This window comes from Macaca fascicularis, chromosome 10 (assembly GCF_037993035.2).
Source record: "Macaca fascicularis isolate 582-1 chromosome 10, T2T-MFA8v1.1".
NCBI lineage: Eukaryota > Metazoa > Chordata > Mammalia > Primates > Cercopithecidae > Macaca > Macaca fascicularis.
In genome coordinates, this window is record NC_088384.1 from 82,448,121 (window position 1) to 82,591,316 (window position 143,196).

General features: G+C 46.4%; 2 protein-coding genes, 2 long non-coding RNA genes and 1 pseudogene across 10 annotated transcripts; 3 read left to right on the forward strand and 2 right to left on the reverse strand.

The window, feature by feature from the left end:
• The first annotated feature begins 3,705 nt into the window (after positions 1 to 3,705).
• RASSF2 (Ras association domain family member 2) lies at positions 3,706 to 61,233 on the forward strand. Of its 6 annotated transcripts, XM_045362549.3 has the most exons (12): positions 15,412 to 15,463; positions 16,617 to 16,691; positions 38,847 to 38,937; positions 42,568 to 42,643; positions 44,656 to 44,807; positions 48,184 to 48,272; positions 50,195 to 50,355; positions 51,108 to 51,209; positions 52,520 to 52,571; positions 53,045 to 53,166; positions 54,970 to 55,067; positions 56,900 to 61,233. In XM_045362549.3, the coding sequence occupies exons 3-12, from the start codon at positions 38,879 to 38,881 to the stop codon at positions 56,967 to 56,969; spliced, it is 981 nt and encodes a 326-aa protein (XP_045218484.1). In that variant the 5' UTR covers positions 15,412 to 15,463; positions 16,617 to 16,691; positions 38,847 to 38,878; the 3' UTR covers positions 56,970 to 61,233. The 6 variants fall into 6 exon arrangements, with proteins under 6 accessions (XP_065378873.1, XP_045218485.1, XP_045218484.1 ...); XM_065522801.2 differs by lacking the exons at positions 15,412 to 15,463; positions 16,617 to 16,691 and adding an exon at positions 3,706 to 3,788; XM_045362550.3 differs by lacking the exons at positions 15,412 to 15,463; positions 16,617 to 16,691 and adding an exon at positions 14,926 to 15,181.
• LOC135965608 (uncharacterized) lies at positions 8,489 to 16,672 on the reverse strand. Its single transcript, XR_010578576.2, has 3 exons — positions 16,036 to 16,672; positions 12,980 to 13,031; positions 8,489 to 10,364 (listed from the first exon to the last, which is right to left on the reverse strand). It is a non-coding gene; the product is annotated as an uncharacterized lncRNA (long non-coding RNA).
• A 39,305-nt stretch (positions 61,234 to 100,538) lies between the features above and the next one.
• On the forward strand, positions 100,539 to 114,166 carry LOC135965369 (uncharacterized). 2 transcript variants are annotated; one of them, XR_010578244.1, is made up of 2 exons: positions 100,539 to 100,830; positions 112,355 to 114,166. It is a non-coding gene; the product is annotated as an uncharacterized lncRNA (long non-coding RNA). The 2 variants fall into 2 exon arrangements; XR_012419169.1 differs by having other exon boundaries at positions 100,539 to 100,607.
• LOC102140750 (isopentenyl-diphosphate Delta-isomerase 1-like) lies at positions 108,769 to 109,660 on the forward strand (annotated as a pseudogene).
• Positions 114,167 to 117,030: 2,864 nt separating the features above from the next.
• Positions 117,031 to 123,585, reverse strand: PRND (prion like protein doppel). The gene is made up of 2 exons (XM_005568412.5): positions 123,526 to 123,585; positions 117,031 to 121,064 (listed from the first exon to the last, which is right to left on the reverse strand). Exon 2 carries the CDS (start codon positions 121,051 to 121,053, stop codon positions 120,523 to 120,525), a length of 531 nt encoding a protein of 176 aa, XP_005568469.2. The 5' UTR covers positions 121,054 to 121,064; positions 123,526 to 123,585; the 3' UTR covers positions 117,031 to 120,522.
• Positions 123,586 to 143,196: the final 19,611 nt, after the last annotated feature.

A 143,196-nucleotide genomic window follows, 5' to 3' on the forward strand; every position in this document is an offset into this window, starting at 1 on the left:
GGGGCACTTCCCCCAGAACTGAAGTCACATTCCACCCCCCTGTCAATCCCACCCTAGGTGAACAATCCATGTGCATCCCTGGAATGCTCTCTTAAGGTACCTCTCCATCAGGCCATCCCAGGGAGAACCCATGGCTCCCAGAAACTCTGGAAGTGATCACTATTGTCCCTCCTCCCAACACCTGTGGCTCTGGCCACGTTGCAGGGTGGAGGGTACCTTTTCATGCTCTCTGTGTGATGGACAGGATGACCTCTTTCCCCACTATGGGAGATGCTCTTAGCACTCACCTGACTGAAACTGCTCATGGGAACATTTTGAACAACATAGGAAGTGCCAGGGGATAATGCCCACAGGGCAGTCTTCAACTCATAATTGAAGGGATCAGTGTCAGCTCTTTATTCCCTCAAGTGGGGTATCAGAACCATGCTCTACACTTTCCCAGAGTTCTCGTGGGACTGTGCCCTCCCAGTGTCCCACGATGGTAACCTGCTCCACACACCCCATGTGGGGGGTCCTTCACTTCCCCACCATGCACCTTCCAGCTCTACAACTTGTACTCGAGTCTGTGTTTCAGTGTCTGCATTTGAAGGAACTATGACACATACCACAATTACACTGAATTTCACAGATGTCTCCTACTAAGAGTGGAGATAAGAAGAAGTTGCACATTACTCTGGAACTTCTAAAAATAATTTTCTCAAAATGAAATAGCAAAAACCCTCTCTCCACCCAAATGCAGTTTATCTCCTTTCAGCCTCTCTGATCCTGAGTGAGAATCGTCTTCTCACCCAGCAGCACGATGCCCCTTGAACTTAATCACATGGAGTCTGGTGTCTTCAGAGGTCTGTGTCAGGGTGTGGGGCTGGGGAAAGGAGGGCAGATCGCCTGTGGTGTCACAAGTTATTGCCACAAGCAAATACTTCACAAAGCACTTTGTAGGCTTTGAGAAGCCAATGACTATTCTAAACCTTTACCTGGACCTTGTTTCCAAGTTCCAGAATGTAGGGACCTCTGCTCACCTGAAGCCACCATGGGATGCCTTTCAAACTGGAAGATTGCCTTCCCTCCCCACCAAAGATACTTCTCCTCCAGCCCCATCAGCCTCTCTCCAAGCCTGGCTGTCAGAGTGATTCCTTCTTCTCTGTCATTTTCCATACTCAATCTATCACCACATGTCATGGGTTTTTCTTGCAACCACCTCCAGAGTCTATCCTTGTCTCTGCACATCCACTGTCACTCCAGTAGTAGATCGCATCACTTTTCTCAGTTCTTCACTCACCCTGAGTCCATATCCTTTGCCATGTGACTTTGCAGCCCCTCCCACTAGAGGTGGTATGTTCTTCCATATGCCTTGACCTTGGGCTTGGCCATGTTGACTTACTTCAGCCAATGAGATGTCACAAAGACTTGAAATGTGCTTGTGTGGCAGGGCTTGCTGACTTGCACCTCAGACATCATCAAGAGAACACGTGCTGGCTAGCCCCTGGGCCCTGGAGAATGACAGACGTACAGGGCAGAGCTGCAGCAGGAAATAGAACTATCCCAACTGCTCCTTACCAATTACCATTGTTTTAAGGGGCTTGTTTGTTACACAGCTATATTGTGGCAATAGCTGACTAATATACCCCTGTAGTCCAAATGACCACAGTTTTGTTTTTCAACTTCCATAGTAATCTCTTAACCAGTTTGCATGTTTTAATTTTGCCCCTTGCCACTCCATTGTATAAACGGCAGCCACTGTGATATTTTTATTGTAAATTCAATTGCATCTTTTCCTAGTTTAAATGATTTCAATGGCATCCCATTGTAATTTTTTTAAAGATCAATTTTTTAAGATCAAGCACTTCTAACAGTCTAGTCATTAAAGGGTTTGTGTAGATCTCAAGAAGAAAAACAGAAGGCAAATACACTTATCAAGTAAAGGAAGAAATGTAAAAAAATATATATTGGGAACAAAGAAATCCTATGCCATCTCTTCTACAAATAAAATTTCTCAAAACCACACTCAGAAACAATGCTAAGTTTATACAAGTGTGTTTGTAACACTAAACAAAACTAGAATTACAGAAAGCTCTCAATTTATTCTATACTCCATCTCTGTTTTGGACTCTGCAGTAGCTCGCACTGTGTCAACCAAGCTAAGCTGGAGTCATATCTCCCAGAATTCCCTCCCCTTGGTGCGTCCAGGTCAGGGCTGGCCACAGGAGTAACTTGTGCAAGATTTGGAAAGAGACAGACAGCAGCAGCAGCAGCTGTTACATTTGGAAGATGGGTGTAGGCTTTAGATGCCACTACAGCTGCCTCTGTCCCCATCCCCATGGCCTCATCTGCCTGAGGTCAGTCAGACCGACAGCTCCTGTTCCTCACACTGGATCTCCTACATGTGCAGCTCTGAGGGTTTTTAAAATTTTTTAATTTTTTGGATGCAGGGTCTCACTCTGTTGTCCAGGCTGGAGTGCAGTGGCACAATCACAGCTCACTGCAGCCTCGACCTCTTGGGCTCAAACAATCTTCTCACTTCTCAGCCTCCTGAGTAGCTGGGACTACAGGCATGCACCACCATGCCTGGCTAATTTTTGTATTTTTTGGAAAGATTGGGTTTCTCCATGTTGACTAGGCTGGTCTTGAACATTTGGGCTCAAGCAATCCTTCTGCCTCGCTCTCCCAAAGTGTTGGGATTACAGGCGTCAGCCACCTGCGCCCAACCCACAGATATCTTCCGTAGGTCATCCTGGATGTATGAAAGACAGCCAGGTTCCAATTTGTCCTCATGGGTTTTGCTGTGGCTTCCTGGGTCTCCATTCATGTTTGCTTTTTCCCACTTCGTGTCAAGCTTTTCTTTGTAGCCTGCCCTGGCTGACCCAGGTTTACCACTACACACAAAGAACAGCCTTCTATCGATTTTTTTCCATCATTTCCCCTGTGACATCTTTCTGATCTTCAAGTAATCCTTACAGGTTTTACCTCACCAGCTTTTCCCACAAGGACATAAGGTCTAACTCCTATAATAAATCTGTGATTCAAGGGCATCCTATTGCAATAGGAACAAACCCCCAGCTCCTCATCATGGCCTGCAATACAAGGCATGACGTGGCCTCTCCCATCTCATCTTAGGTCTGTCTCGTCCCTGCTTGCCTGGGTACGGTGTCATCATTCCTTCAGAACAAGAGCCAATTGACTAGATATCGTAATCACATTCTCTGTTGAGTTACTTAGCTGCTTCAAGGCTCTCCTCCCCACGTTCCCTGGTTGCCTGAGTCTGGGGAGGAAGAGGTTAAGCTTGTTGGAAGGCCTGGATAGCTTGGGCCTGTTCTCAATCAGAGCACAGCAGGAAGGCGTGGGGCTGCTTGCTGGGTCGGGGAAGTCTCCATAGCAAAGCGATTAGGTCAAGTGTGGGAGAGAACATGCTGAACGTTCATCTCTGTGCATGGAAGAGGGTGGGCTGGGCCAGGGGCAGGAAGGATGGGCGGTCAAGGTCTCAAAGTGGTAAAGCCCTGGGAGTTGGCTTTGCCTCTGCAGAGATTTGGCCAGCTCTGGGCGGAGGGTCAGCGTCTCAGGCATCTCATGACAGGCTGGAACGGGTCAATGGACCAGTCTTGCTGGCTGTGCTGTCTCCAGCCCTCCCCTCCCTGGCTTCTTCCTGAGATTTCTTGGCCCAGGAAGCATGTCTGTCCTCCAAGAAACTTCTCCCAGCTGGCTCCTCTCAGCCGGCTCTGCATCACCGTGAGAGGTGGCGTTGGCTCCCCGTCTGGCCCTACAGTTTGGACCAAGTACACACATAGGGGAAGGTGAGTTGTGTCCCTGAAACACCACAGGAATCAGGGAACTTGACTTGTCTTGAATTTTGTTTCTTGGCTGCATAAGTGGAACATGAAACGCCTTTCACCTCCCACCTTCTGTTCCAGTCACACTGGACCACACGCTGTTCTCTGGTTGAGCCAGGCTCCCTCACGGCTTTGAACGTGCTGCTGCCTCTGCTGAAAATGTCCATTCCCATCTCACCCTTAAGACCTGACCCAGTTGTTACTTCCTTTGTGAGGCCTCCCCTTCTACAATGAGTCCTGTCTTCCTAGGGGCTTCTGTGTGGTGACTGTGTTACATCCCCGGTCTCCGCCTTTAACCTCCACACAGAGCACCTGAAACTTTTAAAAAATATATAATTTAGGTGGGGCGCAGTGGCTCACGCCTGTAATCCCAGCATGTTGGGAGGCCGAGGGGGGGCGAATCACAAGGTCAGGAGATCGAGACCATCCTGGCCAACACGGTGAAACCCCATCTTTACTAAAAGTACAAAAATTAGGTGAGCACGGTGGTGGGCGCCTGTAGTCCCAGCTACTCAGGAGGCTGAGGCAGGAGAATAGCTTAAACCCAGAAGGTGGAGGTTGCATGAGCCGAGATCACGCCACTGCACTCCAGTCTGGGTGACAGAGCAAGACTCCGTCTCAAAAAAAAAAAAAAAAGAAAAAAGAAAAAAAATTTAATCTCTACTTTGAACCTCGATTTGGCTGGCAGCAAAAATCATGCTGGTCAATTTCTGAGAAATGTGGTCATTTTAGGTTAAAATTCACTTAATTCTGAAATGTTCCTTTCTGCAGTCCCATTCCTACCTTCTCACCAGAGTCTCGTCTCTGTTTCGGTGGTGGTGGGCTGATGGAACATGGGTGTTATCATGGTTCTGGGCACAGCATTCTTCCTCCCTGGCTACTCCCAAGATGTTTGAGCTTCCATGTGGTCCCTGGCAAGACTCATGGTCCCCTTGTTCCAACCATGAGGTGCCCTCAGGTCCCCAACTTTCTCCCATCTGACTTCCATGCACTTCTCAGGGTTATGGGAAATGTTAGCCACTCTCCTATAACATCCTGCAATCCCTAGAAGCTCTCTGGGTCTACTTAGGTCCCTCTGCTGCCAAAGATGCCTGGACAGCCCTATGCTATGGGTACCATGTTACACCAGATGACTGACGGGAAGTGGGGCAGGTCTCTACCTTCAGATCCCAAACTCGTATGAAATCTGAGGGTCTTATTGTCCACTCCCATCCTTCTAGATATAACCCTAGAGAGAGGGTAACATGCAGGACACTTTCTCAGGATCCATCCCCTCCAGCATCAAAATGACTTGCTTCCTCAGCTCACCTCTCCCTACCTGCCTTCCCCCTGACCCTCTTCCCTGCCCCTAGGATCTTTACCTTTTAATCCTTTTTTTCAAGCCGGGATCTCACTCTCACCCAGGCTGGAGTGCAGTGGTGCAATTTCAGCTCACTGAAGTGTACACCTTTCAGGCTCAAGTGAGCCTCCTACCTCAGCCTCTTGAGTAGCTGGGATGACAGGTGCAAGCCACCATGTTTGGCTAATTTTTTATTTTTTAATTTTTTGTAGAGATGGGGTCTCTCTATGTTGCCCAGGCTGATCTCAAAGTCCTGGCCTTAAGCAATCCTCTTGCCTTGGCTTAACTTTTTTTTTTTTTTTGACTAGTTAATATATGCACATGGAACAAAAGGAAGTCAAATAGTACAAAAGAACACTCATATTTGTATATAATTTATTTAATCCTACATTTCTTAGGATGCAATCAACTGACTTCACCAAGAGTAATGACAAAACCCCTTTCTCCCAAATCGTCTCTTTTCTCTCCTCCATTCAGTTTGGACCGGTTATTGCTATTATTAGTTCTACTGCTTTACTGCTCCATAGGGACACTGAGTGTTTGTATGAGAAAAATCGCCTTTGTTCAAGACAGTCAAGCATTTTGCAGTTTGCTCATTATCTTTGGTCCCCACACACTAAATGACATCAACACTGCCCAAGCTCCAAGACCACCAAAGAAGCAGACGCTACCTCTGGCCAACAGCCTCTCTCTAGAGGATTCTTGTATAACTTCACACTTATTTGTATCTCTAATAGCTAGGCTACAGACTTTAAACGTATCTTTTTGTGGCCTTCAATTACAAAAAAATGAGAAAATCAAGATACTTAACACATTCTTACCTTCATTGGTTTTTACAGTTTCTGCTTTATAATGGTTTATAACATTCATTTTGTTTCACAACCATAGTTCCAATAGTTGTTTTAATTGTAATCCCGAAACATAAATGTATTCAGTGCTCACTACTGGTGTTTTTGCTTCTGTTTCTCATTTGTTTACTAAACTTGGTCTTTTTGTATTTTCTTCAAGGTAGCTGAATTTTTGTAGTTTTGAAAATATGTGCATGTTCTATATTTGGACTACAGTTTGGGTTGATATGAAGTTCCTGAATCATGTTTTCTTTCTCTGAGGACACCATAGGAGCATATGCGGCACAAGATTGTTTCATTGTATTCTAGCTTTGAATCTTACTGTGCTGATGTTTATAGTCAATCTGATTTTTTTAGCTTTAAGTTCGGGGGTGCACGTGTAGGTTTGTTAGATGGGTAGATTGAGTGTCACAGGGGTTTGGTATACGGATTATTTCATTATCCAGATAATAAGCATTGTACCTGATAGGAACTATTTACAATCCTCATCTCCCTCCCACACTCCACCCTCAAGTAGGCACCAGTACTCAATGTTTAGCTCCCACTTAAGTGAGAACATGCAGTATATGATTTTCTGTTACTATGTTAGTTCACTTAGGATAATTGCCTACAGCTCCATCCGTGCTGCTGCAAAGGACAAGATCTTGTTTTTTTATGGCTGTGTAGTATTCCATGGTGTATATGTTCATCACAGCACTGTTTTCTCAAACTTTTTAATTGTTTTGCAGATTCAGGGTCTCACTATGTTGCTCAGGCTGGTCACGAACTCCTGGGTTCAAGTGATCCTCCAGTCTTGGCCTCCCAGAGTGCTGATACTACAAGTGTGAGCTACCACACTTGGCCCTGATGGGACTATTCACAATAGCAAAGACATGGTGTTATTTTTTGTTGGATGATCTGATCTTTCTACTGAGTAACCAAAAACTCTTTATCTTTGAATTAGGGCAATATTAATAGGATATATTGGTATTAGTTAATCTGTTCCTTTAGCAATTCATTTAGTGAATGTTCACTGGGGGCTCCTAGATGCCAGGCATTATTTTAAGCATTGGGAAAACAGCAATAAACAAGAAAGGACAAAAATCCCCATTCTCATATCTCAAAGAACATACATTTGGGTGTAAACATACATTGGGTATAGTTTAGAAAAAACTATATCCATTTTCCCAGAATATAGTATTGTCTTTCAATCTATAAATTCACATTTTCAGTTTAGGGAAGTTTTTTTAATGTATATATTTGAATGCCAATTCAAATGTTCATATGTTGACTTTCTTCTGTATTTGTTCCATAGCTATTATTTCTTCTCATCTTAAAATTCACGGTTATTCTCCATGTTACTGCATTCATTTTTCCGAAATGTACTTTCCAGGCTTCTAGCTTAATTTTCATAGCGTTTTGCTCCTTCATTGGGTCTTTCATTTCTGTGATAGTTTTATTCTTCTCTTTCACTTTTTTCCTGAGTCCTGGTAGCTTATATTTCTCTTCTTTCCCTTGTCTTGTAATTCTTTTCTGGTATACTTGTAATTTCTCTTTTTTTTTTTCATTTCTTTGTCTTCTTTCAGTCTTTCGTGCTTGCTTACTTTCTTGCTTTCTTTTTTTTTTTTTGGACAGGCTCTCGCTTTGTTGCCCAGACTGGAGTGCAGGTGCAGTGGCATCATCTGGCTCACTGCAGCCTTGACCACTTGGACTCAAGTGATCCTCCCACCTCAGCCTCCCAAGTAGTACAGGCAAGCGCCACCATGCCCAGCTAATTTAAAATTTTTTTTTTGTAGAGACAGGTTTTTGCCATGTTGCCCAGGCTGGTCTCAAATTTCTGGTCTCAAATGATCTATGTGCTTTGGCCTCCCAAGGTGCTGGGATGACAGGTGTGAGTCACTGCGCCTGGCCTGTAACTTTTCTTGGAGTAATTGTTTACAGATAATTTGTTTTCATTAAGTTACTGAATTCATGAGAAAATTCTTGGTCCCAATGATCATCCAAGACAAAGTCTTTCTCAAATGTTAGCAAGAAGTCTCTTTCTGGCTTATTGGAAAGCTCTGAACAATAGAGTTGTGTGTGTGCGTGGTGGGTGTGGTGGTAGTTTGGCCTTTCCTATGCCAAACACAGACTGTATAGTTCACCATGGTTTTATATATATATATAAATATCTATAATTTTGAATGTGTATGCAATTTGTATTGATGGGGTAACATTTTTCCCACCAAGTAATTGGTATTTCCTTCCAAAAATGGAAGGGGAGCTTTGGTGGAATGTAACCCTGGGGTTAAAAAAACTTGAATGGATTCCTAGGAAAATTATATGACATATCCCACCTAATTTGAAACATGGTTCAGTTACCAAATTGTTTATAAGCACTTTGTTTAGCAGGAAGGTGGCCAAGAGAGAGTTTAGCCTTGAGGCTGTCTATCAAACACTTTTTGTGAAAAGAGACAAAAGGTGGAAATGAATAAGTTTAGATTATGTACTTTAGGTCCTTTTCTTTTTGTTTTTTCTCTTACCAGCACCTGTTCATGTTTTAACTGAAGAGGGAAAGCCTAGTAAGATAGGTCTCCTGTCTGGGGCCCGAGACATGGGCACATGAGCCTTCTTAGATATCAGCTGAGCGAGAGCTTCAATCCACTCTCCCATCTGCAAGGATGGATCCAGGCACTGTGTCATATAAATATTTTAAATGCTATAGAAATTTCTTAATGGTGGATAAAATGAACTCTTTTAATTAAGATAGTCCTGCCCCATGAAAGATAAACTTGTAGAGTTCAGTGACAAAATCTTTGTTACTCAAATTTCCCTTGGTCTCTCAAGTTTATGAGAACAAATGGAGTCACATTAAAAGCCATAAATCTAAATGTCACCAACTCACTCAGACTTAAACCATTTGAAAATACCTCTTATAGGCTGGGCACGGTGGCTCACGCCTGTAATCCCAGCACTTTGGGAGGTCGAGGAGGGCAGATCATGAGGTCAGGAGATCAAGACCATCCTGGGTAACATGGTGAAACCCCCTCTCTACTAAAAATATAAAAAAAAAATTAGCTGGCCGTGGTGGCAGGCACCTGTAGTCCCAGCTACTCGGGAGGCTAAAGCAGGAGAATGGTGTGAATCCGGGAGGTGGAGCTTGCAGTGAGCCAAGATCGCGCCACTGCACTCCAGCCTGGGTGACAAAGTGAGACTCCCTCTCAAAAAAAAAAGAAAAAAAAAAAAGAAAATACCTCTTATGCTGCTTTGGTGGTGGGGGGCAAGGGCAGGGGCACAGGGCTGGCAGTGGGGATGAATTCCTAGAGGTAACTCGCGCAAGCTCATTAGCAAATCCAGGGGACTTCAGAGTTGTATCTGCTCAATACCCTGGTCATGTCAGCCTTGACTGCAGGATCCTGTTAAGTTCTTTAACAGTTCACTATTGCTATAAAACAAACTACGCCAAACCTTAGTGGCTTCAAGTGACAACCATCTGTTTTGTTTATGCTTTTTATCAGCTGGCTATTTGGGCTAGACTCAGCTGGGTTCCCTCATGCGTTGGTGGTCAGCTCTGGATTTGGGTATGGGACTTGACAGATCTTGGTTGGGCTCTTTCACATGCCCGGGGCTTTGGCTGGGACAACCGGGCCCACTTGGCTCTGGGCCGTGTGGTCTCTCATCCTCCAGCCAGCTAGCTCAGGCTTGTTCAATGGTACAGGTAATGTTCCAATAGAGAGAGTGGGAGAATGCAAGGCTTCTTGAGGCCCAGGCTCTGAAAAGGCACAACATGACTTCTGCCTCATTCTATTGGCCAAAGCAAGCCACACTGTCTGCCCAAATTCAAGGTGGAGATATAGACTCCACTTCCTTATCGGAGGAACTGCAGAGTCATATTGCAAACAGCATGTGTGCTGGGAGCCAGTAGTTGTGACCATTTTGGCAATCAAGCTGTCTCTTTCTAGGTCGTGTTGTCAACATACCAAGCTCTTGAAATAGAGAAGCTGAACAGTGGAGGGTTGGCCCCTTAAGTTTCTTGGGTCTCAGAGTACCTGGAAGTTTACAAAACATCCCCTTCAGTTGTAACCTAAAACCCCTTCTTCTTTCCAGGAGCCCCCTACTGTGTGTCCAAGGGACCAGATTGGGAGCAGAGTTGAGTGACAATCTCATTAACCTTCTGTCAACTCAAGCCTTGTTACCACTTGTTTTCTTCCTTCCTTAGAATGCAAATTCTCTCCCAAGAGGGTCTTTTTTCGCCTGTCAAGCAGATATCCAACCGGCATGCCATGCTGGTGCACCAGATATGTGAAGAGGTGGCGGCAGCCCAGGGGTAGACCTCACTTAGGCTTCCTTATTTCTCTATATCTCATTGGATCTTCCTCTGTAAATTCTTACCTCCTGGATAGCAGAGGGAAAAAATATCTGAATATTAGTCTGGTAAATGAAGCCTTATACAATAATCTAAACAGTCCCTCTGGTCTTCTTATGTAAACACTCTCTCAGAGTTCTTCCTTCCTGCCCAGCTCTTTTTAAGATGTATCTTTGGGAGAAGTTGTACCTTAATCTCATGGTGGCAAGTGAGGCTGGTACTCAGGATCACAGGGAGGCCTCTGGGTCCTCCCTGGGCCCCACTGCAGATGGCCTGCTCCGGACCCTCCCTTGACAGCAGAATGCTGAACATGCTGCTCCCATTCCTGAGTACTGGGCTGGCATCTACTGCTGACGTCTGCAGCGTGTGCAGTTTAGGGTCTGGGTGCTCCAGGCTCTTTCAGATCTCTGCTCCCTGATCTTCACTCTGCCTTCGCTGATGCACCCTCTGGGTCTCCATTATGTCCTCCTGCCAGCCCCTGACTTAGACAGCCCCTGATTTAGTCTCCCTGCCCCTCTTCATCCTAGGGCTTAGAGCAGAGGATTTGTGTGTTCTGTGTCGCATCCCCTCTGCCTATGTCTCATCCCAGCAGAGCAGTGGCGGATGGCTCCACGAACAGGAACTCGTTCCACCTTAAGGGACAATGGCTACTGTTTCTCTTTTTTCTTTCTTTTCTCTTGTGATGGATTTTTGTTCTGTTGCTCAGACTGGAGTACAGTGGTGTGATCTCGGCTTACTGCTACTGCAACTCCCCGCCTCCCAGGTTCAAGCAATTCTCCTGCCGCAGCCTGCCGAGTAGCTTACAGGCATGCGCCACCATGCCTGGCTAATTTTTGTATTTTTAGTAGAGATGGGGTTTCACTATGTTGGCCAGGCTGGTCTTGAACGCCTGACCTCTGGTGATCTGCCCGCCTCGGCCTTCCAAAGTGCTGGGATTACAGGCGTGAGCCACCGCGCCCGGCTGACTCCTGTTTTTCTGCCTCAGTTGTTTCTTTTAGGCCAAATAAGTCCTCACAAACCAGGAGGTAAGAGGAGGTGAGCTCAACTAGTGGAGAATGAGAGGAGTCAGCAGATGAATGCCCCAACCCCCGGCCTTTAATGAGATAATTCTAAGGTGCGTTCTACACAGTTCCTTAGACGGTTCTCAGAGAAGTCAAGTCCCAGTTGCCCACAGCAGTAACCTGTCCAATAATGCACCTTCCCCACTCTCCACTTCCTCCCTCCCTCCCTCCTGCTTTCTGGGTCCTCCTCAGTAAATGATCTGCACCCAAGTCCTTGTCTCAGGCTCTGCTCTTGAGGGAGTTCAAACTAAGATAGGCCCTGTTAAAACACCTGTGGCTCACACAACTCAGCTTCCTTCTGAAGCCCCTGGTCCTTGGGAGCAGGTAGGAACTTTGGCATCACATCTACGCCACACAGGGATTGTGGGTGACCCCAGGAAGCTGAACCCAGGCCCTACCTCTGTGTACTCGTGGTGCTCCACTGAGCTGACCGGTATGAAGCTGTCTAGGTTGGAGGAGAAGCGAGTGGGCAGCCGGGGTGTTCATTTTTTTTTTTTTAGGCAGAATTTTGCTCCTGTAGCCCAGGCTGGAGTGCAATGGTGCCATCTCCGCTCACTGCAACCTCTGCCTGCCAGGTTCAAGCAATTCTCCCACCTCAGCCTCCTGAGTAGCTGGGATTACAGATGCCCACCACCACGCCCAGCTAATTTTTGTAATTTTATTAGAAATGGGGTTTCACCATGTTGGCCAGGCTGGTCTCGAACTCCTGACCTCAGGTGATTCTCTTGCCTCGGCCTCCCAAAGTGTTGGGATTACAGACGTGAGCCACTGCATCTGGCCTGTAATCCTTGATTCTGTCCCCAGAACTCCACTTAACCCACCAACATACCTCTGCTTTAAGGTCAAAGGTCATAAATCAGGGAGATGCAGCATCCAGGACTTTCTGTCTTTGTCCCTTTTCCCAGAATCCACTGGAAGCTGAGGAGTGGGCTTTGGGCCTCTCAGTTCTCTGCATAGCCAGCCTCCTTTTCCCAAGCCACACAGGAGAACTCTGATCTAGTAGCAAGATCTGCCTCTCCAGTTGTTATAGGGGGAGACAAAGAAATGTAGAAGCTCCTTTTTCTTTCTCTGGCCATGCTTGTCATTCCCACTAGTGTTTTGCTGAGGGAAAAAGGCACTTAGCTTTGAGACTCCAAACTCATCAGTGGCCTCCTTGTTCTGTAAACCTGTGCTGTCCCAAGCTGGTAGCCTGTGGTTATTGAACACTTGCAACATGGCGAATACCCCCGAGGAACTGATTTTTTTTGTTTTGAGACGGAGTCTCGCTCTGTCGCCCAGGTTGGAGCGCAGTAGCGCTATCTCAGCTCACTGCAAGCTCCGCCTCCCAGGTTCATGCCATTCTCCTGCCTCAGCCTCCCGAGTAGCTGGGACTACAGGCGCCCGCCACCATGCCCGGCTAATTTTTTGTATTTTTAGTAGAGACGGGGTTTCACCGTGTTAGCCAGGATGGTCTCCATCTCCTGACCTTGTGATCTGCCCGTCTCCGCCTCCCAAAGTGCTGGGATTACAGGCGTGAGCCACCGCGGCAAGCCACAAGTTGTGTTTCTATTGGAGAATTTTAGACAATTGTAGACAATGCTCACCTGTTGCTTCCTGGGCCATGAGCCTCTTCGACTGTCCTCTGGTGGTAGAAACCTATAAGAAAACATGGTCTGGTTGGGTGCGGTGGCTCATGCCTGTAATCCCAACACTTTAGGAGGCCGAGGTGGGTGGATCACAAGGTCAGGAGTTCCGGGCCAGCCTGGCTAACATGGTGAAACTCTGTCTCTAAAAATAATACAAAAAATTAGCTGGGCACGGTGGTACATGCCTGTAATCCCAGCTACTCAGGAGGCTGAGGCAGGAGAATCTTGAACCTGGGAGGAGGAGGAGGTTGTGGTGCGCAAAGATCACGCCATTGCACTCCAGCCTGGGCAACAAAAGCAAAACTGCATCCAAAAAAAAAAAAAAAAAAAAAAAGAAAACAAGGAAAAAAAAAAAAGAAAATACAGTTTAAGGGTAGACTTTAATTATTAGTTTAATATATGCAAAATATTATCCCTGTTCAAATGTGTTGCTCAATTCTGCCTTGAAGGATGAAGGATGAAGGGCTATTCCTTTCTCTCCTGTGGCTTTGGTAGGCAGAAATTGATGAATGGGAACACGTTTTCTGTTGTCATGCACGAATGAATCCATCAATCAATCAATTTATTCACTAAGATGGAGAATCTAAGTAGAGACAAATGTGTTCATGGCTTGGCAAGATGGCTTATGCTTGTAATCCCAGCACTTTGGAAGGCTGAGGGGGAGGATTGCTTGAGGCCAGGAGTTTAAGACTAGCCTGGGCAACATAGTGAGACCCCATCTCTACAAAAGATAGAAAAATTAGCTGGGCATGGTGGCACATGCCTGTAGTTCCAGCTACTCGGGAGGCTGAGGCAGGAGGGTCTCTTGAGCCCAGGAGATTGAGGCTGCAGTGAGCTATGATCATGCCACTGCACTCCAGCCTGGGTGACAGAGTGAGACCCCATCTCAAAGTTACAAAACAAAACAAAAACAAAAGTAATGGGTTTAGTTTTAAATAGGGCCTAGGTTCAGGATTTCTGGCAGCCCAGTTTGGACAACCTGAGCTCATCCCTAGCCCCACCGTCACAGGAGGGTGAGCTGCTCTTTTGGGAGATTAGAGAATAAGGGATTCTAGCAGCATCTGTCTGATTTCCTGTACAGCAGAGCTCCAAGCCCCAGTGATAGAAGTCATGGCCACCCTTCACCAAGTGTCTGGGGTGCAGGGAGGGCCAGTCTGTGATGAAGGAGAAGAAAGAACCCCTCAGGGAAGACTTTCTGTTTACTGGAAGCCCTTTAGGCTCTGGATTTGCCTCTTATACTGAGCTTTCCATGCAGTTCTGACAGTGAGATTAGATGAGATTATCTAGAAACCACTGCATCTGCAAATGCATTCCCCTAAGGTTATTTCTATTACCTGCAAAGGAAAGAAGCTTAACTAATAGAGTAGTGGGTCCAGATGGGGAAACTTAATGGGAGAGCTTTAACTTATTTAATTTATAGTGTTTATAGCTCAAGAAGAAAGAACCAGAAGATATATACATATTTTTTCTACAAATAAAGCTGATCAGTGGCTTTCTTTTTCAGGGTAGCTGACACAGTTCTCAGCACCACCCTACAGCTGCATTTTGGGTTCAACAGACTTTTGTGGCTGGCCTGGGAAGCAGATCACCATTTATAACATTGTTTCTAAGGGAGACACATTCCAAGATCCAAACAATGAATTTAGCAAAGAATGCTTGGCTTCCAGGCTGGATGAGCTCGGCTGGTTGTACCTTGGGGGTTGGCCTGAGGCTCCCTTTCCCTTTGGTCAGTAGACACTGCAGGGTTGGGGGTAGGCACGTGAGGGGGAGAGCTCTGAACAGATAGGGAACCTGCAGCCGGGCTGCTCAAGGGCCTCCTGTGTGCTGGGGGCGCCAGGAGGTCCAGGGATGGAAAAGGGGGAGGTGAGAAATGGACAAAGAAACTTGGCCTCCTTGGCATTGCTGTCACGTCTGGCCGGCCCGCCAAGTCGAAGGGGCCTGTTTAGCCCCTGTCCGGCTCAAACTCTTTTGGGAATAAGCTGGGGTGTTAGAAAAAAAAAAAAAAAAATCCCACAGCCTCTGCCTGGCGAACCCGGGCCGCTGGAGGTGGGCTTGGTGGGGCAGCGTGTTTGTTCCCTGGGAGTGGCTGTCACAGCGCCGGGTGAACCAAGCAGCTTGGGCCAAGTCTCCATCCCTCTTGGAGAGGGCAGCAGCAATGAGGTGAGGGGAGCCAGCTCATCCTCCCCAACCCTGCACTCCCACCCCCTCCCCACCCCCAGCCCGGAAGAATCGCTGGCGGCGGGAGCCTGGACGAGCTGGCTGGGAAGGGGACGCAGCTACAGCATTGTCTGGGAGGGAGGGGAGAAGCTCCGCCCCTAGAGGGGAGGGGAGAAGAGGAGGGGGCGGGAGACAAGGGGAGGAAGAAAGGCGAAGGCAAGGCGAAGGGGTGTGGAGTGATATGAAGATCGAGAGAAAAGAGGGGACAGCGGACTAGCAGACCCGGTAGGGGCTGAAAAAGGCCAAGGGGCGGGAGGGAGGGAGAGGAAAGAGGAGGGGAGCGAGGAGGGCGGGGCGCCCGGTCCCCAATCGCGCGGCCACCGCGTGCCCAGCCTGGCTGGATTTGAGCCCTGCCCGCCGATCGCTGGCCGAGGCGCCCCCACTTTTCAACTCCAAGGTTCCCGCGGCGCGGGCGCGATGCAGCTGGCCCGGGGTGCAGGCAAGGCGCGGGGCGCGGGGCACTGGGAGCTAGGCACTGGCGCGGGATGCCGGGCGCAAGGTGCAGGGCGCGGGCCACTCTCTTTCCGCGTCCCCCCACCTCGCCAAAGTTTTTCCACGATGGTCCCTATCCCGGCTGGGTCAGCCCCTTAATCCTCGCCTGCTTCTTGTCTCCTCTTTCCTCCCCCAGCCGTGGAGCTCCCGGGGCGCGCCGACTCCCCCTCTTCGCCCCCCCACCCCCGGGGCCATGTAGGCGCAGAGCCCCAGCCGGCCTGCCTTGCATCCGAAGAAAGTTGTGGCTTGGAGCTTGGAAAGCCTCCGAGAAAGGAGGCTTCTCGGACCCCTGGGGGTGTCCTTACTTCTTTTCGAGCCCACGATGGGAAGGTGCTCCCACCCCATCCCCGGGGTCTCTGAGACTTCCTGGCGAGGTGGGGCGGCGTGGCAGGTGCAGGATTCCAGAGGCCCTGACAGACCCGGAGAGTGCCCGACCCCAATCCGCCGCCGTCTTCTAGGCAGATTTCCCCGAGGCGGGTCCTAGTCCCCGGCTCGGGGAGGCGGAGAGCTTCAGAAGGGCACAGGGTGAGCGGGGGCCCTTGGCCTCCGGGCACTTCCCCTTTGCGGTCTCCCCGCCCTCCTTCGGAGCTGGTGCCTGAGGTCGCTGGGGACCTCAGCCTGGCGTCTTCTCTCGCCCCAAGCGAGGCAGGTGCCGTGGGCGGCCCCGGCTACTTCTGCATTTCCAGCGCTTACTTTGCATTCAGCTCTAAGTCGGAGAGTTCTGGGGACAGCCGAGAGTGCCAGTGGCCTCACTGGGAGACTGAGGGTTCTGTTTCACCTCTGGGGCGCTGCATGGGTCCGGGCTGTCCACAGCCCCCACCGCGCCTCAGTGACAGGAGAAGCCGAGCACGAGGCCTCTCATCACTGCGTGTACTCTATTTCCCAGGTATCTGGAATCCTGGCGCCTAGAACGTGTTTTTCGGGAGAGCAGAGGCTGTGTCTAGGGCAGGCTGGGGTTATAGTAAGTACCTTGTAAATGGTGAATGAATGTATGAACCAATCAGCTGACAAGCAACAATTTGTCCTGGAGGGGGACCCAGTTCCTGCCACAGTTGATCTTAGTACAATGGGAGGAAAGAATTAGAAACAATGATTCTTTTAAACAGCCGGGAAGACACAGCCAGGGGCCTTCTTTCAGGAACATCTGGATGAGGAATCTGCAGCTAGGCTTATTTGACTAATACATCCACATTTACTTACTAGGCACTTTTTCTGCAGGTGGTCTGAAGAATTAAAGAAATCTCGCATGGCAAAGATATATCGGGTTGTTTGAGGAGAGTCAATTTGCAAAAAAACCAAACTCGTGTTCAAATGTAGTGTCCCAGGGACACAGTGTGGCATCTACCTGGGTGGTGGCCATTTGGGATCAGAGACCCTTGCGTGGGGGCATTGGGTGTGGGCAGCAGCTGCGTTTTCTCCTCTGGACAGGTCAGCCTGATGCCTAGGGGCTGTGGCAGTCCAGCAGGCCTCACAGGGGTAGAAGAGGGCCTCAAATGATGGCTGAGCTTGGAGAGGGGATAGTTTGGGAAAGAGTGGGAGCTCTTCCCCTGGGAGAAGGTGGAGGCATAGTGTACAGCCTGCCTGGGCACCTGCAGTGTGGACTGGTACAGCTTGGGAGTCCCTCTGCTGGGGAGGCTGGAAGGCGAGTTCCGCTCCTCCTTCAGCAGATGGAAGAGCAGAGGTGGAATATCGGGGAGACACATGGTAAGCCTTGGGGTGCAGCCTAGACATATCCCAAGTGCTCCACTCCGCTCATTTTTATGCTGTTGAAATTGGGTTGGAATCATGATGGCCCCTTTGAGAAGCCTGGCTGAGAGGAGACCAGGGATCTGAGGTCCCTTTTCATGCCTTCCTCCAGGGGAAGGGGACTGTGTGCCCTCCACATCTGGCCAACTGGGGCTGTGCCCGCATCTGCTGCATCTCCAGCCAGCATCATCCCCACTTTCCCGAGCGTGGCCTCACTCTGTCCCTGGTGCTCCACAGCCTACCTCTCTGCGTCTCTACATGGCTTCTGTTTGGAGGTTCAGGTCTTCTCGCCAGTTTGTGTCATCTTAGGAGTCAGTTGGTGTGGTGGACAACCCTATGCCTTGTTTTCAATCCTTTGGATGCTCTGACCCACCTGAGACATCCCAGTTGCTATTGGTTTTGCTTTTACTTCTTGGTCTATTTCCTGGTGCCCCGGAGTCAGGCTTCATGTCTGCGTTCCATGCGTGAGCTGCTTAGGAATGGCTGAGCGACTCGGCTGGAGAGGTGCCCAGGGTGTGCATCTGCTGTCTCAGAGGGCTGGACGATGTTGCTTGCCAGAGAAGGGACCTGTCATCAAAGCACAAAAGAACCTGGGCCTGATTATTGCTTTCAGACCTCTTCAGGATATTTTGGCAGGAAGTGTCCTTACTGAGTGGGAGGTGGGGACAGAGAGGCAGGGTCAGGTTGCCAGAGAGTCTCACAGAGAGGCTGGGAGATGGACTGAGTGACCCCATGAGTAGTTCCAGGACTCATCTCCCCCAGAGCGAGAAACAGGGCAGGTCTCAGCAGTGTGCTTGGAATGGAACAAGATGTTCAGCGTCTATCTTCAATCTGTAGTAGCTGAGAGCTGCCACAGCTGGGTTTATAAAGCGAGGGTAGCAATTCCCTCCTGCTACCTCCCTAATACTCTTCACAATGTGGTCCAGTTGTTTACTCCAATGACACACTGTCCTATTTCAATACCTCCCTGTCTACAAGAAGAATTTTTATTTTTTATTTGTATTTATTATTTATTTATTTATTTATTTATTTATTTATTTTTTGAGACGGAGTCTCACGCTGTTGCCCAGGCTGGAGTGCAGTGGCGCGATCTCGGCTCACTGCAAGCTCCGCCTCCTGGGTTCACGCCATTCTCCTGCCTCAGCCTCCTGAGTAGCTAGGACTACAGGCGCCCGCCACCACGCCCGGCTAATTTTTTGTATTTTTAGTAGAGACGGGGTTTCACTGTGGTCTCGATCTCCTGACCTCGTGATCCGCCCGCCTCGGCCTCCCAAAGTGCTGGGATTACAGGCTTGAGCCACCGCGCCCGGCCTTATTATTTATTTTTTTGACATGGGGTCTCTGTTGCCCAGGCTGGAGTGCAGTGGTGCAATAATGGCTTACTGCAGCCTCCATCTCCCGGGCCCAAACAATCCTCCCACCTCAGCCTCTTGAGTAGCTGAGACCCCAGGCATAGGCCACCATACCCAGTTACGTTTTTATTTTATTTTTTTAATAGAGATGAAGTCTTGCTATGTTACCCAGGCTGGTCTCAAACACCTGGGCTCAAGCCATCCTCCTGCCTCAGCCTCCACAGCCTACACCTGCAGGATTACAGGTGTGAGCCACTGTGCCTGGCCCAGAAGAATGTATAAATGTCCTCAAGGTGGAGTGAGCCCCCACAGGTCTCCCTGCTGGTTTCATTTATTTGGCCTCTTGTGGGTTCCCATGGACCACGTGGCCGTGTGAGGTGGGGGTTGGGAATGGGGCAGGAAGCACCAGGGAAGGAGGGTGGCACATCCTCTGACTTGGGCTGGGCAGCCAGTGGGTCATTTTTTATCATTTCTGGGATGGCAGACTCTAAAGCCTGTCATTACAGGTTGATGCAGCTGTTTGGGGTGACGGCTTGGGGCTGGGGAACTGCTGCTCAAGGCAGCTGTGCTGGTACCAGAGAGACCCTCTCATCCATTCCTGTGGAACAGGCAAAGTGACTTCCAAGGGCTTTTCCTATTCCTTCAATTGGTGAAAACTGGCAGAGAAATACCTGTGCTTTCTTTGAACATGTCGACCCAAAGTGATTTGGCAAAGTCGATTTACTTCATCGGCATTGTGCTTTAACCGTCGTTGGCATCCAGTGAAGTGCTCATTTTTATAAATGTCATGAAAAGAATATTGGATTTGGAGTTTGAATTGCATCTTACCATTTCCTAGCTGTGGGATACTGGATAATGTAATAGATGCTGTCAGCCTCCTGCCCATGTTCCACTGGTCTCAACCAATGACTGATGGGAGAAGGTGTGCAAATACTCCAGCTTCCTCGCCTCTCTGTTGGGATAAGTTTGGGGCATGTTCTGTGCTGTCTCTAAGAGTTCCCTTGCAGGACTGAATCCCGACTGCTCATAGTGTTAGCTCACTCACTTCCTCATCTCACTTTCCCACTCCCTTTGTACTTGAACTTGAGTTCTTGTTTCACGATCTACTTTTGGGTGAAACCAACCTAAGACAGGTTTTAATCTATAGTTAAAAGTCATTAAAAGTTTCAGTTTCAGGCCGGGCACGGTGGCTCACACCTGTAATCCCAGTACTTTGGGAGGCCGAGGCGGGTGGATCACTTGAGGTCGGGAGTTCAAGACCAGCCTGACCAACATGGTGAAACCTCGTCTCTACTGAAAATACAAAAATTAGCCAGGCATGGTGGCGGGCGCCTGTCATCCCAGCTGCTCAGGAGGCTGAGGCAGGAGAATCGCTTGAACCTGGGAAGCAGGGGTTGCAGTGAGCTGAGATCTTGCCATTGTGCTCCAGCCTTGGCAACAAGAACAAAACTTCCTCTCAAAAAAAAAAAAAAAAAAAAAAAAGAAAAGAAAAGAAAGAAAAGACTCAGTTTCCCCAACTGTAAGGTGGAAATTATAATAACTATCTCACAGCAATATTGTGAGGGTCAAATGAGCTATCATATGTGCTCAGCCTGGCACATAGCAAGCGAGTAGAAAACCATTTGCCGGCTAGAAGCAGGCTATGATGGATTTGGGAGTGTGTATTTTGGTGGAACATAGAGAGTTACAATGCTTGGAAAGAGAGGCTGCTCTTAGGTTAGTTGAGGAAGCTGAGGTCACCTGCACATGGTTTGCATTCCTAGGTTGTGACCAGTGATGTGCTGGTAAATATTTAACACCTGGCTCTTGGTAAGGGTTTTGGGGGAAGCCCTGCTTTGTGGTGTTTTCCAATTTGTGTGATATAAATAAATATTCCCACTAGGGCTGATTTCACTCTACCAACCTGGTGTCAGTGAACACTCAGTTGGGAAGAGTTGTGCGCCACTGGCACCTGAGAGCCAGTAGGAGCTGGCCCCAGCACACATCTGGCCATGACTAAGTCAGCATGTGACCCCAGTGATTTCAATTTCCAATTCTGTACATGGGAAGGGGAGGATAAGATTTGTACTATGCATCCAAGACATGGGATATGTTCAAACGCTGCCCTGAACCAGTTGAACCTCACCTGCATGTGAGATACTTCTGGGGTACATTTAATGATTATAATTATTATTGTTTTTTTGAGATGGAGTCTCACTCTGTTGCCCAGGCTGGAATGCAGTGGCATGATCTTGGCTCACTGCAACCTCTACATCCTGAGTTCAAGCGATTCTCCTGCCTCAGCCTCCCAAGTAGCTGGGACTACAGGTGCATGCCACCACGCCCAGCTAATTTTTGTATTTTTAGTAGATACGGGGTTTCACCATGTTGGCCGGGCTGGTCTTGAACTCCTGACCTCAAGTGACCCACCTGTCTCAGCCTCCCAAAATGCTGTGATTACAGGCATGAGCCACTGCGTCTGGCTAATGATTATTGAAATATTTATGCTGTGAGACTTTCTGACTCTCAGTTTCCCCATCTCCAAGGCAAGGGATTAAATGATTCCACGTGTCCCTTCTAACCCTTGACCTCTTTCAGAAGAGTCATCGCCTTGTCCTTCTGTCTATACAAGAACAAAACCTTTAAAAACCTTTAATGACAAAAAACCTTTTGTGTGGACTACATATGTGGCACCCACCATGAGACCCCCGGCACTGGCCCTTCCTAGAGTCCTTCCTGCTGGGAATTCAGTGGACATTAACCCAGTATAATCCTGCTTGTCTTGTATATCAGTTTCACCTCAGGGCTCCAGCATGGTGTGTCTCCAGAGGAGGACTGGAGAGGTCGGGGGGGAGGGACTGGTTTCTTACGGAATGGACGGTCCCTTCCTTTCTGAATCACTATGCAACATTATAGACACCCGAGTGGAGTCTGCTCACGGTTTACATTCCTAGGTTATGACCAGTGATGTGCTGGTAAATGTTTAATACCTGGCTCTTTTTGGAAGGAGGTCTGGAGAAAAGTCTGTGTGGAGAAAGAGAACTTTCTGTGACAGAATTCAACATCTTGGTGTAATTTTACTCTTAATGCTCTGTTGACAACCCTCCCAAACAAGTCCCTGACTCAGCAGTTCCACCCCTAGGAATTCTTCCCCTAGGGATGTAATTGGATAAATCAGAAAAGTATGTATATGGGGATGTCCCTCGCAGCATTATTTATAATAATGACAACACTCTATAGTGACAAATGGAGACCAAATGCCCAACAGTCATACATTAGTTAACCATGGCATATCTATACTTTGGAATACCATGTGGCTACAAAAACATAGGCTGCCGGTGTGTAGCTATTAACATGGAAGAATATGATATATATATTTTTTGAGACGAAGTTTCACTCTTGTTGCCCAGGCTGGAGTGCAATGGTGTGATCTCAGCTCACTGCAATCTCCGCCTCCCAGGTTCAAGCAATTCTCCTGCCTCAGCCTCCCGAGTAGCTGGGATTACAGGTGCACCACCACGTCCGGCTAATTTTTTGTATTTTTAGTAGAGATGGGATTTCACCATGTTGGCCAGGCTGGTTTTGAACTCCTGATCTCAGGTGATCCACCTGCCTTGGTCTCCCAAAGTGCTGGCATTACAGGTGTGAGCCACCGGAATAGGATATATTTTTAAGAAGCAGGTTACCAAACTGTGTGCTATTTTTACAAACTGTATCACCCATTTATATTAGCATCTGGAAGGATGTATGGTAAAATGTTAATAGTGATTATCTCTGGGTGGTGGAGTTTTGGGAGATTTCAATCTTCATCTTTTTTCATATGTAATAGTTTATTTTTATTTTTTATTGTGGTAAAATATGCATACCATAAAATTTACCCTTTTAACCATTTCTAAGTGTACAAATTAGTGGCATTAACTATATTCACAATGTTGTACAACCCATCACCATTATCCACGTCCAGAACTTTTTTGTCATTCCAAACAGAAACTCCGTACCCATTAAACAATAACCCCCTCATTCCTATCTCCTTCCAGCTCCTGGTAGCTTCTAGTCTACTTACTGTCTTTATGAATTTGCCTCTTCTAGCTACCTCATATAAATGGGATCAAACAATATTTGTCCTTTTGTGGATATTAATCTTTTCATTTATCTATATATATTTTTCTTTTTTGTTTTTGAGACAGGGTCTTACTCTGTTGCCCTTGCTAGAGTACACTGGTACAGTCATGGCTGTCTGCAGCCTCCACCTCCCGGGCTCAAGTCATCCTCCCACCTCACCTCAGCCTCCCAAGTAGCTGGGACTACAGGTGCATGCCACCAAACCCAGCTAATTTTTTATTTTTTGTAGAGACAAGATTTTGCCTTGTTGCCTGAGCTGGTCTTGAACTCCTGCATGCAAGCGATGCTCCTGTCTTGGCCTCCCAAATTGCTGGGATCACAGGTGTGAGCCATGGAACCTGACCTATATTTTAAAAATAAAACAAAAAAATGTTTATTTTACTTATGTAATAGAAAGGAAAGGGAAGCCCTGGCAGGCAGTTGTGGTATTTGGCCCCTGGTGATTCCGTCTCAAGCTGGGTCATGTGGTCCTGACTATCCTTCCCGGCCCGGGCAGTGTCAGGGTGCTGCCTCCATCTCAGCCTCACAGGACGAAAGTGGCCAGGGTGCAGGTGTGCAGCACCACTGGCTTGGGAGCTGACCACAGCGTGGCTTGCTGGCTGCTGGCTGCTGGCCCATGGGGCCCAGACCCCCTGCTGCTGAATCTCAGGGTTTTCTGTGTGGTGATGGGTTTGGAAGGGTGGGCTCATGATTCGCCGTGACTTTGATGGAGCAGCTGCCATGCAGAGAGAGAGAGATTCAAACCAGGTAGAGGTGGAGTTGTGTGGAGACTAGCTTCCTTGAAGCTCGAGAAGGAGGGTCTCTGCCTTTCTATTTCAAGCATCCTTTGTGTGTGCCAAACCCCTGCCCTGTTAAACACCCATCCCAGCGGCTGTAGGGCTGGCTGTTGAATGTTTTGTCCATAGCATGGCATGGGACGCAGGGCGCTTTGGTGGGGTCCACGAGGCCTCAGGTACTCTGGGGAGATGGGTGGTAGCCTCAGATAATCAGTGCCCCTTCCTAAAGTGCCATGTAGGGCCTTACAGCTGATCACACAGACATTTGGGGCAAGGATGGCTCTTTTGTGTACAGTCGGGGCCATGGTGCCATGGAGTGGGGGGCTGGTGAGGCAGAGTGTGCCCGCAGGTCAGCTCAGGAAACTGCGGGACCCAGAACTGGGAAACCAGGTCACATGACTGTATTCAGGGGTCACGGGAGTGGGTCAGGTGGCTTTTCTCTGGGACATTTGCTCTGAGGCAAATGCTGTGAGTTCCTTGTTAGGTGAGTTCCCTGAAGTGCCCGCGGCTCCTCCAGTGAGTTGGTAAGAGCGTGAGCCTGGGAGAGCACTCACGGTCTCTTCACCTGGCCGTGCCTAGTGGGCAGCTGCCCTTTGAATCTTAGGCAGTCGTGGGGGTGTACAGAGGTTTGATAGAGCCGCCTCTGCCGGCCGTGTGGAGGAGCAGTTCTGCTTTACATGGGGCTGACTTTCCTTTAGGGCTGGTCAGCTGTGCCCAGGGTAGACAGAGGAAGGTGTGAATGTGCTACTGTGGCAAACTTCCCCTGGAAATGGTCTGGAAACCCCCCGATGTGCCATTTCTCCTGGCACTAGGAGGGGTTTGAGATTTGCTGTGAGCGGGGAATTTCCCCACACATGTTGCTGGGTGTGTTAACTCGAGGTTAAAGGAGGGGGGATGTCAGATGCGCCGCAGTGACTGCTGCCCCCACCACACCGGAGGGCTCTGGACACACCCAGCACTTCCTTTGCTCTTCCCACTCACTGCTTTTCAAGTCCAAGGAACCTGCTGGGGTCTGGGGGTGGAGGCCAGCGATCTTAGCTTTTAGGTTTTCAGTCCTGTCCCCAGGTGTCGAGTAGAGGAAACCCCAAGATCACTGCACACAGAGCTCAGAGTCTCAGCCTATAGCACCAAAAAAGGAAGAATGCTGGGGTTCCCTTGAGGAAGGGGATGTGAAGTCAGAGATGAGTCTGAGTGGCCTGTGACTTGGAAATCACGCAGTAAACAGGAAGTGTGGCTACCAAAGAAATCTGAACTTGTAGGAAACAGGGGACCCGGAGCCAGCCCCTCCTTACCTGCTTGGATCAGTCTGTCTCTCTCTCTGCGAAGCTGGGAGAAGAACCCTCAGATAGGCCAGCAGGAGCACTTGGGGACACAGGCCTCGGGCTCTCTCTGCAGGGTGGCCTCCCTTAAATCCCGTAGTTACTGGATGGGAGGAAAGCTTACCTTGCTCTTCCCCAGGTAGACATTAAAACTACCCTATAAACTGGCTTGGCTTTGAGAAATGCAGGCCAGGGAGTATCTCGTCTTATTTGCTTTATTGGGGCCAGTGTTGTCTCCGCCAACTTCCCACTCTCCCCTTGGGTTCCACAGCCACAGGGAATTTGTCACTTGGTTGAATTGGAACCCACAAGAGGCTGTCTTGGCTGGTTAGCATTCTAGGTCTTTAGTTTCTCTGAGCCAGAGTCTAGTTCTACACATACCAAGCACACACACCATGCATGTGGACACACACATACACACATACACAGCGATACACCACTCCCCAACCATACGCTCCATCCACACACTGGACTCTCACTCACACACCGGGAGCTATGCTCACACCCACGCACACACAGCTGCTTCTTTCTGGAGTCTGTGCTTCCTCTATGCTTCCTTTTTTGTCCTGCTTCAGCGCCCTGGCTCTCTGATTAGAGGCTAAGAGCTCTGAGTTTCCTTCTACAACATCCATCCTAAAGGTCAGGCACTTGTGGACGCCGGTGGGGCTTCCCTGTAAACATGTGGCTGCTTCTCTGGCCTGCGAGGCCATTGTCTGGGTGGGCCCAGGACTGCTTCCTCCCATCTCCCGCAGTCGCGTCTGGGAACCCAGGCTTGGGCAGGGAGGGCTGGGCTGGGCCGCAGTTGGTGGTGGAAGAGCCGGGTCTTCGTAGGCTGACCTGCGTGAAGAAACCCCAGCATGGCTCTTGGTGCGTCTCAGTTCCTCCTGTGTCGGTGGGCCAGGCAGGGGCAGGTCCGGGGATGGGAGTGGGGTAGCTTGCCAGGAAGGGCCTGTACCTGTCATTTACCAAGCATCGAGGCTTTTCTGGGAATGGGGTGGGGATGGTCTGTGGGGTCTGTGAGTGGGAGGGGTAGTTCATTGTCCCCTCAGTGTCCCACCCAGTGTGTGATACGGGACTGAGATTCGATGGCTCTGTGACTGCAAGTACCCACGTCCTCGACCTGTGGCTCTGGGCCTCTCTCCTTGGCCCCTGCAGGGTCTGCTTTTTCCACAGCTTGTCCTCTAGGCTGGTCACTCACTCACCTCCCATCCCCAGGACCCCCCAGCCTGCTGTGGGCTGGTAACTGGAGCCAACCTGCTCCTGCTGCTCCATAGTGAGCCTCTCAGATCTAGTGCTCAGCCAGAGAGCCATAGGAGAGCACTGGGCTTCGTGTCGGCTCTGCCACCTGGGACAAGCCACCTAACCTCTGGGACCTTCTGTTTCTCATCTGTAAAATGGCTAAAGTGAAGCCTTCCCCATGAGGTTCTTGGAGGGACTAAGATAAAGCACCTAGAGCCAGCTACCAGCAGCAGCAGCAGCAGCCCCGGGTGCTTATTAGGACTGTACCTTCTCAGACCCCACCCCAGAATTACTGAATCAGAAACTGGGACAAAGGGACCTGCAATCTGTATTTTAACAAGCCCTCAGAGGGATTCCAATACACACTCAAGTGGGAGAACCACTCCTCCAGAATACAGTTGGGTTGACTGATTTTTGGCTGAAAGCACTTTCTTCCTTACCACCTCAAGAGAAGTTGTAGTCTATTGTTGGGTTCCGCTTGGCAGCTGCACCGCCCTGGATTTGAGCCTCAGCTCCGCCCCTTCCTAGCTGTGTGTCTTGGGGCAAGTGGCATAGCTTCTTTGTGCCTCAACTGTTCAGCTGCAAAATGAGGATAATAAAGTTTCTTTCTTAATGAGGTTGGTGTAGGGGTTAAAAGAGTCCAAGCAGTGATGGGGCTTCTGTTCCATAATGCAGGAAGGCAGAAGGCAGAGTGTGCCATTTCCTTCTGAGGCAGCCTGCATTTCGCCCATGCCCAGGACAGGCTTGGGTTTGGGAAGCATGATCTGGCATCTCTTACCATCTCTAGGTCTTGGCAGGGCCCCAGCCTGCAGCTCAAGTCTCCTTCCTCATGTGGTGCAATGGGGCTGGGGTTTCCTGTTTGCCATCCACACCACTTCCTGCCCCACTACGAGGGGTCCGAAGTGCAGAGGGATCAGCACTATCTCCTCTGCCATTGCTTGGTTACAAAGCAGATTCCCTCAGGAGACCTGGCCAGTTGGTCTTTAACACTGTAGTGGAAAGCACTGTGACCAGCAACTTTCTTCTCCAACCCAGGAGATCCAGGGTGTCCTCAGAGGGAGGTGCAGGGCTCAGAGAAGAGGCGTGCACAGGCCCCAAAAGGGGAAGCTATAGGCCCCCAGTGAGCGTTTCCTTTGCATCAGACCTGGGGCCTGGGGCTGGGGTCCGGCTTCTGTGACATGGTGCCCTGGCTTGCAAGAAGGAGCCCTTTGCATCAGCTCAGTGCCTGCACACATGGACCCTGCAGGACGCTCTACACTGTCCCCTTTCTTCTTGGAAATATTAGTAGCAGGGAGACGGTGCTAAATACCCAACTCAGTTTGTTTTTAGAAAATTCCACCCCTTCCTTTCTTGAAGGGCTGCTTTGAAATACTTATGGTGATGTCCTCAGTCTACACAGTTCTTTCCTACAGGTTCCACAGTGGTGCTCAGCCCTGGATGTACACTGGCATGACCTGGGGAGGCTTTGAAAATGCTTCTGCCTGGGCCCCTCCCCTAGAGTCTGATGTAATTGATCTGGGCTGCAATCTGGATGTCAGGATTTTAATTTATTTTATTTTTTAAAGACAGGGGTTCACTCCATCACCCAGACTGGAGTGCAGTGGTACCATCATAGCCCACTGCAACCTCGAACTCCTGTGCTCAAGCGATCCTCCCACTTCAGCCTCCTGAGTAGCTAGGACTACAGGGGTGCACCTCCTGAGTTGCTAGGACCACAGGCATTAACCGTGCCTGGCTAATTTTTTATTTTTTAATTTTTTTGTAGAGATGGGGTCTCACTATGTTGCCCAGGTTGATCTTGAACTCCTGGACCCAAGCCATCCTTGTGCCATGGTCTCCCGAAGTGCTGCAGTTACAGGCAGGAGCCACCATGCCCTCGCTGACATCAGGATTTTTTTTTTTTTTTTTTGAGACGGAGTCTTGCTTTGTAGCCCAGGCTGGAGTGCAGTGGCCGGATCTCAGCTCACTGCAAGCTCCGCCTCCCGGGTTTACGCCATTCTCCTGCCTCAGCCTCCGGAGTAGCTGGGACTACAGGCGCCCGCCACCTCGCCCGGCTAGTTTTTTTTTTGTATTTTTAGTAGAGACGGGGTTTCAGGGTGTTAGCCAGGATGGTCTCGATCTCCTGACCTCGTGATCCGCCCGTCTCGGCCTCCCAAAGTGCTGGGATTACAGGCTTGAGCCACCGCGCCCGGCCTGACATCAGGATTTTTAAAGCAATCCCTTTCTCTACTCCCTCCCTGCCCCCGCTCTGGGAGTTTAATGAGCACCCAGAGTCAGAATCCCTGCGATGTCGGGTGTCTGTAAGCCACCTCTTCCCACTGCCTCCCATCCTTGGTTTCAGTCAAGGCTTTGGCAAGTGCCCAGCCCTCCCACTGGTCAGGTGGTGGCTCTGTGGGGTTTGCCACCCCGGGAATTCTCCATGGAAAGCCCTCTCCTCCCCAAGCCTGTCTCAGAGACTGGGGCTGCCTGGATCCTATAGAACAACTGTTGCTCTCCCTCCCTTACCCCCACTGGGAGCTGAGAGGGGGGTGGTTGGGGCCTGGCCCCTGCTCTACAACCAGGAAGACAATTCAGAAAACAAGAAGCAAAAGTGACCACCAAAGGGGGCTCTTCCCCTCTCTCACCCTGGACTTTCCTGCCAGGGCTGCCCCTCCCTTGGAGGACTTTCCAATTCATAAATGAGAGGTGCTGGGTCTCCAGGCTGGAAGTGAAACCATGTAGGTTGAGCCAGGGTCCTGGGGATGCTCTGAGACCAAGGAAAGGTGGCACATTCTCCGGGATCCTGACCGTGGAGCGTTTGGAGGAAGCAAGACCTAACAGCAGAGGGGATTCTACTGTCTTTGTTGGGAGCTCCAGATGCCTCTCCCACCTCCGAGAGCGTCTTGAGGACTTGGTGTGTGCTCTCCTCTCAGGAAGCTGAGCCTGTGAATTTCAAAGGCTTGGCCAGCCCTGCATTTATTCTTGAGGAGGCCTCGTGTGGGAGGCTGGAAACACCTGCGGGTGGGGTCTGCGGGAAGGCAGGGAAAGGATGATTTGTGCAATTGCTGCAGCTTCAGCTGGTCCAGAGCTTGGGCGATGCTGACCCTGTTCCTGCAGCCTAGGCTCCAGCACCAGGCTGGTCCTGAGTGGGCAGCTGTTTCCTCCCAACCGGAGAGTGAGTGGGGGACAGTGAGAGACCCAGTAGTTGCTTCAATCTTGATATGGAGCAGGTGTAATGGATGCTGCTGTACCACCCAGGCCCCCTTAATCTGTGGCATGCTGTGCGTGTTGACGGTGCTGGGTCTTAGCTGCACACGTTTCCTGAGAATTGCTCTTGCAGGGAAATGCCTAGGGGCTGGCTCTCTGCCAGTAACGGACACGCAGTGGTCTAGAAGCGCCACCTGCCCGCCTCCAAGTAGGACAACTCTGGGGGCCCTTCACACCACAGAGCTCCCCAAGGGATCAGCTGTGGCTGGGCTCCAGCTGAACCCACCTCATTCCTAGCTCCTCCCGCTGCCCCCGTCCTGCCTCCCCAACTCCCTTACCGGTTTCTCCTGAAAACACCTGCACAATAAATCACATGCCAAAGCTTTCTCTCAGGCTAGGCTTCTTGGAATCCCCTGGCCTAAGGTAGCAGGTTAGTGTCCCTGGACAGACTGCTGATCCCCTTCCTGGAAACAGTAATCACGATAACCCAGGTGCAGGAGAGAGGCCCAGGCTGGGAGCTGGGGGCTGGGGACCAGAAAGGAAGCTCCAGGCCCACGGGGGGACAGAAACACCAGCAGGTGACTTCTGTGTGGGGTACGTGCTGTGCTGAAGGGCAGGCCGAAGTGGGAGTGCCTGTCCCTACGTTGTCCAGGGGCCTCAGGGTTCGTTTATAGGGGGAGGTAAGTTTTGATGAGGGTCGAGGCTAGAACATGTGAATCTGGGTCTGAGGGGGTGCATGGGCACACTCACAGAGCATAAAAAGTAGGCTCAGAAAGTTCTCTGTGACTGGGATGTCATCATATTAAACGGCCAGAGGACCTTCCCTTTGTCCTGCTAAGACCTTCCCTTTGTAAAGACGTGCTCTTGGGTCTTAGGGAAGGTCTTACCCACAAGTTGTCTTTCAGGCAGTCAGGAAGTCATGAATGGGTCTCCACGTAACCAGCTGAATTCCACTGACAAGCAGAATGCATTGCCCGGGCATTTAATGGAGCTGAGGAGAATCTGGAACATTCTGCCGAAGCATGAAGCCAGTGCCAGAGGGAAAACTGACTGGTTGGTAGCCCCAACAGGGTTCCAGCATGACTGGAACCTGGGAGGCTCATGTCTCAATGAGGCAAGCTCACATCTCTAGCTATTTTAGTAGACATGCTTTGTGGTCAGTAGACATTCAATATATGCTTTATTTTCTAAAGTGTTGTTTCTAAAAAGAAGTACTGATTTATAATTCTAGATGGGGTAAGTGACTATGTTCATAGAGGAAGTTCAGTAGATTTAAATATGTTTTTGACTTCCAAAGACCGGCTCCATATTAAAAATGATTTTTGAGCCAGGAGAGGTGGCTCGTACCTTTAATCACAGCACTGTGGGAAGCCAAAACAGGAGGATCACTTGAGGCCAGGAGTTTGAAACCAGCCTGAGCAACATAGCGAGTCTCCATCTCCACAAAAAATAAAAAATTAGCTAGGTATGGTGCACGTGGTATGGACCACGTGCACCTGTGGTCCCAGCTACTCAGGAGACTGAGGTGACAGAATCACTTGAGCCCAAGAGATCAAGGCTGCAGTGAGCTGTGATTGTGCCACTGCATTCCAGCCTGGGTGACAGAATGAGACCCTGTCTCAAAAAAAAAAAGGATTTGTGTAAATTCTGCCTCTTCTTTCTTGTCCCCTTTCTGCCCCTCTTCTCCTTTCTCTGTGTGGTAGACTATGAGGTATTTTGGTTCTGTGCCTAGATGCTGGCTGATGTGGGAAGTCCCTCATTCCTCCTTGCCTCAGTTTCCCTCCTATAAGACATAACAACCATTAGTCTGTATTCCCAAGGCACTGAGGGAAGTGATGATCGTAAATGGTTCTTACAAGGCGTTTTGGAGCCCAGGAGAGCACCATAAATTCTGGATAATAACAGGGGAGGCAGAAGCGTTGCAACCAGCCAGCTGAACGAATCCCTGTCTCCAAGGCCACAGATACTGGCAGACACCCTCAGAGGAAGTGTCCAGTTGAATCCAATTGAGTCCACATTCCTGTTCCACCAAGCTTCTTCCTCTGACCTTCCTTGTGTGAGAACAATGCTCTGTTTAAGGCATATCAGAATTAACTGTGAATTTCCGGTCCTCTGTTAGTGCTGCTGCTGCTGCTGCTGCTGCTGCTGCTGCTGCTGCTGCTGCTGTTTGCCCTAAGGTGGATGTGAATGTAACTTAGTTTCTTTAGCTGGCTGCAGGGAGCCAGTGCTTTGTGAGGGTGGTTGGAAAGTTTGTGAAGAAAGCTGCAGATGCCCTAAGGTGGGCAAAAGAGGAACTGGGTCCTAGAGTCACCTACCTATAATTTCAGTTCAACTATGGGGTAGCCTATGTAAATATTTTCTTAACACTCTTTTCCCAAGAAATGTAAAAGTAAGAAAAAAGGTGGGGAGAAGTCAGGCCATAGACAAAGATGGGGCAACATGAGCCCATAGGTCGGGGTTATAGCTGTGGCTTTCGTGAGATCACCCAACAGGTAGAGAGTGGCTGAGCCCTAGAAAATTCCCACAGTTGGGGCCATCAGACTGATTTGTACCAATCTGGTAAGTAAAAAGGAGGGACATGAGGGAAGTTGAACACCGTTTCACAGATTTATTAATTACTTGTATTGAGTTTTCCATGAACTATTGTGCATGTCCTTTTCCCATTTTATACATGAGCATAGGACCTTTTTCTTACTGATTTATTAAAGCCCTTTATGTATTAAGGACATTAGCCCTTTATCGTATGTTTTGTAAATATTTTCCCTCAGTTTTTAATTTGCCTTTTTGACTTTGTATAGCATACTCTTTTTTCTAAACAGAAGTTGAAAATTTTCACAGATTGGTATCAATGTCTTCAGCATTTTAGTTTTTAGTGCTTGATTTTTTTATTCAATTATTTCTTTTGGTGGAAGGAGTAAGGTAGTGATTTCGTTTCCCTGTCTTCCCCCTTCCAAAGGCCAGCCAGTTCTCTAGTGATATTTTTAAAAATTAAGCTACCTTTCCCCTGCTATTTAGAACTGCTACTTACAATCCATGTTCCCAGATATATTTGGGTCTATTTCTCTATGTTTATTGTTTTGTTGCTCTATTTTTTTCTGCACAACCAAATAGGTTTAGGAATCAAATTCTCTAACTGGTATTCTCAGTGGATTTAAGAAGACATGGTATCAAAAATAATTGTCTTAAGAGCAGGATAGATGCAGAACTAAATTACCAAACGATAGGTTATGTTGGAGGCAAAGAAAGAAAGAGTCCTGGAGAAAATTCAGTTGGTGAATTAGATTAGCTGGAGAATTCTGAGAAAAATAAGGAGATAGAGGGTAGCTGCTGGGATGGATGGATGCATAGTGCTAGAGAAGAGATCGCAGAAGAACCAAGAATGGACTGGGTGTAGTGGTTCACTATAATCCCAGCACTTTGGGAGGCTGAGGTGGGAGAATCACTTGTGGCCAGGAGTTCAAGACCAGCTTGGTTAACATAACAAGACCCTGTCTCTATAAAAGAAAAATTAAGAAAAAATTATCTGGGTGTGGTGGCTCATGCCTGCAGTCCCTTTGGGAGGCTGAGGTGGGAGGATCGCTTGAGGCCAGGAGTTTGAGGCTGCAGTGAGCTATGATGGCTCCACTGTACCCCAACCTGGCTGACAGAACCAGACACTGTCTCAAAAAAAAAAAACCAAGAGTGGGAGGAAGAGGGAAAATAATCAAAGAAAGAGAGAATAACATTTCCTCTGGCTGAAGAAAGACTCCAGTGTTGAGAGTGAGAAGGGCTGCTGACAGCAGGCGCTGCTCACCTGATTTCCACTCCAACCAGGCTGTGCCATCAGCCTGGCTGAGATCCCCCATGACCTTTATGTGGTTTAACAGAGGCTACTCAGGATTCCCCTTCCCTGGACTCCGACCACCAGCTCCTGGCTCTGCTGACCTTGGCCTCCTTCTCAAGGCCCCTAGGCTTCCTTGGTTTCCTGGGCTTCCTTGGTACCATGTCTCCTGTTTTCCCTCTTTCTCCAGGGACTCCTTCCTCTGGCCATGCTGACCCACTGGGTTAATCAGAACCCTGCCCTCAGCCCTGCCCGCTTCGCCCCTTCTGTTCTTTCTTGATGACTTCATCCTCTTCCCTGACCTCACGTGCCAGGAATCGCTCTCTGGGGTCCCAGGCCTGCTGTACTTCTGGTTATCTGCACTGGAAGTTTCCATGGGCCTGCCTGAAACTCAGTCTCGGTCCTCACATCAGCGACTGTGAAGGTGGCACCTCTGCCTACATTGCGGTCCTCGCCAGCAGCCCGTGTATCACCAGGACTCTGCCTGTCACCCCACGTTTCATCCTGCAGCACACCTGGCACACCGGCAGCACAAGAGGGTGTGCTTTCCACAACATGACTTTCCTCTTCCTCTTCGAACTCTCTAGAGTCTGTCTCTCCAACTCGGGCTCCAGCCTGGCAACTGGTCCCCTGGCCGCTCTTCTCCCGGATTATTTCTCCACAAAGCAAGGCGTTGGGTGGGTGACCTTTCTAAAATGCGCATCAGATCGCATCCCTGCCCTCGGAATTCCCCTGGTTTTCCTCTTGCTGCCGAGAAAAATGACTATGGTCTTGGTGGTTTGAAACAACAGAAATGTAATACTCATATTCTGGAGTCCAGAAGTTTGAAGTCAGTTTCTCTGGGCCAAAACTGAGCCGGTGGTAGGGCTCTGCTCGCACCAGGGGCTCTGGGGCAAATCTGTGTCCTTGCCTTTCCTGGCTTGTGAGCTGCCTTCAAGGTTCATGGCCCCTTTCTCCGTCTTTGTCCACAGTGCAGTGTCTTCAGATTTCTCCCTCTGCCGCAGTTGTCATGTCGCCTTCTCTCTGCTGGGGCAGAGCCTCCCTCTTATAAGGACACTGGTGGTTACATTTAAGGCCCCCCTGATAATCCAGGATAGTCTCTTCATTTCAAGATCCTTCATTTAATCACATCTTCAGAGTCCCTGTTACCATATAAGGTAATATTCACAGGCTCCAGGTTGGGACCCAGGTGTCTCTGGGGGCCATTCTTCATCCTCCACATACACACGGCCCAGCATTGCCCACCAGATGAAGTCCAGACTCCTCTCCAGGTTGGGGTTCTGCTCGTGCCACCCCATCTCGCACAGTTCCGAGTTGCCTGCTTTTTCTGCCTGGACCCACTTGCCTCTCGTCTTTGCTGACACTGAGGTCTCAGTTTAGAGGTCCCTTCCCCCAGGATACCACCCTTATCCGTAGGTGTCCTTCCTGTTTGCTACCATAGCACTCACCCTCCCTTGACAGAGCCCTCTGCCCCCACACATCCCCCTCCTCCTGCACCATGTACCAGTGCTGGGATTACAGGTTTCCTTGGCTGCTGAGCCACCATCGCGAGCACGACGCTTGGCACGTTGTAGACACACAATAAATGCTTGTTGAATGTATAAATTTACACATGTATAGAAGCGGCACCTTTTTACAAAAAGGGGCACTGACTAGTTATGGGTAATTGTCACTTAAAAAAGAAAAGCTTTGGCTGGTGTGGTGGCTCATGCCTGTAATCCCAGCACTTTGGGAGGCTGAGGCGGGCAGATCACTTGAGGTTAGGAGTTCGAGACCAGCCTTGCCAACATGGTAAAACCCCATCTCCACCAAAAATACAAAAAATTAGCTGAGCTTGGTGCCACTTACCTGTAATCCCAGCCACTCAGGAGGCTGAGGCAGGAGAATCGCTAGAACCTGGGAGGCAGAGTTTGCAGTGAGCTGAGATCGTGCCACTGCACTCCAGCCTGGGTGACAGAGCTAGACTCTGTCTAAAAAAAAAAAAGAAAAAAAAGTCTTTCTCACTAGCTTGACTTTCCTTTTTCTGCATTACATGTGCACTCTGGTTTTCATGATCAGATTCTTCTTCTTTTTTGGAAAAGTAAAAAAAAAAACCATAAAATTTAAAATTTAGAGAGACCAATTGTGTTCTCAGGGTACCACTTTTGGGTACACTGGTAGGGTCCGAGTTTTCTTTTTTTTTGAGATGGAGTCTTGCTCTGTCGCCCAGGCTGGAGTGCAGTGGCATGATCTCGGCTCACTGCAAGCTCTGCCTCCCGGGTTTACGCCATGCTTCTGCCTCAACCTCCTGGGTAGCTGGGACTACAGGCGCCTGCCACCACACCCGGCTAATTTTTTGTATTTTTAGTAGAGTCAGGGTTTCACCGTGTTAGTCAGGATGGTCTCGATCTCCTGACCTCATGATCTGCCCTCCTCGGCCTCCCAAGGTGCTGGGATTACAGGTGTGAGCCACTGCGCCCAGCCGGGTCTAAGTTTTCTGAATGGAATCAGCCCATGGTAACTTGCAGTAACAATTTACCAAAACTTAGTGGCTTAAAATAACACTAATTCATTTTTATTTTATTTTATTATTTAATTAATTAATTTTGAGATGGGCTTACTCTGTTGACCAGGCTAGAGTGCAGTGGCGTGATTGTGGCTCACTGCAGCCTTGACCTCCTGGGCTCAGTTTATCCTCCTGCCTCAGCCTCCCTAGTAACTGGGACCAGAGGTGCACGCTACCACATCTGGCTAACTTTTTATTTTTTGTAGAGATGGGATCTCCCCATGTTGCCCAGGCTGGTCTTGAACTCCTGGACTCAAGCGATCCTTCCTCCTTGGCTTCCCGAAGTGCTGAGATTAGAGGTGTAAGCCACTGCGCCTGGCCTTATTTTATTGTTTTTTTTTTTTTTTTTTTTTTTTTTTTAAGAGACAAGGTCTTACTCTGTTGCCCAGGCTGGAGTACAGTGGTGCGATCATAGCTCACTGCAGCCCTGAGCTCCTGGGCTGAAGCAATCCTCCTACCTTAGACTCCCAAGTAGCTATAGGACTACAGGTGTGTGCCACCACATCCAGCTAATTTTAAAATTTCTTTGTAGAGACGGGGTCTCCTGCCGTTGCCCAGGTTGGTCTCGAACTCCTCCTGCCTTGGCTTCATGAAGTATTGCAGTCATAGGCAGGAGCCACCACGCTTGGCCAACACTAACTGATTATCTCACAGTTCTGTAGTTCAAAGGTCTGACATGAATCTCACTGGGCTAACATCAAGGTATCAACAGGGATGTGTTCTTTTCTGGAGACTCTAGGACAAGTCCATTTTCTTGCTCTTCCGGCTTCTAGAGGCTGTCTGTGTCCCTTGGGTCATGGATCCTTCTTCCAGAAGGTTGAATCCTTCTCACATGGTGTCACTGTAATACTGGTTCCCATTCCTCCCTCTTCCACTTAAAACATATATTGTGGAGTGGGTGCAGTGGCTCACACCTGTAATCCTAGCACTTTGGGAGGCCGAGGTGAGCAGGTTGTTTGAGTCCAGGAGTTCAAGACCAGCCTGGGCAACATGGCAATACCCCGTCTCTACTAAAATTCAAGAAACTAGCTGGGCATCCGTGGCACATGACTTTAGTCCCAGCTACTTGGGAGGCTGAGGTGGGAGGATCACTGGAGCCTGGGGAGGTCGAGGATGCAGTGAGCTGAGATTATGCCACTGCACTCCAGCCTGGGTGACAGAGTGAGTCTCTGTCTCAAAAAAAAAAAAAAAAAAAAAAAAAAAAAAATATATATATATATATATATATGTACACACACACACACATATATATGTATATAGTGGTAAAATACACATAAAGTTTACCATCTTAACCATTTTAAAGTGTCCAGTTCAGTGGCATTAAGTACCTTCACATGTTGTAGAACCATCACCACCATCTATCTCCAGAGCTCTCTTCCTCTTGCACACTCTGTTCCCATTAAGAAACTCTCCATTTCCCCTTCCTCTCAGCCCCTGGCAACCACTGTTCTGTGTTTTGAAGCATCACCATTCTATAAAATCAGTCTCTGATTTTGTCTACTCTAGGTACCTCATAAAAGTGGAATCATACGGTATTTTTCTTTTTGGGTGTGGCCTGTTATAATGTCTTCAAGGTTCACCCATGTTCTAGCATGTGCCAGCATTTCCTTCCTTTTTAAGGCTGAATAATGATCCACTGGATGCATATACTCCGTTTTGCTTATCTGCTCACCCATCAGTGGACACTTGGGTGGCTTCCACCTTTGGGCTGTTGTGAGTAATGTGATTTTGCCCCTGAGGGCACTTAGTAGTGTCTGGCAATAGTTTTGGTCGTCATCACTGGGGTAGTGCTGCTGGCATCTAGTGAGTAGAAGCCAGAGATGCTGCTAAACATCTGCGATGCACAAGACAGTCCCATGCCAAAGAACAGTCCCAGGCCAGGGGCGGTGGGGCACAACTGTAGTCCCAGCTACTTGGGAGGCTGAGACAGGGGGATCGATGGAGCCCAGGGATTTGAGGCTGCAGTGAGCTATGATCATGCCACTGCACTCCCAGCCCAGGTGACAAAGTGACATCCCATCTCTACAAATAGAAATAAAAAAAGAATGGGCCAGGTCCAAATGGTAATAGTGCTGCTGGGCGTGGTGGCTCATGCCTGTAATCCCAGGACTTTGGGAGGCCATGGCAGGTGGATCACTTGAGGTCAGGAGTTTGAGACCAGCCTGGCCAACATGGTGAAACCCCCCTCTACTAAAAATACAAAAAATTAGCCAAGCGTGATGGTGGGCACCTGTAGTCCCAGCTACTTGGGAGGCTGAGGCAGTAGAACCTGGGAGATGGAGGTTGCACTGAGCGGAGATCACACTACTGCACTCCAGCCTGGGCGAAGAGAGAGAGACTCCTTGTCAAAAAACAAAACAAAACAAAACAAATGGTAATAGTGCCAAGGTGGAGAAATCCTGACATATATATATACCTATCTGAATAAATATTTATACATGTAAATGTGTGTATGTATATGCATATTTTATACTTACATAGATTTTAAACAAAATTGGACCCATAGTTTTGTTACCTGTGTTTTTGTAATGTATAGTTATAATTAAATTGTCTTTCACATTGTCATATTTTAGTGGTGTCTGTAGACACATACTGTGATTTCTCACACTCAGCTATATTTGGGCATTTGTAGGTGGTTTACCCATCCTCAGTAGACCTCAGTAGAATCGGGCTGTCCCTGAGATAACTCTCTATTCTGTGTTGTGGTGGTCTCTTCCGAGAGGAGGACTCATCAGTCGTCCTTGGAGCCAACGTGGGTGTCAGTGTGCTCTGTGGCTGGGGCATTCGTGCTTGGATTGTCCAAGGGTTGTCGTCTTTCCTTTGGATGTTTATTCTCAGAGGCTGTGGTAAGCCAAGGCAGCAGCCAGCAGTGTTGCCTCTCACAGCCTTGGGTCAGTGTTAGCTGTGGATCTGGGTGGGGAGGAATGGAGAGCCATGGCATCCAATTTTGTGTCCGCTCCCCACCCCAGGTTCTGCTGAGCTCCCAAGGACACAACCTGACTTTAACCTCTGTCTTCTCCTTCCAAATATAGGCCTCTCCTTCCGATGAAAAGAGAAAGGAAGAATGGACTACAGTCACCAAACGTCCCTAGTCCCGTGTGGACAAGATAAATACATTTCCAAGTAAGACGTTTTGCTAGAGAGTTTTGTCCCCAGTGACCAGTCCCACGCTGGGATGTTGTGGGTGGACCGCAGCCGCTGGCACAGGGGCCTCCCCTGTGTATCAGACTGGCGGGGCTCCTGTGTGTGGGAAGGAGTCAAGCGGCTGAACTTGGACTTGTGAGAGCATCAGGGCAGCTGCTATAGATAAAAACATGCCCCCAGAGCCTGGCCTGGAGGTGAAGTAAAGGGGATGTCAAGACGCAGTACCTTTGGGGGCTCAAAAGATGTGGTGTCTTGGAAGGCTTCCAGGAGGAGCAGTTGGCTGGTGGCAGTTTGCTATCTTCTGAATGTTTGTGTCTCCCCCAAACTCCTATGTGGAAACTTCACCCCAAGGTGCCGGTATAAGAGGTGGAGCCTAGGCCGGGCGCGGTGGCTCAAGCCTGTAATCCCAGCACTTTGGGAGGCCGAGACAGGCAGATCACGAGGTCAGGAGATCGAGACCATCCTGGCTAACACGGTGAAACCCCGTCTCTACTAAAAAATACAAAAAACTAGCCGGGTGAGGTGGCGGGCGCCTGTAGTCCCAGTTACTCTGGAGGCTGAGGCAGGAGAATGGCGTGAACCCAGGAGGCAGGGCTTGCAGTGAGCTGAGATCCGGCCACTGCACTCCAGCCTGGGCGACAGAGCGAGACTCCGTCTCAAAAAAAAAAAAAAAAAAAAGAGGTGGAGCCTCTGGGATGTGATTAGATCTAAGTACCCTTATAAAAGGCCAAGGGAGCTTGTTTTTCCTCCACAGTGTGAGGACGCAGTGAGAAGGCACTGTCTGTGAGGATAGGGCTGTCACCAGACACTGACTCTACCTTAACCTTGGACTTCCTGGCCACCAGAGCTGTGAGAAATGAATTTCTGTTGTTTAGAAGCCACCCAGTCTATGGTCCGGCAGCCAGAACGGACAGAGACACTGCTCCCCGTCCTGTCTGTGGTGTTCCTGGGGAGTCCTGGCTGGGGTAATGTGTCCCTGGGCTTCTCTGGTTCTCGCTGAATTTGGCACAGGTGCCCTCTGAATAGAAGGGGACAATTTAATTGCTTTCTATGCACTGAAGTCTCTTGAGCTCAGGCTTTTTGCTAATGTGACTGGGCTTGAGCCAAAATAGACCCTTGAATTGGAAGTTCGAAGACGTATTTTCATGTCCAGCATAGGGATTTCTTTATCTTTTTTTTTTTTTTTTTTTTTTTTAGAAGGGATCTCCCTCCTCACCTAGGCTGGAGTGCAGTGGTGTCATCTCAGTTCATGGCAACCTCTGCCTCCTGAGTTCAAGTGATTCTCCTGCCTCAGCCTCCTGAGTAGCTGGGATTACAGGCATGCGCCGCCATACCCAGCTAATTTTTTAATTTTTAGTAGAGATGGGGTTTCACCATGTTGGCCGGGCTGGTCTTGAACTCCTGACCTCAAGTGATCCACCTGCCTCAGCCTCCCAAAGTGCTGGGATTACAGGCGTGAGCCACCATGCCCAGCTAGAATTTCTCTCTCTTAATGAAATATTTAATTTATCTGAGATCAAATTGTTTGAAGTCCTTAGACACACTTAACACATGTTTTGTAACATCTGACCATTCTTACCTCTTTATGGACAGATTTCCCCAGGGACTTCTACCAACCAGTGATTTTCTATCCTGGTTCAGATCTGTGTGTTCAAAAGTACCAAACAGCCTTTTGTCTTAGGTTATATGGAATCACATTTTCCACGAATTCATTTCAGCTTGCCTAGAACCACGTTGATTTATCTAGGTTTAACTTGTCAGGAGTTTCTTGGCATTTCCAGTGGGTTTTGACTCCTGGCATGGTCCAAAATCTCTCCACTGAATGGTTAGGTTCAGAGAGACTGAACTCTGTTACCCCTTACTTGAGACTAGACAAAAGCGCCCAGCGGCCCCCTCCACCTCTCTCCACTCTCATCCCACCTGGAGTGCAAAACACGCACTTTCAGATGAAACTTGACTCATGCATTCTCAGGGTTGATGAGGGATTTCCCTGATCACAAAGTGGGTGAAATCTCCTCTCTGGCCACGTGCAGTAGAACTGTGTACTCTCAGGGCAGCCACTTGGAAAACTTGATGGCTAACGAGGTCCAGTACTGGGCTTCAGAGTGGGAGTTTCTAAGGATTTTTATTTTTTATTTTTTAAATTTTTATGAACTGAAAAAGTATTGCCAGGGCCCAGAAGCCACCTCATGCCCACTTCTTGTCACTACTCCCCAAGGTGAACCACTATCCTGAATTCTAACACTCCATTTTGAACTTTATATCAATTGAATATGATCTGTGCTTTTTTGTGAAAGAAACTAGACACAAGAAAAGCACAGATCCTGTAATTCCCATGAGTTACACACATGCGTGTAGTTCATTCACATTCTCTTCGCTGAGAGTTTTCCATTGTGTAGCTATTACTTCCTTTATTCACCCATTCTGACGCTGATGGGGGTTTGCAATTTTTTTTTGTGGAGACGGAGTCTCGCTCTGTTGCCCAGGCTAGAGTGCAGTGGCACGATCTCGGTTCACTGCAACCTCCACCTCCATTGTTCGAGCAATTCCCCTGCCTCAGCCTCCCGAATAGCTGGTATTACAGGTGCATGCCACCATGCCTGGCTAATTTTTTTTTTATTTTTTATTTTTAGTAGAAATAGGGTTTCACCACGTTGGCCAGACTGGTCTTGAATTCCTGACCTCAGGCAGTCTGCCCATCTCAGCCTCCCAAAGTGCTGGGATTACAGGCGTGAGCCACTGCTCCTGGCCACAAGTTTTTAAACACATGATAAGGTCATGTCTATGAAGCATAGGTTAGTGTGGCTCAAACCTGTCCCATTTCGCTTCTGAACAGCCTGGAAACTTCTGAGTCTTTTATATTTTTTCTGAGACAGAGTTTCACTCTGTCGCCCAAGCTGGAGTGCAGTGGCATGATCTCAGCTCACAGCAACCTCTGCCTCCGAGGTTCAGGTGATTCTCCTGCCTCAGCCTCCTGAGTAGCTGGGAATACAGGCGTGCACCACCATGCCTGGCTGATTTTTTTGTATTTTTATTAGAGATGGGTTTGCACCATGTTGGCCAGGCTGGTCTTGAACTCCTGACCTCAAGTGATCTGCTGGTCTTGGCTTCTCAAAGTGCTGGGATTACAGGCGTGAGCCCACCGCGCCTGGCTAGCTTCCGAGTCTTACGAAGGCCTGTCATTATTGTCCTTTCCTCACACACAGCATGCTTGAGGGAGAAGAGGCCACTGCCAGGCAGGATAATGGCTGTCTGTGGGCTCTGAAGTGCTTGCCTCAGTGAATCCATGGCTTATTAACACCTGCTCATTCGGCTTGAGTTTGGGAGTATTGTCAGCAGACGAGGCCTGCCTTGGTGTCCTGGAATTGCTCTTTACATTCAGCATTGTTCTGGGGTGGTGCTCACTCTTGACTTTGATCCTGGGGGAACATGGTTATGGGGTGGTGGTGGCAGAACTCTGTGCGCATGTGCATGTGTGTGTACGTACATGTGGACAAACACCAAAGTGCGGTGACTGAAGGCCAGGTGAGAGGTGAGAGAAAGAGGGAACAACTGCATTATAAGTGGCTTCAGCTGATCATGTTTTACCTCTTATATTTTCCCCCTAAGAAATGAACTTCTCTTGCATCTGAAGACCTACAACTTGTACTATGAAGGCCAGAATTTACAGCTCCGGCACCGGGAGGTAAGGAGTCTCCAGGGAAGGCCCTGATTGGCTAGTCCAGACCTTGTCCCCGTGTGTCCTGGATCTGAAGGTCCCTGAAGTTCCGAGAGATCCCTGCCTCTCCTGCTTCTCGTTTAGGATGCTAGTGGGGGTCCTTGGGGTTCTTTGGAAGAAGACTCCAGGCCCAGTTTTGTTGTAAAAAGGGTGAATGTTTCAGAGATGTGTTCCAGAGACATTCCTGTAGAAGTGTGGCTGGGCTAGCACAGTCTCATGGGGGAGATTCTCCAGAGGGAGCTTTCATGAAATGACCTTTCCAGGTGGCTCCCAAGCAGGCGTCCTCTCGTTGGGCAATTCGGGAGCCCCACCCAGTCCTCTGTGTTTAAACATTTGGGCCCAAGTCCTGTCGCCGCAGTGACCTGGGCAAAGCACATAAGCTCTTGATGGTAGCACTTGGCCCATCCCCACACCTGGTCATCCTAGTTTGCTTTTGTTATTCATCTGGTTCCCATCCCGAAACCGAGCTTCCTCATCCTGTATCCATTTCTCTAAAGCCTGTTATCAGATAGATGGTGAGTTATAAAGGAGTCTGGTAGGGTACTTTATACCCAAGCACTCGTGACTGATAAAAAGGTCCATATGTGTAATGCCCTTTGAAACACATTTTCAGGTTATCAGGCTGTGGAGATTTAATCCATAGAAACAGATAACAGATGGTGGAATTTCAGCTGCTAGGGCAGGTTGCTTGGGGACAGTATGTGGGATGTAGTGGCCTATTCTGTCCCTCAAACCACCCCACTTAGATAAAATCCTGTTTTGGGTTAAATTTTGACCTACAGTTGTGTAAAGTGATGATGCCCACCTTGACGAGGGGAAGGCCATGTAAATTGCCAATGTTTACATAAAGCCTTCCTCCCTGGGACTCCTAAGTGCCCTAAAATTGTTTCATTTCTCTCCTTCCCTCTTTTATTCCTTCCTCCCTCTTTGAGGATGATGTTGGGCCTCATTGGGCTGATGTCATTTTCACCTATGGGGCTTGTCCTGAAGATGTGGCTCATGACCCAGATCTACCACTTGATCAGCCCATAAAACATGGCTTCAAAAAGGTTCTTCTGAGACTGAAGGGAGGAGAACGGATTCTTTTCGGGATTGCCCTTCAAGCTTTTACTCATCAGCAACTGGGCCATGCCAGATTTTAAATAGTTTGTAAATAGCTTTCCTGGGTTATGTCCTATCAAATAAATGATTAAAAGTGCTCCATGATTAAAGGATTTCATAGTCATAAGCGAGTCCCAAGTCTTTGGGATAGAACATATAAATGCCTTTAGAATGGTTTTACATTTAACGTCTAATTAGTCAGCAACCTTTGAGAATAAACTGGGGACTCCTGCAAGATGTATTCACCTGTTGCAGAGTTGTCATTTAGCCCGTTAGTTGATTACAGAACCTGGGACGTTCTGCTGTTTGGAAATCTGATTAGCACAGCCTCTCCCAGCTCATGATCACTTGACACCCTTTTAAAGACAACAGTTCATCTGCTAGAGGAGGTGGTGTTCTGTAGAATAAACTTCAGCAAATGTTGCTTTAAATTTCCTTCAACCACCAGGTTGGGTTGCTAAACATATGTTATAGCTACAGAGACACCATTTTCCATAGTAGGGGATGGGACGTAGCTAACTCCAGTTCTTGCTTCTGTTAGCAAGGCTAATCTCACGTATTTTAAGAGATGTATTCTGCTCTCTTTAAAAGTCGTTAGGATAAAAAGAAAAACAATGCTTTTATAATTTGCACCTATATATTTGAATTTCACAGCAACTTTTGTGCTGACCTGTGAGGTCCGCTTCAGGATCTAGGGTAGTTTACCTTAGAAAGTGTCTCAGAGCTGGGGTGTGAACTGGGCAGCTACCCCCATCCTGTGAATAGAATCTGGGGCACCCAACTAGGACATATGAAGAATGTGTCATTTGTACCTCAGCATGGTCTTGGCGTCTGTGGGGGCTTTTCCAGGCTCACCACTCTGATTGCTTTGTGGGCAGGAAGAAGACGAGTTCATCGTGGAGGGACTCCTGAACATCTCCTGGGGCCTGCGCCGCCCCATTCGCCTGCAGATGCAGGATGACAACGAGCGCATTCGGCCCCCTCCGTCCTCCTCCTCCTGGCACTCTGGCTGTAACCTGGGGGCTCAGGGGTGAGTCAGAAGAGATGGTGCCGGGAGATGACCGGGATGCCTGGGGGTTCTGTGTGTTCTCAAGCAGATAAATGCTGCCTTCTTCCAGCCAGCCCTGACCCTGGCTCCTCCTCCTGCCACCTCTACTGCCCACCTGCCTTGGCCTTGGAATGAGGAACAAGGAGCAGACATGGTTGTGATTGGACCCCCTTCCTGTCACCACAATCACTGATGAGGTCACAGAAGGGAGCTGCCGAGTCATAGGAGGGGAGATGCTGAGTCACAGAGTCCTCCCTTAGGGAGAACTCAGGAGTCTCTGGGTGGAGTTGCTAGTGGCTAGTGAGGCCCAGTCTGCAGATTTCTAACAGAGCGCCCCATGCCCCAGCATCCTCCCGACTAGGACCACTCCTCATAGAATGGCCCCGCTCCAAGGCATTTACGACTTGAACCTTCTGACCAAAGCTCTCTGAATCTTGGGGGAACCTGGAAGAGGAAAAGGAATGTCAGGCTCTGTCAGAGTCAGCTAAGCGAGATCAGCCAGGGGTCTGCTCTCTGCAGACCACATGGGGAGCTAGGGTGTGGTGTGATGGTGGGTAGTCCAAGTCCCCACCGGAAGGGCTGGGAAGACCTAGTCCATCCCTCCTTATCCTCCATGGCTGAATAAGCCGCGGAATGCACCGCCAGATGCCTCTAGCAAGGCGTGCCTTCTTCATTGTCTTTCTGGGACTTGAGTTTTAGGATCAAGTGACTAGCCTGGCTCCATCCTGAAACCTGCTGATGCTGACTGCCTTCGGCCCCAGCCTGGGTGGAGTGTGCTCGCCTCTCAGCCAAAACCACAGTGACCTTTTTTTTTCTGGTTTAAATGAGAACCAAGCCCTCTCTGTTGGTCACATTGAACATTTTGCTAAACTCCATAGCCAAATCTATGTTTCTCTACTATTGAGAGAAACCTAGTATGTGGCCAAACCCTGGGGCCGGTCTGGTTTCTTTCCAAGGGGATTTAAGAGGAAAATTGTTGCCTACCCCATGGGTGCTAGGATGTCTGGTTAACGTTCTTTGGTTTCATCTAACTTTGCTGGTTTCATGCTCTGCTTTTCAGCATTATCACCGCATTTTTGTTTTGTTTTGTTTGAGACAAGGTCTCGCTGTGTTTCCCAGGCTGGAGTACAGTGGCTTAATCACAGCTCACTGCAGCCTCAACCTCCTAGGCTCAAGTGATCCTCCCACCTCAGGCTCCCCAGCAGCTGGGACTACAGGTGCACCCCCCCCATCACCTTTTTTTTTTTTCTGTTGCCCAGGCTGGAGTGCCGTGGTGCAATGTCAGCTCACTACAACCTCTGCCTCTCGGGTTCAAGCGATTTGTGCCTCAGCCCCCTGAGTAGCTGGGATTACAGGTGCCCACCACCAAACCCAGTCATTTTTTGTATTTTTTGGTAGAGAGGGGGTTTCATCATGTTGGCCAGGCTGGTCTTGAACTCATGATCTCAAGTTATCCACCCTCCTTGACCTCCCAAAGTTCCGGGACCACAGGCGTGAGCCACCGTTCCTGGCCCTACCTGGATAATTTTCGTATTTTTTGTAGAAATGGGGTCTCACTATGTTGCCCAGGTTGGTCTCAAACTTCTGGCCTCAGGCAGTCCTCCCACCTTGACCTCCCAAAGTGCTGGGATTATAGGTGTGAGCCACCATGCCCAGCTGTATTTGTTACACTGTACTGTATTTGTTATACTATACTATATTATCTCTGTATTTGATTTCCAATGGCCAAGCCCATTTCACAGCCTGACCCTGACCCCCACACTATTCTATTCCCTAAGTGAGATGATTTTTAAGATTTCGTTTGACCCTGTGGCCTTTGGTTTGGGCTGCTAAGGGGTCCTTCACTCTGCCTGCTTCTTCTCCCTTCTCTGTGGCCTCAAGCTGGTCTTGGTTGACTCTTGAAACCTGCAAAATACTTTGGTAGAATTTTCAGGAATAGTAAATGATGTCTTTTAGATGTCAGCTATAATACAGTGAATGCCTAGACTACTGTCTTAAGAATAAGGATCCTGAGGCTGGGCACAGTGGCTCACGCCTATAATCCCAGCACTTTGGGAGGCTGAGGCGGGCGGATCATGAGCTCAGGAATTCAAGACCAGCCTGGACAACATGGTGAAACCCTATCTCTACCAAAAAAAAAAAAAAAAAAAAAAAAAAAAGCCAGGCACAGTGGCAACCGGCTATAATCTCAGCTACTTAGGAGGCTGAGGCAGGACAATCACTTGAACCTGGGAGGCAGAGATTGCTGTGAGCCAAGATCGCACCACTGCACTCCGGCCTGGGTGACAGAGCAAGACTCCATCCCCCTGCCCCACCAAAAAAAAAAAAAAAAAAAAAGGAAAAAGAAAAAAAGGATGCTGAGACCAGTTCCTGTTTCAGCAAGAATGAGGGCTTTAAATCAGGGAGTGGGACTGGCTGCTCTGGGTCCCAAGTGTTCACCATTCCCCAGAAGCTCTGACCAGGCCCATTCTGTGGCTCAGAAGTATATGAGTTAAATTACAATAGGAAGTTCTTTCAGATTTTCCATCTTAATTGTCCTTCCTCAAAACGATCCTCCCCAGAACATGAGGTTTATCTCTACTGGGTCCCAGGGAGCCCATGCTCTTCTCACCATGGGTTGGTCCTAATTGGTCAAATATGATTCTCCTTTACAGCCAAATCCTCTGTTGATTTTAGATGTTTTTATGAGCTGCTCCCTTTGTCCTTTTTGGTTTTGAGAAGTTATTTGCCAGTTATGATGGCAAACCAGGGTCTCAGCTTGGACTGCCTACTTGTAACCCTTTCTTTAGCTTGGATGAGGACTCTGTCCTTGCAACCCTGAGAACACTGTCAGTGCCCCTTCCAAAGCTGCCCCTGCCCTTGTGGTGGCCAACCTCTTACTTTCCATTCCTTTTAAATGCCAGAATCAATTATGAGTTATTTCTTCAACAGCAATGAGTCTGAACTGGAATCTTACCCTGCAAAACAAATGGCCATTATTAGAGTTTTCCAAATAAGCTATAGAACCCATACATGCTTAGAAGCAGTGCGGGCAGCACATAGGTTTCTCTCCTTGGTATTCTCCATCCTGGGCTTGATGAATTGGATGCTTGTGTTGCTGCAGATGCTGGAAAAGAACATCTTCTCCCCTCCAGAACGCCCCCTGCACCACCCACTGCTTGACCTGGGAGCTGGGCCAGCCTTTCATGGGATGCTCAGCACAGCCCATCTGTACCCTTCATCTTCTGATGTGTGCCAGTACCCAGCCTGGCACTAGCAAAGTGCTCCCCCTGCAGGAGTGGGGTCTGGCAGGTGCAGGGCATCTTTCCACAGGGGTTAAACTAGTCTCTTCCCTCCCCTTTGTCTTCTCCATCCACAGAACCACCCTGAAGCCCCTGACTGTGCCCAATGTTCAGATCTCAGAGGTGGATGCACCGCCGGAGGGTGACCAGATGCCAGGCCCCACAGGTACATACAAGTAGAAGGTGCTTCCAGCTAGGGACCAACTGTGTCAAGACCGCTGTGATAGATGTTGTCAACTGTTACTTATTTTTGAGAATGTAAAATGTATATGGTTCAAGATACAAAGGGAGAGAATTAAATCACCTACCTCATCCACCCACCTAGAAGCATCCCAAGAACATCCTTCATGAGATGGCCCATGCAAATATAAGCAAAACACACTCACATACCTTTATGGGTGGATGTAGTTTCTTTCTTCCTCTCCCCTCCCCTTCCCTCCCTTCCCCTGCCCTCCCCTCTCCTTCCCTTCCCTTCCCTTCCCTTTGTCTCCCTCTGTCACCCAGGAGGATGCAGTGCAGTAGTGCAATCTTGGCTCTGCTTCCTGGGTTCAAGTGATCCTCCCACCTCAGCCTCCTGAGTAGCTGGGATTAAAGACATGCACCACCATGCCCAGCTAATTTTTGCATTTTTAGTGGTGACGGGTTTTTGCCATGTTGACCAGGCTGGTCTTGAACTCCTGGCCTCAAGTGATCTGCCCGCCTCAGCCTCCCAAAGTGCTGGGATTATAGGCATGAGCCACCACGCCTGGTCGGATGCATTTTCTTTTCTTCCCCTAGTTATACAAGTGGTAGCATTGTGCAGATCCCAGTTTTTATTTATCAGGTTATCTGGGGAATTTTTCCATATAAATTTGTAAAGAACTTCCTTATTCTTTACAGCTCTGCATTATTTCATTGTATGGAAAAAGGATAATTTATGTAATCACTCCCTATTGGTAGACATTTAAGTCATTTTCAGCCTCTGCTATGACAAATAAGTTTGCAGTCGGTGGCCTTATACATGTGTCATGTCACACATTTGTCAGCGTGTAGAATTCTTTCAAGTGGAATTTCTTAAGGTCATATGCATTTTTAATTTTCATAGATATTGTCAGTTTGCAAAATCTTTTTTATATTACATGGATTAAATATATTTTAATAAGAGCAGATTAACCTACTTGTGATTAATGTCAATATTTTATATTTATACACATACAAGGATAGAAATATGCCATGGGAACCCCATATATTTTTAGATATATGTTCTATTAAGCATTCTTTTTTCTAATTTTTTTATTGTGGTAAGATATACATAGCATAAGATTTACCATCATAACCATTTTAAGTGGTACGGTTCAGTGGTATTAAATACACTCATAATGTTGCGCAACCATCACCACCATCCATCTCGAAAACTCTTTGCATCTTGTGAAACTGAAACTCTGTACCCACTGAACTCCCAATAACTCCCCATATCCTTCTCTCTCTAGTCCCTGGCAACCACCATTCTACTCTCTGTCTCTGTAATTTCGAATGTACCTAGAACATACTTAGAGTGTACCTCAATTATATGAGATACACTTACATGAGGTACACTCTAAGTACCTCATATATGTGGAATCATTCCATATTTGCTGTTTTGTAATTGGCTTGTTGCACTTAGCGTAATGTCATCAAGATTCATCCGTGTGTAGCATGTGTCAGAGTTCGTTTGCAGTATCTTGTTAGCCCTTATGTCACGTTTATTCTGTGCCAGGCACTATTCTAAGTGCTTTATGCATATTAACTCATTTAAACCCTCTGAGGTGGGTGTTACTATTATCCCTATTTTATATATAAAAACACCGAGGCACAGAGAGGTTAGTGATATATGGCAATCGTGGAGCTGAGATTTGAACCCAGGGAGTCTGGCTTGGAAGTCTGTGCTCTGAACTTATCACCATATAGCTTCTCTGTAAATTCTGCATTATGTTTTTCCCCAGCAGAAAATACTATTTGTATAAAATATATATTTTTGGAGACAGTGGGTGCTGTAGCACTGGGCACAAAGTGGGGACCATGTGCCATGTTGCAGATCCAGACAGAGTTCATTTCCCTCTCCTCTCTCAGACACCAGGGGCCTGAAGCCCCTGCAGGAGGACACCCCACAGCTGATGCGCACACGCAGTGATGTTGGGGTGCGTCGCCGTGGCAATGTGAGGACGCCTAGTGACCAGCGGCGAATCAGACGCCACCGCTTCTCCATCAATGGCCATTTCTACAACCATAAGGTAAGGTGGACGGGGGATAGGGGAGGGGGGAAGACCTCTTCCTGGGTAGACGCCACCTCAGGGCTACAGCCATATGGTGGGTGGTGTGATGCCTGGGAAGCCAAGTGTTTGCTGCTGTTTAGTCTTTGGGTTGTGGGTGGGCTGCAAGCCCTGCTGGCTTCCTGAGGGCTCAGGGACCCCAGGTCAGAAGGCTCAAAGTCCTTCTGTGGGTCCCCCTTAAGGTGGTGGGTGAATTCAGTGGGGCTGTACAAAGCAGTCCCTGCTGTAGCCTTGAAGACCCCATAAACACAGCTCATCAGTCTCTCCCAAGAAAATCCACGTGTTACCCTCTCGCGCACACTGTGCCCCCAACTGGTGTATGGTCTGGCTTTTCCCAGAGCTGAAGCAGAGCTGCAGGTCTCAGACCTGGGGTGTCAGTGCACCGCCCACCCCACCCGAGCTTGCTGATCCCTCCTTTTCTCCCGCTTTGTTCAAATCCTACCCCAGGAAGCGAGCGCACGGTGGGAGAGCGGTCAGAGACAGCCTTGTGCTGGAGTCCCAGCGGAAGGGTCTTTTTGAGAGTGGAGCATGAACTGAATTATGCAAACCCCAAGGGTTGCTTTGTCTACAAAGCCTGCTGCTCGCCAGGCTGCCGGGGTCTCTCAGGAAGTACATTTTGAGTATCATTGTCACTGTGCCCTGTACCGCACCTGGATTTTAGCACTGGGTCCTTGTTCCCACTCCCACCCTGAGCTGGATCCTTCTATTGACAGACGTCTGTGTTCACGCCAGCCTATGGCTCTGTCACCAACGTCCGCATCAACAGCACCATGACCACCCCACAGGTCCTGAAGCTGCTGCTCAACAAATTTAAGGCAAGTTCCCATTGCTGGCTGACCACAGATGGGGTCACAGGTGTGCCTCGGGCCCCTAGAGTGGTTGTGCGAGGAGTTATGGAAGTTGCGTGGTTTGCAGGATGCTGAGCAGAGGGCTTGGGTTCTTTAGATCCTCGTGATCCAAGACAAAGTCCACAGCATCAGCATCACCTGGGTGCTTGTTAGAAATTCAGATTCTCAGGCCCCACCCCAGACCCACTAAATCAGAAATTTTGAGGGGTAGGCCAGGGACACCGTCTAACAAGCCTGCCGGGGATTTGGATGCCTACCGAAGTTTGAGAAGCATCAACCCTCAAATCCTTTATGGTCTACTTTAGAAGGACCCTGGGGCCTGCTGACTGGTTTTGGGCTCAGTGCGAAGATTGACTTCTGGGACACAGTTGGGAGACCTACTTTGAAATATGACACTTTGTGCAAATTATAGTGCAGGAGTGCTTTTAAAGTTCTGTTGCTCTGTGTTTTCCACAATCTCTTGGAGACCAGAGATCTTTTGCAGACCAGGTATTCTTACTTTTAATGGAAGCCAGTGTAGCCTAACAACCTAAGAACACAGGCTCTGGGTTCAAATCTCCATTGAGCACACGCTAGTTGGATGAATTGGGCAAGTTACTTAACCTGCCCCTGCCTCTGCTTCGTCATCATAAAATGAAGATAACGGGACTTTGCTACAGTATTGTCGTGAACATTAGATGGGATGAAACCGTTAACATTTGTAGAACTATGCCTGGCACATTGTGATAGATGATAGCTATTATCCATTCTAGTTGTGTGCTACAGAACGACCAATTTGGTCAATGACACACCACATATATGACAGTGGTCCCATGAGATTATAATCCTTTTTTTATGGTACCTTTTCTGTGTTTAGATATGTTTAAATCCACAAATGCTTACCATTGTGTTACAAGTGCCTACAGCATTGAGTACAGGAACATGCTGTATAGGTTTGTAGTCCAGGAGCAATAGCTATACCACATGGCCTAGGTGTGTAGTAGGCTATGCCATCTAGGTTTCTGTAAGTACACTCTATGATGTTTGCAAAACAATGAAATTGCCTAGTGATCCATTTCTCAGAATGCATCCTTGTGGTTAAGCACGTGACTATATTATTGATAAAGTCATCTACCTTCTCGATCTTCTCATCAATTCTGAGAGCTGTAGATAAATAGCTCTCCCCTCAAAACAGCCTAAAATCGACTTAGCTTTGCATTGTTAAAGAAGAGGAAAAGCCTCGAAGTTGGGATGTTTAAATAGATACTTTCAACAAGTATCTTTTGCTCCTGCTTCAGATTGAGAATTCAGCGGAGGAGTTTGCCTTGTACGTGGTGCATACGAGTGGTGGTAAGTCTGAAGACCACAGTGTACTTTCAAACTTCTAATTAACTCAAAATAGCAAGTTAAAAAAATACCTCTGCCTCCTTTGCTTGTTGTTTGGGTTTCGGAAACTTCCAAATGTTGTTTGCCTTCAAGGCCGATGGGCTTGCTGTGGGAGTCCACTAGGGATTGCCTTATATGGCCAGTAAACAAATTCTAAACCTGTCTATTAAAACAGGAACTAGATTTTCTCAAGAGACAGATAAACCCAGTTCCTCCAAGGGGTTGGAGGCATGGTGGTACTGTTGAGGGGTAGGGAGTGGGAGGAGGTTGCTTTTCACAATACCAATGGAATAGTTCATTTATAAATCAGTCTCCTGACTTATATGGTGCATCTCCTAAGGTGCCTAGTCCATTTGGACCCCTGCATTGACCACTACTTAATGTGAGAAAGGCCTCTGGCCAAACTCAGGGCTGCTCCTGGTTGTGTGTGGTTGCAGAGAAACAGAAGCTGAAGGCCACCGATTACCCGCTGATTGCCCGAATCCTCCAGGGCCCATGTGAGCAGGTCTCCAAAGTGTTCCTAATGGAGAAGGACCAGGTGGAGGAAGTCACCTATGATGTGAGTTCCCTTTGGGTCAGGTGGTCTGTCCTCAGGAGGGTGGGGATTTGCTTGGATCACCTGTAACTGGGGTATAGAATGACTTTTTTGACCAATGACCATGCCCCCTTTTACTTCTTCAGTGCCAGGTTCTCTTGAAGCCAGGTTGAAGGTATGCCCTGAGGGAGTTGCTGGAGGAATGCCCAGGCACAAAGTGATTTCCATAGAAGGACTAAATTGCTTGAGCCTTCCTAGGGTACTGTCAGAGGGATGGGAAGTGTCTGCAAACACTCTTTTAGCAATGCTAGGAAGTTAGCAGTTGGCTGGTTGCGGTGGCTCACTCCTGTAATCCTAACACTTTGGGAGGTCACTGCAGGAGGATTGCTTGAGGCCAGTGATTTGAGACCAGTCCAGGCAACAAAGCGAGACTCTGTCTCTACCAAAAAAAAAAGTTTTAAGTAACTGGGCATGGTGGTGTGTGCATGTGGTCCCAACTACTTGGGAGGCTGAGGTGGGAGAATCACTTGAGCACAAGAGGTTTAGGCTGCAGTGACCTGTGATGGCACCACTGCACTTCAGCCTGGGTGATAGATACAGCAAGACCCTGTCACAAAAAAATAATACAAGAAGTAAGCCATGTAATAGTCAGCTTTTGCTACAGTAACAAACATCTCCAAATCTTAGTAGCTTACAACAGCAAACATTTACTTTTTCCCCGTGATTCTATGGTCTAGTAGCAATGGCTCTACTCTAAGTGTGGGCTGAGTTCAAGTCTGCATTATGTGACTCACCCAGAGGCCCAGGCTGTTGGGGCAGTACTTACTGCTCATGGCTGTGCTCCTCATGGCAGATGGTGGAGCACGAGAAACCAGGCCAAATCATGTAAGCATATTTGAAGCCTGCACTCAGATTTGGTGTGTCATGTCCACACACATTCCACTGGCCAAAGCCAGTCACATGGACAAGCTCAACATTAAAATTGTGGAGAAATACACTTCTCCCAGGGAGAAGAGTTGATAGAGCAGGGTGGGGATTCTGGTGGGGAAAGGGAAGCCATTTTTTAACTTTTTTTTTTTGTGGGGGGGACAGAGTCTTGCTCTGTTGCCCAGGCTTGAATGCAGTGGCACCTCCCTGGTTCAAGCAATTTTCCTGCCTCAGACTCCTGAGTAGCTGGGACCACAGGTGTGCATCACCATGCCTGGCTAATTTTTGTATTTTTAGTAGAGATGGGGTTTCACCATGTCGGCCAGCTGGTCTTGAACTCTTGACCTCAAGTGATCCGCCTGCCTCAGCCTCCCAAAGTGTTGGGATTACAGGCATGGACCACGATGCCTGGCGCCGTTTTTAAACTTTAACTCACCCCAGAGCCACCCACAGCCTCTCCAAAGCAAGTTCTTATTTGGATGCTTGTTTGAACCTTGAGACCCAAATCATCATTCTGAACCCTGATTCCTTCCATTCTCTTAGGGGAGAACAAAGGGGTTTATTAGACATAACGGGTTCAGTTCTTTCTCTGCATCGCTGTATCAAGAGAAAGTGCTTTTCTGTGTTTGGCGTCACCTCATCATGAATTGAATGCATGACATGAAAAATGAAAAGTTTTGAGATGGTGTCATGTAAGTGAAGTGATTGTCGCAGACTCCTTCCCAGCCTGGTGAGGAATGAGGCTTGGCTCCTGCCTTTAAGGAAATCCTGGGTTTCTGAAAAAAATAGACTTTCCAAGACTTTGTGCCAAGACTTTGTGCCTTGTATGAGGACAACCCTGAAAGGAATTGGAGTAATGCTGGGAAGGGCATTCACCCAGACTTGCTTCTTTCTCCCCAGGTGGCCCAGTATATAAAGTTTGAGATGCCGGTACTTAAAAGCTTCATTCAGAAGCTCCAGGAGGAAGAAGATCGGGAAGTAAAGAAGCTGATGCGCAAGTAAGCGTGGCCTCTGGGTTGCTGGGTGCACTTCTCCCGGGGCCTCAACAGAGGGGCCCCTGCTGGGTCCTCGCAAGGACTGTGCTGAGCTGCTGCATGGGCCTGGGTCTCTGGGCTTTCTTTGGGGGCTGCCCATTGACAAACCTGGATTTCAAGTGGGGACGTGATAGTTAAGTGTGTTCGTCTACTTCTTGTGTCAGCTTCTCATTTTGATGTGGGACATCAAAGTGCCTCTTGTCCTCCCTCTTATGGAAAGACTCTGAAAAGAAGGTGTTGGTTTAAAATTTCTTTGGCGTCTAGATTCAGAAATAGGGGAGGTGACTGTACTCTGGTTTCTTAAGTATATGATCAGGCTCCCAGCAGGAGACTCTGATGAGGGTCTTTGAGGGGTGTTTGAAGAAGGGACTATTTACAAAGACTTGGGCAGAGTCTGGAGTAACCTCAAGGGATAGTGCAGTCCCTGGGGCTAGTGTTACCACCCCTTGCCTGAAGAGGTGAGGGCAAGGAGTGCTAACCAAGACCCAGAGGTTCCAGGGATTTCAGGAAGGCTGTCTTAGCAGTGGATGTAGCCTGAGCTACTGGCCTCTAAAATCCTTTCTTCTCCCGTTTCCTCCCTTTGTAACATTTATCTTCTGGAAATTGCATTTGGATTGAAAAATAAAGCTGCTTTCTGGGAAGGATTTTGTGATTTTTTTTGCTATGTTTAGTCATAGAAGAGACTGCCTTTCATCGCTATGGTGGAATAAATGATTCATTTTTGCCAATGGAGAATAAAGCCACGGCTGGATCTGCTGTATCGATGATCATAACTAATCTGATAACACACTGAACACTTACTATGTCCTAAAGTTTTGGGTTTTTTTTTTTTTTTTTTTTTTTTTGTCATGGCGTCTTGCTCTGTTGCTCAGGCTGCAGTGCAGTGACGCGATCTCGGCTCACTGCAACTTCCACCTCCCAGACTCAAGTGATTCTCCCACCTCAGCCTCCGCAGTAGCTGGGATTACAGGCACGCACCACCACATCTAGCTACTTTTTTTTTGCATTTTTAGTAGAGACGGGGTTTTGCCAAGTTGGCCAGGCTGGTTTTGAACTCCTGACCTCAAGTGATCCACCTGCCTCGGCCTCTCAAAGTGTTGGGATTACAGGCATGAGCCACCATGCTCAGTCAACTATGTCCTAAACTTTAAAAACAGATTTTTCTGTGTACCACAAAGTCCCGAACATAAGGAATATGTCCATTTATCCCCGCACAACAGTGCCCACTCCTATAGCTGCAGTGCTACAGCTCAGGGAAGTCGTGGGAAAACCGAACTTCCCCCAAGCCACGGACCTCCATGCCTAGTAGCTGCTATGGCCTCTTCTGCAAAACGCAGGTTCTAAGGTTGCCATTTTTGTAGGATCCCCAAGAGGGTCAACTGTTAGCAATTTTATATTATCTAGCCTCGGTGAGGGTTCATGAGCTACTGTGCATATGAAGTACTATGCATAGTGTCTTGGACACAGTAAGCAAACACACAGAATTTGTAGTATGCTTATTATTGCTGTTTTTTTTTTTTTTTTTTTTACCTTTTTGATTTTTTTTGGCCAGATGTTCTACCCATAGTAAAATAATCTAATTTGGATTTGGCCTCTTTATTGCCTCTCATCGTGTTGTAGGAATGAACATAAGCAACAAAGTAGCTAAAGAGGGGTCAGTAATGGAAGCGAAGGAGCAGGGCGCTTGACCGCACTGTTACCTGGTGTGACCGTGGTGTTACCCAGGTGGCCGGGAAGGTCCTGGGGAGGGGTGTGTTGCTGGCTGCTCTCCACCTGAGCTTGTTTCTTGTCTCCAGGTACACCGTGCTCCGGTTAATGATTCGGCAGAGGCTGGAGGAGATAGCCGAGACCCCAGCAACCATCTGAGCCATGAGAACGAGGGGATCCGGGTACCCCAGGAGCCGCCATTGCCATAAAACCCCCAGGAAGCTGGGCACTTTCTTTCCATGGAAACATCTAGACACAAACCTCCCCAGCTCCGGCCAAGCCATCATTTGTTACCTGGAGCTGGATGTAGAAGTCAGCAGACAGCTCCCCATCCCTGGACCCCTGCCCTCCTTTCTTCCACTCACAAGGACTTTTGATTTTAGTTATAAGGAGGACCCAAAATGTGTGTGTGTACATGTGTGCGCACGCATGGTACGTGTCCATGTGCCTACCTGATACTTTCACATGAAATTAAATTCCAGGCAACCAGCACAAGAGCCTGAGCCTGGCAAATGTGCAGCTCGTGGGCAGGGAAATCAGAGGAGCCACTGATCTGAGTGGTATTTAGGTTGAAGGAAAGATTTCTCCTCTCAAGTGCCAGGGAGCAGCCATGTGTCTGCCTGTGTTTAGAAAGGGAAGAGGGTTCTCCAGGTTCACCATTTGGGTTGTTTATATGTTGGTAGAAACTCTCCCTGTATGCCTAGAAGGATCAGTGAATGTGACAGCCTTGGAAATTAACAAAATAACAGCCACATAACTTGCGGCAAGTCTGATGGAAAGAAAAAGATAAACCATCCATAGGGTAGATGCAATAAGCCCACATATTTTTACACTGGAAACCTTGATTGTTTTAAATGACAAAGACATATGTGATGTTCTCTGTGGAAACCTGTGAAGAGTGGATTTTGCCTCCATCCCTGCCTCCATGGCTACCTTTAGGAGACAGAGAGGATCCTGTGTGTTTCTCTGTACCCAGCTGACAACCCATCTCTCCGGCACTTCCTTGAGTGGAAGGAAAGGTCTCAAGAAACAAAGATCTCGCTGGTGTGCACACAGTGCTGACCAGCTAGTGTGTCCAGGGCCTGGTGGCCTGGTGGCCAGGAAGTTCCAGGTTGAAGGGAAGTGTCAAGGCTACCTGCAGAAATGACAGGTGCCTTGAACCCAGCCCATCTTCACGTCATCAAGGGTCTTCCTGCACTTGAAGCTGGGGCCATGTTTGCAGTCAAGACTTCATTCTTTCTAACCTCTGGGTTCTTGCAACTTGCCCTCACCTTGTGTGTGGAGATGCATTCCAAGAATGAAGCCTCATCTTGCTGCTGAGTGTGGGGTTCAGGAAAGCTCTTTAGGCCACCTGGTGAAGGTGCATGGGGAGGATGGAACTTCTCCTCAGCTTCTCTGAGCAGCCACCTAGGTGGTCTTTAGAGCCAACCCCAATGAGGGGGAAAGGGCAAGAACGGTCTGTGCCCTGGGACTCCCATCAGGAAGCTTGCCAGACAGCTGGGCATCAGTGCAGCTGATACAGTCTGAGGAGGGAGACAGATGCTTGGACCTGGGTGCCTGGCTGTGGAGATTGACCAAGCAACACCAGCAGCTCCTAAGAGTGGGCGTTTCTGAGTCTAGCTGAGGTAGAGACACTGCCCGTCTCTTCTCCACCTTCTCTCCACGGAAGGTTTGCAGAGCTGGGCAGTTGAGGAAAGGACAGTCCCTGGTTGGTGCCCAAAGTTGGGCCTTTTTGGTGGAGATGTTTCTGGCCCGGGCACCCTCCTGCCCCCCATTCATACCTATGGCTTCCTTAGGAGGCTCACAGCTGTGGTCTCAATGTAGACTGCAAAAAGATGGCACGCTGCCCCTGGCATTTTGCCGGGGGTTTTATAGCAAGTCTCCTTCCTCCATAGGGACAGCAGCACCAGTCCTGTGGGGCATGGAGTGGAAACCCAGAAGGGCTTCTGCAAACTGCACAGAATTGGGGTAAGAAGACAAGGAGTGGGCACCGGGAGAGGCTTCCTTTGTTACAGCTGGGAAAGAACAGTTCTGTGAATGCAAACACCTGAATCTTGCATTTGAGAAAATGATATGGGGAACTTCTCTTCTGGTAATTCTTATTTTGAATGTTCAAAGCCTCAGTTGGCCCCAGTAATTCTCCCTGGAGGACTTGGGAGAATTTCCACAAGGCAAACTACTAACCACTGGCTCTTGTTGGACAGCGATTTCTGGCTTTTAAGAGTTCTCTTTGATTTGCACTAGCACTACAATAGTGTTAAATGTGGAAATACTGCAACATGTCCAGTTGGCCAGATAACTTTCCAAGGGAGCAATACTAAGGCAGACTCACCTTTTTAAAGATGGGAGGTCAGGAGGTGGAAGTGAGAGGAGATCCCATTTTACACAACACACTTCCACATAATGCAGAGCACACTTTTCCATTTTGTCCTGCCCTGTTTAGAGGTCATTTCTCACATCCTAAGAACCTGATCAGAAATTTTGGACAGGTTCTTTGAAATAGCAGCAGTTGAAAAAGAGACGCTTTGCCACAGTGTGGAGCAGATTTTCTCACTGGTATCACATGCTCTTGCAGTTTGAACTTTTCAACCGATTTGTGGGAGTTTACGTAATTGTGTGCAATGAACCTGAAATTGCGTAAAGAACAAAAGACCAATTTATTGGGTTGGGTTTTTTTTTTTTCCCCCAACTTGTGAAAAGCAGTTTAGCTGCATCTGGCTCACCGCCCCCCGCACCACGCCCCCCAACCGCCCGGCAGGGGCTTATGTTACAAGGTGATCAAGTGAAGGAAAAACCTGAGCCCATCTGGCTGGGATGGTGGAATTAAGCACAAGGTCATATTCTCTGTGATCACATGAGAGGGAAGGTGATGACTTAAATGGCAAGGGGGTTATCTTGGGGAGAGGCTGAAAAGCACAAAAGATAGTCTTGCCTGTACGTGTTGGTGAAGAATGTGCACATTGGTCTCCAGGCTGGATGGACTTCAACTTGGAGTTGAGTTGAAGCAAGAGGATTTCAGGATATTAGCCACCCATCTGCAAGAAAAATGCTGAGGCCTCGGGTCAGGATTTTGATCTGAGACATGCTGATGCTTCAAGGAAAAATATTTTCACCATCCTCTCTTCCCTCACCAAAAGAAAACAGTACTCTCTCCCAGAAACCTCTAGGTAAAGACATTTTATCCTAATATCGGTGGCATATAATGCCCCCCCCCCCGCAAAGAAATCTGTTCTCCATGCAAAAAAGTCTCAATGAGAATTCTGTGGAGTTGAGTGGTTATTTCAAAGTGTCAGGAGGGTGGAGAGAGAAATTGGCCACAGAAGAGCAAGAAGCTCTCTTAAGAAAAGGGAATTCTCTTTAAAGAAACCACCACCACCAACAAAACAACCAAAAACCACGTTTTATGTCAAAGCTCTGTAGCACAGAGAATGTGGTGTCGTAGATACATCGCCGAGAGATATTTCTCTTTTGTTTTTTTGAGACGGAGTCTCGCTCTGTTGCTCAGGCTGGAGTGCAGTAACGCGATCTCAGCTCACTGCAACATCCGCCTCCAGGGTTCAAGCGATTCTCCTGTCTCAGCCTCCTAAGTAGCTGGGATTACAGGGACCCGCCACCATGCTCAGCTAATTTTTTTGTGTGGTTTTAGTACAGATGGGGTTTCACCATCTTGGCCAGGCTGATCTTGAACTCCTGACCTCGTGATCCACCCGCCTAGGTCTCCGAAAGTGCTGGGATTACAGGCGTGAGCCACAAAGCCCAGCCAAGAGAGAGATTTCTACATGAACAAGGCAATTTCAGTGTCTTACAGTGGCCAAACCATGACGTGGAGAACGAGATAGGAGACAGGAGATCACCATGAGCATCCCTGATATAGCAGCACACATTTTCACGTTTCCACTGCAATCGTTTTGCACAAAGTCTTGCTTCACTCAGACGAAATGAGATATGATTTCCTAGAGATGTAAAAATAAGAATGAATGTGGCACCCCTTCTTCCAGATGTAATAGAAAGCTTTGCCGTATCCCAAGGAGGGTGTTTAAGTGCCCCTTGTGTTTTAACTGTATTCAACTGAGCACAAGATGCACAGGCTATGATGGGAAACCCTCAGTTTACTTTTGGAGTCTTCCCTGCAGATCGCAGACCTGTTTCCAGGCTGATGTTTCTGGTGTGTAATTGCTAGTGTTTCTGAAGGGTTTTCCGAACTGTTTCAGCCTTGTGAAGTATTCTTTTCTTAATTATAACTTGCCTTTCAGCGATGGTACATGACTTGGTTCAACGTTTGGTTCTGAACTTATACACTGATGCATTTACTCATCTAACATAATCTGACAAGGCCTCAGTAGGGAGCCATACATTTTTGTAACGTTTTGATATGTTTTAATGCACCTGACTTAGATCTTACTGAAATAAAGCACTTTTCAAAGAGATGCGCCCCGTGGATGGGTCTGTGTGTGACTACTGGGTGCATGAGCTCTGTGTTGTGAGAAGGTGGGTGACAGGAACAGAAAGGAGCACCCACCAGATAAGTCAATTTTCTTCCCTGAGTTTATGGTTTGAACATGCTTGGGCCTGGCTGTTATGTCCCAAATAAGAAGTGAAATGAGAAGGTCGTCTTAGGAGCTCCCAGACGAGGACTCCGGAGAGCCAGGAGCTGCAGAAGAAAGAGCTTGGAATTTCTACTCAGTGAGGCTGGATTTCCGCTCTGACTCCACCCCCAGCTCTTGGACCCTGGGACCAACTCAATGATCCTTTCTCTAGGACTTGGTTTTCTCACCTGTAAAATAGCTAAGCCACCCTGCAGGGGTTGGGCACCTGGGCTTGCTTCTGTAGGAAGCATCCCCCCCCATGGGTCCCCAAGTGTAAGATTTTCAGACTAGGACCCAAGTTTCACCCTATGGTACGGGGAAGGTATGATATCTAATTTTATATGTCAACTTGGCTAGGCCATGGAGCCCGGATATTTTGTCAAACACTCGTCTAGGTGTTACTGTGGATTTGTTTTTTGAAAGTTGAGATTAATATTCAAATCAGTAGACTTTGAGCAGTCTGCCCTCCATAACGTGGGTGGGCCTCACCCAATCAGTTGAAGGCCTTAAGAAAAAAGACTGAGATCCCAGAGAAGAAGGAATTCTGCCTCAAGACTGCCTTTGGACTTGAGTTACAAGATGAATTATGTGAACCAATTCCTTAAGCTTTGTCTCCCCACACCCGCACCTCTCTCTCTCTACACACACACACACACACACACACACACACACACACACACACATATCTTTGGAGAACCCTGACTAATACAGAGAAATAATTTCATTGGTTCATAAAGTTTAATATGAGATTTGACAGTTGTCTTCCTAAGAAACCTGGCCATGGAGCATAAATAGTGACCATCATAATTTGGCCTCTAGAAGAAGGTAACAACCAAGACCAGATTTTTAATGATGCTTCTGTAAACAATGCATATGTAAGTATGAGAGAGAGACAGAAAGAAAGTGTGGATAAGTCACAGTTCCCTTCGAGTGTTGTTTCGATTTCCCATATTTAGAGTTTTTAATTCAAAGAGAGCTTTTCAGTTGCTGGATTTAAGTTGGGGGAAACAGATGAGCAGGCAGTTAACCCTTCCACAGTAGTGAGACTTTTGTACAGTGCATCATGTAGATGTAGGTGATATAGACTGAAGATAAATGGCTCATTTGGGGTCCAACCATGACCCCCCCAAAGGCGGTAAGCCTTGTAGGAGTTACAGTGCCTAAAATAACCAAAAAAAATTCTAATAGCCTTCTGCCAAAGGTGCTGGCAGTTCCTGGCTTGTTTTATGGAAACAGATTTTATGAAGTAATTTGGTATGATCTATTTTAGGTAATGAAGTTATTACTGAATGAAGTTTGCTGTGAGTACAAGACTTCACTGTCAAGTTTTGAAGACATTTGAATAGGTTGCTGAAATGTTTAAATGCAAGAAAACACTGCTGAAAATTGAACTTGAGTAAAATTAACATTACTATTTTCAGTTTAAAACCATGCAAAATTTTCTGTGGATCATATGGGGGCAGAAAGAAGAAAAGAAGAAATAATGCAAAATAGAAATTGTGACTTACAGTTTAAGTATATGTTATATAAGTAAGTTAACTTTATCTAAGTGATAAATTGTAAGTATATGCTTTATAAGTATATAAGTTAACTTTAGAAGTTTTCAAATGGTAGGTAGCCCCACTGGTAGAGACCGTAAGTCCTGGTTTGCTTGGGACACTTCCACTTTATTCTGTGGTTGTATGTAATTATTAACAGCATCCCCCTTTACTCTCAAAATGATCCAGGATGGATGATAAATACGATCACCCTATGAGGTGGCCAAAGAGCAGCTTATTATAATTTTGATGAGAAGTCTGTAAGCAGCAGCCATAAGTTGGAATTTAAGTGTTAAGTTTAAACTTTAGGAAAAACTGAAATCTAAACATGTGTTTTGGCATAATGCAGAATATAATATGGATTTTTACATATCAGTGTTTTATTAACCCTGATTTAATTGTTCTTGCATTACAGCAAGACACATTTTTCTTATTGGAGTTTTAAGCCTGGACTTACTAATTCATAAGCCATAAACATGAATATTATTTTTTCATTTAAAAAGTACTTATTTTTCAGTTTTATTGTGGTATAATTGACAAAAACGACATATATTCAAGGTGTACAACCTGATGATTGTTGTACATATACATTGTGAAACGATTACCACATCACATTAACACATCCATCATCACACAGTTGCCATTGTGTGTGTGTGTGTGTGTGTGCGCGCGTGCAATGTCAGGACACTTCAGATCTACTGTTTTTTTCTTCATCCAGCCCAAAATGTCAAAGATCTACTTTCTTAGTGAATTACAAGTAAACAATACAGTACTGTTAACTATAGTCACAGCACTATATATTAAATCCCTAGAACTTACCTTGAAACTGAGCATTTGTTCCCTGATTTTTAGGACATGACACCAAAAGCACAGGCAACAAAAGCAAAACTAGGCCAAGTATGGTGGCTCATGCCTGTAATCCTAGCATTTTGGAAGGTTAAGGTGGGTGGATTGCTTGAGCACAGGAGTTGAGATCAGCCTGGGCAACACGGCAAAACCCCATCTCTACAAAAAATACCCCCCAAAATTAGCTGGACATGGTGGCATGCACCTGTAGTCCCAGTTACTTGGGAGGCTGAGGTAGGAGGATCGCTTGAGCCCAGAAGGCTGAGGTTGCAGTGGGCCGAAATCACATGCACTCCAGTCTGGGTGACAGAGCGATACACTATCTCAAAGAAAATAAAAAAGGCAAAAATTAACAAGTGGGACTATGTCAAACTAAAAAGCTTCTACACAGCGAAGGAAACAATGAAATGAAAAGACAACCTGGAAAATGGAAGAAAATATTTGCAAACCATGTGTCTGATAAGGGGTTAACATTCAAAATACGTAAGGAATTTCCACAACTCAATAATTCATGACTTTGAATGTCCCCTGATAGTCACTAAGCCCCTCTAAGCTGCCCTTGATGCCACCTACCCTTACCTGCAGAGTCATCTGTGGTGTCAACAGCACCAAGATTGGGGTATCTTACAACATCCTTCCCTGGGACAACCCAGGGTTTCTAAGAGGGTAGTTGGTGCCAAATACTGGGACAGAGGAAACATGACAGCATGGGTATATCTTGCTGATGGAAAGTAATTATGCCTCAGTGATGTCTAGGGTATAATTTTGGGAACAAACTACTTAGAACTCCCACACATTGTGAATATTGAATGTCTGGGACTACAAAGAGCCTTGATTCCAAAATGATCTCAAGGAAAGATCTTAACTGATACGGACGTGCTGGGAAGGGAAGAGGGAAGGGAAGAGCGTGGTCCCTTTAAATGACACAGAAGTGGGGAAGTGAAGTGCTGGGTAGAGGAGCACGTGGTCCCTAACTAGGGCTCTACCCCCACAGACCTAGGTGAGGACAGGCATTTTTGCTTTCCTGTCCAAATGTTGCATTTCCCAGGACCACCCTGGCCTGCCATGCCCCCATCCTATGCCTATAAAAACCCGGGACCCTAGCAAGGCAGGGACAGAAGCTGCTGAAGGTCGAGAGGAGCACATCAGAGGAGGAACACATGGGGGGCTGGACATGGAGAGGAGAGCATCAGCGGGCACTGGCATGCCGGCAGGCCACCAACTGGCAGAAGGGCATGGAGATTGGCTGGGGCAGTTGGAGGAGAGCCCAGGGGACCGAGTGGCCTGACTCTAGGTGAAAATCATTTCCCTTCTGGCGCCCCCCATCTGCTGAAAGCTACTTTCACACAATAAAACTTTGCACTCATTCTCCAAGCTCACGTGTGATCCGATTCATCCGGTACACCAAGGCAAGAACCCTGGGATAGAGAAAGCCCTCTGTCCCTGCGACAAGGTAGAGGGTCTAACTGAGCTGGTTAACACAAGCCGCTTATGGGCGGTTGAACTAAAAGAGCACCCTGTAACACAGGCCCACTGGGGCTTCAGGAGCTGCATTCACCCCCTAGACACTGGGGTAGGGTCGGAGCCCCACAGCTGCCCGTCTGTATGCTTCCCTAGAGGTTTGAGCAGCAGGGCACTGAAGAAGCGAGCCACAGTCTCTGTCTCAGGCCCTGCGAGGGGAATAAGGGAAACTTTCCCATTTCTTAATGTAGTGTTAAACTTCAATCGTTAAAATTCCTTAGCCAAATGTTGACTATAACACAAGTTGTCACAAAAATCACTAAGCAAAAAAGCAAATTATAACATCTATGACCCATTAAAAGAAACCAACAAAAGTTGAATTCGAGTTGGTTATAATAATCTAGAGATAAATTATTAGAAATATGAAATGAATTTTGCAAGGTTGCTAAAACAAGGAAAATATATAAACATTTATTTCTATGTATTTCTAGGTATATAATCTAATAAAAGATTAAAAATAAAATTTAAAAATGGAAAGATATATCTCATTTATGGATTGAAAATTTAGCAGATCTCCCCCAAATTATCTATACATTCAAGTAATCCTAATGAAAAGCCAAGTATATTTTTTTCCTTTCTTTCCTCCTTCTTTGTGATAATGGTATAGGTAAAATAAAAAACATAAGCATGAATATTATTCTGCTACTGGAAGTATAATTATCAAGTTTATGTAGAAGGCTAGGTATGGTGGCTCACACCTGTAATCCTAGCACTTTGGGTTAGGAGTTTGAGACTAGCCTGGCCAACTTGGTGAAACCCCGTCTCTACCAAAAATACAAAAATTAGCCAGGTGTGGTAGTGGGTGCCTGCAATCCCAGCTACTCAGGAGGCTGAAGCGGGAGAATCACTTGAACTGGGAGGCGGAGGCTGCCGTGAGCCAAGATTGTGCCACTGCACTCCAGCCTGGGCGACAGAGTGAGACTCGGAATGAAATTACATAATAGTTTATGTAGAAACCTGGAAAATATTGTTATGTAAAGTAAATAAAATAGTACGTTTAATATGATTGCAGGCCTACATGTAAAGGCCTATGAAAAAAGTTATATGGGGGTGGTGCCATTAGATTTTCTTAGTGCTTCTATTACATTGGCTTTAAAATTAAAATTTCCTGCTTAGTAACTCCAAAAATATTGAGAATCCAAAAACGTATAAACACATACAAAACAAAACAACCACAACAACAAAACAATGGCCAGAAGATTAAAGCCAGTCAGGCCTTTGTGTCCCTGGTAGGGTCAGTTTTTCCAAGCACTAGACTTCAGAATTCCTAGAAGAATAAGAGGCCCATGATGCAATGGAAATGCAATCCCATATATGAAATATCATATATATACACACACATATATACATGTGTATATATATGTAATGTAAACACACACATATGTAATACACACACAAAATGGAAGGATTGCACCAATAGTTCTAGGGCCTTTGAGAAAACCAGCCACCAATCATGCCATCTTGAGTACGCAGGAGCCTGAGGACGGAGACCCCATGTGAGGAATTGGGAAATTCCTTGTGTTTAGGATCAGTCACCCTGGATACCCAATGCACTTTCAAATTGTACTCTCAATTCTCCTTTCAGAAATTGGACACACACAAGTTTTCAAAAGGAGAGAAAAATACACACCATAAATCCTGGAAACCTGAAGTTAGCCGGAATGTGCTGTCAGACAGTTCCACTTTCAGTTTTTTACATTCTGAAGTTCTCTTGATTAGGAATTGGGTACCAGATGCGGTGCCTGATTCACAAATCAAGCCCTTTGCTTGGTGTCTTCTGGATAAATGTGTGCCTTGCCCTGCCTGGGCACGTGGGACAACCCCCACTCCCCTAGCCCACTCTGCCCACCCCATGCACCTGAGGCCTGAGCTAGGAGCTCAGGAGCTGCTCTGATCTTCGTTCCCATAGAGGCCAGGACACTGGCAGTAAGTGTGATTTCTGGGCTGACTCAGATGATTATCAAATAAACTGAATTTAAAAATTGTTCACTCAGGTGCCTACTGGTACCTTCTCAGGATACACACACTAAGTAGACAATAAACAACCCTAAAATAACCCAAATGACTCTAAGGTTCTTAAAATGCCCTTAGAACTCCCCCACCCTAAAAAACCTGAAGGATCCTGAAGAGCCCTGTAAACTTCATGCTAGTGGGGTTGACCTCTAGGAAGCATCAGAATCAATCAGGGTTCCTGTTAAAATGCAGACTGCCAGGCCCCAACACCAGAGTTCCTGATTCAGCAGATAGAGTAGGGCAGATAATCTGCGTGTCTAATAAAAGTTTTCAGGTGATGCTGATGTTTCTGGTGCACTCACTGTTCTAAACGAGCCTAAGGGGAACACTGCAACCACACAGGGAGTTTTTTAGAACACTGATGTCTGTATTCCACACCAAGAGATTGTGGTTCAATTCTGGGCTGTGGCATTGGCAGCAGAATTTTTAACACTGCCTTTTTCTTACTAACTGATATGGTTTGGCTGTGTCCCCACCCAAATCTCATCTTGAATCCTAACTTGTTATGAGGGTGACCTGGTGGGGTGGAAGGTGGGTAATTGAATCATGGGGGCAAGTCTTTCCCATGCTGTTCACTTGATATTGAATGTCTCATGAAATCTGATGGTTTTAAAAAGAGGAGCTCCCCTGTGCAAGCTCTCTTTGCCTGCTGCCATCCATGTAAGACTTGGCTTGCTCCACCTTGCCTTCCACCATGATTGTGAGGCTTCCCCAGACACATAAAACTGTAAGTCCAATTAAACCTCTTTCTTTTGTAAATTGTCCAGTCTCAATTATGTCTTCATCAGCAGCATGAAAATAGGCTAATACACTAACCTCCTCCCTGATTCCTGTATGCACTGAATTTGAGGACCACTTCACGAACCTTAAAAGATCCTAAATGAGTCCAAATAATCCTTAACAATGAAACATGATCCCCTGTAAAACATTTAAAGGTGGTAGACAATTAAAATGACAAGCAATAAAATGACAGTAAGATTCCTAATGCTATTAATAAACCCTAGATGATCCCAGAGGACCCTAAAAGATGCAAAATAACTTTTAGTGACCATAAACTCTAGAAAAAAATTTAAATGCTGTAATAATTGAAAAAGATCCTAAATAACCTTAATGAAGTCAAGATACAATAAAAACTTCTAAATGACAGCAAATGCTACATGACCAGCCAGGGTCCTACCAACTGTAAACCTAAAAACTTTAAAACCAAATCCTTGACAACAATAACCCTAAATCATCCCAAATGAACTTCAAAAATCATAAATAATAGTAAAAGATCCTAAATAGCCACAAAATATTCTAAATGGCCTTTGGTGGCTCCTGACATCCCTAGAGGTTCCTAAACCTTGAATGAGCCAACTTTAAAAACAAAGAACCCAAATGATATTCAGTGACCTAAATGACTGTAAACCTTTTTAAAAAAACATTGCAAGTCCTTATGTAGCCTACCTGGACCTGCTACTGAACCAGAGGTTCAGTCTATGTTCTACTGCTTGCCTCCCAGAAAGCCAATCACTGAGACAATGAGCCTTGCCAAGGAGGAAGTCTTTAATCAGGTGCTGCAGTTGAGAAGATGGAAGATCAGTCTCAAATCCATCTCCCTGAGGGACTAAAATTAGAAGTTTATATAGCAGGAAAGAAATGTAACCATGTGTGGGAAAACAGGAATTAGCAAGGGATAAGCAAGAGGAGTTGGTCAACCAGAAGCAGGTGGTCACTTAGGCAACCATGAAGGGTAAGGGGGGTCTCGCCTCTCATTGTCCAGATGCAATGATCTGGTGAGTGTCAGATCCTTGATGCTATCTAGAAGGCCTGATAGTTGGTTTCCTGAGAAAGGAACTCAGATAAGACAAGTGTCATTTTCTCAGGTTTTAAGACTGGGAGGATCAATTTCTCTGTTTATTCAAAGAAACCATAAACATCAGCTCTATGGGACAACTGGGTCAGTTTCAGACCTACATGGTCTACCTCAGGCCTCTTCTTGGGACCAGCTACACTGGCCTTGCTGCCCTTCAAGCATGTCCAGACCTGTCCTGCTTCTGGGACTTGCACTTGCCACTTGGGCTTTTTCGGTTACTCTTCTCCCCAGCCCATCACATACTTGCCTCCTTTTTGATTCAGATCTCAGATCAACTCTTCCTTCCCAGCAAGGCCTTCCCCGAACACCCAAATCAGCTGCCCTCCTGCCAGCTATCCTCTGCTTCCACTCTCTTCAAAGTGCTTTTTGCAGTCGGAATGTATTTGTTGATTTATGTATCTCCTCCACTAGAACCTAAGCTCTGTGAAGACATCCCAATCACCTAGAGCAGCACCTGATCCTTGGTAGACACTGTGAAAGGAAAATAAACCTCAGGACCCCCAACTCACTAAGCCAAAGGGAAAAGTCAAGTTAGGAAATGGGTCATGCAAACCTGCTTCCCATTTTGTTCAGAAAAAGATAGCTACAAAGATAAAAAGAGCTACATACTTCTCTCACGATGTGCCCACAAGGAAATTCCTTGTGGGTCCCAAGATCTTTACCTTAAAACAGTTCTGTTGAATTTCACCCTGATCTTCACATGTACAGGACAAAGGACAGAATGAAAAGTCATCTCTCTGTTCACCTGAGACAAATGCGTAACTGCTTCCTCTGCCCTATGTTTGTTTTATCTTATGTAAAAATGCCAATTCACTGAGCACCAGATGAATGCATAACTGACTATCCCTCTACCCCTTTCTCATATGTATAATGTGTATTCAGTGAATGCTGACAGAAGAAGACTCAAAAGAAGGCAACTGCTTGCCTTTCTCATTGCCCACCCTTTTTTAAAGTCCCTTCCTTTTTCCCACAATAGTTGCTTTTTTTCCCTTTAAATACTGAGGTCTCCAGATGCTCTTTGGAAAAAGCAAGGACCACAGATTTTTCCTGAGCTTCTGTATTCTTTTCCAGGTTGTGTCCTTAACCTTGACAAATAAACCTCTTAAAATGATTGAGACCCATCTCGGTCATTTTCTTTGATTTACCACACCTTGATAATATTTGTGTAATGAACGAATAAATATCCAAACGTACCATAAACACCAAGACCTCAAACACCAAGTGTGCCAATGCTAACAGCCTCTAAGTCCTGAACCAAACTCACTAACAAGTGTAATCCTTCTTAAAATGACCTTATATGATCCCAAGCTGTTGAAATCACCTCAAATTGTCCTAAGTCCTTTGTGATCCTAAACTACCCCAAGTGGTATAAGACTTCAGACACTCTTAGAGATTCTGAAGAGGTATAAATTACTCAAAACAACTTTAACTGCTAAATAATCTTCATGACTATAAATGGTTCTAAGAAACATAAACCACCTGTAAAAAGCTCTAAGCAATCAAAATAGAACCTAAACCTTAAAAATCTCTATAAGACTTTCAAGACGTCTGAACCCTAAATAATCCTAACTCTAAATGCATAAAATATCCTGAATGAATAATTTCAGGATATTTTTAGAGTCTAAGCACTCTAAAGAGCTCAGTCATTTAAATGACCCTATGGTAATGTGTCTAACAACCTTACAAACCTAATATCTGGAAGTGGCCTCCGATGCCTGTAAACTACCACAGAACTTGAATATGCAAGTTTTGTGATTCTGGAGAGGATCTTGTTAGAACGTTGACTCAGATTTAGCAGACCTGGGGCGTGGTTTGAGACACTGCCTTTCTACCAACTCCCAGGGGATGTGGATGCTGCTGATCCACAGGCCACACTTGGAATAGCAAAGCTAGAAGCTATATAAACCCAAAGGATCTTAAGTCAATTAAAACTACCGTAAAGTCTAAAACACCCTCAGAGATCCCAGACAATCCTAAATCCTAAACAACTCTAAACATGCTAAAGTTTCTTAAATGATGCTTAAAACCTTAAGCCCCAGATTATCTCACATGACCCTAAACTAACCATAACAACTCTAAATGACCCTAAGTATCTCAATAGACTCTAAGAGATCTTAAGCCTTATACATCCCTGAGGGCCCTTAAAAATTTAAATGTGCTTGAAATGACTCTACACCCCAACAGTCCAAAAGACTCTAAAAGATCCAAGAAATCATAATTGCACCTAAAATACCCCAAGTATTCTAAACCGTTCTAATTGATCCAAAATTATCCTAAACCCAAAGTGACCTTAAATAGTTTCAAAGGAACCCAAGTCTAATGAGCCCAACCTTCTCAGCCTCAACAACATCAATGCTAACTCCAACGCCCTTGACATTAATGACTCAACAATCCTAAACCCTAACAGGCAATGGAGCAGACACCTCATCAGTTACCTGTCCTGACCCTCATTATCCCATACCGCAATAACTCATCTGTTACCCAAAGAGCAGAGCTCTGCTTGTGTACTTGGACTTTAACCCTGCCTTAGGGATCCTGTTGATGTTGCACCAGAAGACCCCAAATTCCAAATGATGATAAATTAATGGATGGTTGACCCTGACCCCCTTGACAATGACAACCCTAAAAGCCTAATTACTATAAACCAATGATCCTGAGCTCTAAACTCTGTGAAGAAGTTGGAGCAGAACCACATACACCCTGACCAGAACCTGAACCCTACATCTCTCTTCTTAATGATCAGATACCTTCACCCTAATAATCCAAATGATATAAGAAGAGTGACTACCCTGAGGCTTTCTTGTTCTCAAATGTAACTTTGATCCCAAGGGCTCTAAAATCTAATAACTCCAATCTTAAACCCTAAACCCTAAATAATGCTAAAGCATTATTAAGATACTCAACTATGGCCGGGCGTGGTGGCTCACGCCTATAATCCCAGCACTTTGGGAGGCCGAGGCGGGCAGATCATGAGGTCAGGAGATCAAGACCATCCTGGCTAATACGGCGAAACCCCATCTCTACTAAAAATACAAAAAATTAGCCGGGTGTGGTGATGGGTGCCTGTAGTCCCAGCTACTCAGGAGGCTGAGTCAGGAGAATGGCGTGAACCCGGGAGGCGGAACTTGTAGTGAGCCGAGATCGCACCACTGTACTCCAGCCTGGGTGACCGAGCGAGACTCCGTCTAAAAAAAGAAAAAGATACTCAACTGTGAGGCTAACTCTGATACTCCTGATGAACATCATCAGACTCTTCACCACAGCACTCCCTACCCTCAGCCCATGTGCATGCCCATCACCTGAGGATGCTATTATAAATTAATATGAACTCACATTTCTAAAATAAATTTATTCCACTTTTGAACTGGGATCCAAAAATCCATTTGAGGACCACGAGCCATGTTTTTCTCATTTTAATCACCAAAATTCACCCTGAATTGAGGTAAAAAATAATGCATATTTGGGGCTTTATGAGATGAAATATAAATTACCCCGGCAGCAGTAAAGTTGCTCTTCAGGCCAGTGTGACATTCAACATGTTGAAAAAGAGGGGGAAAGAGTCCCAAGGGTAGCTACTTAAAGAATAATAATTCATGTGGGATATTATACATGAATTATGCTGAGGGATAATTACTTAAACTGCTTTATACCCTCAAGGAGGATGCTCCAAAAATGCATCTCCCAGAAAATTCAAGATCCATAATACTATCTTTCTTGGGGGGACATATTGAAAGATAACATTTTAGTTTTAATGGACTACATAAATGAGATTCAAGTCCTGGTAATAAAGATGGGTCTGTGTAATAATTTCTTTATTCAGAATTTGTAGAGGACGGATATTAAAGCCTACAGACCTATCACCACACCAATTCCACTAGCTAAAAGCGGATGACAAGATATAATGTTAAGTGAAAATAGATAGTTGGTGAAAGATACATATAGGATGATACTATTTATGTATCATATACACACAAAAGTTAATCTTTTTATATATATATATTCCTTACATATATTAATACATAGGCAGATAGATCTCAATAGACTCTAAGAGATCTTAAGCCCCTCACCCCCCCTTTTTTTTAGATGGAGTTTCACTCTTGTTGCCCAGGCTGGAGTACAATGGTGTGATCGCGGCTCACTGAGATGTCCACCTCCCAGGTTCAAATGATTCTCCTGCCTCAGCCTCCCGAGTAGCTGGGATTACTGTTGTCTGCCACCATGCCCGGCTAATTTTTTGTATTTTTAGTAGAGACGGGGTTTCACCATGTTGGCCAGGCTGGTCTTGAACTCCTGACCTCAGGTGATCCACCCGCCTCAGCCTCCCAAAGTGTTGCGATTACAGGCATAAGCCACTGCACCCGGCCAGATTTCAAGCCTTATATCTCCCTAAGGACCCTTAAAAATTCAAATTTGCTTTAAATGACTCTAAACCCCAATGGTCTTTATATATATATAAAGATTGGAAGGATATAATTGTTAAGGGTTATCGTGAGGCAAGGATGGGGGTTGGAGGTGGTGGCTTTATCTGTGATCAATTAACTTTTTTCAAAAGTTTGTCTTTTCTTCAATGATAGACATGAACATGGTTAAGAAAGTCAAATAAAACCAGCTGTCTCTTGCTCCTTCCACACTCTACCTCCCCTTCCTTCCCATGGCCTTCAGTTCTTCTAGCTGATTCTTTGGTACTTGCCACCTTATCTGTAAGTAGCATGTTGGTGTTTCTCTTCCTGATTTGCTCATCTGGGGCCTTATCCTTCTCTACCTCCCTCCCTGATTCTTGGGTCTCCATCCTGCCAATCATAATTTTTGGTTAGTGCGCATCCAGCCTTTACATTGTATAACTGTATAAACATGCTCTGGAAAGCCGAATGTGTACTGAATTGGGCTTATTTTTCCATTTTTAGCACAACTTTTTGTTTTCCTTGAAGTTAAAAATTGTCCATTTGTTTGCTTATGCTTTCAATGTATTTTTCATGAATTCAGCCTCATACTTGTTCCAAGTTCTCTAAACCTCTCATACGTTCAGTCTCCCCCAGCATTCTATCCATTGTGTCTCCTTCAGCACCTGTCTCCTGGGGGTGACTCTCAGCCTGGTGCTGGTTGTCAGCAGGGGTCTGTCTTCGTCATCTCCTGGGGTTCGTGCAGCACACACACACTCTCTCTCCCTATCTTTATTTCCTCTTTCCTGCAAACCACACCTTCCTCTTTTGGACTGACTTTCTGCTACTAGCAGGATTGCAAATTCTGACTTCTCAGGCAATGCTGCCCTGTAGAAGTGAAAGCCCCACAGGATTCAGGAATTCCTGATTTTTCAAGAAAATCCAGAAACCCAGATTATTATCAGAATCTCTGGGTTTTAAAAACACTATGCTAGACAGGAAAAGAGTGTCACTTGGATTGGCTTGTAGGCCACCACTTGTTATCCCTACTCTAGTTAACTCAATCTGACTAAAGTTAAACTGGTCTCCCAGGCCATGCCTGTATCCTTGTGCTCTATAGTTCAAGGTTATTAAGACTTTATGCCGGGCGCGGTGGCTCATGCCTGTAATCCCAGCACTTTGGGAGGCTGAGGCAGGCTGATTCCTTGAGGTCAGGAGTTTGAGACCAGCCTGGCCAACATGGCAAAACCCCATCTCTACTAAAAATACAAACATTATCCAGGTGCAGTGGCACATGCCTGTAGTCCCAGCTACTCAGGAGACTGTGGCAGGGGAATCGCTTGAAAGGCAGAGGTTACAGAGAGCCAAGATCGTGCCCCTGCACTCCTGCCTGGGCAACAGAGTGAGACTCTGTCTCAAAAAAAAAAAAAAAAAAATTAGACTTTAGAAGTCTATATGTTTAGAAGATTATAGAAGAAAACACATGTGTTTCCCCATCCAAAAACAAATGAACGGAAGCTGCTGGCCTTACAAGATTTGTTGAAGGTTTCTTTAATCACAAGGGTTTGGCTTGGGGCTTGACATTTGGGGCAGGTACTGGTTGTGGAACCTGGGTTTGCCCCCTCCCCGAGATAAAGTTCATTCCTCCTGCATGTCCATCATTCCAGCCACTGCAGGTGAGGTGCATGCCCTTGTCTAATAGGGCACAACCCTTCCACCTCAGCAGAACACCCTGGATGTCCCTGGGGCCTGGAATGTGGGGAGGCAGCACTTCTCTCCTGAAGTGCCAGCAGGGGAGCATGCCTGCCTCAAGGTCTTACAGGCATTTGGCTGCACAATTGTCCCACAGGCCCGCATGGTCATTTTCACACACAGCTATGCAGTCTATCACCTTCAAGCCACTGAAACTACACCCTGACTTGGGTCAGCTTTCCCAACTCTGCCCCAGTTGCCTCCTTATATGAGAGGGCCAGGAGGGCCATTTGACTCAGGTCCAAATTCATGAAGGGCCTTTAATGCATGCTTTTGACATTCTCACTAAATTAGATGCAATAGGGTCTTAGTTTGGGCTCCTTCGGAAGCAGACATTAAAACCAGGAATGGGGCCGGACGTGGTGACTCATGCCTGTAATCCTAGAACTTTGGGAGGCCAAGATGGGCAGATCACAAGGTCAGGAGTTCGACACCAGCCTGGCCAATATGATGAAACCCCATCTTTACTAAAAATACAAAAAATTAGCCAGGAGTGGTGGTGCGCGCCTGTAGTCCCAGCTACTCAAGAGGCTGAGGCAGGAGAATCGCTTGAACCTGGGAGGCAGAGGTTGCAGTGAGCTGAGATGGTGCCATTGCACTCCAGCTGGGGTGAGAGAGTGAGACTCCATCTCAAAAAACAAAACAAAACAAAAAAACGAAAAAAACCCCAGGATTTGAGGGCTAGTAGTTTGTTTGGGACTTGATTCTAGAAAACAATGGAAGTGGAGTGGGGAAGTCCAATAGGGAGGGGAAGGAAGCTTATGAGGGTATGTCATTAAATAAGTTCTGATGGTGGGCAACTGGAGTTCAGTCCCAGCGGAGACCTCTTGGAGCCAATGTAGAAGGTACCTCAGAGTTTTTCCACCTAGGGGTGAGGGAGCTGGGGTATTTATATACCAACTTCCATTAGGCATTGGTTGAGGGCTGCTCTTGGGGGCTGGAGAGGCATTAATTGCCTGAGACATCTGCAGTGTACACAAGCAGAGCAGGCTCGAGTGGCCAAAAAACCCTGAAGACCAAGCGACAAGGTTGATTGCTATTAGAGGCATATGTGCACAGGCATGGCAAGTGGATATTACAATAGTTTAAATCAGCATTTAAACTATTCTACACTTTTGTGAACTTGTTTTGGCATTTCATCATGTTTTAATTTCCTGGACATTCTAAAAAGAAATACCTTTTTCTTCCACTCCAGATGACATTCTTGGAATTTATTTAAGGTCCACCTAAATATTAATAATCAAAAATAACCTTCCTCTCTCAAGATTCTTGACTTAACCCTATTTGCAAAGACCCTTTTCCCATATAAGACAATAATCTTAGGTTCCAGGGATTAGGACCTGATATTTTTGGGGGATATTTTTCAGCCTATCACACTCTGGAAGATCTGAACTAGTTTGGAAAAAGTGAGGTTGGAAAAAAAAAGAAATGCCCTCAATCAGTCAGATAACCCTGTTTAATAGACAAGAAGATACAAACATGGGAAGTCTACTGCATTGCCCAGTCACGAGAGACAAAGGGAAGTGAATGTGGCTGAAGCAGGGCTAACTCCAGACCAGCTCTCAGCACCTCCACTTCCCCTCTTCTCTTCTTCTAAGCCAACTCCAAACCTCAATGCTGTCAAAATTCTGGGTAAATCCCAGAGCAGTTAGTGAACTGGGGAAGCTTTGGTTCTTTCCTCAGTCCTTTATTTGACACTGGAAATAATTAAGATCCCAGGCAGAGAGAGACAAGAAAGAGTGTTTTCATTTCAGGAGAGGAGCCCTTTGGGAATCTGGAAGGCCAAACCCTCCTCTGTAGAAGCCTGAGAGACTTGCTGAAATTGCCCCTCTATTTCCTTGCTTTCCACCCAAGTGATTTGCTCCAGTTTGTCCCACTGTGGATGAGGTCATCTCCATTCTCTGATGGCCCCATCTGAGACATTCAACTTGACTTTTCCTGCTCTGGGGAACTCAGACCATTGGGTGTTTGGGGTTGACTTTGGGTTGGTTTGCTTCCTTCTCCTCTGAGCACGTGGCTGTCAACTCCAAGGCACCTGCCAGATAGAAAGAATGAGGGAAGGCATTTTGCAGACACTCTTAGGAGTTTTCAGCCACCTACTGACATTACAGAAACCCCTAGTTTTCCCTGTGTGGACCAACCAGGTGTCTGTTCCCTGGAACGCCAGACCTCCTTAGGCCCATCCTGTGGACCCCGAGGAGGGGATATTCACAGAATTCAGGCCAGTGGCTGGGCAATGCCCTTCCTGCTGATAGCACTCGGCTTTGTCCCTTTCCTTCTGGCTCTTTTTTTTTTTTTCCCACATCTGCAACAGATTTATTTTTTAAAGGAAGGGGTTTTGAGAGGAAAAACATCGGGAAGAGAAGTATGGAATAGAAAATAAATACAAACGTAAGCCATTTAGTGGCTTTGTAACCACAACAAACTAGTACAGAGAACGACCTGTTACACAACCCAGTAAGTTGAGAGCAGTGGTGCCTGCCTGTAGTACCAGCTACTCAAGAGGCTGGGGTGGGAGTATTGCTTGAGCCTGGGAACTCCCAGGTTGAGGAGTTCCAGCCTGTTGCCAGGCTGAGGCCAGCCTGGGCAACATAGTGAGACCCTGTCTCTACAAACAAAGAAAAATGCAATGAAGTTTCAAACATTGAGATGTTCCCTTAGCAAAGCCGATAATTTTGGTCTCTGGTATTTGGTATTTGGAATTTAGGCTATAGTTTATTTATTTATTTTTTCTCCTTTTTGAGACAGGGTCTTGCTCTGTTGTATAGGCTGGAGTGAAGTGGCAGAACGTCAGTTCACTGCAGCCTCAACCTCCTGGGCTCAGGCTATCCTCCTGCCTCAGCCACCTGAGTAGTTGGGACTACAGGCGTACCTACACCCAGCTAATTTTTGTATTTTTTTGTAGAGATGGGGCTTCACCATGTTGCCCAGGCTGGTCTCGAACTCCTGAGCTCAAGCAATCTGCCTGCCTAAGCCTCCCAAAATGCTGGGATTATAGTTGTGAGCCACCGTGCCTGGCTATCCTTCTTTAGACTCTGCCTGGAGGTGGTCCCAAGGCTGATCGGGTTGGGGACCTGTATCTTTCCTCTATGTGGTCCCCCAGTGACTTCCAATTGCACTTAGAATGAACTTAGACCTCCTACACAGACTTCAAGTCCCTCATCTGCAGCCCCTGGCTACGGTCTCAACCTCCTCTCTCGGACCTGCCCTCCTGCTCCCTTTGCTCACAATGGCCTCTCCATGCTCTCATTGCATTCTCACCATGGGCCCTTCCAATGCAGCGTTTCCTCTGCCTGCAGCATCTTGGCAGGAAGAGACAAGATCCTGGCACGGCTAACTCCTAGTTCATTCTCACTTTTCAGGTCTCAGTTCAAATGTCCCCTTTGCAAAGAGACCATCCTGATCACCCAAGTTAATGTCTTCCTTTCCCAGCTATTCTTCTTATTATATAGAAAATATTTTTGTTGAAAAATGTGCGTACAATGAAACACACCTATCTTAAGTGTCCAGTTTGGAGAGCTTGGCCAAATGTATTCATCCTTGTAGCAATACCCCAATCAAGGATACAATAGTCTCCCCTTATCCATGGAGGATACATTCCAACACCTCCAGTGCATACCTGGGACCATGGATAATACTGATCCTTATTGCCATCAATCAGAACACATTTCTCTTCACATTTTTATCCACAAAATTAACGCCTTTTCCATCTTAACTAAGCTCTTATCATGCACCATGGCCACTACTTTGCAGTCCGAGATGTGACAGCAAAACTAGCACATATTTCTTTTTTCCATCTTCAGAATTTCATGAATCGAAGCTTCCTTGTTATCTTAGATCTTAGCAACCTCAGCTAAGGTTGCTGATTAATCCACAACTTTCACTTTTCCCCTTAAAGAAAGCACCTTGCAGCTTCTCTTTGGCATATACAAATTGCCAGCATCACTATGCTTGCGCTTTGGAGCTATTGTTAAGTAAAATAAGGGTGACTTTGAACACAAACACTGCCACACCTCGACGTCATCTGAAAAACTGAGATGGCTACTAAGTAGCTAACGGGCCTGGAGCACGTGCAATGTGGACAGGCTGAACACAGGGACAGGACTGCGAGAGATGGCGCAAGATTTCATCACGCCGCTCAAAATGGCATGCAATTTAAACTTAGGATTGTTTGTTTCTGCAAATTTCCATTTAATATTTTTGAACCTCGGTTGAACATGGGCAACTCAAACTGCAGAAAGCAAAATCACAGCTAAGCCTTTTCCAGCCTCTTCTTATTATCTTACCTTGTTTCATTGATGTCACTTAGCTGGTCAGGACAGTGTCGGGCTTATTCATCTGTTTGTTGTTTGTCTCCCCGGAAAGCAGGGACCTCTCTGTCTTGCTCGAGGCTGTATTCCTCAGGTTCAAGACACCCTTCTTACTGGCACTGAAGGAAGGAACTGTCTTTTGCATTTACGTGAGCATTGCAGTCTCTGACTTCCAATGCTGCCCCTGACCCAACTTCCGTGGGCTTAGGCATTGCCCTCTCCGTGGAGGGACGGAATTCAAGACGCAGGTGACTCGGGGTGGAGGGCACCCCTAGTCCCTCTGGCCCTGAGGATGAGGATGCCAGAGGCTTTCCTCTCCGGGTCAGGAGGCGCGGTGGAAAAAGCCAAACGTCGTTTTTGGCGCCTTTGGAATGTTGGGAGCACGTCTGGGTGTGAGAGCTAGAGTTTGCACGCGTGAGGGGCGCCCTGCAACTTTCTGTCTAGCAGAACCCCCGACAGGTGTCCCCATAGTCATCAAGACAGACAGGCATTCAGAGACCATCTCCGCGAGGACGGGAGCGACGCCCTCGGGGCACTTTCTGTCTCTGTGACTATAGGAGGGTTCCACCTCCTATATCAGCCGAATATCGCAGCAGGTTTGCCTGTCTCGAGGATGTCCCTGGGAAGGATTTGGGGCTAGGAAAGACTTGGGTGGACTGGAGGGCTCCCGAGGGCCAGCTCTGCAGAAGGCGTCCCTGCGGTTCTTCCAGCTGCCAGGCGGCTGGGAAGGTAGCCTTGCCCCACGGGGTGGGTGGTGTCCGCGCGCCCCCTCGTGGTCCAGACGCGGTGCAACGCCCGCTCCCCTGCTCTCCTAGCAGTGGCGCCAAAATGAGGAGGAAAAAGACTATAACTTCTATCTTGATATAATTCACATTTTTAAATCTTAAAAATAGTGACATTTGGTCTTGGTGTCTATACTTGGTTCGTGTGTCAGCCCCGCATCACAAGGCACCTTTCCTGGGCTCAGTAGTTTGGTACCTAAAGCTTTTGACACATTCCTGGTGTGTTTTGATGCCTTCTGAACCAGACTTCTCAGGTTCAAATCCTGTCTCTCCTGCGGTGAGACCCTGGATACTCTCTGCCCGCCTCCATTTCTTCATCTGCTTAATGGACATAATATTAGTATTCATCTCATGGGACTGCTGCAGGGATTAAACATCTTTAAAACATTTACGTGCAGATTAGAAGGGATCATGGCGGAACTGGAAGCAGGACTAGATTGCACCTCCGGACAGAGCAGCATGTGGGGGCTTACACTGAATTTTAGCTCCAGATCCACTGCAAGAACAAACCAGCACTCCCAAGAAGACCCACAGACCCTCTGAAGGAAGCAGGGCGCTCCTGCAGGGCCTGGGAGACACCCCAAATACTGTGAGCGTCCCAACTGAGGAAGTGGGAAAGGGAGACTTCTTCTCCTGAACACACACCCCCAGTGGAGAAGTTGAAGTTCTGTTTGGCGGGGGAAGTTTCTGACTTTACCTGGAGATGAGTCAAGTTAGAGAGCCGAGCAAAGACGGGGTACAGGAAGTAGCAGAAAGGCCCTGGGAGCTCGCTGGGTCCCCAAGCAGCCCATTCCTGCCTAGCACAACAGGGATCCATCGGGAGGGTGGCTAGAGGAGCAGAGGATAAAACTCCACTGGGAGAAGGAATTCCCCAGCTGAACTTTGTAACAATTTGAACGGGGCAAGAAACCTGGTCAGAATGCAGCCTGCAGACTTCACAGGCAGGGGAAGAACTAAAGCCCTTTTGTCTCCCAGCTGGGAGGTGTAAAGCCTCGGGCAAGTTTTCAAGCCTGTCACCTGCAGCCTGAAAACAGATTCCGAGCTGTTGGTGGGGGCACGGTGGGAGTGAGACAGGCCCTTTAGTTTGCATGGGAGCCAGGCGAGGCCTGTGACTGCTGGCTTTCCCCCACTTCCCTGACAACCTGCAAGATTCAGCAGAGGCAGCCATAATCCTCCTAGGTACACAACTCCAGTGACCTGCGAATCTCACCTCCATCCCCGACAGCAGCCACAGCAAGACCCACCCTAGGAGAGTCTGAGCTCAGACACGCCTAACCCCACCCCTACCAGATGGTCCTTCCCTATCTACCCTGGGTGGAAGACAAAGGGCATATAATCTTGGGAGTACTAGAGACCCACCCAACACTGGTTCCTCTCCACGCTACTACAGCTGATGCTTTCTGGAAAGCTCCACCTCCTGGCAGGAGGCCAACCAACACAAACATAGAGCATTAAGCCACCAAAGCTAAGGACCCTCAGGAAGTCCATTGCACCCTCTGCCACTTCCACCTCCACCGGAACAGGTGCTGGTATCCAAGGCTAGAGACCCACAGACAGTTCACATCGCAGGACTCTGTATACAACCCCCAGTACCAGCCCACAGCTGGGTAGACTCACTGGGTGGCAGACCCAGAAGAGAGACAACAATCACTGCAGTTCGGCTCACAGGAAGCCACATCCATAGGAAAAGGGAGAGAGAACTACATTAAGGGAACAGCCCATGGGATAAAATAATCTGAACAACAGCCTTCAGCCCTAGACCTTCCCTCTGACAGCGCCTACCCAAATGAGACGGAACCAGAAAACCAACTCTGGTAATATGACAAAACAAGTCTCTTCAACAACCCGCGAAAATCACACTAGTTTACCGGCAATAGATCCAAACCAAGAAAAAACTCCTGATTTACTTGAAAAAGAATTCAGGAGGTTAGTTATTAAGCTAATCAGGGAGGGACCAGAGAAAGGTGAGACCCAAAGCAAGGAAATCCAAAAAATGATACAAGAAGTGGAGGGAGAAATATTCATGGAAATAGGTAGCTTGAAGAAAAAACAATAAAAAATTTAGCAAACTTTGGACACACTGTTAGAAATGCAAAATGCTCTGTAAAGTCTCAGCAACAGAATTGAACAAATAGAAGAAAGAAATTCAGAGCTTAAGGACAAGGTCTTTGAATTAATCCAATCTAACAAAGACAAAGAGAAAGAATAAGAAAAAAGCCTCCAAGAAGTCTGGGATTATGTTAAACGACTAAACCTAAGAATAATCGGTGTACTGAGGAAGAAGAGAACTCTAAAAGCCTGGAAAATATATTTGGGAGAATAATCGAGGAAAAATTCCCCAGCCTTGTGAGGGACCTAGATATCCCAATACAAGAAGCGCAAAGAACACCCGGGAAATTCATTGCAAAAAGATCTTTACCTAGCCACATTGTCATCAGGTTATCCAAAGTCAAGAGGAAGGAAAGAATCTCAAGAGCTGTGAGACAGAAGCACCAGGTAACTTATAAAGGAAAACCTATCAGATTAACAGCAGATTTCTTAGCAGAAACCCTATAGACTAGAAGGGATTGGGGCCCTATCTTTAGCCTCCTCAAACAAAACGATTACCAGCCAAGAATTTTGTATCCAGTGAAACTAAGCATCATATATGAAGGAAAGATACAATCGTTTTCAGACAAACAAATGCTGAGAAAATTTGCCATTACCAAACCACCATGACAACAACTGCTAAAAGGAGCTCTAAATCTTGAAACAAATGCTGGAAACACATCAAAACAGAACTTGTTTAAAGCGTAAATCACATAGGACCTATAAAACAGAAATATAAGTTAAAAAGCAAAACCAAAAACCAAAGTACACAGGCAACAAAGGGCACGATGAAAGCAACAGTCCCTCTCAGTTCAATACTAACAATTGAATGCTCCGCTTAAAAGATACAGAAATGCAGAATGGATAAAAACTCACCAACTGGCCCAGTGCAGTGGCCCATGCCTGTAATCCCAGCACTTTGGGAGGCTGAGGTGGGTGGATCACCTGAGGTCAGGATTTCAAGACCAGCCTGACCAATATGGTGAAACCTTATCTCTACTAAAAAAAAAAAAATTAGCCAGGCATGGTTGCATGCACCTGTAGACCTGCAGTCCCAGCTACTTGGGAGGCTGAGACACGAGAATTGCTTGAACCCCAGAGGTAGAGGTTGCAGTGAGCCAAGACTGCACCACTGTACTCCAGCCTGGGTGACAGAGTGAGACTGTATCAAGAAACAAACAAACAAACAAACAAAACACCTCACCAACCGTCTGCTGCCTTCAGGAGACTCACCTAACACATAAGGACTCACATAAACTTGGCCGGGCGCGGTGGCTCAAGCCTGTAATCCCAGCACTCTGGGAGGCCGAGGTGGGCGGATCATGAGGTCAGGAGATCGAGACCATCCTGGCTAACACGGTGAAACCCCGTCTCTACTAAAAAAAATACAAAAAATTAGCCGGGTGTGGTGGTGGGCGCCTGTAGTTCCAGCTACTTGGGAGGCTGAGGCAGGAGAATGGCATGAACCCGGGAGGCGGAGCTTGCAGTGAGCCGAGATTGTGCCACTGCATGCCAGCCTGGGCAACAGAGCGAAACTCTGTCTATAAATAAATAAATAAAAGTGACAAAGAGGGACATTACATAATGGTAAAAGATCTTGTCCAACAGGAAAATATCACAATCCTAAACACATATGCACCTAACACTGGAGCTCCCAAATTTATAAAACAATTACTAATAGACCTAAGAAATGAGATAGACAGCAACATAACAGTGGGGGACTTCAATATTCTACTGACAGCACTAGACTGGTCATCAAGACAGAAAGTCAAAAAACAAACAATGGATTTAAACTATACCTTGGAACAAATGGACTTAAAAGATATATACAGAACATTTCATGCAACAACTCCAGAATACACATTCTATTCAACAGTGCATGGAACTTTCTCAAGATAGACCATATCATAGGCCATAAAATGAGCCTCAATATATTTAAGAAAATTGAAATTATATCAAGCATTTTCTCAGACCACAAGTGGAATAAAACTGGACGTCAACTCCAAAAGGAACCTTCAAAACCATGCAAATACATGGAAATTAAATAACCTGCTCCTGAATGAGCATTGGATCAAAAGCTAAATCAAGATGGAAATTTCAAAATTCGTCAAACTGAATGACAATAACCACACAACCTATCAAAATCCCTGGGAGACAGCGAAGGCAGTGCTAAGAGGAAAGTTCATAGCCCTAAGTGCCTACATAAAAAAGACTGACAGAGCACAGACAATCTAAGGTCACAACTCAAGGAGCTAGAGAAACAAGAACAAACCAAACCCAAACCCAGCAGAAGAAAGAAAATAACCAAGATCAGAGCAGAACTAAATGAAATTGAAACAAACAAACAAAAAATACAAAAGATGAATGAAACAAAAAGTGGTTCTTTGAAAAGATAAATAAAACTGATAGACTGTTAACAAGATTAAGCAAGAAAATGAGAGAGAAAATCCAAATAACCTCACTAAGACACAAAACAGGACATATTACAACTGACACCACTGAAATACAAAAGATCATTCAAGGCTACTATGAACACCTTTATGCACATAAACTAGAAAACCTAGAAAAGATGGATAAATTCCTGGAAAAATACAACCCTCCTCGCTTAAATCAGGAAGAGTTAGATACTCTGAACAGACCAGTAACACGCAGCAAGATTGAAATGGTAACTAAAAAATTACCAACAACAAAAAGTCCAGGACCAGATGGATTCATGGCAGAATTCTACCAGACATTCAAAGGATTCCACAAGATAGAGAAAGAAGGAACCCTCCCTAATTCATTCTATAAAGCCAGCATCACCCTAATACCAAAACCAGGAAAGGACATAACCAAAAAAGAAAACTATAGACCAATATCCTTGATGAACATAGATGCTAAAATCCTTAACAAAATATGAGCTAGTTGAATCCAACAACATATCAAAAAGATAATCCACCCTAATCGAGTGAGTTTCATACCAGGGATGCAGGAATGGTTTAACATATGCAAGTCAATACATATGATAACCACATAAACAGAATTAAAAACAAAAATCACATGATCATCTCTATAGATGCAGACAAAGCATTCTACAAAATCCAGCATCACTTTATGATTAAAACTCTCAGGAAAATTGGCATACAAGGGACATACCTTAATGTAATAAAGCCATCTACGACAAACCCACAACCAACATAATACTGAATGGGGAAAAGTTGAAAGCATTCCCTCTGAGAACTGGAACAAGACAAGGATGCCCACTATCACCACTTCTCTTCAACAGTACTGGAAATCCTAGCTAGAGCAGTCAGACAAGGGAAAGAAATAAAGGGCATCCAGGCCGGGCGTGGTGGCTCACGCCTGTAATCCCAGCCTTTTAGGAGGCTGAGGTGGGCAATTTACCTGAGGTCAGGAGTTTGAGACCAGCCTGGCCAACATAGTGAAACCCCGTCTCTACTAAAAATACAAAAATTAGCTGGGCGTGGTGGCAGGCCCCTGTAATCACAGTTACTTGGGAGGCTGAGGCAGGAGAATCACTTGAACCCAGGAGGCGGAGGTTGCAGTGAGCTAAGATTGTGCCACTGCACTCCAGCCTGGGCAACAAGAGTGAAAACTCCGTCTCAGAGGAAAAAAAAAAAAAAAAAAAAAAAGAAGAGAAATAAAGGGCATCCAAACTGGTAAAGAGGAACTCAAACTGTCACTATTTGCTGATGATATATATGATTGTTTACCTTGAAAACCCTAAGGACTCCTCCAGAAAGCTCCTAGAACTGATAAAATAATTCAGCAAGGCTTCCAGATACAAGATTAATGTATAGAAATCAGTAGCCCTTCTATACATCAACAGCGAACAAGCAGATAATCAAATCAAGAACCCGACCCCTTTTACAATAGCTACAAAACAAACAAACAAACAAAAAAACAAACCTTAGGAATATACTTAACAAAGGACTCGAAAGACCTCTACAAGGAAAACTACAAAACTCTGCTGAGAGAAATCATAGATGACACAAACAAATGGAAACACATTCCATGCTCATAGATGGATAGAATCAATATTGTAAAAATGACCATACTGCCAAAAGCAATCTACAAATTTAACTCAATCCCCATCAAATACCACCATCATTCTTCACAGAATTAGAAAAAACAATTCTAAAATTCATATGGAACCAAAAAAGAGCACGCATAGCCAAAGTAAACTAAGCAAAAAGAATAAATCTGGAAGCATCACACTACCTGATTTCAAACTATACTATAAGGCCATAGTCACCAAAACAGCGTGGTACTGGTATAAAAATAGGCACATAGACCAATAGAATAGAATAAAGAACCCAGAAGTAAACCCAAATACTTACACCAACTGATCGTCCACAAAGCAAACAAAAACATGCATGGGGAAAAGACACCCTTTTCAACAAATGGTGCTGGGATACTTGGCAAACCACTTGTAGGAGAATGAAACTGGATCCTCATCTCTCACTTTATACAAAAATCAACTCAAGATGGATTAAGGACTTAAACCTAAGACCTGAAACTATAAAAATTCTAGAAGATAACATTGGAAAACTCCTTCTAGACACTGGCTCAGGCAAGTATTTCATGAACAAGAACCCAAAAGCAAATGCAATAAAAACAAAGATAAATAGCTGGGACCTAACTCAACTAAAGAGCTTTTGCATGGCAAAAACAACAGTCAGCAGAGTAAACAGACAACCCACAGAGTGGGAAAAACCTTCACAATCTATACATCTGACAAAGGGCTAATATCCAGAATCTGCAATGAAATTAAACAAATCAGTAAGAAACAAACAAACAAAAAAACAAAAAAACAATCCCACCAAAGAGTGGGCCAAGGACTTGAATAGACAGTTCTCAAAAGAAGATATACAAATGGACAACAAACATATGAGAAAATGCTCAACATCACTAATGATCAGGGAAATGCAAATCAAAACCACAGAGCAAGACCACCTTACTCCTGCAAGAATGGCCATAATCAAAAAATCAAAAACCAGATGTTGGTGTGGATGCAGCAATCAGGGAACACTTCTGCACTGCTGGTGGGAGTGTAAACTAGTACAGCCACTATGGAAAACAATGTGGAGATTCCTTAAAGAGCTAAAAGTAGAACTACCATTTGATCCAGCAATCCCACTACTGGGTATCTACCCAGAGGAAAAGAAATTTGTATTATTAGAAAAAGATACTTGTACACATATATTTATATTTAAAGCAGCACAATTCACAATTGCAAAATCATGGAACCAACCCAAATGCCTATTAATCAATGAGTGGATAAAGAAACTGTGATATATGTATATATATACAATGGACTACTACGTAGCCATAAGAAGGAATGAACTAACAGTATTTGCAGTGACCTGGATGAGATTGGAGACTATTGGAGTGATGTGACTCAGGAATGGAAAACCAAACATCGTATGTTCTCACTGATGTATGGGAGCTAAGCTGTGAGGACGAAAAGGCAAAAGAATAATATGATGGACTTTGGGGACTTGGGTGGAAGAGTGGGAGGTGGGCAAGGGATAAAAGACTACAAATATGGTGCAGTGTATGCTGCTCAGGTGATGGGTGTGCCAAAATCTCACTAATCACCACTAAAAGCCTTACTCATGTAACCAAACACCACTTGTACCCCAATACCCAAATAACTTATGGAAAAATAAAAATAAAAAATAAAAAAAATTTAAAAGCATATATTTTTATTTTTATTTTGAGAGACAGGGTCTCTCTCTGTCACTCAGGATGGAGCGCAGTGGAGTGATCACAGTTTACTCCAGCCTTGAACTCCTGGGCTCAGCCTTGAACTCCTGGGCTCAGGTGATCCTCCTGCCTCAGTGTCCCAAAGTGTTGGGATTGCAGGTGTGAGCTATTGCCCCTGATCTAAATGCATTTAAAATAATTTAGAGAAGTGCCTTAGTGGGGACCATACAAGTGGCAGAAATGATTACTTTTTCGGTATTTTTTTTCAGTTTTACTTAGACTAAAACTGTCACAAAAATCCTAAGAGGCTTAAGCATGACTGCAAAAAATATAGATCAAGATAATCCTGTAACACAAGTGCAAGAGGGTGAGAAGATGAACCATTAAAATGAATGATATTTAAAAATACATGTATGTAATGTTATAAATAAGCATCAGCACATATTGAGAATGCTCACTGAGTGGGTGTCCAATCTGAAAAGTTTGGAGAACACTGCTTCTGTACCTGGATGAGGACCAGTGAGCCTCAGCACAGGTGTGGGCTTCCTTTTGCTCCTCTCCTTTGATTACTCTACTGCTCTTTGGGTTGGTAAGGACTTCAGAGGTCAACAGCCATGTCCAAAGTTACACGGGTGCTCATTGGCCAAACCAGGCTTCTTCACTCCAAAGCCAGCTCCCAGCTGCTTTCCTGTCTGCCCCATTCTTCTTGGCGGTATAAAGAGGGACCCCCAACAACCTTTGCACCTTGGCCACTGGCTACCTTCTGCAGCCCCCACCCCCTTGAAGAATAAGCAGGTTTGGGATGAGGGGAATTTGGAGCTGGATCCTGCTCTGAATTTTATCAGTTCTATTGTGTCCAGGGTAGAAAATATTGTGTCCATGGTCCTTGACCCAGTCAGGGCCATGTCCGCGGGCTTTTTCTTCTGCTCTGGATCAGGAGGTGGCTGTCGTAGTCCTTAGGACCATGTCCAAACAATTGCCAACAAGTAGGTATGAAGTTGCCTGTTGATTAATAAAAGACTCCATTGTTAAGCAAAAGTTTGTATCTGAGTCCATATTCAACAAAAGCCGTATCTGAGGCCGGGTACACTGGTTCATGCCTGTAATCCCAGTACTTTGGGAGGCCAAGGTGGGTGGATAACCTGAGGTCAGAAATTTGAGACCAGCCTGGCCAACATGGTGAAACCCTATCTCTACTAAAAATACAAAAATTAGCTGTGTGTGGTGGTGCGTACCTGTAATCCCAGATACTTGGGAGACTGAGGCAGGGGAATCACTTGAGCTTGGGAGGCAGAGGTTGCAGTGAGCCGAGATCAAACCACTGCACTCCAGCTTGGGCAACAGAGCTAAAATAATAATAATAATAACAATAATAATAATAAAAAAATTAAAAAGCCATATCTGAAAAGCCAATTGTTGTCATGATGGCTTTATAGTACAATTGTCATCTAGAAGTAACACATGGGCTTCCCGTCTAGGAGTTCATTCAATGTATAATAAAGGGCCCCGACCATGTTGACTCATGCCTGTAATCCCAGCAGTTTGAGAGAAGGAGGTAAGAGGACTGCTTGAGCCCAGGAGTTGAAGGATGCAGTAAGCCGTGTTTGCGGCACTGCACTCCAGCCTGAGTAAAAGAGTGAGACCCTGTCTCAAACAAACAAACAAAAACAAAACAAAACAAAACAAAAGTATAATAAGGGACTTGTTGAGCATCTGTCACATGTCAGGTACTGCTCTAGGTGCAGTGGATACCAGGGAAAGTACACAAGATAGACAAGCTTCCTGCTTGCTCATTCTAGTGGAGGGTGGAGAAACAAAAATATTCATCATGAATCACAAATCATGGCAGTTGAATGACTGCCCTCATGTTTTATCCCTCCTCTCTGTGGACACAGGCCTGCCTGGCCTCACTATGGATGGAGGGCATTTCCCCACTCTTTGAGTTTGGGCTTGATCACAAGGATCTGCTTTGGCCCATAAAATGTGGTAGAAAGGATGTTGTGTCTGTTTTGGGCCTAGGCCTTGAGAGAGCTCACATCTTTCTGCCTGCTCTATTGTTCCTCTGCTATTACCATGAGAAAAATGTGCCCAGTCTCATTCCAGCAGGAGGATGAGAGATATATGGAACGGAAATGCCCTCCATGACCCACAGCCCTTCCATGAGGACCACAGGTGCCCAGCTGAACCCCAGCCAGCCTGCAGTTGCGAGTGATAATAAATGCCTGTTGTTTTTAACCATGGAGCTTTGAGGTGGCTTGTTACACAGCAATAACTGACTGATACAGGAAGAGAAGGGCAAAGTGGAAACAGATAATGATGCAGCAGCAGAAGGAACCTACTTTAGAGAAAATGGCCTGGGGAGGCCTGGTGAAGAGCTGACATTTAGGCTGAGATCTGACGTTTGAGAAGGAGCTTGTCACATAACGAAGGGAAGGGAGTGGAAACAGACAAAGGTCCTGAGGCTGGAAGGAACTTGTCGTGTTTCAGGAACTGATAGAGAAACTGCATGGCTGAAACAGAGTTTGTCAGGGAAATAGGGGTCTAGTGACCTTGTAGAAAGGCACAGGGCTTTTGAAGCCAGTACAAGAGTTTGGATTCTATTTAGGTACAATGGGAAGTTTTTAAAAAAGTTTTAAGGAGAGAGGGTGAGTCAGATTTTAGATTTTTAATAGATCATTTCTGTTCCTGTGAATGGAAGCAGGAATATCAGTTAAGAGGCTGTCGCAGACATCCAGATGAAAGATGATGGTAGTGAGTGGAGGTTGCTGGGAACTGGATTAATAATGCATTTTTGAGTGGATATCATAGGATCTCAAGATTTCTGGTTTGGAGCGTGATGGAAAACTACCATCAGTTACCGATTCCTTTCCCCCAAAAAGCCATCCCTGGAAATCTAGAGGAGAGAAAGGAAGGTAGATGGTGGGTGGGCATGTGGCATTCGACTGTGAGCACACATGCTGCATCAGTGCAGTAACTCATATTGTGGAGCACTTACTATGTTCTAAGCACCGCACTAAGCACTTGGCATTGTCACAACTCCATGAAGCAGGTCACGATCTCCACCTTATGGATCAGGAAACAGAGACACCACGAGGATAAGTGACTTTCTCAAAGTCACACGCAGCTGGTAAGAGGAGCAAAGTGTTCTGAGGCCTGCCACAGTCTCTGTCACGGCCATGTCCCAGAGGAGTGCCTCAGGTATCTGAATGGTGTTGCGGTTTGCCGTTGAAAGGCTTTCAGTTCTGAGCAATGGCCCCCAATACTGTGGCACCAGAGCTTGGATACCTGGATGCTGAAGGCCCCTGAGTCCCTCTCGTGTGTAGGTTCATGGCATAAACCTTTTCAAGTCCTTGTCTACGTATTCCCGGCCCCAACTTGCAAGCTTAGTTTTGCTCCCAGTTCTGGATGGTGGCTGATGCACTTAAGAAACCTCTTTCTTGGTTAACACATGAGTCCCCAGACTTAACATTTGCTTTTCAACAAGAGTTTTAAAGCAAATGGAAAAAAAAATCTTGTCTTTTGGACTCAAAGTTTTAAGTCTCCTTTGAGATCTGGGAAGTCAAATTTGAGATCTGAGAAGTCAAATTCTCAGGCTAGCGCCTGGTTTGATGGTGATGGGCATGGGAGTCTCTTGCAGTTTTTAGGTATATTCCCGGGAATGGCTTGTTTCCCCCACTCTGACACAATGAGCTCTGAGGCCAGCTGTAACTGGCCTCTGATTTTCCTTTGTCTTTGTTCAGTCGGTTTCCTTTCCTGCCAGCTCCCATTCTTCCCACCAGCAGGAAGAGAGGACAAAACCCGGAGCCAAAGCTTCCTTCAGCTGCCTGCTCCATGCCCTGGACAGCTCTGAGACATGCAGAGAACAATGGAGCCCTGGAGAGCCTGGGGCCAGCTTCCTCTGGACAATCTTCATCCTCACCTGATGTTTCTGCTGAAGTCACTTTGCTTTGCTCTCATGGAAAGGTGTTGGCAGTTGTGCTGCCTTGCGGGTGAGGTTTCCCTGTGTCCATATGGAGAAGGACGCTGTGTGCTAAGAAAGGGGAGGAAAGTCCAAGCACTTGAATTTCTCAGTGTACTGCATCCCTGGTTCTTCGGTCCCCCAAACAAGAGGGCAGAGCTCAAGGCCAGCCCTCTTTCTTGCCTGGAAAGGCAAGAAAGGTCTTGCTTTCTTGCAAGGGTTGTTGTGAGGGTTAAGCAAGATACATGTTGCCCCTTAGAACAGGGCCTGGCACATACTAAGCACTCAATAAATGCTAGCTGCTGTTTTTAAAACTTTGAAAGTCATAATTAGCATCTGCAGTTGTTAAATATTTTAATTTGTGTCTTCATTTTTCTTTTTAAATTTTAATTAATTAATTAATTTTCTATTTTTCTGTTTTTTTTTTTGTTTGCTTGTTTTTGTTTTTTTTGAGACAGAGTCTCACTCTGTTGCCCAGGCTGGAGTACAGTGGCACGATCTCAGTTCACTGCAACCTCCACTTCCTGGGTTCAAGTGATTCTCCTGCCTCAGCCTCCTGAGTAGCTGGGATTATAGGCATGCGCTACAATGCCCGGCTAATTTTTATATTTTTGGTAGAGATGGGGTTTCGCCATGTTGGCCAGGCTGGTCTTGAACTCCTGACCTCTAGTGATCTAGCCACCTCAGCCTCCCTAAGTGCTGGGATTACAGGCATGAGCCACCATGCCCAGCCTGTTTTTCTTTTTAAACTCGGTATTAAAATCATTGCAAAGTCAGTATGAGAGTCAAGTGCATAAAAGGATGGGCAGGGACAGGTGAGATCGTGTAATTTAATGAAGACCTGGAGCAGGAAAGGGGGCTTCCGTGTGTCTGCTCCTGGAGCTCCTGGGTGGACAAGGCAGTGACCACACCCCAAGACCCTGAGCTTGCCCTCATGAAGCAGACCTGTCCGGGGTTCTTCCGGACCTGCTTTCTGAGGGCCGCCCCATCTTCCAGGGCCCCCCTGCCTCACCCTCATCAGCATCAACAGGGACATCCAACAACAAGACACTAACCTCAGAGGGACCGTGTCGGCCCTGCTCAGGCCCTCTCTCCCTTTGTGTAGCCTCCTCAAGGTCTGGCTGCTCCTTTTAAACTCATTAGACGGAATCAGTCAATGTCTCCATCTTGTCTGCTTGTAGAATCTAGAGTTAGAGGGACTTGGGTTCCTCTGGGGGCCTGAACCCTGCTGCAGGAATTTCCTCTATAGCCCCCTGACAGAGGCAGGGGTGCTCCTTAGTGGGAGCTACATGTGTTGGGGTAACTCTTCACCAAAGGGGATGCTGTGACCCCCCACTCTATCTGAGCCTCTGCTCTGCTCCCATGCAGCCTCCTGCCCTGTCCTGAGCAGATCCCAGCTGTGCACTCTGGAGTGGCTCAGGGACCTCTCTCGCTCCCAGGACCAGGACCAAGAACGGCTCCCCTGGCTTCCCAGTCTTCATTCCTTAGCAGCTTGGAGCAAAGAGGTGACCTCGACCTGGCGCAGTGGCTCATGCCTGTATTCCCAGCATATTGGAAGGCTGAGGCAGGCAGATCACGAGGTCAAGAGATCGAGACCATCCTGGCCAACATGGTGAAACCTCGTCTTTACTAAAAATACAAAAATTAACTGAGAGTGTGCCCATAATCCCAGCTACTAGGGAGACTGAGGCAGGAGAATCGCTTGAACCCAGGAGGCAGAGGTTGCAGTGAGCCCAAATCGCGCCACTGCTCCCCAGCCTGGTGACAGAGTGAGACTCCATCTCAAAACAAAAACAAAAACAAAACAAAATAAAAAAAGAGGTGGCCTTAGAGCCACTGCACAGTGGCCCAGGTTCTCAGGCCCAGGTGGAGCAAGGAAATTATGTCTCAGGCTTTTCCTGTGTGTCTCCCCTCCCCTGCCCCACCTCCCAGGACAGAATCAGGAAGGGTCTTCGTGGTGTCCTGAGCACTGGTACCAACTCAGCCCCTTCGGGTTGATGCCTTCCTGGCAGACAGGACCAGCCACTTAATTCATGGGGGCCCAGTGCAAAATGAAGTGTGCACTTGTGTTAAAAAATCATTAAGAATTTCAAGGCGGTGATGACAGAGCTTAAACAAGTGCAGGCAAGGCCCTGTGACTGCTACACCAGGCGCATGCTGGGAAGATCCCCCAGTGATGACGGGAGCACACCCTGCTCATTGCATCTTCCTGGATTTCTGAAGCTCTTTGCCTGTGTGTGTTTGTTTTTGCTTTTTGCATATATAATTCACATACAAGCTGGGCAAAGTGGCTCATGCCTGTAATCCCAGTACTTTGGGAGGCTGAGTGGGGAGGATTACTTGAGCCCAGGAGTTTGAGACCAGCCTGGGCAACATTGTGAGAACCCCCCCAATCTCTACAAAAAAATAAAACAATTAGCCAGGCATGGTGGTGCATGCTTGTAGCCCAGCTACTTGGGAAGCTGAGGTGGGAGGATTGCTTGAACCCAGGGGGTTGAGGCTGCAGTGAGCTGTGATCACGCTGCTGCAGTCGAGCCTGGGTGACACAGTGGGACCCTGTCTCAGTAAAATAAAATAAAATGAAATGAAATAAAATAAAATAAAATAAAATGCACATGCTGTAAAATTCACCCTTTTAAAGTGTGCAATTCAGTGGTTTTTGGTATATTCACAGAGTTGCACAATCATCACTCTCTGATTCCAGACCATTTTCGTCACCCTGGAAAGAAATCCCATATCTGTTAACAGTCACTCTCCAATTCCTCTCTTCCCCGTGGGAAGTAGATCGGAAACCACTAAGCTACTTTCTGTCTCTATGGATTTGCTTATTCTGGACATTTCATCCAGTATATGGTTCTTTGTGTCTGTTTTTTTTACTTATCTTAATGCTGTCAAGATTTTCCCGTGTTTCATTTCCCTTTATGCATGAATAACATTCCATTGTACAGATAGACCACATTTTGTTTATCATCCTCCTGTTTTAATGTTCCCCTTTGAAATCTGATCTCCACACATGCCGCAGGTACAGTCAATGACCCTCATTTTATAGCAATTATTCCATCTTCGAAGACTCACCTATTTCCTTTTTTCAACTTATGTGTTAACTGATGTAGAGCAGATATAAAGTGCACACATCTCAAGTGTGAAGGTTGCTAAGTTTTGACACACGTCTTTACCTGAATGACCACCAGCCAGATGCAGACATAGAACATTTCATCCTCCCACTGGGCTCTCTCAAGCCTCCTCCCAGGCCATACATGTGCCCGTACCTCCTTTCCAAGGAAACCACTATTCTAATTTCTATCACCTTAGATTAGCTCTGCCTACCCTTAAACCTCATAGACATGGAGCTGTACAATATATTATTTTTTGCATGACATTTTTGCTTAGAATCAACCTGTGAGATTCACTCAGGCTGTGTGTGGCAGTAGTCTCTTCTTTTTGGTTGCTGTGTAGCATTCCATTGTATGGCTATGCCACCATTTGGCTACTCTTCTATCTATGGACATTTGAGTTACTTGTAGCTATTGTGAATAAGGTGGATATGAACATTTTTGCTTGTATCATTTGGGAGCCATAAACTCTCACTTCTGTTGAGTATTTACTGAGAAGTAAGACTGGTGGGCCGTAAAATGAGCACGTTTAGTAGATACTGCCCAGTTGTTTTCCAAAGCGAGCTGTGCCAATCCCACGAATAGTGCTTGGGAGCTCTAATTCTGCTACATCCTCATCAATGTTGGTGTCAGTCATTCTGGGACATAGTAGCATCTGGGTATAGTTTTAATTTGCATTTAACTGATGGTGAATGAGATTAGGGACCTTCTTATGTGTTTATTGGCATTTAGATAGTACCTGTTACTTTTGAGTCATAGTTTCCTTTACAATGGGGCAAAGGGATCATGCCTTTCTTTTTCTCTTGGTTTCCTTAAAAGTTCACCCTCGTCAATTTATACTTAATTACACAAGTATTGTATGGATACATTTTCACTGTTACCTGGCACCCTTGCTAACACTGACCTTTAAACTGAGAAAAGAAATCAGTCTTACTGACATTTTAATGGAATGTACATTTCTCTGATTATTAGTGAGATTAAGCATTTTTCTTATGTTTTTTGGACACTTGTGTTTCTTCCATGTATTGTCTTTTTACATCCTTTGCCAATTTTTAAAATCAGGTTGTTTCTCTTCCTCACTGATTCTGGAAGTTTTTAATACAGTCTGTATAGGAATCTGTTATCTGTTACATATTGCAAATACTTTCTTTTCTTCTGTTGATTGTATTTTTATGTATTTATTATTTTTTCTCACATAAGGTCTCGCTTTTTGGTCCAGGCTGGAGTGCAGTGTGTTAAACATTAACCTCTAATTCTTTCCTCCTCCCAGCCCCTCGTAACTTCTATTCTACTTACTGTCTTTATGAATTTGCCTATTCCAGCTGACTCATATAACTGGAATCATACAATATTTGTCCTTTTGTAGATATTAATCTTTTCATTTATTTATATATTCTTTGTTTTTGTTTTTGAGACAGGGTCTTGCTCTGTTACCCAGGCTGGAGTGCAGTGGTACGATCATGGCTCACTGCAGCCTTGGCCTCCTGGACCCCAGCAATCCTCCCACCTCAGCCTCCTGAGTAGTTGGGACCACAGGTGTACACCGGAATACCTGGTTAATTTTTTAAATTTTTTGTAGAGACAGGGTCTCCCCACATTGCCCAGGCTGGCCTCGAACTCCTTGGGCTCAAGGGGTCCTCCCACAGTGTTGGGATTACAGGCCTGAGTCGCTGCACCTGGCCTTGATTGTATTTTTAAAATACTTTTTTTGTTTAGAATTGTTTCAAACTTACAGAAAAATCGAGAAGATAGTACAGAGTGTTCCCATATGCTCATGGCCAACGTTCCCTTTGTTAACATCTTGCATGAGTATGGCACATTTGTTAGAAGGAATGAACCAACACTGATACATGATCTAGTCATCGCGTCTCCTTGGGCTCCTCTAGCTGTGACGGTTTCTTAGACTGTCTTTGTTTTTGATGACCTTGATAGTTTTGAGAAGTACTGCTCAGATATTTTCCTGAATGCCGATTTATTAGATTTGTCTGATGTTTTTCTCCTGACTTGACTGGGGTTATGAGTTTTTGAGAGGAAGACCACAGAAGTAAAGTGCTATTTTCCTCACATCACATCAGAAGTATGTACGATCAACATGATTGATCACCACTGATGTTGACCTTCGTCACCTGGCTGAGGTCGTGTGTGTCAGGGTCCTCCACTCTAAGGTCACTCTTCTTCCCCATTCCATACTGTTCTCTGAGGAAGGAAGTCACTAGGCTTACTCCACATTTAATGAGTCAGAAGTTATGCCTCACCCCCTTGAGGCAGAGCATCTGCATAAATTATTTGAAATTTCTCTGTCCAAGGGACTTGTCCCTCCTCCCCCATTTATTAATTTATTCAATCATTTACTTGCAATAGTGAGGACTCAGGGGTATTTATTTGATACTCTGGATGATAATCCAGCACTGCTTTATTTTGTTGCTCAAATAGTTCCACCTTTGGCCGTTGGGAGCGCTCTCACTTGGCTCCTGTGTTTCTTTGATGTAGCTTCATTAATATGCATTTGTTTTTGTTTGTTTTTGAATGCCTTCTTATTTTCTGGCACTACAAAATACTCCAGGCTCCTCTTGCATGTTTCTGTCAGAGGCATAGAATTGGCCATTTCTCCAAGGAGCCTTTCATTGAAGAGTGTTGTTAGAAACCAAGGTCTGGGTGCTAGGTATGCTTTTCGCTACTGGGTGCTGTTTATTTTAGTCCTTCTCGGATAACAGAGCAAGGAAATATTCGTGTGTATACTAACTTGTGAATATCACATATGTATACATGTTTCTATGTGGAATCTTCTGCCCCTGTGTTTAGTTAGACATGAGTTCATACTGACATCTCAAATTCTGCTCCATTACCAAGTGGATCATTCTAGCCTCCTTCCCTGGCTTCTCTGTAAATTTGCATTCCAACAGTGAGTGACCTGGCTCCTACTGCCCACCATTTGTTTAATTAATTTTCAATTTCAGTGTGCACATATCAGAACTGTTAATGCATATCCTCACGAGAAACAACTTTATCAAATAGAGTAAGGTCCAAAACTCATATGAGAGAAGAAGCCTTGGTGACTGATCACAGATGGGGTTATCTTAGCCTGTTTGTGTTGTTATAAAAGAATACTTGAGGCTTGGTAATGTATAAAGAAAATAGGTTTATTTGGTTCATCACTCTGCAGACTGTACAAAAAGCATGGCACCAATACCTGCTTCTGATGAGGGCCTCTGGCTGCTTCTACTCATGGCGGAATGGGAAGGTGAACCACTGTGTGCAGATCACATGGGGAGAGAGGAGGCAAGAGGAGGCAGGAGGAGGTTCTATGCTCTTTTCAACAACTAGCTCTTGAGGGAACTAAGAGTGAAACTTACACCTGTGAGGATGGCAGCAGGCCATTCACAAGAGATCTGCTCCCATGACCCAAACCTCCCACTGGGCCCCACCTCTGACACTGGGGATGAAATTTCAACACGAGATTTTTTTTACGGGGAGGTCAAATATCCAAACCATAGCAATGGGTCTTAATTGCAGCTGGCTTGTATGGATTCAGTGCTTAACTCCAGTGGTATGTGGGAATCCGGTAAAGACCCTCAGCCAAGATATGAATTGATTTTTCTTGCTGGTGATTTATAAGATGCTGCTTAAAACCAGAACTCTCTGGGAGGTATGCCGCAGCAGCATGTCTACATTATTTCTTAAACATATGTAGATTGATGATTTGCATTTGGTTTACATGTTTACTCAGCCTGATTTAAGCTACGTAATTAGTGGAGTATACAAAACCCCTTAGTAAGCTGTGCCTTAGCTTCCCAAGACCAAGGGATTACATACATATCAAGAAGAAAGTGCTCTTTTTCAAATGAAGCATGATATAGAAATGTTTCTTCATGGTACTGATAATGCAGTAAAGTGTATGTGCTTCTGAGTGATTTGCTTACGTGTATGTCAGCAACACATTCAGTGTCCAGAATGGCTTGAAGTTATGCCTTCAGGGCCAAAATAACATGATGTTAAATTCTGCGGATTCAATAAAAGAATTCATTAAGAAATCTGCCCTGTGAGGTAAATGATTAAAGATTGACTCTTTCTCAACATTAGATAATTCTTTTTATTCATCAGAGAAATGTGATTTATGACACATTTAAAAAGCATGTTTAAGGCCAGGCATGGTGGTGTATACCTGTAGTCTCAATTATGTGGGAGGCTGGGGTGGGAGGATCGCTTGAGCCTAGTAGTTCTAGGCTGCAGTGCGCCATGATCATACCTGTGAAGAGCCACTGCACTCCAGCCTGGGCAACATAGCGAGATCCCATCTCTAAAATGAAATTTTGTCTTAAAGCATGTTTAAAACATACATACACCAGCCTGGCCAACATAGTGAAACCTTGACTTTACTACAAATACAAAAATTAGCTGGGCATGGTGGCACGTGCCTATAATCTTAGCTACTCGGGAGGCTGAGGCAGGAGAATTCCTTGAACCTGGGAGACAGAGGTTTCAGTGAGCTGAAATTGTGCTACTGTGCTCCAGCCTGAGCAACAGAGGGAGATTCTGTCTCAAAAAACAAACAAACAACAAAAAAAATCATACATAGAAATGTTCCAGTAGAATACAAAGAACCACTTTCTAGAACTGAATGCACCAGAGAGGATTAGAAACCCACTTATTCTCTCCCAGCTTCAAGTATTTAATGTTCCTACTTTTGCATGTGGCAGGCTTGCTGACTCAGATCTGAGCGCGTTGAAAGACAGATTCATAATTTCTGGTCCACATTTGATGCAAATATTTAGAACTATCTAGCAGAGCTTGCTGCCTTTCCAACAATCCAGTTAGTGAATTGAGAATGTTCTCATTTAATAGAAATGAAGCATAAAAGAAGGATCCACCTGGCCATGGACTGGAGGAATAGCCCAAGCCATGCTCCGTGGAGGCACAGATAGACACCCTCAGGGAAGCTGACCCTTTGAAAAAAGGGCCTAGTGTGTGTATTTCCACACTGCCCCCTGCTGGCTGACACTGGAATATTGATTCTTCCTGTGGCTCTAAGAAGACTTAACAGGATGAGGCCAGTGGCCCCCGCAAGGAAACTTGAGCAAGAGGCAGCTGGATTTGGCTGAGACGCTCTCCTCAGGGAAGGCTAGGTCTGGGAGTGGGTTTGAACAGTGGTGGAGAAATAACTTCCACAGGGCATGTCAGAGTAAGTTCTGGTGTTTCCAAGAGAATGGGACAGGATCTTAGTGGAATTTAGAAGTCAGGCAGGTGGAAAAGCATCCAGGACCCCATTCCAAGGGCTCGAGTCCCTGGAGACAGCCTGGCAAGATTGGGTGCCAGCTGTAAAGAGCAGAGCAAGGCGACCAAACACAGGGTAAGGTCTGGAGGTGCTCATGGTTCACTATGGGACATGTACATGAAAGTAAATAATTATGTCCCAAGGTGCTAAGGGGGTTAGTTCCCTCACATAGGATCTTAGAAAAGGTCTCCTGGAGACCATGTCTGAGCTAGTCCTGAGGTGTGAGTAGGGATTCTCCACAGGGCGGGGAAGGGCTTGAAAGAGTCTGGCAATGTGGAGCACATCAGGATTATGGCAGGTGAGTTTGGAGAATGAGGCAGAGTCCAGCCTATAAAAGATCTCTTGCAATTTGTTGAGGAGTCATGAACTTCTCCCATGCATGGTGAAATGTCCTTAAAGGATTTTGAACAGATTTAAAAGACACTCAGAAACAAAAAATGGTAGATTCAAAATAGACGGTAGGGATCCCTTTCTTCCGTTTTCTTTGAAGAATCAGAAGTGTTTACCACCTGGATTGTTTCTGCTACATCTGAAGGATATTCTCATAAACCCGCCATATCTCTTTTCAACAATTTTGTACTTTGCCTTTTTATGGTGCAGGCAAGCTCTGGAGTACTTGGGCTTTCAGGTGAGTGGGAAAACAAAGAAATTCATGCCTGATCACGTTAAACCACTTATGTGATGTTGCTTTGACACTAATGGAGATGTAACTTCTTTTAAGACATAATGGAATCTCCTAAGTGGGTGTGGGAGTCGTAAGAAGGAGGAATCTGGGCTTCTACAAGTGAGACAGCATGTATTCATTTATTCAGTCAGTCAGTCAGTGGGTCGATGCGCTTAGCTTTCTGCTCTGTGCTGGGTGCTGTGTGGGATATAAAAGAAGCTGAGGCCGGGCGCGGTGACTCACGCCTGTAATCCCAGCACTTTGGGAGGGCGAGGCAGGTGGATCATGAGGTCAGGAGATCGAGACCATCCTGGCTAACATGGTGAAACCCTGTCTCTACTAAAAATACAAAAATTAGCTGGGAGTGATGGTGTGTGCCTGTAATCCCAGCTACTTGGGAAGCTGAGGCAGGAGAATGGCGTGAACCAGGGAGTCGGAGGTTGCAGTGAGCAGAGGTAGCGCCACCGCACTCCAGCCTGGCAACAGAGCGAGACTCCATCTCAAAGAAAAAAAAAAAGAAGCTGAAATTCCAGCTCTTATCCCCCAAAGAATCTGTACTCTGCTTGGGAATCCACAGAAGAAGGAAACAATGTCAGCAAAGTAAGATCGTGCTGCATGACCTCAAGATAGATGTTAAGGACGTTTTGATGGGATAAAGGAAATTTTTGTTGGTTCAGAGATGAGCTTTACTGGCTTTGAGCTAGGTGATAGACGTAAGTGGGTGGAGTGCGACTGGGGAGAATTTCAGGCCTGGATAAGGGCCAAGTGTGAATGGATGGTCTCATGTAGGAAGCCATCAAGATAGGCATAGCAAATCCAGGGGTCCTGTAACCATGGACAGAGGATCTTTGCTGATGTAGGAATTGCATGGCAGGTCAGTACACCTCAGTGAGCCTGGAGACCCTGTTGCTTCCTATTCCCTACCTCGAGGCACTCAGTCTTATAACTTTGGGCTGCATCTCTGAGACAGTGGACTCTGGAGTTAATAGCCGTATCTTCTTCTTTAACATTCACTCAAGATGAGCTGATAAAGTACCTCTTTCATGAAATATCTCTATAATTTCTATAATTAGAAGTTGAAACTACTCTCATCACATCTTTTGATGTTTATATGCACACTCTTCTGTTAAAAAAAGATTGCCCTAGTTTTTAGGGCTAATATTAGGCTAATATTAGATGTTTCTGGCATATTCTTTACAAGGTCTTCAAATTAAGTTATGGCATAATATTTGCAATTAGAAAAACAAATACCCAAAGCATGCTTAGAGGTGTTTATATGTTTTCTGGTGTCAGTTGGAGGTGGAGAGGCCACCAGTGCTCTGAATCCAGAGGCTAAGATGAGCTACTTGTTAGGCTTGGCTGTTTGGAATTGTCTGTCTTTGTAAAAGCAGACGAAATGAAGATATTGAAGTTAGTGGCATGAGTGGGCCACCCAGAAAAGTCAAAGTTCAGGTTGGACTCATTTTCTCACGTATTTAAGTGTCTTTGCCATTTGTTTGCCTTCTCCTGTGCCTCCACCTCTCATCATTAGGAGATGGGACCAGCATGTTCAGAAGCCCACTCAGCCTATGCACTCAGCAGGTTGGAACTATTAGGAAAGTACAGTCTTTGGGAGCTGTCCTTAACCAGTGATGGACAGATCTTGGTGTATAAATTCCCCAGCTCCCTCACCCTGCAGGCAGGATAACCCTGAGGAACATGTTCTACTCTGGCATCCAGGGGCCCCCCAACCAGAGTGAAGCTCCAGTTGCCCATGCAATAAACATGCTAACACAGCCTTTTTGGGCTACCTTCCTTTCCCTTTTTCTATTCCCCACTTGCAGCTTTTCCAGGGATTACCTCTCGAATAAACCACTTGTACATGAATCCTTGACTTGGCATCTACTTCTTGGGGAACCCAGCCTCAGGCAATGAGTAACTCACATAGAGACGGCCTGCTATCTAAGTATAAGCGAAGATGAAGGAAAACTCTATTTTCCTTGGATTTGATCCAGTTTATTTACAATCTTGATTTTATTTTCATTATTTATTTATTTATTTAATTTATTTAATTGAGACTGAGTCTCTCTCTGTTGCCCAGGCTGGAGTGCAGTGGTGTGATCCTGGCTTACTGCAACCTCCATCTCCTGGATTCTAGTGATTCTCCTGCCTCAGCCTACAGAGTAGCTGAAATTACAGGTGTGTGCCACCACACCCGGATAATTTTTTGTATTTTTGTATTTTTATGGAGTTTTGCCATGTTGACCAAGCTTGTCTCGAACTCCTGACCTCAAGTGATCCACCTGCCTTGGCCTCCCAAAGTGCTGGGATTACAGGTGTGAGCTACCACACCAGGCCTACAATCTCAGTTTTAGATTTCACTTATATTCTTCTGCTCTGTAACCCAGTGTGGAGTGCAGTGGTGCAATCATAGCTCACTGCAACCTCAAATTCCTGGGCTCAAGCAATCGTCCTGCCTCAGCCTTCTGATTAGCTGGGACTACAGGCATACACCACCACACCCAGCTAATGTATTTTTATTTTTTGTAGACATGAGGTCTCACTATGTTGCCCAGGCTGGTCTCTAATGCCTGGCCTCAAATGATCCTCTTTCCTCAGCCTCCCAAAGTGCTGGAATTACAGGGATAAACCACCACCAAGCCTGGCACAATCCCACTTTTAAAAAACATATTGTCACAATGATATATCCAATAGTTCTGAGGCAATTGACATTTATTTTGTATCTGGTAGTTCCAAATTCATCCTCTTAGTTCATTTTTACAAAGGCTTCATGAGGTAGGTGGTATTACACCCAGTGCATGGATGAAGAAACTGAAGTTCAAAGACATTAAAGGATTTTCCCAAAGACTCCCATGCAAGGGGCCGTGCTGGAGCTTGGGTCTTCTGTCTCTCCAAGTTCTACATACTTTACCACTCCGGCCCACTGCCCCTGACATGCTCCACTTCATCCCAAGACCTTTCTGAGTTTAAGAAGAAAGCCCAGCACAATGTATGCAGTGGACCTCAGCTGGCCATTCAGCTAGAGAAAGTTTGTTTTATTGAGAAACAGATTTCCTCTCAAGCACAGCAGTACGAAGGCTAAGAGGAGCCTCCTGCTTCCAGACAGGCTGCCAACTTGCTGCACATAAGCCCCTCTTCTTTCTCCTATCTTGATGGGCTAGGAAGCAGTCAGATGCCTTGGCGGCACTGCCCTGGAGAACAGTGAGATTGTGGGGAAATGACAGCCTGGAAGGTCCTCGACGTGTGGATGTAGGTCCAGGGCCAGCCCAAGGGAGTGTAGATACGAGATTGGATTGTGGAGTACTTGCCCTTCCTTTCAACATGGGAATGCAGGGAAAATCAATAAAGTAATAAAAAGAATGAGCTGTGGCTAAACCCCTGTAGCAGACCCTCCCAGCCAGATCCCTGGGAATCTCTTTTACTGGCTATGGCCAGCGTCTCACATATCTCTGCAGCCCTTTCCAGAGGATGACCCCTGGGCAAGAGGTCCTGCTTCTCCTAATGCACAGCTAGTGTGCAGAGTATGGAAAGCTAGCCCCCTTACCTCCAGGAGTCACAAACTCTGGAGTGTGCATCACACAACAGAGCTTCCTGGGATCCAGACACTTGCCAAACAATTTGCATGGGTTATTTGGTTGAATATTCATGATGCCCATGAAGCAGGAGCAATTATTCCCCTTTCACATATGAAAACACTGAGAATCTGAGAGGTTAAATAGTTCCCCCAAGGTCACACAGCGGATGTGGAAGGGCTGGAGTTTGAACCTGGGCTATCTGGTTCTGAGATCTTCACTCTTCCGTGCTTTTTTTTTTTTTTTTTTTTTTTTTTTTTAAAGGTAAGATCAACTTCAGAGGGAGCCTTGAAAAAGCAGACAGCAGAAAATGTCTCGAAAATCCAAGCCAATGCCAGGATCACTCAGAGGGAACGTGGAAAAGGGTAAAGGCACAGCTCCAGCTGACAAGGGGAGTGTTAGAGAAAGCAGGGACACCAAAGCCACTGGGGCCACAGTCCCTGGTGACAGCTCACTGCCCTGCCCCAGGCCTTGAGCATGGGGCTGTGGCAAGGTGAGAGCTGAAGCTTAGAAAATTCTGTAGCTGTACCTTTGAGGCAGCAAAGACAAACCCTGGACCTTGAGAAAATGTCCTTGTTTAAAAAAATAAAAGCACACATTGAATGCCATCTGTATGCCAAGCCTCAGGTTAGGTGCTGTTGGTCTGAAAGTGCTCACGGCAGGGTGAGGCCTAGCAATTGCTCCAGCCTGCTGCCTCTGGGTGCCTGCACCTCATCCTCCTGTTGTGGGTCTGTCTCGACCCCAAACTGCCTGCAGGTTCTGCTCCCAGCCTTTCTCCCTGGGCCTTTGCCTCTGTGGTCCGGACTCTCAGACTCTGGTCTGCTGGCCCTTGTCTGGATGCTACCCACACCACAGGGTTGGCTGAGAGCTGTCTCTGGTCTCTTGAGCCGTCCTGACAGGTGTCAGTCTCCCAGGGGACTTGGTCAGCTGGCCATGGGACTCACCCTGGTCCCTAGGAGTACAAGGAGGTCCTCCTCCCCACCACTCCATCAAATGGGTTCTAACATCTTCACAACAAAGCCAGAGGCTCTGTTATGGCACTTGGAGCCCAGTCAGATAGAACAAAGAACTTGGGCCTTCCCTGGAGCCCAAGGACAGGAACCCACCCACCTTCTGTCCTTCCGGCCTGGTCAGTGTCCATGAGACACCCAGGACTGGGGAGGACCCCTCTGCTCTGGCCAGTGGCTGGGCAAGGCTGAAAGCTCCCCATGTCAGATGTGTAGCCAGCAAAGAGCTCCCCACCCCAGGGGCCAGTGGTCAGAGCCATACTGTTTGTGTGCAGCTGGACACTGTGAGTGGCCTTGGCGGGGGCAAGTGGGAGGGAAGAGCTGAAGAAGAGTGTGGGGACTTGCAGCCGGTTAGTTCACTTGCTTTGAGGGTGGTGAGTGTTGGGATTTTAGGAGCTTTAAAAAAAGGAAGGTCGAATTTGCATACTGTAAAATGTATAAATTTTGAGTATAAAAGGTGAAAAAGGTATTTGTGTGTGTGTGCACCCATGTAACCGCTACCTGAATTCAAAGATAGAAGCTTCCATCCCCGACAAAGTTCTTTCCAGTTAACAGCCCCTCCCACTCCAAAGAGAATCACCTTTCCATCCTCTGTTGTTGTAGGTTGGTTTTTGTCTCTTCTCCAACTTTGGGTGAATGGGATCATGCAGTGTGTGCTTTTTCGTATCTGGCTTCCCTGTGAGATATATTCATGTTGTTCTGTTTCAGTAATTCATTCATTTTGATTGCTAAGTAGTATTCCATTGTGTGAATATACCTCACTATTATTATTCTCTCACCTGTTGATGGGAATTTCCATTCTTTTTTTTTTTGATACGGAGTCTTGCTGTGTCTTCCAGGCTAGAGTGCAGTGGTGTAATCTCAGCTCACTGCAACCTCCACCTACTGGGTTCAAGAGATTCTCCTGTCTCAGCCTCCCAAGTAGCTGGGACTACAGGTACGCGCCACCACGTCCAGCTAATTTTTGTAGTTTTAGTAGAAACGGAGTTCTGCCATGTTGGTCAGGCTGGTCTTGAACTCCTGACCTCAGGTGATCCACCCATCTCAGCCTCTCAAAGTGCTGGGATTACAGGCATGAGCCCACGGTGCCCGGCTGGGAATTTGCATTCTTTTTTCCAGGATGGGGCTTTTATGAAGAAAGCTGCTATGAACATTTGGATACAAGTCTTTGTGTAGACACATGTTTTGATTTCTCCTAGGTATATAGCTAGGAGTGGGATCGCTGGCCCATATGTTTAACTATTAGAAACTGCCAAATGGTTTTTCAAAGCCATTGTACCATTTTGCATTCCCACCAGCAGTGAGGAGAACTGGGAATGGGTTTTTAACATGCCTCATTCTCACTTAATCTTCAGGTCTCAACCCAAACATCATTTCCACAGGAAGGTATTCCCTTGCCCTCCAGACTAGGAGAAAACCCCATATTTTATATCCAGATCCCCTTGTTAATGGCCCTAATCACAGATGAACTAATTAAAGACCTGCATGCATTGTTCAAGTCTGCTCAGCTGCTGGCCTGTTCGAGGCTCCTTGACAGTGGCCTCCAACCCTGCATCCCCAGGCCTGGCCGCCAAGCCCAGCACAGAGACAGGCTCAGCCAATGTTTGTTCCCAACAGGCTGACCAGTTGGGTAGAGCCCAGCATCCTGCAACTTAGCTGCCCTCGTTTTGGTCCTGCACGTAGGGTTCGCTGTGTTCTGTTCTCTGGTGATTGCCCTGTTTCATTTCTCACCACTCCCCTGCTCACAGTCTATGCTACAGCTGTGTAACTCTTTTCAAAGGACCTCTTGTGGGATCTCAGACAACACAATTCTGAGCTTAGTGAACTCTCATAGAAAATACAAATATTGTTCTGGCATGGGGGCTCAGGCCTGTGTAATCCCAGCACTTTAGGAGGCTGAGGCAGGTGGATTACTTGAGGTCAGGCATTCAAGACCAGCCTGGCCAACATGGTGAAACCCCATCTCTACTAAAAATACAAAAATTTGCCATACATGGTGGTGCGGGCCTGTAATCCCAGCTCCTCCGGAGGCTGAGGCAGGAGAATCGCTTGAACTCAGGAGGCAGAGGTTGCAGTGAACCCAGATCGTCCCATTGCACTCCAGCCTGGGTGACAGAGCAAGACTCCATCTAAATAATAATAATAAAAAAAGAAAATACAAATATCCAGCCCTAAAAGATAAAATCCTGGTTTCTGCCAAAAACCTTGATGATGCTGTTTTCTTTCACTGAATTCAACATGTTTTCACATAGAAAACATGTTTTCAAACACACGTTTTGTGGAAGCTCAGAAAAGACAATTTTGGGCCCAGTGGGTACTCATAGAATGATACAAATATCCAGCCCTAAAACCTAAAAGTACGGTTTGTGCCAACAAACTTGATAACGTACTGTTTTCTTTCACTGAATTCAACATGTTTTCATGCAGAACAGTTTTCAAATAAATGTTTTGTAAATGCTTAACAAAGACTTTTTTGAGCCTAATAGACTCATAAAATGATGCAAATATCAAGCCCTAAAAGCTAATAGAAAGCCTTGGGCTTACAGAGCTAGAAAGAGATGGCAAGTTCTGCCCATGCCACACAGGCTGGTACAGGTTTATCGGGGCACCTTTCTCTGCTCCATTCTCTCACTTTTTCCTGGACTCTGCCCAAGTCTCATTTCTAATGTCCCAGGAGCAGCTACGTGTCTGCCTTTGAGCTCCCATAGCAACTCCCCAAGTTCCCTTTGAGCCTCTGATGTTTCCCCATTATAGCAGATTGTGGACATTCCAGAGGAGGACATCCTAGGATTTTTGCAAATCTCATTATACATCATTCCCCTATAAAATTCAGTAAAGCTTGATTAGAAAACACAAACGGCCTCTCTTTAGGTCTTGAACATATACTCCAGGGACAGCCATTTATAAAGCTCCCAAGGCATACCTGAGCCCAGCACTGATGCCACCCTAGTGCCAGGCCTGTGTTCTGGGGGCAGATCAGACATACTGTGACGATGCCTCAGACAGGTATTGGACATCTCCAAGAGCAACAAGTGCAACTCCTCGTAGACAAGTGTGTTCTTTAAAAAAATTCATTATTTATTTATTTTTTAGAGTCAGTGTCTTGCCCTGTGACCCAGGTTGGAGTGCAGTGGTGTGATCATGGCTCACTGCAGCCTGACCTCCTGGGTTCAAGTGATCCTTCTGCCTCAGCTTCCTGATTAGCTGAGATTACAGGGATGCACCACCACACCCAATGAATTTTTAAAATTTTTGCAGAGTCAGGATCTTGCTATGCTGCCCAGGCTGGTCATAAACTCCTGGGCTCAAACGATCCTCCCACTTTGGCCTCTCAAAATGTTGGGATGACAGGTGTGAACCGCCGTGCACCACAGATAAGTGTATTCTTATGGACGAAAATGACAGTAATATTAGAGCTGAGACCAAGAAGAACTGTCACCTGAATGAAAACATTGGGAATGGATTATTGCATCAAGCTCTTAGTGTCTTCTTACTCAACACCAAAATGAGCTCCTGTGACAGCAGAGATCAGATGCTAAAATTACCCTTCCAGCAAGTTTCACCAATACTTGTTTGTAGTCATCCATTAAGTAATCCAGACAAGCTTGAGAGAAATGATGTCATTGGCACAAGTTGAGTAGCACAGAGGCATCTAAAAGCTGAATTAGGAATTCCCATGGAAGAGGCTCCTCCAGAAGAAACCTATTATCTCACATTAACTGGCAACAAAATTCAATCTGATGACATCTGGGGAGAACATAAAACTGATTATATTTTGTTTGTGAGGAAGAACAGAACTTTGAATTCAGATCCCAGTGAGACAAAAACTATTTTCAGTGTATCAAAGGAAGAGCTAGAACTTCTGAAAAAAGTAGTCATTGGTGAAATTAAAATAACTTCATGGTTTCAAGTTATTATAGAGACTTTCCTCTTTAAATGGTGGGATAACTTAAATCATTTGAATCAGTTTATTGACCATGAAAAAATAAATAGGATGTGGATGTGGAGATAAATGATTAATAAAGTACTGAAAACTTTCTCTACTTAAACTTAGAATAAGCTGGGCACAGTGGCTCACGCCTTGTAATCCCAGTAATTCGGAAGGCCGAGGCAGGCAGATCGCTTGAGCCCAGGAGTTCGAGACCAACTTGGGTAACGTGAGGAAACCCTGTCTTTGCTAAAAATACAAAAAATTAGCCGGGCATGGTGATGCATGTCTGTGGTCCCAGTTACTCGGGAGGCTGAGGCGGGAGGATCGCTTGGTCCTGGGAGGTCGAGGCTACCATAATCATGCCACTGCACTCCAGCCTGGATGATTAGAATGAAATCCTGTTTAAAAAAAAAAAAAAAAAAAGGCCGGGCATGCGGCTCACGACTGTCATCCCAGCACTTTGGGAGGCCGAGGGCAGTGGATCACCTGAGGTCTGAAGTTTGAGACCAGCCTGGCCAACATGGTGAAATCCCATCTCTCTAAAAATACAAAAATTAGCCAGGCATGGTGGCGGGTGCCTGTAATCCCAGCTACGTGGGAGGCTAAGGCAGGAGAATTGCTTGAACCTGAGAGGCGGAGGTTGCAGTGAACCAAGGTCGTGCCACTGCACTCCCGCCTGGGTGACAGAGTGAGACTCCATCTCAAAACAAACAAACAAACGAACAAACAGACAAACAAAAAAAACCCCTAAACTTAGGATAATTTGAAAAAAATATTGGCTCCCAATTAGAACACTCATATGCCACCTTGATACTTCATTCGTGTGAAAACACATTTGCTTTCTTTTGTATCACACATACTATATATATGCGCTGATCTTTGTAAAAGACATGTAAGAAAAATCATTGTAAAAAAGAGAGAACAAATAAAAATTAATTTAACTGTCCAAACACATGTTCATGACAAGTTTGGACAAGTAAGGGAAGCTCTTCACTTTTCACATGTTGCAACAAACATTTTGAGAACATTTGTAGAGTGCTTTTCTATTTTCCAGGTGCTTTATATATAATTTAATTTTTATCATAGTTCAGAAAAGTGTTCAAAGGAAACTATGTGCTTAGCTAACTCAAAACAGTTCTAATTAACTTTCCATATTAATAGATTAGACTGGTAGCGCAGATTCAAGAACAATTAAATGGTATATAAATAATGCGTCCCGATTTCTATCTTTCTAAGCTGACTTTGTGGTTTAATCATTCTGGAAGTATCACTTGATACTTAAAGTCAACCATTGCTTTTGGTAATGACATTGGACAGGTTAAATATTCTGAGTAGTATATGCAAGTTAGTCAGGTCTGTGTTTTCAGAATTACATTGAACAGAGAGGATATTCATAAAATGGGAATTGAGTTGCACTTTGCAGCAGGGTTTCTTAACCTTGGCACAGTTGACATTTGGGCTGGATATTTCTTAGTTATGGGGTTCCATCCTGTGCATTGTAGGATGTTTAGCAGCATCTTGGGTTCTACTCACTGAATGCCATTAGCTCCCCTACCGATGACAACAAAAATTTCATCAGATATTGCCAAATGTTCCCAGGGAGACAAAGTCAGCACTAGTTGGGAACCACTATTCTGCAAAGTCAAGTCATCTTGTAGGGAAAAAAAATAACAGAGAGAAAGGCTAGTGTTAATGTTAAACAGATTCAGATTATGAAATATGTATATATCAATATTTAAAATTTAGCCTTGATTAATGCACTTTTAAAAACTTGGTATAGATAGATTTCTTAAACTTTAAATCTTAACACAGTTTTATTATCCTTAAAGGTTATATAATAATGTGTAATGAGAAAAAAAAGTAAAAATCTGTTTCTTATAAAGCTGAATGTTTTATAGATTCAATAGGATAATTCAAGCCTTGTTAACCCTGAACAGTTAATTTATAATTTCAGTAGAAACTATGTAGCAAGTATTTATTTTATTGAAAAGGAAAAACAATAAAAATTACTACATTAAAAAAATAAAGCTACTGAAATAGATCTGCCCCTAAAATAAATGACTTCACCCTGAAACAGGACTGAGTGACATTAAGCATGACTTTGCCCAATTCTCTAAAACCAAGTGATGCCGTGCAGGCTGGCACACAGAGGCCTGAGAAGATGTCCTGGAGTAGGAGGGATCCTGGGGGCTCCAGATCCACCTTGGGAGGAGAAACAGGCGAGACAGGTGGTGAGGACAAGAAGCCTGACACAAAACAGCATCCAAATGGTACCTCTCAAGCTCATCAACGTGCCAGATTTAACTCATTCTTTTTTTTTTGAGACAGAGTCTTGCTCTGTTGCCCAGGCTGGAGTGCAACAGCAGGATCATGGCTCACTGCAGCCTTGACCTCCTGGGCTCAAGCAATCCTCCCATTTTAGCTTCCCAAGTAGCTGGGACTACAGGTGCATATCACCACGCCTGGCTGAGTTTTTATTTCTTGTAGAGATGGGGTCTTGCCATGTTGCCCAGGCTGGTCTCAAACTCCTGGGTCAAGCAGTCCTTCTGTCTTAGCCTCCCAAAGTGTTTAGATAAGAGGCATGAGCCACCGCACCTAACCTAGACTTTAACTCTTAACCTTCTTTTTCTCCGCCATTGCTCCTGCAGCTGTGGCTGCCTGCAGCCCATCTTGCCCCCAGCAACTAGAGTCATCTTTAGAGATGCAAGCCTGATCGTGGACTCCACCTTCCTAACACCCTTCAGCACTCTCCTCTTCCTTACACCCTTGCTATGCAAAGGATAGTCCATGGACCAGCAGCGTCAACATAATCAGGGAGCTTGTTAGAAATGTAGAATCTAGTCCACCCCAAACCTGCTGAAGCAGAAGCTGCATTTTACCAAGATCCCAGGGAATTTGTGTGCCCATTATAGTTTGAGAAGTGCTTCCCAAGAGGACACAGGGCAAGCAGCAGGAGGGATCTTTGCAGATCTTGCTCCTTTCATTCTCCAGCCTCATCCTGTCACTCTCCTCCATCTGTGCCCACATTCCCATTGTACTGGACCGCTTGCAGCTTCTTGAATGCACCATAGTCTTGTTTTCTTTTTTGCAGTGATTCTGCATCTTTCCCATCTTCTCCACCTGGATGCCCCCATTCATCCTTTCAGACTTGCCTTCTCTAGCAAATCTTTCTTGCTAATTCCCATGTTTAACACAGCACTTTTCCACAGTGCATGGTCATTATCCCTTCTGCATCAGACTGTGAGCACCTTGAAGGCAGTGGCAGTGACTCATTCATTGTGGCTTCTGTGGATTCCCGTGGACTGCCAGGCATGCAATAGAAAATCAAAAAAGATTTACTGCTAAATAATCCTCAGCTCCAGCGGTAGCTCCATGTACCATTTCTCTTCTGCTCTGGCCTCGCCTCTTCCTGTGTCTGCCTGGGGCTGGGCCTTCACCTAGGTGTCTGCATGGAAGGGAGAGGGACCTGGAGGACCATCGCCAATCCATCAATGGCCTCCCAGCTGAGATGACTTCAGCTCTGACTTTGAAGAGCTATGATATTGTTTGTAGGAGTAAATTAATACCTGTAAAGGCTACAAAGTAAACAGTTAAATTAAATTAATTGTTCCGGAGCAGGTCATACAGGCTCCTGAGAGATGATCATACGCATCTGTATTAACTCCACATTCAGTGACATCATGTGGGTAATTTGAAATTGGCTGGGTCACCATTTACATCATAGAAACTGGCAAATGGTACAAATTATGGCTCCCTCACCCCTACTCTGGCATAGAGCTGATACACTAGCACACCTCTGGTTATATGTGCATGCGTGTGCCACCACAACAAAACACCTAACAGCAGGCACGTTGCCTCTGTTGCCCACCATTATGGCTCCCGCACGGAGCAGACAGACTCATGGAAGGAACTGAATGCGTGTTTGTTGAGTGGAGGCACGAACAAATCCACAAAACACCCAAGTTGAGGCAAAGAAGGACATTAGCTCAAATGTTAAACATAAGTTAGGAGCTGAGATAATGCAAAGAGGAAAAATGTTCTGTAATTCTGAGTAAAACCCATCTCTAAGGCAGGATGCTGCCTATGAGGGCTCCACAGACAGATGAGGGAGGCCTGGGTCCTGCCTTCGGAGAGAGTCTGACAGCTCGACTTTTGGAAACAGCCGTCTGCACAGGTCAGCATCTTTCTAGCTGACAGGGAGCAGATTTGCAGATCACATCACATTTGAAATTCCAGAAGAAACTTCTTGGAGTCTGCTCTTGTGCAAATGAGCCTAGAAAGCCCGTTAACTTTGGGTGGAGGCTTCCACCATTTGGCTGTCCTAAGTGGGCCCAAAGCTCAGGAAAACCCACCAGCCCTTTGCTTCCTGCTTCCTCTATTTGTTTTCCCTAGGACATCAGAGGTGATGACATGATTTGGCTTGGGCACCGTCAGGAATAAACGATATTTAAGAGATGTCATAAGTGCCCCCATTTTGTTCTTGATTGCTAAGTAGCCCCGAGCCAAAACAGCCAATTAAAAAAATTAGAATCTTAGTTACAGATTTAGAAATACCAGTACAACACAATCGACATGGCTTGCACCTAGCCAGGACCCTGCCTGCACCTTAACCTCTGCTTTGTTCTTGAAAATCCCTCTCCTTGGTGCTGAATGTTATTTTTTGAGCATGGAGCTCCTGGTTGCAAAACACCTTTCCCTGCTGCATGCTGGTGTCACCTCTGATAAGCCTGTGCATGTAATTCTCCCTTGGACACGGGGTGCATGGATGGTCTCCTCCCCCTAGTCAGTACCTCCCCTCTCCCTCCCCACCACCCACCTCTCACCATCCAGAGAGGCCAGCTGTGTGAGTTCCTCTGGCCCTGACCTGCCTGCTTCCAGCTTCCTCTAGTTCCTCTCTGGCCTTCTGCCAATTTCCTTCCACAGATTATGGCCAAACCTGTTGGAGTCAAAACAATTTGCATTGTTTAAGAAAGCAACGCTTTCTTGCAATACTTTCTCACAAAAGGGTTTGCATTAAAATAAGATCTGGGAATCCCCAGGATGAATGGGAGGGTGGGGGGGCGGATGGAGGGATGAAGCTCAGTTCAGGGTTCAGGGCATCTTGGAGGAGGCGGTGACACTTGTTAGAAATGTAGAATCTGGGGCTCAGTGCAGTGGCTCATGCCTGTAATCCCAGGACTTTGGGAGGCCGAGGCAGGCGGGTCACTTGAGGTCCGGAGTTCCAGACCAGGCCGACCAAAATGGAGAGACCCCATCTCTACTAAAAATACAAAATTAGCCAGGCGTGGTGGCGCATGCCTATAATCCCAGCTACTCGGGAGGCTGAGGCAGGAGAATCGCTTGAACCTGGGAGGCAGAGGTTACAGTGATCTGAGGTCACGCCATTGCACTCCAGCCTGGGAAACAAGGGTGAAACTCTGTCTCAAAAAAAAAAAAAAAGAAAGAAAGAAAGAAAAAGAAAAGGAAAGGAATGTAGAATCTGATCCACTCCAAATCTGCTGAAGCAGAAGGTGCATTTTACCAAGATTCCAGGGAATTTGTGTGCTCATTACAGTTCAGTCCAGGGTACAGGGATGACACTTGAGTATTGGAGGACAAGCTCTTTTTGGGGGTCGGCTTTGTGCTGACCAGGAAGGTCCCTTTAGAAGGGGCATGGTCAGTGCATGGGGCTCATTTCAGTCTGAAGCCTCTCACCCAACACCAGAGGAACAGATTCTCCCACCCTCTATTTGGGGTCTGGGGCTCAGTGTGGGAGGGAGGCCTTGGGGCTTTAGTGCTCTGAGGGTGGAATCTCGGTTGCTTCCCCATGCATGCTCCTGCTCCAAAGTGAGGCTCCCTAAAGCCACGGGTCCAGGGGAAGTCTCCCATTTGCCAAAGGAAACAGCTGAGTCTATTTTTCCGGGGCAGTCTTTGGATGATCTGGAATGTGCTTTGAGATTTCTCAAAGGCATAGTATTTTAGTCTCATTTTTGCAGGAAATATCTGAGCTATTCCCATTTTGTAGGGATGCATTCCCAGAGGCATGAGGGTTGGGCTCCTTTTTCTTCCATTGTGGAAGCTGGATGCCCACTGAAGTGGGGTCCTCTGCCAGCACTGAGGATAAGGGATGAGGAGGCCCTCGCTCATCTCTGACTCGTGGTCTCCGGGTAGACAGCAAACTCTTAGCCTCTGGTCTGAGCCAGGCTCACCAAGAGGTCTGTTCCTCAGCAGGGCAGTGTCTGAGCTGGAAAAACTGAAACTGGTCGTGATGCCAAGTCTGTGTAAGTCTTCTTGATCACTCGCCTGGCAGGTGTGGTCTGTGACAGTGCTGGTTACACGAGGGCACACGAGCCCTGCTGCCACATTTCAGTAGACACCCTGGTAGACTCAGGATGTGGATGTGCCATGCACCATCACAGAGACAGCTTAGGGTACACGTGTCCATCCATCTCCAGCCATGATGAAAAAAGTCTTGGGTGAAGGAACAAGATGTGACCACATCATAGGTACCATGTAGGGCCTGGAGTCCTTGACCCAGTCAGCCACCACCCCAATCCAGTCACTTGTTGTCAGAAAGCTTGAGGTAGAGAGTGCGGGCAGCTCAAGACAAACTTAAGGCCACTGCTCGGGACACCCTATTAGGACCAGAGGGTGGAGTTTCTAGACACTGTCAGGCATATCTTAAGCAAGGTGGGGTGTGAGGGGCTCCAGGAAAACGCTGATTGTCTGCCAGAGCCTGGAGGGGAGGAACAGCATGGGCTACTTTAATAGTGTTCTCAATTCTCTGCTCCTTTTGAGCTTTTGGATCTAGAGGGTATTCTGGCTGGAATGCAAATACTTGCATGTGTAATTTTAGTAAAAGTCAGTAAAAAGGCCAGGGCATAAGCTCACCTCAAGCCTTCCCAGTGGCTGGGGTGTGTGGAGCTGTGCAGATACACCACCCTCTGAGTTGGAAGCCCGTCCACTCACTGCTTGTTTTCCAGGCTTCTCAGGCAGATGTTTTGGGCCAAGGACCAGGTTTAGAATGAGAATTGCTAACAGTTTTAGGAGGATTTTCAAACGGTCCTCATGGCCAAAAGTTTTAGAGAGCTTTAGGTGTGCCATTTGCGAAAGAGAGAAGATGCTTAGGCAACATTTGTAGAAAAGGTGGCTTCTCATGCTTAGATGACAGAAACTGTTCCAAATTAATGCCATAAACAGCTGGTGGGAATAGGATTTGCTCCAGCTATGTGCGAACATAACCCGGTCACGGCTGGTAAAATTTAAATTACACACGGGCTTTGTTCCAGAAAATTTGCACGTGTGAATCTATTCCACAGAAACAAAACTACCAGACTGCAGTGTAGTATGTACAAGGATGTTTATTGTTTGCAGTGGCAAAAAACTGGAAGTAATCTGAAGGCCCATCAACAGGCAATGATTCAATCAATCCATACATCTGTATTAAGTGAGATTATGTAGCAATCCAAAAGCATGAGCCAGCTACCTAGATAGCTGTTGTTCCAAAGAGTTTCATGAGGCAATGTTAAGTTAGGTAAGCCAAATTGCAGATGAATAAATATTTTACAAACATAGTACTTTTAAAAGCATAATCAAGTTAAAAAACCCTCACTTATGTATCTGAGCACAGTTAAGGTGGAGGCTGGAAGGAGGGGGCGGGACTGGGGACGATGGGTTGGGAGGAAAGAAAACAAAGAGTAAGCAGGGCATGGTGGCTCACCCCTGCAATCCCAGCACTTTGGGAGGCCGAGGTGGGTGGATCACCTGATGTCAGGAGTTCGAGACCAGCCTGGCCTACACGGCAAAACACTGTCTCTACCAAAAACACAAAAACAATATTTCTGAGCTTGGTGGTGGGCACCTGTAATCCCAGTTACTTGGGAGGCTGAGGCATGAGAATTGCTTAAACCTGGGAGGTGGAGGTTGCAGTGAGCCAAGATCATGCTACTGTACTCCAGCCTGGGCAACAGAATGAGACTCCGCCTCAAAAAAAAAAAAAAAAAGGTATAGAAAAATGAGTAAAAAGCATTGAATGAAGTTAAGTAAAAATTTAGAATATAAAACCACACCTTTTTATTGCGCATATGAAAGTTTATATATGCAAATGGTTAAAAACTAGGAAAGTACAGGGGAAGCAGCAAACACTGACCCAATCAGATGCTGGGATCATTGTATTATTTTGGTTTGGAATATCTGTTGTAATTTTCATGTCACTTTTACAATAAACTTATATTTTAAAAAGTCAACACTTAGCAGGGGCTGAGAAAGCAATGGTTGGCAAAATTATTCACACTGCAAAATGACGATATCCAGAAAAATTCCGAAGCCCCTCCCAATGTCTTACACATAGTAGGCACTCCATGCCTCTTTGCTAAAGTGAAAAACCAGGTTCACTAAGCCTTTATTCCACCCCATGATTCATCTACTTGAGCAAGAATGTTCAAGCACACACGCTTTTGATTAAAAGCTCCATAAACAAATTTTGCATTTGAATCACCATGTATACATTCACGTCACGCCCCACTGAAGTCTGGTTGCTGGGACTATTAACAGAATGAGAAAAGACAGCAATTACAGAAAATGAACGACATCATGGCCTAAGCGTTTTCACATCAGAAATGAAGTCATTTGGCTGACGTGGCTGCACGTGCTGTTGTAATTAAACTTAGGAGAGCGAGGAAGTGAAATGTCAGTGTCAGCCTCTGAGTACTTTTTCTTTCTTTCTCTCTTGCCATTGTTGTTATTTTTTAAATTAGAAAGCAGGAAATAAGCTTAGAGGATATGTTCTGTACTTTTTTCTTGCTCTCTGATCTAGAATTAACAGGACTGTGGAATCAGAAGGCGAGTGTAGTGCTGGCAGCAGCGTGAACCCCAGTCCTGGCTGCAGGGTGGACGTCTCCTCCATGTGCCCAGTGTAAGGCTGTTTCTTTGTGCTGCTCTGCCCCCAAGTCCTCCGCTCACTTTCAATGTTAAAACCTTCCAAATGTGTCCTTGAGAAGAACACTGATAGCCGAGGGGACTCAGCACAAGAGATGCCCTCATCAGCACTCATGTTCTGAAATGCTTTGGATCAACTGTCTGATAAAATGCATGTTCCCCCCTTACAAACTCTCTTTAAAGGAGAATTGATAATATTCAGTGGCTGTTTTCTCTATAGTTCAACTCCTCCTGGGAGTCTCTGAGAGTGGCCTAGAGTGCCTGTAGGAGCCTCTTAGAGCATTCAATTCATTGTTTTAAATTTAAAACAGATTTTAAACATTATTCATATTTTGTTATATATATTTTTAGCTAATAAGGTGGTGTATCAATTCCTGCTTATGGCATGGACTGGATTCTTTATTGGGTCTCCCTAAAGACACAGTTTTGTTTCTTTTTTAACCTTTTTGGTGAGTAATTGGATTTTTGTAGTGCTAAGTGGTTTACAGAGATGATGGCCTTCACCAGGCTGTCTTGAAAGAACTGAGAGACTTTGCACAGAACACAGATATAAAGGGATTATATTTAAAGATACTTGTATGGGTGCACATAAAACATGCACGTAGGTTTAGGGGACATTAGAAGCAAATATGCCATTAAAATTTCTTTTTTTTCTTAAATATATGCAATGTTTCAGGGATGGGAACAGCAAACACTTACCCTTCTTTTGAAAAAAAAAAAAAAAATCTAATCCCAGCACTATGGGAGGCCCAGGTGGGTAGATCACCTGAGATCAGGAGTTCGAGACCAGCCTGGCCAACATGGTGAAACCCAGTCTCTACTAAAAATACAAAATTAGCCAGGCATGATAGCACGCACCTGTAATCCCAGCTACTCGGGAGGCTGAGGCACGAAAAGTGCTTGAACCTGGGAGGCAGAAGTTGCAGTGAGCCGAGATTGTGCCATTGCACTCCAACCTGGGGGACAAGAGTAAAACTCCACCTCAAAAAAAAAAAAAAAAAAAAAAAAAAAAAAAAAAAAAAGAAAAGAAAGAAAAGAAAAAGAGAAAGAACATATTCATGCCACAGACATATCCTGCTGTATATGTGGTCTGCTCTGGGAATCAGCTTCCAATATTTCCTTACAATATGATTTCTGGGCCTTTGTCTAGCTTTACTTCTATTTTAGTTTAATTTCTTTATTCTATTTTAGTTTAGTTAGAAGGATTAAAATAGCCTCCATGTACCAAAGTACACAGCCACCAGCTCAGGTGTTTTCATTTATTTCTAAACATGGAGCTTCCACAATTTCATTAGAGATACACGTTTGGATGTGGGTCCCTGTGAGCCATAAAGTGATCACGAGACAGCTCTGGAATTGGACAGAGCAGAAAACCTGGGGTTAGACAAGCCAGGGTTGAATCCTGGCTCTGCCACTTTCTAGCTGGTGATGCTGGGTGCACTACTTCAGCTCTCTGAGCCTCAGTTTCCTTATCTGTAAAATGGGAATACACCTACTTTTAAGAGTTGTTGGGAAGTGCGGTGAAGCAGGTGGCGCAGTGCCTGACGTGTTCTTCTCATCAAGCAATTACTACTAATCTAGTAGTAGTAATGTATTCAGGGAAGGGAATAGCAAGCACTTACCCTTCTTTTGAAATAAGATGCTCTGCTAGGGGCTAAGAATGGAGTGATAGAGACGCTCTGCTAGGGGCTGAGAATGGAGTGATGGAGAAGCCACAGTCCCCCATCTATCAGAACACAGGCACATACCAGGGCGCATATGTGGGAGCGGCATTTGCAGTGCGAGTGCATCGCCGCTCCTGGGCACCTTCAGAACATGCCTGGGTTTGGGGGAGAAGAGCTGGGTCACTTGCGGGGATTTGCTTGCTGCTGCGCTCTGCACTACCAGCCTCCTGGCAAGCTTATTTCACCATGAGCCAGACGAAAGCCGGCAGGCAGAGGAGCACTGGCTGGTGCATGGTGACCCGAAGTCCCGCGCCCCTCTCCAACCAAAACTCGCAGCGCTTGAGGGAGCAGAGCTCCTGGACCAGCCGCCAGAGGACCCGCTGGTGGAGCTTGTTGTCCGGCTTCTGGAACTCCCCCTGGTTTTCCGCCTGGGTGGCGTTGATACAGCCGGTGACAAATACCTCCTTGGTCACGTTGGCCTCGGAGCAGCCGTCGTAGTGGATGCCATCGGGGAACTGCCAGTAGTTGGCCTCGTAGTACCTGTTACCTTCGGCTCCGAAGTCGATGTTGAGCTTGCGGCCTTGCTTGATGAAGGCTCCCGGGCGGTTCTCAGCCACCTGGGCCTCCGTGATCTGGGCAGTACTGGGCAGGGCCTTCCGGTTCCACTTGATTCTGTGCTTAATGCCCCTGGCCTGGACCACGGAGAGGTGGCTGAGGAGCAGCATGCAGACAGTGGCCAGCCACCACCGGCTCAGGTGCTGCCTCATCGTGTCAGAACCTGCCAGAGAAACAGCAGGGATCAGCTCCCAACCAGGCTCCCCGGGCTCCCCTGCCCCCTCCCGAGTGCAGGAGACTTTAAGGAAGGAATTGCATCCTTGTGCTATTTATGTGGTCTCAAAAGCATAATTGTTTCCCCATGTTTGGGCTGTGCAAGGTTAACTCGAACACTGAGCTCCTTTGCTATTGCTAGGATTACATTCACTTAGGGCCCTGGTCCTGGTTTTCCTAGACAGACAAGCACGGCAAAGGGCAATTACAGAGGCTTTGAATATGCATGGGAAATAAAGGAGTGGTGACTTAATACATGTAAGTTTTCTTTGATACTCCCAAGTCTTTCAAATCAAGAAATCCCTGGGAGGAAAATACAATAGAAGAGTTGGAATCAAATGCTTGTGGGCATGGACTATGTGTGTGTGTGTGTGTGTGTGTGTGTGTATGTATATATGCATATACATATATATATACACGCATATTTTAGAGACAGAATCTGGATCTCACTCTGTTGCCCAGGCCCCAGGCTGGAGTGCAGTGGCATGATCATAGCTCACTGCAGCACTGAACTGGGCTCAAGCAATCCTCTTGCCTCAGCCTCCAGAGTAGCTGGGATTGCAGGCGCACACTACCACACCCAGCCAATTTTCAAATATATTTTGTAGAAACGGGTCTCACTATGTTGCCCAGGCTCAAGTGATCCTCCCACCTCAGCCTCCCAAAGTGCTGGGATTACAGGCACGAGCCACGGTGCCTGATTTTAGATTGTACTTTTAATATCCCCTCTTTGTTCTTTATTGCTGTGAGCTGGCACTGTCTTGGGTGCATTCTTCCATCCATTCTGAGGAATTCACTGGCTGCTGATCCTAAAGGCCTTTGCAGTAATGAGAGAGAGAGGAGGAGGAAGGTGGGGGAGAGAGAAAGACGGAAACGTAGTAAAGGGACCCCTGTCTCCCCTATGTCCAGGGGTCAAGTGCGCTCCAGGCATCATTTCCAATCTCACGCCTGGGGGACAGCGTGACCATCTGCTTATCCTACTGGCTTTTTGTTACATACTTTCTTCATGCCTGCCACTGTGTTAAGCCCTTCTATGACATTGCCTAACTTAATTCTCACATGAGGTAGGTGCATTATTATCCCCATGTTATAAATGTTGTCCTGGGATTCAGAGAAGTTAAGTAATTTACCCAAGGCTGCACAGGGGGGAGGTGGCAGACCCGCACTGGGCTCAGTCTAATGCTGCACTGCATGTGTCCACTAGCCATGCCCCACTGCCCATCTGGGTTTCGGGAGAAGACAGTGCTCACACACTGTGCTTTTCACTCACTGGGCCTGATGCCCCCTGAGCTGGGCAAAGGGCAAAGGGCAGAGCCCTTGAGGAATTTTGGAGAAAACGAGATGAAAGGGAAGACAGGAGGGCCTGGGGGAACACCAGGAGGGTCCTGGGTCAAGGTGGCCCTGGGACATCCGAACGCTGCCACTGATGTCATGGAAAACCCTTCACCCCACCCCTCGAGGTTGCCTGTCACATTCGGCTCCTGAAACTACAATAGCCACCGGGAAATCCACTTCCCAAGGCCAACTGTCAGGGCATTCCAGCACCTGGGTCTTTGTCTGTGTGGATGAGGGAAACGGAAAGAGTTCCCAGAGTGGAGCTTGCCTAAGCTGTCTCCTAGGCGAAGATTTACTGTGAGGCCGCGGGGCCCCAGAGCTGGAGGAGGCGGACAGGGAGCTTGTTAAGCCCCTCACACACCCTCCACCGCCCCCCCTGCAGCATCCCTAAAAGTGGCTAATGTTCCTCTGTTAAAATGTTCAACTCTGATGCCACATTGGTCCTTATATTAAAAAAAAAAAAAAGGCAAAACACAGCTGAAGTGACCTCTAGAAGCACACCCAGTCATCTCTAGAAGCCTGCGAAGAGGCCTCGCCGACCCTTCCTTGCTCGGAGACATCGCCTCGTCTCTGTCCCAGGGTGTTCATGAGCACCTGGGCCCCCTCACCCCACTCTCTCTGCCCCCTGAGCACAGTCAGCTCAGACTGGCTTTCTCCAAAGAGATCCAAGCACAAAGCAAACATTCATTAGTCTCCTAAATAGCGGGCCATACTCCATTTCATTCCTTTTTTAAGGAGTAATCTTAAATAAGAATAATGATATAATAGATCATTTCAGGTGAGTCAAATAAAAAAAATAAAAGCACAGCATTCTTGAGAAAGAAATTAATTTTCATAGGCAGAGGCTTAAAGGCAAAACAAAAATCCCAACCAACAAACCTAAAGTAGCATTTTATTATAGCACCAGCTTATAGAAAGGCAAGCCCGGTGGTGACTGAGTATCCTCGCAAGTCTCCCCTGAACTTGGGACCGATCCCCGATGTGGGAGTAAGGAAATCCTTGCATGATTTTCAGTCCGGAGTAAAGCCTTGATAAGCAACCAGCAACCCTGACCACAGAAGTGGCCCTTCACGTACCTTGGCTCTCTCTGGAGCGTGCCTCTGGAGCCTCGAGCTGCACAGTCCCCCAGCACACCCTCTTGGCAGCCAGGTCCGCCCGGCTATATAGGAGCTGCATTCCTGCAGGTCTCCAAATAAGGCAGCCCTTCCCTCCCTGGCAGGACCAATCAGGGCTTCCTGGACCACTCCTTCATCTTAAGAAGGGTGGACCTTCTCATCACACTTTACTAAGGAAACTATGTGAAAATCTTGATGAAGTTCAGCAAGACTTGAGAGGTGCCTTTTAGAATTGGAATTAGGCATGTTAGAAGGAAAATGCTTTTCCCATCAATATCTATGACAGATGTGGCTTCAACAAGCCTCGCTGGACATGCATAGTGTCCTGCACCTAAAGGCCAGCCTCGGACAGCAAAGGAGTCTTTGCTGACAGCCTCTGTGGGGGAGGTTTAGCTCAAAAAGAAGGCAAGCGTTCACCTGGACCACCACGCCCCGACGGTGGGACCAACGGGGTGTGTGTGTGTGTGTATGGCGCGGGGTGGGGGATCACACTTTCATCGGATAATGGGGAAACAGGACTGGTAGGTATGGAGTGGAAGACATGTGAGAAGACTTCCTGGCATGTTGGACCGGGAATGCTTGAAGGACTGAATTATCCCAAAGGTCAATACAATTAGTACTGCAAGGCAAAGTTAAAAGTGAATTATGGAGGAAAGTATGGGGCAAGATTTTCCTGTAAACAGAAAGCGATTTTTATGCTGAACGTGAATCCCGTCAGTGTTCACGGTGGCTTCGAGTCAGAGCACTTTTGCAAACCAAATTAAACTGTTGTTACCAAGAAGGCCAGCAGAGGGCGCCAGAGAGCGGACAAAGACTGCTGCCTGTCGGTGGGAAACCCGGGCTTCAGGGCTCTGGGTGGATTTGGGGCCTCCAGTTGGGCCTTTCTTTCTCTTCTGCTTTTAACATTTGTTTCATTTCCCCACTTCTTTGTTTTTAAAGAACTTTTCTATTTCCTTTTTAGAACCACAGGCTTTTTGTGCTTCTGAATACACACAAAACAGAAACACAGTACTGTAATCTTAACAGACTGTTTGCAAAATGGAGATGAAAAAATAAAAATCTCCTAATATTTCAGTACCCAGAGACAAACGTTAGGACAATTTTGTTTAACATATAGATGCTTAGGGCCAGAGTGTTTAGAGCTAGAAAGGACTCAGAATTCTCTGGTCCAGCTCCTTTGCATGGTGAGGTCACGGGCCCAGATAGGCTCAAGGTCACCCAGCCAGGCTGGCAGAGCAGCCTTGGCGGGCTCGTTGTCCCATTCTGAACTCTGTGTACTGTCCCCCTGCCTGTTCCCACCAGACACAATCATCTCCAGCCCCCTCCATCCCTCTTCCTCCTATTCTCTTTCTGAGTAGGACTTTACCCAGAGAATGGTGGGAGGTTGGTTTAGAGCTGACGTGGCTGCAGATTCCTCTTGTTAGTGAACAAAAGGCTGTTTACAAAGGCACAGAGGAGTGTGGAAGACTGAAATTGCTGGAGAAGCAGGGAGGAGCTCTGGAAGCTGAAACAAGGCAAGAAAACAATAAGCAGATGTGGAGAATGTGGAGCTGACCCAATCCTGCCTCGCATCCCCCTTTCCTGCCTGTAAAGATCAAACAGGCCAAGGAATTAGTGTGAGAACATTCATTTCTTCAAAAGAACTGAGAGACCAGGGCCAAGTGAATTATACTATGTTACATAAAGTGGATTACATTATATAGTCTGGGAAATAGAATTGTGTATGGATCATCTTTGAGAAAGCAGGGAGAATGAGATGGAGACCAGGGATCTGGGTGTTCCATGATGCAGGGGTCTATGATACAGTTCTCTAGAACGTGTAAATAATAGAAAATTATGCTAATTTCTAAAAAAGCAGCAGGGAATGGCTGAATTCTAGAATGCATGAATGAGTCATTATTTGATCAATTTCCAGCTTTGATTAGACCTTGGACCAGTTTGAGAGCATTTATAAGTGAATACAGTGATTGTTTGACTACAACCTACCAGGCCAAATGAACTATACCAGGGAGGTTACTGTTTGGGAAGATGACCCACCATATTTGTGCCAAGAAAGGAAGAACACAAGAAGGATAAGCCAGGTTCCGTTGCTGGCCCATGGCTTAATGGTAGAGAAACAGTTGAAATGTGATTTGGAAAATAATACTTATTTAGCTGTGTAGCTACCTAAACAGCTGTTACAGTCCGAATGTTGTGTCCACTCAACAACTCATATGTTGAAATTCTCACTCCCAAGATAATGGTACTAGGAAGTGGATCTTTGGGAGGCGATTAGGTCATATGGGTGAAGCCCTGATGATTGGGATTAGTGCCCTTATAATAGAGGCCTGAGAGTGCTCCCTGTCCCTTCTGCCATGTGGTGACACAGTGAAAGATGGCCATCTATGAACCACAAAGTGGGTTCTCATCAGACACCCAATCTGTTGGTGCCTTGATCTTGGATTTGCCAGCCCCTAGAACTGTGAGAAATAAGTATGTGGTGTTTATAAATCATCCAGTTTATGATATTTTATTATAGCAATCTGAATGGACTAAGGCAATAGACATACTTAATTTTTTCTTTTTATTCAAGTCTGAGGTCCACACAGAAGGTGCACATATTTGCAATGTCCAGCATTATGTTTTTTGTTTTGTTTTGTTTTTTGTTTTTTTGTTTTTTGGTGTTTTTTTGATAGAGTCTTACTCTGTCGCCCAGGCTGGAGTGCGGTGGTGCCATTTTGGTTCACTGCAATCCCCACCTCCTGGGTTCAAGTGATTCTCCTGCCTCAGCCTCCCGAGTAGCTGAGACTACAGGCACGTGCCACCACACTTGGGTAATTTTTTGTATTTTTAGTAGAGATGGGGTTTCACCGTGTTAGCCAGGATGGTCTGGATTTCCTGATCTTGTGATCTGCCCGCCTCGGCCTCCCAAAGTGCTGGGATTACAGGCATGAGCCACCACCGCCAGCCCAGCATTATATATTTTTACAAACTAAACACACCATTGTAACCTACACCCAGATTAGAAAACTGAGCATGACAGCACAAAGCTCCTCATGGCTTCTTCACGTCATGATTCCCTCCCCTATACTGACCACTCTCCTGAGTCGTATGCCATAGGTTAGTTTTGTCTGATTTTGTATTTCATATACATAGAATTATATAGAATATAATCTTCTGTGTCTGTCTTTTGCTCAAATTACATATTTGAGGTTCACCCACATTGTGTGTAGTTATAGATCATTCATTCCATTGTGAGAATATTCCACAACATACTTATCCATTTCCCTGTTGATGGACATTTGGGCGGTTTCTCATTTGGGATCTTATGAATAGGGTGGCCGTGAATATTCTTGCATGTTCTTCTTGGTGCCCATATTTCTGTTGAATATATACTCTTAGGAGTAGATTTACTGGGTCGTAGAATATGCCTATTTTTCAGCTTTTACGGTCTTAGAATTTGGACTATAGCTTTTCAAAAATCTTAAATTCACCCTCCTTTATGGTTTGACCACTATTCTACTCCCAAACCCAGCCAGGAGTCTCCATGTGGTTCCCTTGTCACTTGGCACAGAGCCTATTACTGTAGTCACCGGAGCCTCCCATTCACACATTCTGCTGAGCTCATAGAAGTTGAAAGACTGTGTTTCATTCACATGTGTTTGCTTGGCACCTAGCACAGTGCCTGGGATCTAGATGCATCTAGATTCCCTTTATCCCTTGTTGGTCGGTGACGCATACCAGAGGGCAGGCTCAATGGTCCAAATCGCAGTTGGTTGGAATATACAAAAGCAGCGAGAGAACATTTTACAGGGATAAGGGAGACAGTTTTACAGTTGTTACTGTTGTTTTCTTAAGCGCAGCATGTTGAAGACCTGGTGGTAGTTGAAGTTCTGTGGCATAGAGTTGTTTTAGAAGCAAAACAGGAGCCCAGAGGGTGACCGCAGGTTGGAGAGGCAAATGCCGTGCATATTTATGGATCATTTCCTCTGCAGTTTTCTGCCCTTCCTGGTCAGAGTGCAGTCAGTGTTTGGAACTTGGCTGTGAGGAATTGACTCAGGGCAGGGAGTAGGGTGGAGACGGGAGGATGGGAGGGAGGTGAGGAAGGATGGGAGGTGAGGAAGAGCAATAGTCCTTCTGGCTCAGCCGAGACCACTGAAGCATTTCTTCCTCTCATGCGGGAATCACCCAGTGTATGTGGAACAGGATGTTTGTAGGTGAGAAGATAGAAGATGGGGAGCCACTGAAGGCTTCGGCATGTACAGGATGAAGGCTGTGTTTTAAGGTGATCTGTCTCTCGTGTTGTCCAGAAGGGAGAGGCCCAGGAAAGGGCAGAAACGCCCACCTGCAGACTCGAAGAAGGGCAAAGAATGCCAGACTCAGCCACCACCGAGTTCCTCATTTAGCCTCCCCATCACTTTGCTCCTTGTCTGTGATGTTTTTAAAAGCATAATTAACCTGATAAGTTGTTCTGCAGTTTGTCATCTCTCCCTGAATACATAGTAAAATGTCCAAATGGAGAAAGGCATCCCCCAGGATGAGGCTACCTGGACCAGATGAGGGTCCAGTTCTTATTGTGTCAGAGTGGGGACACCTGGGTTGCTCAGGTTGGTGTTCATTCTCAGGGGGGCGGGTCCCAGGGTGCTGCACAGAGAGTGAACATGAGCCAAAGACATGAGTTCTAATCCCCAGCCTGCCACTCTTGGCTTTGCAGGGCTTGGTCATCGTCAGTTACAGGGGAGCTTTGGCCTTCACTCTCATGGAAGGTGATTTCCACCTCAGACAATAAATGGTAAATTTGCTGGGCATCTTTGGGGTGGCGTAAGTTTATACTGAGAATCAGTTTTCTCATCTATGCAGGGGGTATCATGCCTGCTGCTCCCATCATTGTTATGGTTGCTGCTTATCAATTGCTGCTTGGCACAGTTGAAACCGCAGAATACAATACAAATCCTTCCCTGAAATAGTGTAAAGGGTAGTAAGCTCAGGCCTAAAAGCTGCTTTGAATACACAGGTATGTGCTAACATGTTAATTAGTGGCCTGTCAGAAATATTAATGAAGCACTGATGGTTGTGAAGGCAACCAAAGAGGTTCGTGCCAGAGGCTGTGGTTGCCCTTGGCCAGGGGGACGTCCAAAGCACTGTGGAGAAAGGGATGGATTCAGCAGGGGAAAGTCTTTGCCAAGCCGCAGAGCTAACCCAAGTGGAAAATGCAGGGAGAGGTCACTTCTTGGTGGTGGTGGCTACAGGTGAGATCTGGCAAGAGGCGGGAATGGGGACCCAACGTATTGAATGCTTTTATTGAAATATAACATAATATAGAAAAATGCACGTGCCATAGTACAAAATTCAGTAGATTTTCACAAACTCAGTACCCTTAGGTAACCAGCAGAATATTCCCACCCCCCTCAATGGTAATAACCACTGTCTGACTTCTAGCTTCCAGGCTGGTGTTTCACCCTTCTTTTATACAAATGGAATCAAGCAATATGCATAATATGCATTGTTTTGTAGCTGGTTTCTTTTGTTCAAAATTATGCTTGTGAGATTTATTAATATTATTCCCGAGAGATGTTATTATTGTTTTTTTTAAATTGCTTTTTAATTTTTAATTTTTAGAGACAGGGTCTCGCTCTCTCACCCAGACTGGAGTGCAGTGGTGCCATCATGGCTCACTGTAGTCTCAAATTCCTGGGCTCAAGTGATCCTCTTGCCTCAGCCTCCCAAGTAGCTATTGACTACAGGCACATGTAGTCATAGTGGCTATTTTTTTTTTTCATTTGGTAGAAGTGAGGTCTTGTCATGCTGCCTAGGCTGGTCTTGAACTTCTAGCCTCAAGGGATCCTCCAGCCTCAGCCTCCCAAGGTGCTGGCTTACAGGTGTGTGCCATCAAACCTGGCTGAGATATTATATGTGAATTCTCATTCCTGTGTGGTATATGGTTGTTTAAAAAGGTCATAACTTCTTGATCTGTTCTTCTTGGGTTATTCTTCATTTGGGGCTATTGTGAATACAGTTGCCAGAAAATTCTTAGGCATGTCTCTTGATGACTATAAGCTCTCATTTCTGTTGGGGAAATACTCAGGAGTCAGAAGGCTGGGTCATAGTATGGGGTGTGTTCAACTTTAGTAGAACCTGCCAAACAGTGTTCCAAAATTTTTCAACCAATTTAGATTCAACCATGCAAGAGGGCTCTGGTTGTACCACAATGACCTGTTTCATGCCAGCTTCTCCTGTATACATTTCTTTTAATTCCCCTACAACCCTGTAAGAAAGGTGCTTAATGGAGAATTTTTGTTGTGTTGTTTAAACAAACAATTACAACAGTTTGGTAAATTATTGTATAAGAACAAAGTATAAATATTAGAGGAGAGTAGACCTAACTCCATCTTACCAATTGCAGGGGTTCTTAACTGGAAGGGGGCTGTCCATGGACAGAAATTGGAAAATACATGAACTTGGATGGGAAAAACCAATCACATCTTTATTTTCACTCACCTCTACCTGAAATAGAGCTTTTCCTCCATGAAGAATGCAGGTAGCAACTCACAGTAGCATTAGCCGTACCCGTGATTATAACACCACTAACAATCACAGATGCTTTCATGCCACATTACAGGGAGAGTGACCAACGGTCCCAGTTCGCCAGGGACTGAGGGATTCTCCAGGACACAGGGTTCTCAAGTGCCAGTTTGCCAGAGGTGGAGGGAGTTTCCAGGACACAGGATTTTCAGTGCTAAACTGGGAAAGTATGGTACAAGCCAGGACAAGTTGGTCAACCTAATTCCAGGCGTAACAAATCTCAAAATATCCTTTACACATATCACTGTTACATTATGTTTGTTATTAGGCTCACCTCAGTATATCTTATTTAGTGAGTTTTAAAATATTTAAGTTTAGTGAGCATTAACATATTTTGATAACTATATTTTAGTTTAATCAGTTTATGTTATAACCTATGTATCTTATTTTATGCATTTAAAACATTATACTGAGCAGGATTCATAGGCTTCATCAGGCTGACATTTCAGATTTCAGTTGGGTCTTTTTTTTTTTTTTTTTTTTTTTTTGCGATGTCGCCCAGCCTGGAGTGCAGTGGCACAATCTCGGTTCATTGCAACCTCTGTCTCCCGGGTTCAAGCAATTCTCCTGTCTCAACCTCCCAAGTAGCTGGGATTACAGGCATGTGCCACCACACCTGACTAATTTTTGTATTTTTAGTAGAGAGAGGGTTTCACCATGTTGGCCAGGCTGGTCTCGAACTCCCGACCTCAGGTGATCTACCAGCCTCAGCATCCCAAAGTGCTGGGATTACAGATGTGAGCTACTATGACTGGCCTCAGCTGGGTCTTGATGTATACATTAAGAGTTTGCCAGCTGGAGATAGGGATCGGGAAAGACATTCTAGGTGGAGGGAACAACATAAGCAGAGGATTGTAAGCACCCTAGAGGTGGCTCAAGAGACTCTAAGGTATGGATTCATGATGAGTCTGAATGATGAGGTTAGTTCTTGGAGACAAGTGAGGCTGTGCAGTGGGGAGTAACTCATTGCAGGTGCCCCCGTGGAGGACTGGCTTGCCAAAGAGAGTGGGGTGGGGAGGAAGGAACAGAATGGGAACAGCGGACATCTAGGGTGTCCCAATGGATTTGTTTTACACCTGTTTCTGCCCTGCAAGCTTTTCTATCCAGCTTAGCTTTGTGGTCCAGGAAAAGGAGGAAAAGAGCTAACATTTGCTCAACCATGCATTCTCCTTTCCATCTCTGGATAATGGTAATTACTGTGGGGCAGGAGGGGAGTGATCCCTTCAGCACAGGGGCAAGCATCTTCGTAGACCACGCCCACCTCCACCATGGAGGTCCTTGATTTGAAAGGTTGACTGGGTGTTCTCTTCCCTCCACGGTAGCTGCCACATGGAAACATTGCTGGTTTTCCAACTGGACAGGAACCAATGCCTCGCTTCCATCTTCTCGGCTCTCCCGACTCCATCTGGAAGTGCCACACAGGTATGTGATGACACACAGGGAAGGAGGACTGGGTGTAAATGCAGGTCAGGGAAGACAAGGCCAAATGCCACACGGTGACTCAGAAGGGACATCTGGGTCTTACAGGATCGAGCAAGGCCTCTGAACATAGCAAGTAGGTCAAGTGAGTAAGGCAGAGAGGCAACGTGGGCAGTGAAGAAACTGATGCTCCAGCAAGGCCCCCCGCCCCCCCGCCCCGTCACAAGGCCTGGTATTCACACCACCTAGTCTTGCCAAAACAGCTCAGTGTGTGACAAGGGTGTGTCCTTACTCATCAGCATAACTTTCCTGTGAGGTGGAGAAGGAACAGCTGGGCAGATGGAGATGTCAGGAGAAATGCCGTCTTTAGGAAAAAGAATAGACTTTCCACCAGGTGAATGAAAGGCGTGGAAATAGTCTACATGAGAAGTAGACTGGATAAAGAAAATGTGGCATATATACACCATGGAATACTATGCAGCCATAAAGAAGAATGAGATCATGTCCTTTGCAGGGACATGAATGAAGCTGGAAGCCATCAGTCTCAGCAAACTAACACAGGAACAGAAAACCAAACACTACATGTTCTCATTCATACGTGGGAGTTGAACAATGAGAACACATGGACACAGGGAGGGGGACATCACACACCAGGGCCTATTTGTGGATGGGGGGCAAGGGGAGGGAAAGCATTAGGACAAATACCAAATACATGTGGGGCTTAAAAGCTAGATGACAGGTTTTGTCATGTAGGTTATGTAAAACCTGCACATTCTGCACATGTATCCCAGAACTTAAAGTGAAATAACAAAAAATGAAAAAAAGAATAGTCTATATGAGAGGTATTTTATAACCTAGTAGAAAAGGCAGTATTAAACTTGTCACAAAAACAGGTGCATGAAGCCACTTCCCAGACCCCCGAGCATTTATTAGTTCACCAATGGTCCAGAGTTTTTTCTTGAGGAAATTTTAGTACTTTAGATAGAATAAAGTGGACCACATTTCTGCCGCATATGGGCAAAGGGCCTATTCTCGTGGTAACGATCCCATCAGCTCTTGATACCAGCAGGCCTTGTAAGTATTACATATCACAGCAGGGGCAAGCAGGTTTTAAACTCAGCTGCTCCATAATTAAACATTACTGTGTTCCTTTTCACTTTTCTTACCTTCTTAAAGGTCAAGAATCTCATATTTCATTTTTCAGCCTTCATTGATTTAAACTTCGATTTTGTAACCAAAAAAGGCTTAGGACCAAGTGTCTAGAAATGTGCTAGACCTAAAGCTATTTGTTCTTCTCTATATACCGTTTCCTGGAACACTCGTGAGAAAAGCAAGCGGGCAGAAATGTTATTACAACAGATTAAACCTCAATCAACTGCCTAACCCTCCCCCTACCCTCTCGTCACCTCTGTGCTTGGGTAGGTAATTCTGTGCTTAAAAAAAAAAAAAAGCATCATCAGCCAGGCGCTGGGGCTCACACCTATAATCCTAACACTTTGGGAGGCCGAGGCTGGTGGATCCCTGGAGGTCAGGAGTTTGAGACCAGCCTGACCAACATGGTGAAAACCCATCTCTACTAAAAATACAAAAATTAGCCAGGGGTGGTGGCGCGAGCCTGTAATCCGAACTACTCAGGAGGCTTAGACAGAAGAATTGCTTGAACCTGGGAGGCAGAGGTTGCAGTGAGCCAAGATCACGCCACTGCACTCAAGCCTGGGTGAGACTCTGTCTCAAAATAAATGAATAAACAAAAACAAAAATTAAAATTAAAAAGTAGCCCCATTGGGGTAATTCGCGTAACATGAGATTCACCACTTCAAGGTGTACACTCAGGGATATTTGGTACAGACAGAAAGTTATTCACTGATTGCTACCATTTAATTCCAGCACATTTTATCACACCAGACTCACACCAGACAGAAACCCTGTACCCATTAGGAGTCAGTTCCCATCCTCCACCTCCCTCCTACCCCTAGAAACCACTAATCCACGGTTTGCTTCTACAGATTTGCCCTTTCTGGATATTTTATATAAATGAAACCTCCTCATGTGTGGTCTTTTGTGACTGGTTTCTTTCACTCAGCGTAATGTTTTCAGGGTTCATCCATGTTGTAGCATGTAACGGTCCTTTATACCTTTTTATTACTGAATAATATTGTCTGGTCTGTGTGGTTTTATAATGAAGGTTGACCCTCACCTTGGAGGATGCAAATACTCTGCCATTTTATATTGTGGTTTTACTTTTGGGAACTGGGAGAAGCCTACTTAAACAACGTTTTTGTTGTCCAATTACTTACTCTTTAGGGTGATTACGTCAGGAGCAAGACGGTGGGTTTTTTTCCTCGCATTTTCCATAACTTGGCGGGACAGAGCCAAACAGCCCATCCTGGTTTGTTTGTTGGATTCATCTCCACCTCCTGGCAGCCTGGGGGAATGTGGCAGCTCGAATGTGGCTGGTCAAAATCAAATGTGGGCCGGGCGTGGTGGCTTCTGCCTGTAATCCCAGCACTTTGGGAGGCCAAGGTGGGAGGACTACTTGAGCCCAGGAGTTCGAGACCTGGGAAACGTGGTGAGACCCCATCTCTACAAAAAAAGTTTAAAAAATAGCCTGGCATGGTGACACATGCTTGTGGTCCCAGCTACTTGGAAGGCTGAGGTGGGAGGATTGCTTGAAAAGGGGGAGGTCAAGGCTGCAGCGAGCTATGATTGTGCCACTGCACCCCGGCTGGAGTGACTGAGTGAGACCCTGTCTCAAAAAAAAGAAATCAAATGTGTAGCAGAACCACAATGGACCTTTTCCTTGGGAGGCAGAGAAAAATCTTACTCTTAAAATTCTCAAGCTAAGAATGGCCTTCGACAGACTTTATGTGGGGGATCTGGGCCTGATCACACGTGGAATCATTCCTTCGTTCTTTTTTCTGTTCATCAAAGGTCCAGAGCTGTTTCTTCAAGAAACAGCTGTGCTGGATGACCCTCATTGGAGACTGGAAACCTTCCTTTGGGATGAGTCTGGTCCGCAATAAATGTCTTGCTATCTGTGTGACAGAAATAGCAACCCCAGCACTTGTCATTCCATCACTGAAAGGCGGTGTAGAGAAAGGGGTCTTCAGATTGGCTGGTGAGAAAAGGCCTCTTCCAGGGATTGGGGTAAAAGGAGATTCAGAGTCATTCAGGGAAAAGAAGAAAATCAAAATTATAGGCTTCTCATTGGATTCTCCAGTCTGTGAGTCCGGACAGTGGGCGAGGCCAGTGGGCACCCAGCTGGAATGACTTGGGCCTTTGAGATCCTCTGATACTCTCTGCGGTGCTTCGCCTGACCTTGGACTTGGGGCCTCAGGAAGGTGAGTCTCGGCCATGAAGAAACCTGAGTGGACACATTCCATGTGTGGGTAGCTGCTGTATGCAGGGTGGTGGGCACGCCCAGCATTTGGAATTGGGCAACATGCAGGAAGGGGACCTTGCCAGTCTTTCTGTAGCACCCACTGAATTACAGCCAACACTCCCAGCTTTATGTTAATTAACTTCTAATCAGCATAACTCCAAACCAGGTGTGTTTGCAGTGTATTTGTGTGTGGGAGGAACATGATCCGGTGTAAAGTTTTGGATCTTCCTAGGTCTGAGCCAAACTAAACCAAGTTGGTTGATCATGAAACTCTTCACTTTGTGCCAGACTTAGGGATGTGGTGGCTGGACTTTAGGAGCTATATCCAGAATGGAAACATTGCGATTTGCTCTGCCATGGGCACTATGAGGTAGGCACTGCTGGCGATCCTAAGGTGAATGGTGGGCCCTGACCCAGTCTGTGCAGGGGAACACAGTGACTCAGACAATGGCATCTTCATTGTGAGAAGCATGGGGAGTGTGTGAATGTGGGGTCCTCACAAGGCCCTCACAGTCCTGAGAGTGCCTTTGAACTGCATTGAGAGTGACACAGACATACTCTTATGACACTTCTAGAAAGATGATGTCATAGGCTGCATCGTGTCTCCCCACCCCTCCAATGTGTATGTTGAAGCCCTAACCTCTTATGACTGTGTTTGGAGATAGGGTCTTTAAAGAGGTAATTACACTAAGTGAAGTTATTGGGGTGGGCCCTAATCCAATATGACTCCTGTCCTTGTAAGAAGAGGGGCTTAGGGCACAGACATACCCAGAGGGAAGACCATGAGAAGACACAAAGAGGCAGGAGCCATCTACATGCTCAGGAGAGAGGCCTCAGAAGAAAGCACACCTGCTGGCACCTTGATGTTGGACTTCCAGCCTCCAGAACTGTGAAGAAATAGAATTCTAATTCTATTTCTATTTCTATTGTACCACCCAATCTGTGGTACTTGGTTATGGCAGCCCTAGAAAACTGATCCAGATGGTGTAACCAGCAAGGAAGACAATGAAGATGGGATCCTGGAAGGTTTCCTGAAGAGGATGCATCAAGTAAGGGAGCTAAGGGATGGGCCTACTAAAAACTGATAACTTTGCCTACGATAAAAATTTAGATAATGACTTTTTTTTTTAGAAGTAGGGAGGAAAGTGGCAGATTGTCTGGGACAGTTAGAGAAAAAAGAGTTCCCAGCCATGCGAGCACCCTCGTGACTTCCTGCAGGAGGTGATCAATTTTCTACGGCTCTATGGGATCATGGCTCAATTGGAGGGGGCATCGTCTGTCTGGGGTAGGCAGCCTTGCAGGTTGAGCTTGCTTTTAGGATTGCTGACAATTCCCCCAGGTACTGCTTGGAGGCAGCAGAGTCCCTTGAAGCTGGTGCCCTGCACAAGTCCAGGAGGCACCATTCACATAGGTCATGAGTTGTGTCCATAGCACTCCAGGCTCAGGACCTCTATGCCAAACTATTAAATATCATCACAACTCAATGGTCATGTGTTTTCATAATATAGTTTTGGGGAGCATGCTGTGTACCCTGGGTAAGTGACAGAATGAATGTTTCTGAATGTCAGCTTCCTAAAATGGAGAGCATTGTGAAGATCAGATAAGGTTATATATGCCAAATATTGGGTACAAAGCTTGGCATGTTACACTCTCAAAAGCTGTACTTATGTCTGAGAAAATGCTACAGAGACGCCCCTGAAGGCAGGCTGGCTAGGTTTGGTGCATACCATTTACCAATTAAAAGTAATAGTTACCAATCTTTTTCTCATTGTAAAAGCAAGATTTGGTCATGTATGTATCAGCCAGACCTCTCAGAGAAACAGAACCAGAAGGACATATATACAGGAAGAACTCACTCATGCAATTATGGAGGCTGCGAAGTACCATGACCTGCTGCTGTCTTTGAGCTGGAGACTCAGGAAAGCCGGGGGTGTGTTTCCAGCCTGAGTCCACAGGCCTAAGAACCAGGGGAGTGGTAGCGTAAATCCCAGCCCAAGGGCAGGAGGAGATGGATGCCTCAGCTGAAGCAGGCACGCAGGAGGCAAAAAGGGGTGGACTCCTCCTTCCTCTGCCTTTGTGTTCTACTCAGGTCCTCAGCAGATCGGGCGGCGCTCACCCACATGGGTGAGAACAATTTTCTTCACTCAGGTTACTGATTCAAATGCCAGTCTTATCCGGAAACATCCTCATAGACACACTCAGAATAGACATACACTCAGACACACACCCCTTGATCCAGTCAATTTGATACACTGTAAATGTTTTGGAAAATATAAAAACAATAGAGAAGGAAATAAAAAAATCACCTGTTATCCACCACCCAGCAATAACCACTGTTAACATTAAGGCCTGCAGATTTCTGGTATTTTTTTTCCTGTGTATTTGTACTCTCTCTCTCTCCCTCTCTCTCTTTCTCTCTCTCTCTCTCTCTCTCTCTCTCTCTCTCTCTCTCTCTCTATATATATATATATATATATATTTTTTTTTTTTTTTTTTTTTTTTTTTGAGACTGAGTCTTGCTCTGTTGCCCAGGTTGGAGTGCAGTGGTACGATCTCGGCTCACTGCAAGCTTTGCCTCCCGGGTTCACACCATTCTCCTGCCTCAGCCTCACGAGTAGCTGGGACTACAGGTGCCCGCCACCACACCTAGCTAATTTTTTGTATTTTTAGTAGAGACGGGGTTTCACCATGTTAGCCAGGATGGTCTCAATCTCCTGACCTCGTGATCTGCCTACCTCGGCCTCCCAAAGTGCTGGGATTACAGGCATGAGCCACTGCGCCCGGCCATTGTCTTTTTTTTTGTTTTATAAAAAATGAGTATACTGCCAATCTAATTTTCCATTAAAATTATATTATGCACACTTCCTCATGTAATGCACAGCTCTTTTAAAGCATGGCTTTTCATTGCTATGTAGCATTCTACACAGTTGCTGTGTAGCATTTAGTACTGTGATTAAATAAATTTAAATGTAGTTCACTATGTTTTCTGGTGTTTTTTTTGTTTTGTTTTGTTTTTTCTTGAGACAGAGTCTCACTCTGTCACCTAGGCTGGAGTGCAGTGGCGCGATCCTGGCTCACTGCAGCCTCCACCTCCTGGCTTCAAGTGATTCTTCTGCCTCAGCCTCCCGAGTGGCTGGGACTACAGGCACACACCACCACGCCCAGCTAATTTTTGTATTTTTAGTAGAGACGGGTTTTACCATATTGGCCAGGTTGGTCTCAAACTCCTGACCTCGTGATCCACCCGCCTCGGCCTCCTAAAGTGCTGGGATTACAGGCATGAGCCACTGTGCCTGGCCACTGGTTTGGTTTTATAAAGATGGTATCTTGCTGTGTTGCACAGGCTGGAGTGCAGTGGTGCAATCACAGCTTGCTACAGCCTTGAGCTCCTGGGCTTAAGCCATCCTCCCACCTCAGCCTCCCAAGCAGCCACCTCACCCACACAGCCCCAGGCCACTATAATTTTTGAATTGATTGATGGATCACAGTGGCTCTGAGGGGTCAGATCTTAGAAGCAAGTGTTAGCAAATTCCCTGGTGGAAGCAAGGAGACTGTTGTCCTTTGGCTGGTAGGATCCTAGACATTTGAGTACGTGCTACAAGAAACTTCTGCAGTGCTGGCTACTTTCTGGAGGTTCATCAGAAAGGTGCTTGAAAACATGGGTGTATTTGGACTAATTGGATGTGGGGCCCTGGGAAGAAGGTGAGGGGCAGCCATCTAGGGTGGTGAATTGACTGGGAGTCTCTCAATGTCTAGTCGGGGAAGGACCGTGGGAGAGGTGTAAGAGCCTAACGTGACCAGTCCTGACCTGTGGAGAACTTAAAAGCACTTTTATGACTTGCAGACATTTGCAAAAACTAAGGACTTTATTGCCATATCCTTCACTCTTTTCCCCTGGAAGCTTAGGGAGCAGAACTGCCTCTAACATTTACAGGGCCTAGAGGAAGACTCCAGAGGGAGGTCTCTGTCCCGTGGCCCAGCCCCTTCTCTTCCCGCTTGAATTCATCCTGTGCCTCCTGCGGGCCTCGCGTTCGTAGAAGTGAACTCCCAGCCTACGTGTCCAAGTTTCTTTTTAGCCCCAGAGCCAAACAGTGATGCCGTGGCTGCCTCTTGGACATTGAGCTGTGTATTCTGGCGGTGTGGTCCACTTGTAGGAGAACGGACACATAGGAGGACAACCGGGGCCCTGAGGCAGATAATTCCAACACTCTGGGCACCTGGAATGTGGTTTAGGAAGAGTGGGATGGTAGGCTCTGAGTGGAGGCCTGGAGGAGGACCCTGTAAAGTGCACAGTGAGGGCGGTGGCCTCAGTCCTGGGTCTATGTGGAGAAGCCAGTGTCTCAGGCTCAGGGAGCAGCGCTGCCTGGGGCCGCATAGGACAGGACAGGCCTCAGAGGCTAACCCCCTACCCCAGCTGGCCTGTCAAAGCTTCAGGAGATGAGAGACCAAGGAGCAGCAGCTGTTGGAGCCAGCCCCAGCTCACTGGGGCAGGATGCTGGGGCTTCGCCCCACAGGTCTTTGATTTTGGAGGGGGCTGCCCCTGAGAATTCCCCAGCATAATTTTGAGTTTCTTTTAAGTCTGAACATGAAACTACTATACACACCTTACATGTGCCACCTGGAGCCCCACAAGGCCCATATTCACCTTGGAGAAGCCACATAGGGCAAGACACAGTGGCACGTGCCTGTCATCTCAGCCACTTGGGAGGCTGAGATGGGAGGATTGCTTGAGCTCAGGAATTTGAGACCAGCCTGGGCAATATAGCGAGATCCTCTCTCAAAAGAAAAGAGAAGCCACATAGGTGAAAAGGCTACCTTTCTAGTCCTTTTATCTTTGAAATTATAGGCAATTTCTACAGAACAAGCGAGTCTGTTAAGGTTCAGGGAAATTGGGGATCCTGAGGGTGAAAATTTTGCAGCAGGGCGTCTGAGACTTCCTGAGAGCCCTTCCTCCCCCAGGAGCAGTCAACTATCTTTAGTTCTGAAATAAGCTCCTGCGCTAATCCTGTTGTCTGGGTCCAGAATTGTGTGTGAGAGGCAGCACTGAGAGTTCAAACAAGGAAAGGGAAGACTCCCCTGCCGGGTGCCTGGGCCCCAGCGCTTCCCGAAGCTCTTGGCCAGGGTTAGAAGAGCTCTCCAAGATGACCTGGACCTCTAGGTCCTTGTTTCTCAGAGAGCGGTCCTTGCACCAGCAGCATTGCATCACCTGGAAGCTTCTAAAGCTGCAGTATCTCCAAGCCCACCTCAGAGCTATGGCCTCAGAACCCACATTTTCATATGCTCCTCAGGTGGTTCCTGTGTACATCTGAGTCTGAGAAGTGCCGTTCTCAACTGACTGGGCACCATTTCCAAGTTTAACTAAATCTGTCACTAAGGGTGGGCTTCAGGCCTCGGCTGTGCTTCACCATTTTCAGACAGCAGGAGTCAGTCACCTCCTTGCACCCCCATTGGCATTCACCCCTAGAGCTCCTAGCTCTCTCCTCCTCCCAGGCAGGATCCCCAGGCTCTTATTCCCCCGGCAGGTGTCTTTTGGTCTCCACAGCAGCTTTGTGAGTATTTCAAGGTTGGGGCGGCTTCTGCTTCTTTCGCATCTTCCTGCTGAGCAGTGGTTTCCATGTGTCCTCTCTGCACCAGCAGCATCAGTATCACCTGGGAATTTGTTAGAAATGCAAATTCTCAGGCCCCACCCTCGTACTAGGGAACCAGAAACTCTGGGGATAGGGTTCAGCCATCTGTGTTTAACAAGGCCTCCAGAGGTTTCTGATGCAGACTCCAGTGTGGGAAACCTCAGAGCCTTGCTACAATGCCAAGCACAGGACCGGCACAGCGTCACCCAGCAGCATGTTACAAACACAGACCTCCAGTCACGACCTGCAGATTCAAGTGCACATTCAAGTTCCAGGAGCCCTGCTGCAGGCAGAGAAGGGAGGGGCAGTTCTACAGAAGCACAGGCAAGGCACGTGGACCAGCTGCAGCTTTCCTGAAGAACATGGATGGGACTCAAAGGATGGAACAAATTATGGACATACGTGGTTATTAGCTCAGGATGAGCTGAGTCCTAGGGGAGGAGTTCCCTGGCTGGGAGGAAGTCACCTTTCTTGGGTGAAAATGAAGCACAGAATGCTTAGATCAGTAAGCAAGGTCAGGCTTTGCCTGGGGAAGCTCAGGTTCTGGCCGGGATTAAAGCTCCCCTTAGAGTGAGAAGCTGTACAGCCCCAGATTTCCCTCCAAAGACAGACGGCTTTTGGTCTTAACCCCAGATGGGGAGGGGGAAAAACAAAGGCGGTGCCTGGCTGTTCTCCGAAGAACGCTTTCTGGGGGATTGAACTCAATTATGCTTATGTGGTCATTTAAAAATTTTTTTCTCTTCTCTTTTAGTAAAAATTCCTTTTGCATAACTCACACAAGTTTGAAATAACGGAAAGAAAACATGAGGCCTGGGAAAGATACAGGTGGATATTATTCCCTTTGGTCCTACAAATAGCTATGCTTTGAACATTTTAAGTCTCCTCAGTTGACTCTTTTTGAGAAATTATTATAGACAGGGGTAAAGAAAAGTTTATTTTATTTTTTTTAGACAGAGTTTCGCTCTTATTGCCAGGCTGGAGTGCAGTAGCGTGATCTCGGCTCACTGCAGCTTCTGTCTCCCGGTTTCAAGCGATTCTCCTGCCTCAGCCTCCTGAATAGCTGGGATTACAGGTGTGTGCCACCACTCCCAGCTAATTTTTTGTATCTTTAGCAGGGACGGGAGTTTTACTATGTTGGCCGGGCTGGTCTTGAACTCCTGACCTCAAGTGATCTGCCTGCCTCGGCCTCCCAAAGTGCAGGGATTACAGGTGTGAGCAACTGTGCCTGGCCAAGAATTGTATTTGTCATTCTGTTTTAGTAGTTTTGTGGGTGATGAGGTTTCAAGGAGTTGATTGGTATCTTTTCATCTTTAATACAAAGCTGATCCTCTGATCACTGCAGGAGGTTAACATTGCATTGTAAATTTTTAAAAACTTCATATTTTCCTGATGCCTTGACATCCTACAAACAAGCAGTGGGCACCCTGTCCAGGTAACCAAGTGCCAGTGTAATAAGGCTGGTCCCTGCCACAAGTTCCACTTCTTGTCTTCTCCTAACTGTGACTTAGTGACATTCAAGCACACCAGTGAGATCCCCCTCCACCTTGTGCTTGTGTCCTCCACACTGGCTTCCAGTAAAGGCACTTACCCAGCGGTTGTCTCTCTTTCTTTCTCATACATGCTGAGTTGCTCCCAATCCCTGGGCACTCCTCCAATCCGGCCCCCTGCTTGGCATGGCATGCCTCCCTCTCTAGGACCTGTGAGTACAATAATTTCAAGTGCCCTTCCCCTAGAGTTTCCCTAGCCAGGCTGGAGTGATCCTTGAAGACCCCACCAGAGGCACTCCCCCATTTACAACACAAACATTTGCTAAGATATTGGCCTGTGATTTCAACCACTGTCACTTCTGATTACCCCCTGCTTTTAGCAAATTAGTTGCAGAAGAAAACTTCAGCCAAGGATAACCAAGAGCACCACAGCGCTAGTGCGTCAAAACGTGTAGAAAATGAGTTGGAAGATTATGACCAATCAAAGTCACCTGTCAGATCAAAGGTGTTGAATCTGAAGAGACTGTGTCACTAGGGCTCACAGGACCTGAGACTATTTTAGGGCCTGATTTGGGGTGTATAAAGCAGGTTCAGGTGACCTTTGAACACCATGGGTTGGAACTGAGTCCACGAGACACAGATTTTCTTCTGCCTCTGCCACCCATGAGACAGCAAGACCAACCCCTCCCCTTCCTCCTCAGCCTTCCTCAATGTGAGGATGATAAGGATGAAGACCTTTATGATGAACCACCTCCAGTCAGTGAATAGTAAAAATATTTTTCCTTCCTCATTGTTTCAATAACATTTTCTCTGACTTACTCTATTGTGAGAATACAGTATATGTGACATATAAAATATGTGTTAACCAACTCTTTACGTTATTGGTAAGGCTTCCGGCCAACAGCAGGCAATTAGTCTATTAGCAATTAAGTTTTAGGGGAGTTAAACGTTCTATGCAGGCCGGGTGCGGTGGCTTATGCTGGTAATCCTAGCACTTTGGGTGGCTGAGGTGAGCGGATCACTTGAGGCCTAGTTTGATACCAGCCTGGCCAACATGGTGAAACCCCGTCTCTACTAAAAACACAAAAATTAGCCAGGCATGGTGGCAGGTGCCTGTAGTCCCAGCTACTCAGGAGGCTGAGGCAGGAGAATCGCC

What these genes read in the sequence shown, in the direction of transcription:
- RASSF2 (XM_065522801.2), top strand. Translation starts at nt 38,879, where the DNA reads ATGGACTACAGTCACCAAACGTCCCTAGTCCCGTGTGGACAAGATAAA. An exon ending in CCAGATGCCAGGCCCCACAG is followed by an intron (nt 48,273 to 50,194) that starts GTACATACAAGT and finishes CTCCTCTCTCAG; the next exon opens with ACACCAGGGGCCTGAAGCCC. An exon ending in CGTGGTGCATACGAGTGGTG is followed by an intron (nt 52,572 to 53,044) that starts GTAAGTCTGAAG and finishes GTGTGGTTGCAG; the next exon opens with AGAAACAGAAGCTGAAGGCC.
- PRND (XM_005568412.5), bottom strand. Translation starts at nt 121,053, where the DNA reads ATGAGGCAGCACCTGAGCCGGTGGTGGCTGGCCACTGTCTGCATGCTG.